The sequence below is a fragment of the Sturnus vulgaris genome, chromosome Z (assembly GCF_052056855.1).
Source record: "Sturnus vulgaris isolate bStuVul1 chromosome Z, bStuVul1.hap1, whole genome shotgun sequence".
NCBI classification, from domain to species: domain Eukaryota; kingdom Metazoa; phylum Chordata; class Aves; order Passeriformes; family Sturnidae; genus Sturnus; species Sturnus vulgaris.
In genome coordinates this window covers 5358229-5499507 of record NC_142283.1, presented here as the reverse complement: position 1 = coordinate 5499507, position 141279 = coordinate 5358229, and the positions used below count along the sequence as shown (strand labels likewise).

Genomic DNA, 141279 nt, shown 5'->3' with positions numbered 1-141279 from the left:
AACAACTACTCTTCTTTTTGAAATAAAAAAGCCGGAGCTCATAGATTTTATCAGGCTGAAGCAGATGACTGGTGCCAGGACTCCACTTGCTGCTTGCCAAACACAGATACTCATTGCTGAATGGGGGACAGTTTTCTGTAGAGATACTGGCACCTGCTCTTCATCTCAGAGTAGCTGGGGCTACCCTATGAAAGAGAAAACAAAGAAAATTAGGGCATGCCAACATTTCTGCAGAGTTTAGAATTTCACGTCCTATGCTAAAAAATAGCCTTGAGGCAGACTCAGAAGGTTACCAAGCCCGGCAGGTCAGGTTTTACTCATGTAAAACAGTAAAAATACACTCAGTGTGAACCTAGAAATTTTTTTCTTTGTGAGCCACTGCCCTACTGGGAGCTTTGCCAACTGAGGCACTTGTAATACAGGCCCATAAAAAACTCCAGACAAGTCTGAAACCACAACTACAAAAAACCTCCACCACATCAGCTCCTAAGGAGAGCAAAACTCATTAATGCCTAAAGCCACTGATGAGAAAAAATATCTTGATTCCCTTCTCCCTCAAATCAACATGGGTGAGGTTTACCAAGCTCATGATACAAATCCAAGATGAAGTGGCACTGAGAATAATAGACACCACTTCCCAACACTGACACACCAATGCTTCTGCTCCAAGCAGTAAATCTTCAACCAGCTGAAATTCTGTACCAAGACACACAACAGCTTGTGCCAGGGATGCATCCCAGGCCTGATGTACCTGACTGGTGTGCTGGTGTGCTCTGAAAAGAAAACTACAGATGTCTTTCAACATTCTGGGAGGTGCCAGAGAAGAAAGAGCCTGGACTAGTGGCTTGTGCCCAGTGGCATTTCCTAGCAAGAGCCCCAGCACAGGCCTCACTCAGCTGCTGCCCTGCAGGGCCAGACTTGCCCTCAGCCTTGCCACGGAGCATCCCTGGCTGTATCCAATGTGAGCCAGGGCCCTGCCGCGCCTGCTCCAAAGGCCACAGCTGCCCCAGAGCCCAAGGGCTGCAGGAGGCCTGACTGCCCTTGCCAACATCACTGCTCTGACAGGAGCTGGCACCAATTCCCAGCCTTTGATACCACACACACACACACACACACACACACACACACACACACACTTCTCTGTCCCCTCCTGCCCTGCAAAGACGAGGGGGGGATGCAACAGCAGTGCTGCAGCTGCCCCTGTGCAACTGCACTGCAGGAAGGGAGGGCCCGTCTGGGCCCAACCCACCTCGGGGTTCATTTCAGCTCTTCCCCTCACCCCGCCCATCTCCTCCTATTTCTTTCTATCTCCCAAGTTCCCATTTACTGTTAAATAACGTCTGTTCTATTGACTCTGGAATATAGGCTTGCTTGCACCTTAATTCATGCACAGACTTTCCTAATAGTCAAATCATTCCACCATTGTTATCCACACAGGACCTAGGAAACACAGCACACACAAAGTTTGGAGGAGTTTCTGCACTCTTGTCAGAAGGAAAGCCAATTCCATTCCATAGGGGTTAGTGGCACCAGGGCTCCAATAACCTGCACACAAAGCCGAGTGCCCCTCATTAACATTGCAAGATTGGCTTGGAAAGAGCTCTGCACTTGTGAATTGCTCTTTGGCTCTTTTCAAAGGCATTTTGGAAGCTCTGCTCACATCAACTCAAATCCATCTTTTCAAAGAAATTTTGAGGAATTATGATAAGAAGAAGAGCTGGCATAAGGAAAAGTCAGCTGAAACAGGAAGGAACACTGAGGATCTTGGGAATCTCTCTCTGCTTTCATTCGGGGGTTGCCACAGGATCCTTTCATGTTCTTGTTGGCTTACATTGCCACTGCATACACACAGCTCAGAATGTTATCAGGTGGAGATTGTCATTTCATAGCTGAAATTGGTCAAGATCGATGCAAAACACTCCCAGTTACATGGGACCGACTTAGCCCATGGAGGTCTTACCCCAGCAGCAAGCTGAGAGAACAAAGCAGAAAATCTAAAAAGACAAATGAGTAAAATTAGCCATGAAACCACTAGGATGTGGCCACAAGGGCTTGCCCTTGCACTACTGAGATTCAGAATTCAAGTGGCTTCTAAAGAAAAATGATCCCATATGAAATGCTCTGAGGAAGACTTTCCCAAGTTACAATCCTTTCCACAGACAATCATGCAATAGGAAATGATAATTTAAGTCTGTGTGTATCATCTTGGGGAAAAGTGCTCCCATCTTTGCACAGTTTTCTGGTGCGAGCATCCCTGATGACTTTAGATGCTCAGGTACATCCTCATCAACCTGGGGACTGTGTTTATGTCAGAAAGCAGAGCAACAAGGCATTAAAACAAAAGTGGAAATGACAATTTCAAGTACTCCCAAGCACACCTGCAGTAATAAAAGGGGATGGGATCAGTGCATTGATATACATTTCCCCAAGGGAAGCCAGCCCCAACAAATGAGAAACTAGATGGGAATATAGACTCAACTGAGAATCTGATGCATGAAAATATGACTTCTTCATGCTGTGTAGAATTAGTTAGAAGAATTTCCATGAAAGGAAAGATAAGTCATGAAGGGGTAACCATGGAAAATCCTCAGTCTCAGCCCACTCCCAACTGCAACACTCTTGCACTCTCTGCCAAGCTGCAGCAGTCACCAGGCCAAGGGCAGGCAGCCCAGCAGAATTCACCCCATGGTCCCCACAGCAGAGTTCCTTGTGCTGCTGCACTGCAGAGCTGTAGGAGCATCCCCTGTGCCAGGCTACAAAGGAGCCAAGTCTCAGGGTTTAAGAGGTGACATTTTCTTCACCTTCACTTGAAGGAGAACAGAAGGGCAGCAACAGCTCAGGTGTTCAATCACAAAACACTCCAGGATGTCTCAGGTATAGGGGCTTAAAAATGTTGGCATGGAGACAATTGAGGAAGTTCTAAAATACTCTCCAAAGAAAAAAGGGACATTCACAGCCCCACTTAAGTCTATCCAAATATTGTCCTCCCTCAGCCATTTTTCTATCCTTCCCCAGAAGAAGGTTATGGCATTGCTGGCCACACCTCTACCCTGTCAGCTGAATATATTAACAACAGGAAACTTAGGAAAAAAACTGGACTGCAACGTCCCCATAGGTCTGTGCAGGAATCAACATCTGTGTCTCTCTAGAAGGTTGTGACAGAGTATTTTTAAGAGAACTACAAAACAAGGTTTCCATATGGATACATTCACCCAAGTTCTCTTTCAAACCCACTGAAGCACCTTGTCTCCAACACTTGTAAATGTGTTTTACAAAACACTTGCCAAGATCTGGATTCTCCTTGGCTCACTGACAAGGTGAAACCAAGGTCTACCAGCAGTCCTGGGAGATGCTGAAGATGATTTCTTGGAGCAGACCCTGTGCATTCCTCTGTAACCCTGTAACCTCTGTAACAAGTGGATTTGGGGATGGGGTTGTCAAAACTTCTACGCCTTTGACAGCATAAGGCAGAGGATTGTTAATTTAAACAAGAAAGTTCGAAAAACACCCCTATACTTATCATGAAGACTTTCAATTTGCCACAATACGTTCTTAAATTGTGTACAACTTCATAGTAGAGGTACTGGGCTTCCACCATCTACAGATCAAGTTTATTTCTATGGACAAACCTAAGGCTTGAAGAAAAGAATTGACCAGAAGAACGCCACTCCAAATGCTATATAAACAACGAGAGATAGAGTTATTAATAGTAAAATATCTTTATTGTTAAAGTTCAAAACTTACTTCTTTCAACTTCTAAAACTCATGAAGGTCTTTGAACTAATCCTATATTTTTAAGAAATAATCATCTCCTCAGTGCTATGTGCAAACATAACCTAACTGTTCAATACTAACTTAAGTAATCCTAAAAGCCTAATCTTCTATTTGAAATAAAAATCCAGAGTTCAGTGATTTATAAGGCTGAAGCAGATGTGCGGTGCCAGGACTCCACTTATTGCTTGTCAAATTCAGATATTCGCCTCTGAATATGTGACAGCTTTTTGTGGAGGTATTGGCACCTGCTCTTCATTTCAGAGTAGCTGGGATTACCCTGTGAGGGACAAAACAAAAGAAAATTCGGGCATGCAAACATTTCTACAGAGTTTAGAATCTGATCTCCTTGGCTTTAAAAAAGCCTTGAGCCAGACTTAGCAGTAATCTTGGCCCTGCAGGTCTGGTGTCACACATACCTGTTGTAATTGCTGATAATCTGCTAGGATTCGATGAAGCAGCATCTTCAAAAAAAAAAAAAAAACTATGAAGAATGCTTCACTATCACTAGAAAATGCAAACCTAGGTAAAATACTAAAAATACCCCTGTTTGACTCTTGAGATTTTCTTCTCTCTGAGCCAATACTCTTCTGGGAGGTTTGCAAAAACAAATCCCCAACTCCCAGCATCACCCAAGATCTGCAATTAAGCCTCTCATAGGGAACAGAAGGAGCACATGCTCTAAGACTCTGCTTGGGACACATCTCACCTTACTCTTTCTTCACAGACAGCTCAAACAAGGGCTTTTGGGCAGGGTCTTGCAAAAATCAGACCCAGCCCAAGCAGTGTCTGAGCATATATGCCAATTCTGCAGTTTCCCTTTGTCTCACTGAGCTCCTCCAGGGAATTCAAAGCACCGCTGGGATGAAGCACAGTTTTCACAGTTTTATCCTTCTTTACCTGATAGGCTTCAGAGCCTGGAATCAGAGACTTCCATTGCTCAAGAAACTGCCTGAAATTCTTGTTGATCTTGTCAATCTGAGAATGTAAATTCCTGTATTCCTCATACTCTGCATTGAAGTCATCCTTGTAGTGCTGGCGTTGCTCCAAGGAGACTATGGCTATGTATTTGCTAATGGAAAGAATTTGATCATTTTTCTATGAATGAACTCTAAGAGAACATTCCGATGTGTTCATGTGCTTTAAGAGAATGTAGTCAGGTTACTCCAGAAGTCTGCCACCTTTCTATGACACTTAATTACTAATACTTTACATTGTAATGCTCTTCATTAGAAAGTGGAGCACGTTTAGAAAATATTGGCACTCATTTCAAATATCAAAGGACTGACAGAGACCACAACCTCAGGAAGAGAAGAAACATTGCTAAATTCTATTCTCCATCTAGATAGGAAAATCTTTAAAATTTACATTTACTTTTGAAAATCCATCTGCAATACATATTTGCCAGGGACTGCATTTATGGAGCTGGTTACACAAAGTTGGACTTTTGAGCTACATTGATGTCTTCCTGTCTAACAGCAATACACAGCTAATGATAATTTTTGATTCTTCTAGTGAGCAGCAGTTACAAAACGAAGCTTTGCACTGAGGCATTTGTAATATAGCAACAAAAAATCTCTATACAAATCTGAAATTACAACTACAATAACCCAAAACACATCAGCTCCTAAGGAGAGCAAAACTCATCAATGCCTAAAGCCACTGATGGGAAAAAAATTTTCTTCATTCCCGTCTCCATCAAATCAACACGAATGAAGTGTATAAAGCTCATGATACAAATCCAAGATGAAGTGTCAATGAGAATAATAGACACCACTTCTCAACACTGACACACCAATGCTTCTGCTCCTCCAGGCCTGAACACTTGGTTCTTTTGAATGACAAAAACTCCCTCCACATGGGAATAAATCCTTCAAAGGATGCTGAGATTAATTGCTGCAAGTAGGAAATCTTCAACCAGCTGAAATTCTGTACCAAGACAGACAACAACTTGTGCCAGGGATGCATCCCAGGCCAGATGTACCTGACTGGAGTGCTGATGTGCTCTGAAAAGAAAACTACAGATGTCTTTCAACATTCTGGGAGGTGCCAGAGAAGAAATAGCCTGGACTAGTGGCTTGTGCCCAGTGGCATTTCCTAGCAAGAGCCCCAGCACAGGCCTCACTCAGCTGCTGCCCTGCAGGGCCAGACTTGCCCTCAGCCTTGCCACGGAGCATCCCTGGCTGTATCCAATGTGAGCCAGGGCCCTGCCGCGCCTGCTCCAAAGGCCACAGCTGCCCCAGAGCCCAAGGGCTGCAGGAAGGCCTGACTGCCCTTGCCAACATCACTGCTCTGACAGGAGCTGGCACCAATTCCCAGCCTTTGATACCACACACACACACACACACACACACACACACACACACACACACACACACACTTCTCTGTCCCCTCCTGCCCTGCAAAGACGAGGGGGGGATGCAACAGCAGTGCTGCAGCTGCCCCTGTGCAACTGCACTGCAGGAAGGGAGGGCCCGTCTGGGCCCAACCCACCTCGGGGCTCAGCTCAGCTCTTATTAGCCTTGAGCTCCTGCAAAACTTCTCAGAGTCATCCTTTCAGAACTGGAAAGAGTTTCTCATGGCACCCCACTGTGAATGGCAAGGCTTAATTGCTATTCTACTCACCTCAAGTAGTCTGCTTGGTTGGTTGTTGCAGAGCATGTGGAGACAGTGGAAGCATCTTTTCTTTCTCCTGCAGAAAAGCAGAGTTTTGACACCTTTCATCAGAAGATCTTTCAAAAGCCGGAAAATACTCACTGGATGGCCTTGAAAATGACCTTCAGAGCTTACTTCTCACAGTAAATTACTTGGAAAAAGGTAAAAAATATTAATAATGGCGTACACACAACATTCTCTACAATAGCCTTTTCTGGGCCTTAGAAAGAAGGCATGGCCACTTTATTCTACAGGTTCTGCACTGCCACATGATAAAGCCCAGTTCAGCTTTTCTTTTTTGAAGGCATGAGGTGGCATCTGCACAGCCGTTCAAGTCTTGCAGCAACAGATGCAGCTTCACAAAACACAACAGCTTGAGACAGACAGAGGGCGAGAGAGAGACACTGACATCGAGATTCTAACAAGAACTAGAGAAAAAAGCTGGACTTCTTCTTATGCCGTGTTTTTATCACCACTTCCTTGCCCATTCCAAAGGCCCAAAGTTTAGATGAAACAAAGTTTGCATGCAAAGTTTCTGCACTCTTATTAGCAGGAAAGTCACATGTATGTTCAATACAACTTGTAAGAAGAGTTTTGCTGCAAACATTTCACTCCCAAAAATGCATTTGCTCTCATGGCTCAGTCCACTCAAAAGCTTCAGCCTAAGCTCCAACTTAAAACACAGTCCAGATTTTTCCTTCACCAGCTGCTCAGAATTCTGTAACTGGCTCCTGAAGAATGATGCTCACATATTTATAGATTCAAGCAGGAATCCTTCCAACGTCATCCCAAGGTTTGCTGGTGCTGTGTGTATGTCCAGAAGAAATGTGGAAAGACCATCTGAAAGCACCTGTCTCTACAAGCACACCCCCACTTGCAGGAGGCATCTGCACACTCTAAACATGCCTCCAGGCTAAACCCAGCTAGTAATTTGCAACTTCAACCTCCAAAAGAGGCAACACACAAAGACAGAAACTGAACTCTGCCCTGCTGGCTATGTCCCTGTGATCAGAAATCTTGGTGCCTTTCTGTTTAGCTTTTCAATGTTGTTTTCAGAGGGAGCTACTTGTAAAGCTTTTGAAGAAAGAAATTCTGCAGCTAAGATGCAGAGGAGCTCATGGCACAGTTCAAACGAGAACTCCAGGAAACCCCAGCCCAGCTTTTGTAGCTTTTGGAGTTTCCAGGAAAAGGCTGAGTTCAATGAACAATGATGAAATTCTTGAGATTTGATCTACATATTTCAGGAAACAAGCCTGAAACGAAGATGTGTTGGGTTTCTATCTTCAACATGCAGATTTGAAAACCTGCTGATGGAAAAAGTGTTGCCTCACTCAACTGTCAGTTTACTGGAAATTAAAGGGAAAGAAAGCATCCATTCTCTTATTCCTTTCTATCTCCCTAGTGCATTTACTATTAATGACGTCCGGACAATTGAAAAGAATCTCATTTGCAGCTTAATTTGGGCAGAAGCTTCTCTTAATAATTAAATCTTTACATCATAGTTTTCCAGAGAGGAGTTAGGAAAACCAGCATATTAATACCTTCATCGAAATCCAAAGGATGTGACTGCTTCAGCCTTCCCAATTCAGTTTTCTTCCCGTTTGAATCGGGGATCTCCTTCTGCACCATGGCAGGCTCTGGGACGGTAGAACTCTGGAACTTTTCTTTCTGGTGCACCTCGGGGGTGCAGGGGGAAATGGAGCTGACCCTTGGAGACATGTTCAAAGTCCAAAGGGATGTGGAAGGGAGCACCCAGGAAGAAGAGAGGCCTCCAGCTGCTGGCTGGACATGGCTGGTGAATTGCTGGTGACCAATTCGCCTCTTCTTGCTCATCACAGGACTGGTAAAGTCAGAAGCCAGAGGCCGTTTCTGCAACAACAACAAAATCATTCATTCATTAATCTATGATCAGGATCAGGATTTGCTCCTATTCTAAAACCCAGCATTTCTAAAGTGACAGTGCTTGAAAACACATCTTTCTCAACTAAAAAGATCATTCAAACAAGGATGTAGTGCAGGTAAATACATGCTTTATCTGATTCCTATTTTCTCATTTTAAGACTTTGTAGCTAAAAGGCTTTGAGAGAAAGACATTTCTTTCAGCAGCTCTATCAAAGGCTTCCCCAAAATGAGGAGGTCCAGTTGTTTTTTTCTAGCTCCCAATTCCTGCTTGTACACACCGGGGAAAGTCTCAGCTCTTGCTGTCACACACCTACATGATTCACTAAAGAGGCACTTGGCTGTTTGAGGATTTTACCCATTAAAGACACAATCAGTGCTTCACTGACACAACCCAGGAGTACAGGGTGTGATGGTTGGTTGTGAATTCACCTCAGGATGAACAAAGACATCAGTCACATGTCAGCAAAGTCTTGTGCTTTTAGGCACAGTTGCCTTCACTCCAGCAGCCACTCCACTCTTCAGACTCAAAAGCTGCTGGCTAAAAAAACCTTAAATTTGTACAAGAGAGTTTCACAAGTGGTGACTTATGAGCCCTTCCTTTTTCCTCGGTGCCCTTCAATCATTGCTCAGCTCCTCCCAAGGACCTTCTCAAAGGTGCTGGCTCACAAGCCACAGCACACAGCCACAAGCTCCCCACGCCCACAGCAAACTTCAGGACTGAGGATGGAGTAGAACAGGACACCCATGCTGTTCCCAGGCAGAGCAAAGCAGGAGACAAATCAAGGCAGAGAAGGGAGTGAGGGAATATCACAATTCTGTAGATCCTGTGCTGGTCCTGCCACATGGACAGTGTGGATCTGGAGTAAACAATGAGAATGAAAGCAGGAGAGAGGGAAAAGAGAGCGAGAGGGCCCCATCTGCCCCACCCTGGTGCAGCCTCTTATGTCCAGGAGTCTTTTGACACAGTTTTGTCATGCATGCAGAGCCAGCCCTTTGAGCCCTTCTGCAGGGAATGAGTTGAGAGTGGGGACTGAGCTCAAGTGTCCAGGCAGAGCAGAAAGTTGGCTCAGGACAGTGCTGCTCCAGCCCTGCAGGAGCCTCTCTTCTGATCACAACCTTCCTGTCAAAGCAGTCACAGTGCCTGAGGCAGAGCCTGCTTTGGCCTGGTCCTACACATTCACATCACAGCTTTTACACCATCAGCAGAGGGCTAAACCTTAATACACAACAGAGAATGTTCAAAATGGCCCAAATACCTGAGCAGGTCTTGCTGGAGCATCTCTCTCAGAAGGCCCTGGAGATGACATTTGGCTGGTGCTGGGGGGATTCTGAGATGGAGCTGATTTTCTGTGAGGATGGTCAAACATTTCAGTTTACAAGACCTAAATATCAACTGTCATAGCTCTTTCCTTGCAGACAATACAGAACTTTAGTGTCAAGTATCAAGGCAACTGCATGAAGCTGAGTTCAGAGAGCTATAGACTGGATATCAGGAAAATGTTTTTGCTCCAGAGGGTGCTGGAGCACAGGTACAGCTCTCCTGGCCAGTGGGCACTGCAGCAGGGCTTCAAGAAGCATTTGGACAATGCCCTTGGGCACAGGGTGTGATTCTTGTGGTGCCCTGTGCAGGGCCAGGAGTTGGACTCCATTACTCAGCATATTCTAACAATCTAGGCTTCATTTCCCAAGGTGTTTTTCCTGAAAAGTCTCTTTTCTTTCCTCTAAAGACTGAACTTACCTAGCAAGTATTAACTTCAAATTCTCCCTATCGATTTCACTGTAGCCAGGCCAATCAGTCTGAAGGGTTGGAAAGAGATGTTCCTTCAGACTGAAGGAATTATCCTTTAGATTCAGGTTGGCTACCTACAGGCAGACATTGAAGAAAATAAACCTTCATTATGGTTGCTGTATGCAAACTACAGAAATCCAGTTGTTGCTAAAGAATTCTTTGTGAGCACCCAACTCAAACTAAACAATGTCCTTTGGTACAGAGATCAATTATTCCTCTATCACATGAGGTATAAGACCTATCAAAGTTTCACCAATTGGAAACAACTGAGTATCTCTATTCATATCTCCCAAGTGTTTGTTTGAAAACAACATTTAGAACTACAATGTGTAAGGAGAGGTGGTCAGAGCCAGCGTCCCTCCCTCTTCATGTGGCAGAGCCAGGGTTCATTCCAGCAAAGTCCTGTCCTGAGAAGGCAGTGCACATGGCTTGCTCTATTCCTTTGACAATAAATGAGGTTTGTATCTTCCTCCAGTGAAATAAAAAATCTACTCAAAAAGCTAAAAGGAGGCAGGAAAACCTCAAAACCAGTAATATTAGAAGTGCTGGTTTACAATTTCATTACCTGACACCTGCTCAGAGTTCCATAGAAGAGCCCACAGGAAAAGTCTCCATCAATTTGACCCTTACAACACATTAAATAACTCATCAACACACCATCACCATCTCTTAAAATTTGGCCTTTTTCTTTCTTTGAAAGCATGGTAAACACTAATGTTTATCTGATGGTCTTTGCTGATGTCTGTCTCCCCCCAGCTTAAAAAAAACATGGTAGAAGTAACAAAGCAACCCAGAATTAGGAATTCATGCCTTAAAAGCAGAACTAAGGTTGTGTTGGAAGGGAAGCAAGTCTGTGAATCCATTTGATAAAAAAATCTGAGCATCCAAAACTGTATCCATTTGAATTATCTTCCCTGGACATTGTTCATAGCTAAAGAGGAAATATTCTGAAGTGATATATTAATGTTTGCATCATTCAGCAACAGCCATGAGAAACAGGGAATATTTAAAAAGGGAAAAATTGCTGGAACAAACGGAACAATCTGACCTGCTGAAGGATCTTTCCAAGGGTACCCTTGTCCTTTTGCCTGACTCCATCTCTCTGCAAGCGGGCAAGTAACTCTGGCTTCTTGTACGGCCTCAGAGCAAGTAAATGAATCACCCTGTCCCTGTAGGGTCGGCCATAAACAGCAGTGCAAGGATTCCCTTCACTGTCTGCAGGCTTCATGGGCGTTCTTTTCTTCTTCCCAGGTTCAGGATGTGAAGAGTTTGGTTGGGCCTTTTTGATGTCTGCTTGTTTTCCCAAAGGAAAGGAAAACAGAAAAAGAAATATCATAGGGGAGGTTGGGAGAAGGCAAGCAAGTTGATTGAAAATGATGATGGAATTCTTGGGGAGAGAGCTGAACTTGCATATGCTTGTGAATCCCTTCCAACGCAGCATATTCTCGGATTCTATGGCAAAGCCCAATCCCCAGCTGGTACTGCATGGAGCATGTTGCAAGGGCACCCTGTACCCTGCCAGCAACCAGACCTGTCTCACCTGGGATTCTCAGTGCCAGCCCAAAGCCAAAATGGTCCCAAGTTCCAGCATTAGTAGTCTCACTATGGCCAGACTTTCATCACAGTTACTTAATGATAAATATTTCCTTAGGATCTATGTAAACTATCACCAAGAATAACACAAATCATCATTCACATGTGAAACAGATAAACCCAATGAGAAATTTGTGAGTTTAGTTTTGTCTCTCCAAAAAGCCTCAATGCTGCTGCCTCAACATGCTCTGCACTAAGCTAAGGCAGAGCAAGAGCTGCACTTTCAGTGGCAGGGATGTCCCTGCAGGCAGGTGACTGCAGCCACAGCCAGGTGAGAGCCCGTTTTTCTCAGGGCAGCTGGCTGTGCCTAGTTCAGCTCACTGCTGCAGGCAGCAGCACTGAGTGCCTGGAAGGGGAATCTCCACCTCATGTGTGCCTGGAGCCAGGCTCCTTGGGGAAACAGTTAATAACAAATGGCATCACCTAAGAACATTGTGCTTTGTGGACAATCATGGAATCCATGGGGAAGATCATTACTTTCCTTTCAGTTTCTTTGAAAAGAGCCCAAACTGTAATTGTGGCAACAGTTACTTATTAATGACGAAGACAAAAAATATACTCAAGCAAAGTTTTCCATATTGACCTTATGAAATTCTGTGTGGGACTTCCTCAAGGTCGTTTTTGGTCACTTTCCAATTAAGTTTAAAGGATAAGCACAGTGCCTAGGTTCTCCAAATCCAGTTGCAAAACCAACACATTAGCTACCAAGGCAGCAAACTTTGGTGCAGTGCGTGCTCCAAGCCAGGACCTCAATGCTCAAACTTCCAACCTGACAAGCAGTATGGGAACAAGGAAGGACAGGCAGGCTTCCTCAGAGGAAAACAGGCCAATGGCTGAATGCTGTGACAAGAGATTGCAAGGCTGACCTGAGGGCAAACCACCTACAGCTGAGATCTCTGAATACAACCCCTGTCCCAAGAACGTGCTGCAAAAATGAATTACCAAGTTGAAAATCTTGCAGACATTGAGCAAAATATGAAAAGCAACCATACCTCCAAGTGGGTTATGCAATTTGGCAACCTGCACACCTCCAGCATGTGACGCCTCACTGGTATTTGGCTAAAAGGAGAAAAGAAATGTTCTGTAAAACCTTCAGCCAACACTCCATTCCTGCTGATTCACCAGGCCCTTAATTTTAAACCAGACCTCAATTTGAAAAGTTTTGCTATCCCATCACTAAAAACAGCTACTCTGACACAATTGTCCCTCTGACAGCAGCCAGATACAAAACTGCCCTGAGACAGTGACCGTCACTTAGCCTCCAATGCAGCCAAGTGTTCAAGGAGCAAGTCATCCTTTCCCAATTGCTGGAATTTATAGGCATGAGCTGCCTTTGAAATCAAGTGCCTGAGTACAATTGAAGTGGCCAGAGCTCAGCTGACAAACCAGGAGAGAGTGGTTCCCAAACGGATCACAAATTCGGGTCAGCATCGAACACTGGGATTTATTTGGTACTAAGGAAGCACATGCTGGAGTGAGCTCCAATAATTTCAACAGCAAATGATGAATTTTGACTTTAACAGGCACCAAAACCCTTTCTCTTTTCCTCATCTCTCCATGCAATTATTTACATAGGTGTGAAATGGAAACAGTTTATCCCAGGTTACTCAGATGTAACAAAATATCCATTGGAGCTCAAAAAATTACTACAATGTCTATCAGCATAAGCATGTTTTTTAACAAAAACAACCTACTGCCATCCAACTGCTTCATTCTGAAGGCAAAATTGTCTGACATTGAAGCTAAAAGCCGTTCATCTGAAATTTGCCTGAACTTTTCTTGAAAGAGGAGACTCACTTGCAAAGATTTGCGAAAGCAGTTTTCCAGAGCTTTTTAGAAATCCCACAATATTTTGCTTGTGAGACTGTTCATCCTTCATCCATGTCACTGTCATTTGTACAAAGTGTTGCCTCAACACAATTCCACTAATATTTCTCTTTCAATCATCAGTCCTGGTAGAGCTTAGGACAGGGACTGTAAATGAAGGGGAACGGGGAATCACCTGAACTTCACATCCTTTTATATCAGCTTAATGAATGTTTTGGCTCTAAGAGCATCCATGCATTTGATAGAAGAATGGGGACAAATCACGGAAGGTGCCAAATCCATCAGCTTGGATTACTTAGGCAGCTTTTCATTGCTTGATTAGCCTACATTTTCTCCTAGTTCATGAATTCAATTAATTTTGTCATTAATTGTTTGATCAATCAAAAGCAGTATATTATTAATCATAAGCAGTTTATTCTTATTAAGCATTGGAATTTTCCACCTTAGAAAGTAGGTAGCTACTTGTCTTTTGGCAATGTTTTGTCAGTCAGATTGCTAGATCACCAAAACTTTTTTTTCTGAACTAACACTGATAACCTTCAATGAACAAAGCCTGGGGGTGTAAAAGGCTGGACACCTGGAATCTAGACTTGGTAGCCCTCCAAGAACATGTTGGAGTAACCAGAAGACTAAGAAGAAACTAATAAACTGTCCATTTCAGCCTCAGAGCTCAAAACAATTTCTCTGGGAAAAAGATAATAAACAGATTGAAAAATGTGGACAAATTAGCATGAGAAGGGAGACATCACTATCCAATACAAGAGAGAATACGAGTGAATTAACGTGGAAAATGATGTCATTTTAAAAACAATGCACAGGAATTTCTATGTTTATTAAAAATGTATCAGTAAGTGGAAAAGCTTTGAAATAGGCATGTATGTGGCTGGAGTTGTCCACTATGCACATGAGCCAAGACTAAAGTAATGCCTTCTCTCAAGACTAAAAATCTACTGTTCCAGGGTTTCATTGAGCCTTACATTTTTGATAACCCTGGTATAAACATGGAAGAATGAGAAATCCATGTATTTTGATCAAGAGCCATTTCCAGAGCATGAATTGACTGAATGTCACAGACTGGGGAACCTCTGCCTTCCCCTGGCAGCTCCTCAGTGTCATCCCTGGGAGTCGCTTCCCCCGGGGCGGCTGCCTCAAAGGGGCCCCTGGAGCACCAGTGGGGCCCCAGCCCTGCCCAACTGGTCCCGCAGGGTCAGCAGCACCTGACACCAACACCATGGCCAAGCCCCCAGCCAGTGCCAACCCACAGAGCCCGACACCCGCCCCTCACCTCTTGGTCCTGGCGCCTCTGGGTCACCCTGACGGGCATCGCAGCGACCTTGGGGGCCCTGCGGGATGCAGTGCGGTTTGGGGCCCTGCGGAACACAGTGCATCGTGCCCAGCCCCGCAGCTCCGCCATCCCGCTCTGCCTCGGGTGTTCCTGCTCCACACAGACACTGATCCTGGAGCAAAATCTGGAAAACGTACACTAGTTCTTAGGAAAATGTCTTCCTTGTGGTTTGGCCTTTCTGGCTTTCAAGGCTCTTTAACAAAAACAGAGATTTTTCCATGAAACAAGCAGTAGCCAACAAGCTCTAAGTGATGGCCAGGCCTTGCAACGGCAGGTTACTTGCTGGCTGAATTGCTTTATTAATGTGTAGGGCTTGGAAGGTTTCAGTGACCTCAGACCTAGGCAAGGTTAGCAAGGCTTGGGAAGATGAAGGCACCTGGGATGATGGACACAAAGAATGCAGAATTGATGGGCACGTGGACATTTGGCAGAACCCTAAAGGCAAGGCACAAACTAATAAAGCCAACGCAGCCGCTGTGCTGAACCAGCTCTGGCTGGGTAAAAAGTCATTCCAGCAGAGGCAGGCCATGGCCACCTACTCAAGTAAGAAGAAGAGAAAGACTAAGAGTCAAGCTAATTAAGATGAAAAGCGAGATCATTACCCAAGAGCAGACAGAATACTAATTAAGAAGAGAATAGGGTAACTGGCAGTCAATGAACACAAATAACTTTGCTGGCTAAAATGTATAAAGACTAAAACGTTCTGGGGCTTGTGGTGCTGGCTTTGTGAATTGACCACTGAGCCTCCCCTTTTCAGCACAGAACTGTAAATATTTACCTCCACTCAGTGCGTGGATCAGCCTCTGGAGCAACGAGTGCAAGATCCAACCGATGTGGAGCAGCACTCGCTAAACGCTCTGACACCTCCGCTCTCTCTGCAGCCACGGAAGGGTCTGACTGCTCCTGCCCTGTGCTGGTGACAATGGCCACGGGTCCTTGGAAACGGGGAGTTCCATGTTCCAGGCTGGGTGGGATGTCACTGAGGAGCTGGACGGGACACACCCAGGGCAGAGGGAATTCCCAATGGGCACATGTGGGAGAGCCCTGCCCTGTCCCACTACTGACTCAGCTCATTTCCAAGTGCAGAAAGGGGCACTCCAGCCACCCCATTGTCTGCAGCTGGGCAAACCAGGGTTAATTAAGTGTTTCTGCACAAAAGTGCTGTACTTGGCTGTCTCTGAGGTGAAGGTGCAGCTTAACACCTCTCACTAGGGCAGCAAGGTGCAGCCCTCCCAGCACTGCTCCGTCCTGCCATGGGCTGCTGAGTCTGTGAGGCTTCCAGCACGTACATGCTCACTCAAACATCATCTCTTTGACAAACGCCACCCGGACCTTTCCTCATGCCAGTCTCCTAAAAGGAAGCAAGCCAGGAGAATGCCCAGGCCCCCATGGGCTCTGCAGGAGGAGCTGACATGGAAGAGCCAGAGCTGACCCTGAACACAATTACAGGCTGATAGTTGTGCTGACTGCAGGTGGCCACTGAAGTTATTGATACATCTGGAAAAATATTTTATAGTCAACTTCTGATGGTTTTACTTCCATTTTCTCCATTCCCAAGAATACTCCTGATTGCAGTCAGCTGACACCAATAATACTCTTCTTCTGTCATTACAGGGAGAGAGAATAAAAACATGTCATTGAAAATATGTTGAATATGTCCATCCAAAGCTCATTTATCCATGTCACAAAATCTTGTCTTTGTCTTCAAGATTATGTCCATATCTACCCATGTCTGGTCTCCTGGCTGCCACGCTCTCAAGGGCAGTGTAGTTTTTTGGAATAGAAAGGAAGGAAACAATTTGTCAAATATTAGAGCCCTGATCTATAAGAGAACTGTGACGTTGTTTGGGAATGACTGGATGGTGTTGATTATGGATCCCCAATTATGGACTATTGGAAAAGCCTTTGAATGAACCATCAAAGGAATCCAAAGAGGCATTACACTGCACTACAGAATGTCCAACAGGCTGTTGGGGGGTGAATTTTTCCCTTTTCTTTCTGTGGAATTTTTCCCACTGTTATGCTAAGTGTTTTGGGCTATACCCAAGCTCAGATAGCTAGTAAGTTTCTCTTGCAGGAGGTGGGGAGAGGGGGAACCTCGGAAAAGGAGAGGTGGGGTAGGGGCCTGCTCTCTGGGGCTCTGGCTCTCTCGCTCGTTTGGCTCGGAGAAGGACGGTTGCTACAAACTCCGCTCTGCCATCCTGACGCCGGCAGCTGCCTCCCTTGGCTGTGGGATCCTGCAACCTCCCTGCTCGGACGCTCTCTCTCTCCTGCATCTCCTGCCTACTTCAGCACATCCTCTTGGAGCATTGGGATCCGTGAGCATCGTCTCCCTTCCGCCCTTCCCATCTGGGACACAGACGCCATTCACCGCAGGGCCCCTCCAGACACGTGGGATCATCGCATCTCCTCCCTGCTCAGTGAGAGCTGGCAGGCAGCGCCAGAACGGAGACTGCACCGCAGAGGAAAGGTGTCCACAACCGAGAGAACTGTTCACTGCGTTTGCTGCTCTGTTGCTGTTGATCTCGCAGTTATTGTTGTTGTGTTTTATTTCCCTTGTTACATATATATATATATATATATATATATATATATATATATATATATCAGTAAAAACTGTTATTCCTTCCTCCATATCTTTGTCTGAGCGAATCGTTAAAAGCCGGTATAATCACGGACAATGACCCTCTAACTAATTAAAGTTACAAAGTGCTATGTTTATCCACCGGCGGGTGGCACAGGAGTCACCTCTGAAAGGTGTGACCGCCCCAAACAAGGTCCTTTGCCATCTGTTTATTCCCCAAGATTTTACATACAACACATATGCATAACCCCAGCACCTCCCATTCCCGTCCAATATTAAAATGAGCCCATTAGTCCTTCACATGTGTGCAGGTCTTCTCTTGAATTGGGTCAGTGGTCTCGAAGGATGAAGTCAGGAGAGTCTTCATCAGGTCTCGGTCACCCTCTGGCACGATCCGAGGCCTCTTGCTTCATGATTAACGGTTTTATTGTTTTATGTTCTTCTCTACGAAAGTTCATAATAGCAGATAATTATACCAATTAGCATAGCCTAAGCATCTAGTAATTATTAACCTACCATTTACCTACCTAACTTACATCTTGGTCGTGGAAACTACTTCTACGCTTAGCAAAAATCTTAACTCTTTAAAACTATGATTCATGAGAGCCTTTTAATTTCAAAATTATAGTCGAGTGAAGAGAGGGGGGTTTATATTCCCCTTTACAAAAAGAAAGAAGCCTCTGTCTCTTTTAGCAAATATCTCTCTTTCAAACCAAGACACAGGCTTTTAAGATTTTAAAAAGACATTGATGACAACTACTGCTCTGGAGTTACCACATTTAACTGAACCCTTTCCACTGTTCATCCATGAGTGCCTTCCCCTTGCACAGTAGTTCCATATTTAGTTCCAAGACTGGGAATGTAGGAAAGAACCCAGTGGAAAAGAGTATCTTTCTCAAAAAGCAACTAAACTATGTACTTGAGGGATGGCCAATTCACCTGAGAGCAGGAGCCAGCATGGTCCTCATTGATAGAATAGGCTTGACAATGAATGGGAAAAAATATGACAGTTTCTGTGCCACACATGGTTATGTCTGGTTTAGAGCAAAATGGAGGTCACTGGTTATCCCTGAGCAGAATCCTAAAGTAAAAGGTAGTACTCCTAGAAGGAAAGATTTGGTGCTAAAGAAAGCTACTGCCTTGAACTCTATGTTCCTCCATCCTTCTACAAGAAATCAGGATCTCCAAGCAAGTATGGGCATCTTTGGGAGTGTCCAGTTCCCTGCTAAAGCAGCAATAATGCACTGCAAAGCTCACCAGAACAAACACCTGGCAACATCACAAACCAAGTAGCAGCCAAAACTGCTAGAGAGGTGGCAGGACAAAGCATCTCGTTGCCAGTTCTTTCCAAAGTTGTGAACCTTTGCAAATCACTAAGAGCACACCATGATGAAAACATTCAATGAGCAAAATCCTTAATGTCTGATTTAGTTGTGAAGGGTGGTGGCTAACAACAAATCATCAAGTTAGAGTGCCTCAAGCAATGATGAGACAAGCTATAGAAGACAAACATGAAGAAACTCATTGGGGTGTTGAGGATTTGGTAGACAATTTGGAAAGGCTGCTACTTAGTGTTAGGCTGACAGGGACAAGCAAAATGGAAAATCTGCTTACAGAGCAATGCAGAGTTTTACAAAAGACTGCCATTCGAGATCACAAACAAAGGAAATAATGCAGGAGATTAATGCCAAGTAGATTTTTCAGAGTTACCTCAACACAAAGTTCATATTAGGTTTCGTAGACCTATTTTCTGTGTGGCCAGAAGCTTTTCCGTTTCATATCAAGAAAGCTAAAGAAGTATCTCAAGTAATAATATAAGAAATAATACTCAGGTTAGGGATCCCGTTTGCAATGTCATCAGATAAAGATATTCACATTTCATAGCTGAAACTGTACAAAATCCATGCAAAACACTCTCAGTTACACGGGACATACTTAGCCCATGGAGTTCTCACCGCAGTGGCAAAGCTGAGACAAATCAGAGACAAAGAAAAAAGAACTGACCCAACTCCCCAGAGAGGAGCCAGCCCCAATGCAAAAGAAATGAGAGGGAAAAATAGAGTCAACTGAGAATTTGAAGCTTAGACTTGTAAAAGCATGAAAATATGACTTCTTCATGCTGTGTAGAATTAGTTAGACGAATTGCCCTGAAAGGAAAGATAAGTCATGAAGGGGTAACCATGAAAAATCCTCAGTCTCAGCCCACTCCCAACAGCAACACTCTTGCACTCTCTGCCAAGCTGCAGCAGTCACCAGGCCAAGGGCAGGCAGCCCAGCAGAATTCACCCCATGGTCCCCACAGCAGAGTTCCTTGTGCTGCTGCACTGCAGAGCTGCAGGAGCATCCCCTGTGCCAGGCCTCAAAGGAGCCAAGTCTCAGGGTTTAAGAGGTGACATTTTCTTCACCTTCACTTGAAGGAGAACAGAAGGGCAGCAACAGCTCAGGTGTTCAATCACAAAACACTCCAGGATGTCTCAGGTATAGGGGCTTAAAAATGTTGGCATGGAGACAATTGAGGAAGTTCTAAAATACTCTCCAAAGAAGAAAGGGGCATTCACAGCCCCACTTAAGTCTATCCAAATATTGTCCTCTCTCAGTAATTTTTCTATCCTTCCCCAGAAGAAGGTTATGGCATTGCTGGCCACACCTCTACCCTGTCAGCTGAATATATTAACAACAGGAAACTTAGGAAAAAAACTGGACTGCAACGTCCCCATAGGTCTGTGCAGAAATCAACATCTGTGTCTCTCTAGAGAGACTGGTTGTGACAGAGTATTTTTGAGAGAACTACAAAACAAGGTTTCCATATGGATACATTCACCCAAGTTCTCTTTCAAACCCACTGAAGCACCTTCTCTCCAACACTTGTAAATGTGTTTTACAAAACACTTGCCAAGATCTGGATATTCCTTGGCTCATTGACAAGGTGAAATCAAGTTCTACAAGCAGTCCTGGGAAGTGCTTCAGCTGACATCTTGGAGCAGCCCACATGCATTCCTCTGTAACCCTCCAAAACAAGGGGATTTGGGGAGGGGGTTGTCCAAATTTCTATACATTCAAACACTAAAAGCAAAGATCTTAAATTAACGAGAGTCTTGCATTGCAATGCAAGATGTAGCCAAAAGTATGTATTTTATATTCATCTGTTAAAACCAGGTGGGGCAGTTGTCACCATCAGGTTGAATGTCACACACACACACTTGAGCAGAATAACAATGGCATCTTCATCCTCCTTATTCTGTGTGTTCTACAGTTCATATTCTCTTAACAAAGCATGATCTTAAGTCATTGACTACATCACAATACCTTATTATATTCATTGCTGCAGAGCAACTAGTGTCAATGTATTTGGCACAAGTTTTGCAAATTTTATAAGGCATGCATAAACATTTACTTATGAACAATTTTTAACTAAAATAAATCCTTCATGTATCTTTTGAAACCAGTTTCCATGCTAAAAGCCTTGTCTTCTTCCTTGCTACAGATATGCTCGGAATTCATCAATTGCTGCTTCTTCTACTAACTCAGTTTGGCTTAAAGGCCAGCTGTCAAGCCTCTGCAGAGATATTTTAATGTGACATAGGGAAAAGGAAAACTACTGCAAAATGCCAATAATTAAATGACCATTGCATCTGAGGCAGGTGTTGATCCATCAGGCTCTTGTCATACTGATGGTTTGTAAAGGATGGCTGTGATTCACCAGCAGAACACCATTTAACCACTTGCCAAAAAAACTCTACAGATCTTGTGCAGACTACAATTCTCTTGTTGATGAGCATCTCTTGAAAGACATCTCAAATTTGTTTTTCACAGGACACAGTAAACCAGCACTCTATTATACTGGGATTTTTACGAGATTGCTCTTGCACAGACCCACATAAACTAAGGTGCTGGTTTGTAATAGTATTTTTTCTTTTATTTTTAAGGTAGGAAATGAAACAGTTATGTAAATAATTCCCTGGTAGGACCTTGGCAGCTTCCTTTAGGCCAGACAAAACGCAATCAGTGGCTGATTTTTAATGTTGACACACTGTCACACCAATGGAAATGTCAGCTGCTCCTCTGTGAGCACCATGTAAGGACGAACAAAGGCCGGGAAGCTCTCTTTCCCTTGGGGCCTGAGCACAGGTCCCAGGCCGGCCGGGCGGGCTCTGCCCCTCTGCGGGCCTGGGTCGGGCCAGGCCGGGCGGGCTCTGCCGCGGGGCCGGGCCCCTTCTCGGGAAGCTCGCCGGGCCCCGTCCCGCCAGAGCCGGCTCCCCCTCCCCTCAGCACGGCCACACCGGGCCCGTGGCTCGGCTGGAATGCTGCTGCTGCTGCTGCTGCTGCTGCTGCTGCTGCTGCTGCTGCTGCTGCTGCTGCTGCTGCTGCTGAGTTTCAGCAGAAGCCGCCGGGCAGGGGCAGGGGCAGCCATCGACCCGCGGATGCTGCCGCAGTGTGCTGGCCTGGCTGCTGAGATCCTCGCCTGCCCCCAGCGCGGCCCACCAAGAATCCTCCATCGTAAACAGCTCCGGCCGGGACTGGCAGGGATCACAGGGCCCTCTGCAGGCCTCGGGAAAAAGATGAACTCTTTCCGTGCACAGATGAGACTTGCAGAGCTTCAATTTTGTCTTGAGTGACAGAAAAGTGGCAGAGTGACGACACACAGAAAAAACATGAGGACACCAAGGTGAGTGAAGTAGAATTTCCAAGGTGGGAGGGATTGAAGAGATGCCTCACTCTTGGACTGAAATTCTCTTGTAAGTAATAGAGAAGATATGATTGATATATCAGACTCTCTTCCCTCTGTGACTCATGGAATGCATTTGTGGAGAATGAAGCATTCTAAGCACAGTCATGAGCAGAAGCACCCGTGCTGAAGTAAGCAGATGTTGAAGTAGCTCTGAACCCATTAGAATTTTGAATAGAGAGAGAAAGGTGATGAAGACCCTTTGCCCCCGGGAAGAAGAAGAAGGCCTCTGTTCCAAGAGATGGAGATGATCGCACAGTTAGATGAAGAGAACATTTACTCAAAGAGTTTCATCCTTAAAAATAGTACCCCATAAGTTTGACATGGCTCATAAATTCAGCCGTGGGGAAGATGTGAAAAGATGGGACTTCACGATTCCAGATTTCCTGAATGGCTGCTATTTGTGGAACTTGAAGCCACAAGAAAACTATTTTCTTGTGGAGAAGTCTCCACAGATCGACAAGAGAGACTCATCTCTCTAAGTGATCTGAAGAAAGACTATTCTAGAGGTGACAAACTGACCAAATTGTTTCTGTACATTGTCAGTGGGAAAGAAAAGAGACTATGGGAGAGGGGAGGAGAAGCGTTCAGAAGGTTTTATTCTGATTCTTCTTATTATTTCCTTTAGTTTCTGTTAATAAAGTTTTTTCTCTATATTCTTTAAGGTCTGAGCCTGCTTTGCCTTCCCTCCTAACCTTATCTCACAGCAGGAAATGAGTAAATAATTCTAGAGGGTGCACTGGTGATTTGGGTAACACGAGACCCGCCACATCAATTGGGACATTGGCCGGGAAATTTCTAATTGGCAAATTAAAACCAGTGCATGAAATTGGAGTTTCTGCCTGGTTCGAACTGAAACTGCCACAATAGTTTAAGCATTTATACAGCACTGCTCACAAGAACAATTCAATTCTGATGACACTGACTCAGATGTACTACAGCCTAAAACATAAAGACAAGATCACTGCAGACAAATTTTACTCAAATGATGAAATTCAAATAAAACAATAAACAAAGCAAGCCCAAATTGGAAAGGGGAATAATTAGAAGCAAGCAATCCATGGAGACCCTTGATGCACCAACTTCATGTCAGCTGGTGACATGGGCTATGTCACCCCCTCTGTTGTGGATAAGCTTTCCCCCGGGTGAAGGACCCCAGAGCAGGGCTGGTCTGCACATCAGAGAATGGGCGGTCACTGAGCCTCTCACCAGAGGCTTCCCAACACACACCCAAAGCTTCTCTCTGCCCACCCGTTGGTGAGAGGCTCTGTGCCAGCCTGGCAGCTGACAGCCTTGTGGCTCTTGTCTCCTCCCCAAAGGTGCTAAGCTTGGCTTTGTGAATGTCCCCAGTTCCTGAGTTTTATCTTTATTGGGGAACAGTTCAGTGCCCCACTCCAAAGGCCTATGCAGGATATGGTGGCATTCTGTGCAGCTGTTGTAATTCAGTTCTAAACGTCCTTCAAGAAAATGCTGAAGTCAAAAATTGTAATATTTCAGTCTCTGACACACGGTGTGAGAGAAAGCCATTTTCCAGATGATTTGAGGTTTGAGAAAATGTATTTATTTACAATCCTACTCTATAATCCTTCCCTACAATCCTATTCCACAATCTTAATCTGCAATTCTACTCTACAATCCTACTCTGCAGTCCTACTCTACAATCTTAAACTCGTTGTGGAGCAGATGGTCCAGATATGATTATGACAGTTGTATCTCCAGGTTCCTCTTCTTGACAATCAGTAACACGATCAGGGGCAGCAGGCAGGAAGTAGGATTGGCTGATGCTACAAATGGATGCTGCCCACCAGAAAATAGAAAAACACAAAAACCAACAAGAAACAATGATGCATGGCTTTTCAAGCTCAGTGCTTCACAAGCTCAATCCAGATTGCTCTAGTTCACAGAAGGATGCAGAAAAAGGACCAATATTCACCTGAACCATCATGTGCAGGACCTTGCCATCACAGACGAACCTGGCCCAGAATCCCACTCATCTCTTTATTCTGGTGTCTTCATCTTGCTGGGGTTTTTGCCCTGCCACGGCTCTGGAAATGGTGCTTTCTGTCCTTGGGGTTTCTTCCTTTCAGGAAACTCCAAAGACTCACATGAGTGCCTCTCTTTGAAAGACAGGCATCACGCTAATTTCCACAGGGAGACACAGCAGTGTCTACCTTTGCATGCCCTGCCCCTCCTGTGCTGGATGGCACCTTCCTTCCTTCCTTGCCAGCAGGGACAGCCGAGTGGCACTGGGTCCTGCAGTTCCCTCTCTGCCACACAAGCTGGCAGTAACCCTGGGGCAGGTCCTGTCTGCTTGACCATGCCAGGCAGCAGATGGGGCTGGGACAAGTCCCTCTCAGCTGTCCCTGTTTGCGTGGCAGAAACCTCTGAGAGTGGGGTGGGAGCACAAACCAGGGCCCCTCAGAGGCTCACAGTGAGCCTGCCACAGCCCCTCCTTCCCACAGCCAAATCTCTGAGTGCTCAGCCAGGACTGGCTTCCTTGGGTTCTTCCATCACCATTTCACACCTCTGGATCCAGCACTGATCTACTTCAATTCTTTTGCCATTAGATAAAACTGACCACACCATCAAATTACAAGACAGGGCAAAAGAAACAGTCAGAGGAGAGAGCACCTCTCTTCTGAGGACAGACTGAGAGACCTGGAGTGATTTAGCTTGGCAAAAAATAGCTCCCAGGGAGACTTTATTGACACTTTCCAAAATTTCAGTGGGGCTTCTGAGGGAGGATGGGACACCTTTTTAATTATGTCCAGTTGAAATAGGATGTGGGCTAACATTTTTAAACAAAAAGAGGATTGAGTCAGAGTAGCTCTAAGAAAGAACTTATTTACTAGGAGCACGGTGCAACAGTGGCACAGGTTGCCCTGAGAGCTGGTAGGTGCCCCTGCCTGGAACCATCCCAGATCAGGTGGGACAGGGCTCTGAGCAACCTGATCTCCTTCAAGATGTCCCTGCTCATTGCAGGCCACTTGGACCAGATGACCTTTGCACCTCCCTACCAGCCCAGCCCAGTCTAGGATTCCTCACCATTTTCATTTGAAAAGCGCAAGATTGGAGGTGAGGAGGAGGGGGCTGATCTGATGCCTTGGCCTCCAGTGGAGGAGGAGCCCATCCCACGGACACTCTTTCACCTGCAGCCCCTTTGCATTTTACCTGCAGGAGCTCCTTGGCAGACCAGCGCCGAGCCTCGTCTGTCTGCAGGCAGCAGCTCAGGAAGTCCCGCAGCAAAGGCGAGAAGAGGTTGGGCTGCCCCAGCTTTGGTCTCCCTCCTGTGGCTGTCGGGAGTTGAGGCTGGAGAAAAAGGAAACACGAGGCTCAGCCTGCTCCTTTCACATCTGTCACTGCTCTCCCAGATGCCATTGTTTAACCTGCACTCTGCACTGGCAGTTTCTGCCCTGGCAGAGAGGCTGAGATGACTTTGCTGTACCAACAAAACACCCAAGCCCCAAAGCAGCCACAGCTTTTCCAACATGCAGGGGATCTCGCCTTGGCAGCTGATCTCATTGACTGACCTAGTTAGTGGGAACTACATCCTCAAAAGCACATTTGGTTCCCTGAGGATTCACATGAGCTTAACAGGCATTTTGGTAGAGGGACTTGACTATATGAACTAACTCTACAATTTCCAAGGGTAATTACAGGAAGGGCATCTCTGCAGTGCTTGTTGTTCCCTCATATGGCACAGCTGCCATAAAACTCATCAAGCTTTTTGTCCTATTCATGGCAAAAAAATGAAAAAAAGCAAGAAGAACTGCTTGAGGATTGCTTTGTTGATTCTTGTTTTTCTCTTTTTCTTTTTTATTTCCCTTTATCTTTTATCTTTTATCTTTTATCTTTTTTCTTTATTTTCTTTTTCCTCTTTCTCTTTCTCTTTCTCTTTCTCTTTCTCTTTCTCTTTCTCTTTCTCTTTCTCTTTCTCTTTCTCTTTCTCTTTCTCTTTTCTCTTTTTCTTTTTTCTTTTACTTTTTTGTTTCCTTTCCCTTTCTTACTTTTTATTCTTTTTTCCTTTTTCATATTTCCTTTTTTCTTATCTTTTCTGCAAAATTGAAACTAAGAAGATTCAACCTCCAATTTGAAGGATATTTATCGCATATGTAATCATTTCACTGAAAAATTCCTTTCCTTTAGAAACACAATTCCAACAGTGTTCAAAAAGCAAATGAGAAATGTCAGGATAGGCTGGAGGTAAAAATGGCACGTTGCTGAACTGATTACCTGCCACTTCACTTCTGAGGCCACCAGAAGTACAGAGATACTGATGAGCTGCAGGGATATTTTTAGAAAGGCACCTTGGTGGAAGTGGTGCCAGCAGATGGCAATGGGATTTTGTCCAGTGGCACACAGAACATGGGACAGGTGAAAAAGACAGTGGGATCAGTGAGTATTTGCACCTTACCCAGACAGGAGTTTGGTAAGGAACTTCTCGTTCCACCATTTCAATTCCCACAATTCCAAGAGACCAAATGTCCACTTTGGGGCCATATGGTTGACCTGTCATGATTTCAGGTGCCATCCACCCAGAAGCGCCGGCCACTGAGTTCTGTCTACTCTGCTCAGGGGTGAGCTGAGCAAAGAGGCCAAAATCAGCTGTGGAGAAAACAACACACCATGAAAGCCAGCTCTCATTAGGAAACCAAGCCAAAGAATTCCCCATTCTCAGTCTAAGAATGAGCTGTTGATGAATCTCCTGGAGAACTGGCCATGCTCAATTTCCTTGGGGCTTTAGCCAAGGTACTAGGGAATTGGCCAATTCCAAGAAAACTCGGAATTTTAAACGCTGCTCAGAACAGTGGCCTTTATTCCCCTGAAGGTTTACATTGTATCTCCCTCCCTCTGGAAGTGACACACACAGACCAATGCCACTCTTGACTGCTTGTGCTTCCCTATCATACCTCTGTGCAGGTTGCAGCTGTGCCTTCAGCTCAAAGCAGGGGCCCCTGCAATCCCACCAGCAGCATTTTTGGGGAGCTGGCAGTCACTCAAAGCAGCCCCACACCCCACATCCCTAGAACACTGCCCCTGACCAAGAATATACTGACCCAGCCTGACAGAGCCATGAGTTCTGAGAAGGATGTTGCAGCTCTTCACATTTTGATGGATCACACAGTTTATGTGAAGAAAATTGAGTCCTTGCAGGCATTTGGAAGGAAAACAGAAACAGGAGGGCAAAAATTACTGATGTGAGTTCACAAGAAAGCAAACAACTCGAAATGGTTCCCTTTCCAGGGGAATGGGGACTAATGTCAGAACACAGTGCCAGTGAGAGGAAGAGCTTGCTGCTCCAACACCAGCAGAGCAGGACCTTTCTAAGGAAAGGCATGTCAGCTTTTGGAAGAGCAACAGCAACTGCTGTTGTAGACTGTGCCCTGCAAACCAGCCAGAATGACTGCTGCTGCAGTGGATGTGCTCTCCATGCAGGGGACAAACGATTTTGCCAAGAAAGAAAAGGTCACTCCCCTTGGTGTGAAGTGGATTACTTTGGGTGGCAAGCTGCATGACAAAGTTTATTGTTGGCCTCAGCACAAATTTGGAAGCATCACATCAGTCACCTTTCAGAAGCAAACAGCATTTTGGGTGCACTACTTTCCTTTTTGAGACCTGTGAGAAATGAGTCTCTCTTTTTTCTTTGTTATTCATTTCAAATCCTGCCACCAGCACCTTTGTTTTTACAGACAAGGAAAGCAGTGCAGACGGGCTCGAGGTAAACATTTAGAGAGGCAGGATGAATAACAACAAATACAAATACGAGAGACATAGAGAGAATACAAGAGCAGGAGAGAAGAGTACAGGAATAGAGGACAGTGATTTCTGGGGCACTGGCACACAGTTCACTTGAGATGCTTTTACTTCCCCATAGCATACCAGCAACACAGAAACAAAGTTTGGCACATGAAATCTCTGCAGTTCTGAGCCCCAGTTTCCCAAACTATCCTGACCAAGCCCTTGGAAGCACAGGTGGGATCCCTGACCTCCCGACTGACAGCTGCCATCTCATCCTCAGACAGGTACATCTTGCTGATGACATCTCTCAGAGTGCCTCCATCCATGTACTCCATCACCAGCCAGAATTGCTTATCCACAAGGTAGCTGAAAGAAGGAAACAAGGCTGTGGATATGAACGTGCATGGCTGTGTTGCTGTTTGGAAAAGACAAGCTTCACTGTTGTTCCCGGGTCTCTTTGTGATGAGGACACAATGAAAGGAATAGACATTCCCTCTAGGCTGTGCAGTGTTTCCAATCTGTGCAGACTCAAGGAGAATGACACATCTGTGAAAAAGAGATGTGTTAGATGGCCAGAAAATGAAAAGGGTAGTTCAGTAACAGATAAAAAACCTGTCACACTGTGTGTTTCCAGAAAAAAAAGCATCTAGTGTCCCTGGCATGCACATCAATGGAAAAGAGTGGACACAATCCAAGAGAAATCCTTGGTAGTTTATCCACATGTAAGAAAACACTTGAAATAAAGGAAGCCCCAAAACAACATGAAGGAGATGAACATACAAGCTATTGATTTAGTAAGATATGGTTGATCCAGGGTTTTGAACAATTTGCAAACTACACGTGCCAGGGAAGACTCATTCAGACAAGATGCACTCTCTTCCCATCCATTGATGATGAGCAGAACAATAATAATGTATTAATAATTTACAGTTTTCTGCCAGTGACCAAACTGGGATTTTATATTGCATGTTTGCAGTATGTAAACAAACAGTCATGGGAGAAAAGCACAACAACTCACCTGTCTAAATAGTTGAGCAGGTTGGGATTCCTATTCTTCTCCATGAGCATGAGTTCATTGATGGTTATTTCTTTACTTGTCAGTCCTTGAAGATTTATTTTCTTTATGGCCATCTAAAATGACATGGAAAATCAGTAACTTCAGAAGCTGGTGGCATAAGACCAGAAACCACATGGAGTGAGTGATTTTGCAATGACACAGCTGAGCTGAGCCAAAATGCCTTGTGATTAGACACTGGAGTAATTAGGAACTGACATTCCAACACCCCATTTCTCTGCTCCCTTGGGGGCCAGTTACAGGACACATGGCAATTGATGTTTTGCCCTGTCCACTTGATAACAAAGATGTCTTTACTGTCACCCACAAAGCTCTGCCCACACTCTCTGCTGCTCTGTCTGGGATTCAGAAGTCATCTGTGCCTTGGTACTCTCTGGATACATCCTGGACTCTAAGCAGGGCTTGGGGCTTTTAGGGACTCCTTGCACATCTCTCTCAATGTGCAGTTCCCAAGTGCAGCACTGCAGGGGGCTAAGGAACTACCAGTAACATTCAGATGTATTCGCTGACAGCCAGAAATGAGAATACAGCTCTGAAGCTGTAGCCCCAAAGAGCAGGGCGAGGCTTAGGTGTTGTTACAAGAAGCAGGAGTGCTGGTGCCTTTGTCTGGGACCCGCCCCCCTCCGCCCCTGGCAGCTGATGGAACGACTCTGACAGGCTGGGTGTTTTGGGTTGTTTTAGTTTGTGTTAAAGAGTACAAACTAAATGAAGTTTTCTTTTTTATTCTAGAAGTGTAAAAATGTTCTAAGCTTTTAAGAATTCTAAAACTACTTGAAAAATCCTAAGCTAGTGGAAAAGGGAAGAAATATTTGGGGAATTGTTTCAGTGAAAATTTTTCCTAAATCTAGCCAACTGAAAAATAAACATAGCAGCTCCTGATCTCAGGAGCAGCTGGCCGCTGCCTGCCCAGCCCTGGCTGTGCCCAGACAAGGAGCTCTGCCAGTGCTGGTGACACCACCCAGACACCAGAGTTGAAGCCCAAAGATTTTTCTGGACTCAGGCTCTGCCTTGGCCAGAGGGCCCCAACTCTTGTCCTGGCTGGAGAGGAAGGACAGTCCCTTTGGGGACAGGGGGTCCTTTTCTGCATCCTGGTGGCAGCATATGCACAGGAATTACCTGGGCATGCATTTGGGGGAGGGAAAACGGACACGTGCATGGAGATGCAAGATGACAGATCCAGTTCGTCCAGACTGAAGTCGTTTGCTGCTCTCGTGAAGCTGCAGGGGCGCTCCTGTGGAGAGAGGAGTGTCTGAGGCCCCAGCTGCTGGTGGTGGACAGGGACCCTCCTGCACAGCTGGGCCCAGAGCTGGCAAGGCTCCCCAGCACGGCTGGAGCTGCTGGCACAACTTGGCCCAGCTGGACAGCTGCCCCTCAAGGCCCCGGCCAGCAGGGGATGGCTCTGGGCAGGGTCCCTGGCCACGAGCAGGCCCCAGAGCTCATCTGCCTTTCAAAGGCAATCTAGACCCTGCTCTTTCTCCTCCCCACCTTGCTTTGCCTCTGCCCACTGCTCCTGGGGCTACTCTTGGGCAGGGTTAATAATCAGGGATTCTTCTGTCAGGAAAGGGACATTCAGAAATTGCCTCCAGCATGCACTATGATCTTCACACTGTGACCAGCCAGGACTTCCAGTCAATCCATCTCTTGATCTAGATGGGATCACAGACCAGAACCCATCAGAACCGTTTTCATGCTGTGCTGCATTCCCCATCTGCTTGAGGCAACTGCATGGAAGTCCTCAGTGTGAGAAGCCACCGCCTCAGTTGTAACCCCAGGTGCCTGCTGTGGCCCAGGAACAGCCGTGGCTGTAAATGTGTCTTTGGCTGCAGCACAGGGCCAGGGCATAGCGAGGCCCTTGTTGTGCCTCCGGCACTGCTCGGCAGCGCCATCAGAGCCCGGGGCCGCGGCTCTTCCCTGCCGGGGCCCTGACCCGGCCCGGCCCGGCCGCGGGACCCGGCCCGACCAGGGCGCGGCAGCTCCAGAGGCCCCGCCCGGCCCCAAGGGATGGGCTCTGCCCGCCCGCTGGGCCCGCAGGCCGGGCCCAAGGCTTTGCAGGAGGCTTCCAGCAAACTTTGCACAACCTCGACCCAGAGTGTCCCTTTGCTGTGCTGAGAAGCCTGAAAAAACACGTCTAGTTTAACCCTGCTGCACACCTCATGAGGGATCCCTGCCCACCTTAGCAGAGAGCCCAAAATATCCTTCTGTGCCCCTCAAAAGAATCCAGCCCCTGGCCACCTCAGGAAGGACTCAGCTTCTGTCCAGGCCTTGATGGCAACCACTAAACTGCCACGTAAATCATGAGGAACTCAATCCCCCTGCCAGCCTTACAGAGGTTTCCAGTCACATGTATGCCATAGAAGGGATCAGAAATTTCCTGAGAATCTCATGAGGAACCCCAGCCACATGCACCACTGACAAAGAACCCAAACCCTGCATGTGTTACTGGAAAATTCCACCCCCCTCCCCGTGAGCCTCATGATGGACCCCATTCATCTGCCAGCCATACAAGGGTCCCCCTTCACCTGTGTGCCATAGAAAAGCCAGGCCTGCCATTAACTCTTGCCAGCAGCATGTTCCCAGACAGAAAACCTTTCCAATGCCCTTCTGGGAATCAGGAACACGTGTTGAGGTGCCAGCTTCATCTGTGGGAGCAATGGGGAGTGTAAGCCCTTTCTGTGCTCTACTGCTGTGCTGGCAGCTCGTGGATATGGCCAGGACGTTCCCTGTTTTCCTCAGAGCTGGGGCCTGGGACACCTCGGCACCCCTTGGCACAGGCTGTGCCACCCAACAAAGCCCAGAAGGACGGGAGGAGAGCCCGGGGGTGGCAGGAAGCTGAGAGAACGCCCTGCTCTCGAACTGAGGGAGTTCTTTTAGAAGCAAAGACAGTGACTTCAAGAGATTCCCACTGTGCTCAAAGTTTGCCTCTGAAGACAAAGAGATGAGCTTGTCAGAAATCCCTGAAAATAGCTGGGAAAAGGTTTTACATTATTTCTTTATGACTAGGTACAAGTCTCCCATGGGAAAAGAGCCTCTGCAGTATGCACTGAATATTGCAGCTTTTCTAAAAGATGTTATTTGAAACCCAGCCAGCCTTTCAGTAGGCATTTGCTGTGAAAATCCTAGCTCATCTGTTGGACCCTGAGTGCTGATTTTTCCCTGGTTGAGGAAATGAGTGACTGAAATTGTAACCAATTACCTGTGTGTGCCTGGGAAACCTCAGCCACCCTATTTAAGGCATGCTCCCAAAGAAGAAAGTGTTTAAGTCTTGTTACAAGAATCAGGAGTGCTGGTGCCTTTGTCTGGGACCTGGCATCCCCCTTCCCCCCAGGCCGCTGATGTAACAACTGTAACAGGCTGGGTGTCTTGGGGTGTCTTCGTTCTTGCTAAAGAGTACCAATTAAATGCAATTCTACTTTTTATTCTAGAAGTCTAAATATATTCTAAGCTTTTCAGAATTCTAAAACGACTTGAAAAATCCTAAACTACTAGGGGGAAAATGGAATAAATATTTGAGGATTACATTCTATGAAAATTTTTCCTAAATCTAGCCAAATGAAAAAAGAAATAAAGTAGCTGCTGATGTCAGAAACCTTGTGCCTGGCTGCTTCCTGCCCAGCCGTGGCTGTGCCCAGACAAGGAGCTCTGCCTTGAAATGGCAATCTCCACCTGCTGATCTTCTGAACTGTGTGTATACAGTGGCAATGTAAGCTAACGAAGACTATAAAGGATCCTGTCGTTTTTAAACTTGCCACAAAACCCCAGATGGAAAGCAGAGAGCGATTCCCAGGATCCTCCATGTTCCTTCCTGTTTCAGCTGATTTTTCATTAATGTCAGCTGTTTTTATTATCATAATTCTTCAAGATTTCTTTGAAAAGATGGCTTTGAGTTGATGTGTGCAGAGCTTCCCAAATGCCTTTGAAAAATAGCCAAAGAACAATTCACAAGTGCAGAGCTCTTTCCACCCTAATCTTGCCATGTTAATGAGGAGCACTCGGCTTTGTGAGCTGGTTATTGGAGCCTCGGTGCCAGTAACCCCTATGGAATGGAATTGGCTTCCCTTCTGACAAGAGTGCAGAAACTCCTCCAAACTTTGGGCCTCTGGATTCAGACTTGATGAGCCCAGTGATGAGCAAGTGTCCTGGGCTGACTTTATGATGCTTGTATCCCCAATTGTTTGTTCTGTTTGCGTTGGATATTGAGTTCTGCAACTCTAAGACTGGTTCCAAGACTGGAGGGGAAGAGAAGAGGTGCAGAGTTTGTTATCAGAGACTGCACTTGCTTCCCCACATTCCTTCATACAGACTGTGCTGTCTGCAGTGGACAGCAGGAGAGAGGCGTCCTTTGCTCTTAGTTAGTTTTTGACTAGCTGAGGGAGAGTAATTCCATGGACTGTGGTTTTTCTTTTCCTTTTTCTTGGAATCTTTTGAACCTGCTCTGGAATGAAAACCCCGAGGAGCAGTGGGAGCTGGCACCTGTGTCACACCAGGCCTGGCCTGGCCCGTGGCATTTCCCAGGGATGGAGGGACTGAGAACAGCCTGAGTGAGCCGAGCTGCAACCCACGGAAGGGACTCTTCTGAATTTGTCATCTCGTCAGAGCAGTGAGAGGTTCTGGTGTTTTGTATTGTTCATTTCTGTGCTGGGGAGTGCTTCGCCTGTTAAATAGAAAGCTTTTTTCCTGCTTCTCTCCAAGGAAATCTTTTCCCAAAGCAGTTGGGGGAGAGGCTGCTGGAGTCTGTTTCCTAGAGGGACCCCATTCAGAGGTTTCCTCCCAAATTTGCCCTCAACGAGGACAGCGAGAGGCAGGGGATTGACCAGCAGCCCTGTCAAGTCCATCCAGCAGCTGCTTTCTTGGACGAGACATTTTGTGTTCGCATTGTAGAAATTCTCAACCAAACTTCTGAGATAAAGAATACCATTGATAGCATGACTGCAGCAATTTATGCAATTCCTAAGGTATTGGATTTTAAAATTGACCAGTTGACCTCAGATGTATTGGTCCAAAGGCAAAGAGAATAAATACTTCCAAACTACTACCAGTCTCTACTGTGTCCTTCAAGAAGTAAATTCTATTTTGTTTAGCTGCATCTCACCATGGACAAAGCTGTGCATGCAAAGTGGCTCTTAATGCTATACGATATTATTAGGCCTGGTGGAAAAGGTAATATTCCTAGAACAGTAGGGCCTCTCCAGAAGGAGACAGATAACCAGGAATAGAGAAAGCATGACTTTCTCTTATCAAATTTTGTGTCAAAACCTTAGTTATGAGGAGCCAAAAAAGGACTGTGTATTAAAGCACATGACTTGCAGTTAGGGACGTGTCTGTTCATCTTTTAGGACTGAATTGTTCCCCAGGAGCCTATAAAAGTGACTATGTAAAGAAAACTTTTCCAAAGATTCCTAAAAAATTCAGGAGTACTCTGCTGCAACATTTCAGGCACTTTAGGGCATTTTCACATGAAGCTTCAAGCATTTCTATGGGCATGCTTGAGACACAGTATTCTTAATATATGCAGCATCTCTGCTGACAAGAAGTCATTATTTCAGGCAGGGGTATAGGAAAGACATCCTCTAAGATGCAGAGGGTTAAATACAAAGAATGACACATTTCAGGCAATTTGAGAATTTTTTCACCTTTTATTAATTTTTCAAATACAGATAATCAAATATTACTGAAAAGCATGCAAGCAAATTAGTAGGGTAGTTCAATTCCCTAAACTAAGGGTGCCTTCAGAAGTGACACACTGACAACACTAAAGGGCCTCTGGAAGAAATGCCAATAAACAAGTCTTATAATGAAAACTGGGACTACCTATTCTCGTATGGAAGAGTGAGTTAAATCTATCTGTTCTACTTTCATATACTATGAACTACATCCTTACAAAACCATTAAAGCCACAGCTCACAGAATAACTACATGTAGTCCCTAACAGGCTAGGTTTCTGTCCTTGAAGTGTAAAAAAGCAATCTCCAACAGCTTCATTATTTATAAGGTTTCCCTAATTCATGCTTCCCAACACTTCACTCTCTTCTGTGAGGATGTGCAGGTGGAGCCAGTTTCTGCCTCACAGACTCAGGCAACAGCACTGTTGTAACTGGAAGGTGAAGGGCAAGGCAGAGATGCGTGTGCACAAGGAATCCATGTGGTGCAGCATCTTCCTTCCACAGGTGCAGGAAAGCAGCTTCAGGATTGCCAGTGACAAATGCAACAACCATGCAGTGTTCACGTGGCTGCCATCAGGTGTGAGCCCCCCCCAGCACAGCTCTGTGCTGGAACTCCTCTCAGTGGCTGGAGAGCAGTATCCAGAGGCGAAACCGCAGCTGACCATAAGCTTGCATGGCCTTTCTGTGGGCGACCGGGTCTCGGGCCAGGTGCTCAAAGAGGTTGAGCGGCTCAATCCTTTGCATTGCCGGTGGCAAACTGATCATTGCAGGAAGCCTCTGGTTGCCCAGCACAAAGTGCTCCAGGCGTTTGGACTGCAGGCAGCGGCGCAGGTATGCCATGATGTCCCAGAGCCGCCGCACAAATTCCCTCCTGCTCCAGCGGGACAGCGGTACGGTGGTCAGCATGTGCATGACCACAGTCTTCCAGGTAGAGCTGGAAAAGCCTGTGCCTCTCAGGATGCAGGTGAAGACCTGCAGGCATTTCAGGTGCAAGTTCTCACATGGCACCTGCCTGGCGATGTGCCGGAAGAATTTCACCTCAGCCACAGCGTAGGTCTCAGGCCACACTGTGCTTGCAGTGAAGTTGGCCTCGGCGGGCTGGCTGCTCACAAAGATGTCAGAGTCTCCTTGGCGCACCCCAAAGAGCATCTCCACCATCAGGCTCTTCTTGCCTCTGCTCAGCTGGAATCGGCAGGACCGGCTGCAGGGCTGAAACACCAAGTGCCATGAGTAGGACTGAGGCACATGCAGCCACGAGGATCTCACCAACTGGTAGAACCAGCGGGAGGTTTTCTCCACGTCCAGGTAGGAGCCGGTGCAGAGCGTCTCCAGGAGGCTGCGCTTCTGCTTCTGCTGCAGCTCCTGCGAGTGGTGCAGGAAGCACAACAGCTTCTCACCCAGCTGCTCCCCCTTGCATGTGCACACCAGCTCCACACGAACACTGAAGGCCCTTGCTGCCACCTGCCCTGCGCTGCTCAGCTCTAGGTGGAAGGCGTGCCCTGGCGGGGGATTCAGTGGCACCAGCACGCGGTACACCCCATCCCACTCCCGGGGACTCCAACCCTCAAAGGCACTGCCCACCCCAATGGCTTCCTCAGGCACCGGGTAGAAAGTATTGCTCACGCTGTCCACAAAGACACGCGTCAAGCTCTCCATCAGCTCAGCTGTCACTGAGCAACCTCTCTCCAGGTCCTCCACAGGCCACTGAATGTGATCTACTAAAAGGATGCCTTCCTTATTCCCAATATCTCGGGTGTCTTCTCTGTCTTCAGTTCTACCAGTGCTGCTTTCCTCCTTGCCACCATCACTGCCTTCTTTTTCACTGGCAGCCACGTTACCTTGCTTGTTTTCTTTTCTCTCTTCATTCTTGTTTCCCTCCACTTTAACACCACCCTGTTCTTCATCTTTCTTTCTATCATTGTCATCCTCTTTTATAACTTCCTTCTTTTCTTCCTCAGTTGCAGCAAAATCACTATGGTCTACTTCTTTCCCAGGATCACTGCTATCTTCCTGCCCAGTGCAATGAGTGTTTCTTTGTTCACTGGCATCACTGCTTTCCTGCACCTTCACATCTATGTATTCTTCCTTTCCATCTACCTTGTCTTCACCTTCATTTACATCATCACTGTTGCCTGCCTTCATATTTGCACCATGGGATTTTTCTTCATTTCCCTTTCCTTCTTCCTTTCCAGCTACCTTGTCTTGCTTATCCTGTACATCCTTGCTTCCTCCTGCATTTGCTTCATCTAGGCCTTCCATGTTTCCAGCAACATTGCCATATTCGTCTTCATTTACATCATCATTGTTGCTCAAATTCATATTTGCACCACAGGATTTTTCTTCATTTCCATCTCCTTCTTCTTCCTTTCCAGCATCCTTGTCTTGCTCCATCTGCACATCCTTGTTTTCTCCTTTGTTTGATTCATGTAAGCCTTCTGTATTTTCAACAACATTGCCAGGTTCATCTTCATTTCCTTCAGCAGTATTGTCTCCTGGCACAATCTCATCATTCCATCCTTCATCTTTCTTTAAGTCACGGCCATTGTCACTCTTACCATCACTGTCTGCCTTCACCTTCACATCATTGTTGCCTTCAATGGCATCATCATCATCTCCTTCATTTGCAGCCACAGGACTTCCTTGTCTGTCATGTCCACTGCTGCTGTTGTCTGCCTCCTCAGTCCCATCAATGGTTTCCCCGCCTTCTTTTGAATCAGCAATGTCTTTTTCCTGTTCTTTTCCTCTCACGTCTGCTAAGGTGTTGCAGGAGCTCTGGTCCTTTCCATTGCTGCTGGCCTCATGACTCCTTCTCCTGCAGCTAAACCACAGGCCCAAGAGGAGCAGGACTCCAGCAAGAGCCCAGAATGGCCACTGCTGCAGAGCACCAAAGAACACGGCTCCCCAGCCCTCATCCTGCTGCTCTGGGGGCCCCTGCTCCAGCTCCTGCAGCAGCCGAGCCATCTCACGGTCCAGCATCTCCTGACGCTCCTGCATTCGCCGGTGCGTGGCTTCATCCAGCCCATCCCCAGCTGGCTGGGGGTGCTGGATCAGGCTTTGCACGAGCACGAAGAGCAGTGACAGTAAAGCCATGGTCTGCAGGAGGACACACAGAGGGGGTCAGAATGGAGACAGGCACTGGGGCAGGAGCCGCAGGGATGTGGCAGCAGAAAGGAGAGGGCCCCGGCAGCTGGCAAGTGGCAAGGCCTGCACCAGTGACCCAGCAAGAACCGTGCCCTGAGCAAGGCCTCCCACCATGGGCTGGGCCCTGGCTGCAGGGGCAGAACACATGGCCCGAGGGCCAGCCCTGCTGCCCCAGCCCTCCTCCAGCCCCGTCTCATCCCTGAGTGTGCACTCACCGCTTGCCCAGGCTCTACTGGGGCAGTGGCACCCGCTGGGGCCTTTTATAGCAGCCCCCATTGTGACACGGCCCCTATACTGTCACAGTCCCTGTGCTGTCACAGCCCCTGTGCTGTCACAGCCCAGCCCTGCCCGCCATCCCAGCCTGGCTCAGGGAACTCATCATGGCCCTGGGCACCCAAAGTCCCAACAGACACCAAGTTCCACTCGGAAACCTGGGAACCCCAGAGCTCCCCTTTACAAAGCAGTACAAGTGCTCTCCCACAGTTGTCTTGTCAAATATCATTTTGGGTGACGTGACCCATGGATGTTCTCAGTATACAGATGTAGGCTTTCATTTAATACTGGAGGGGGACATTGCTTATTATTATTACTTATTACTTTTGGGGCAGGATATCATGTAGGCTAATGTTTCGTTACAGATTTAGTGAGGAATCTTTCTGAAAGAAATCCAGGTTGCTTGGATGATGCACAGGAAGATTTAATACCATCCTTAAAAGGCCATATAAGTTAATTACAAAATTTTGGTGTCTTAAGAACCTCTTAACTCTCAAGCTCTATGGTTCAACACTGTGCAAAATTCTGGTACAGCCAGGATTTTGTTCAGAAAGTAGAATGCCTGTTTTTTTCAAATTTGTGCAATGATGTAGCTCTGTCACTGCCACCATCTTCAAAATTGTCTCCTTTCAACAGAGTTAGCCAATTTCTCTGATAAAAGAACTTCTGTCTCTTTCTGCAATCTCTTTGTGTATTTATCTCCAAAGGACTGTGAATACAGGAGAGATTCTACTCAGCCCTTCTTTGGGGAACTCATCTAGAAATGGAACTGCAGGAATGGAGAGGGAGGAAAGGGAAACAGGATGTGACTCGAGTAGCTGCATAGTGGCCACAGATGTCCAGTGCTAGACAGACAGTGATGTCAGGTGGGTCATGCCCTCCCATTAGTGCACAAAAAGAGGACAATGTTGGCATTTCTGAAACTGCTCTGAATTGGATTTGCTTAACAGATACCATCAGTAAAAGTACTCCTTTCCCGAACTGATGCCACTTACCATGCATCTTCCTCACATTCTTCTAGCTGTTTTTAATCTTGTCCCATCCTTCTTTTTACAGGGGAGCAAAAATTCTTTGCCAAGTATCATTCTTTCAGTTTTGTTTCCTCTTCTCTTCCAAGATTAAATAAAGTGAACATTTAGCTGAATAGTTTTGTATTTTTTGAACCCAATTCTTCTTTTATCCAATTGAGCTCCTTCTGTGACCTTGGAAAAAAAAAAGTGAGCTACAGTTTACACTGTGAAGAGGTTGATATGGGTCAGTTCTCCAAGGTTATTCTTAATTCAACGGCTATGTAAACTGTTGATGTCAGTGACTGGAGGCTCTCTAGGACATTAGATATATGATGATTACATGATAGAAAATGCAACATATTGCATTGCAGAAAATGCAACAGAGTCCAGTTCTATGCTGTCATAGAAGACCACACATGAAGAGTTTAACATACCAACCTAGTGACAGAAAAAATTACAAAAATAAATGCCAGTCCAATTGAATGCTTGAGGCGGTGCTCTCGACTTTCTCTCATGCTCTAGGAAGGGGTGCACGTCCTCCATGTCTCATGTAATCCCCACCAGCCACATGGAAATGTCTCCAATACACCTCAGAGTGTTTCAAGTACCACTGCCCTATAATTCATGATGTGATAAATGTGATTCCTGCTAATTAAATTGTAACTATATTAACAAAATTGTATTTAGAAGACAATTGTTAGAGAGTGAGGGGGGAGATGGGTGAGACAGGGCAAAGGACATCTTCCAGATGTTGGGAGTTGAAGAAGGAGGTTGGAAGAAAGTCAAACAAGAATAGTAGAAGGACGTAGGTCTGACAAGCAGCATCTAGAAATAGAAAGTTTCGACCTTGAAATGGGCCAAAATTGGATAATTCCAAGCATGGGACTCAATTAAAGTCTTGTAATGGAAAACATCTGCTCAGTCACACAGTGCACCTGCGCTACCTGCAGGTCACACCTCGGTCACTGAGGAAGACGATGAGCCTTCATCGGAAATAAGACCCTCAAAAGGATGAGAGACCCCCTAAGCCATTAGTAGAGCATGCGTCGTACAACATAGTGACCTAGATTTTAGGAATAGAAACTAGGAGGAGTTTTCTAGAAACTTCTGTAGCCTACAGTATATAAGTGGGATTGTTAGCCTGGATGCTTTGGTACGTGAGGAATGGGAGCCACTCCCCGTATCCCCGGTCGGAGGGGGCCCCTCCCCGGTCGGTTTTGCTTATGCTTTATACGAACCTCAATTATACTAAATTACTTACTGCCAAATTTTGTATATTTTTAAATATATGCGCTTTGATTGTATTAATCTCCAATACTTTAATTGTCATTTCCAATACTTTGATTGTATTCATTTTGTTACTATTAAAAATTTACTATTAAATTTAAACTTGTTGCTTGATAAATTGGAAAAATAGAACATCATTCATAACACTAAAAACCTTTCAGCTGCAGCAAAATATTACCTCATATCTCACAGAGGGAATTTGGGATGAGTCTGAGGCTTGTGCTTGAGTAGTGAAGTGATTTGGAATGGAGCAGAAGGGTTGCAGAAGGGTTGAATTTGTATTTTCATTATTAATTTCTGAAGGAAGTAAGCAAAGTGGTTTTAGTCTGTAGAAGCATTTCCAAGGTGCCTTGACAAAATGCTCGTGTGCAATTCCCAGAGAAAAAAGGGGTTTTGAAGATGTTTAATGATGAATTCTTTTAACAGACAGTGTTGAGCCCTCTATTCCTTCAGTGCAGTGACTAATGTGTGCAAGTGGCTATCTTAGCCTTGAGAATAAAGAGCGTGGTCCTCCTAAGAAGGTAGCTAGAATGCATTCAAGGGGAAGAAAGTGGCTTGAGGAGACTCTTGGCCATCAGAGGAGAATTTGAGGAATGGGATGTTCCCCAAATGACCACCAGAGACCCTCGAGAAACCCCTACTCTCCTGTCAGTAACTTCTGAGAAGTGATTTAAATATGCCAAGTAATTTGAGGGAATGTTTAGCCTGTGAGTTTCAGCAAAGTGTTACTTAGTTCCATGTTTGCAAACTAGTAGGTGAGATTTCTGAGGGAGCAGGTGTTAGAAAAGTGATCCCCCACGCACCCAGCACTGAAATAAAGTCATGCCTCCTTTCTCACGCTGAGCTGGCACTGGGGATGGGGCCCTGCTGGGTAACCTCCATTGTAGTCACTTCTACTGAAAGGTGAAAATTAAACCTTTCCCAGCCGTTCCCTCTCGTTTCCCTTTTTTAGGGGCCAAAGCTCTGTGCCACAGGTGGCCTGCGTGTGTGCAGAGCAATGCAGTCCCCACAAAGCCCTGGGTTTTCCCCCAAGTCGTCATAACGTGTTCCCAGGTGTGCCCAGCTGTGGCAGGTGAAAGAGCCCGCAGCGCAGTGGGCGCCGTGCCCTGCCCAGCCGGGGCTCTCTGGCACAGAGCAGCAGCAGCGCCAGCACCTTTCAACCCGCTCCCGCCTTGGCTTCACCGGGGAGACACAAGCCTCTGGAAATCAGCACCGCCAGCCACATGCCCAGCTTGGAGCAGCTCCTGCAGGCAGGCAAATCCTGCCTGTTCGACTGCTACCAAATAGGAATAAAGGCAGAGGCAGAGACACAGATAGAGAGAAGCCCTGGGCTTGTCCAAATAGGCGAATGTATGGGGGAATGTGTTAGGAATTATTACAGCTGTTATGCCAATACTGCCTGCTCTCCTGCCCTTTTCTCTCTTCACATTTCCTTTCCTTTTCCCTCTCACGTTTTCACCTGTTCCCACTCACAATTCTCACAGTTTTACGGTCATGTTTCCCTCCCAAATTTTACTTATTTCCTCCACCCTTTTTAGGTCACTCTCCTCACACTTTTTGTCTCACATTTCCACACCATCCCACTCGTTTCCTGTTGTTTTTCTCCCCTCATGTTTCTCACAATTTTTCTCTCACATACCCTGCCCTTTTGTGCCTTCATGTTTCTCTCCTTTTCTCATGTTTCTCAAAATGTTCTCCTCACATTTCTCACTTTCCCCCTCATGTTTCCCACCCTTTTCCTCTCACATTTCTCATACTTTCCCCTTCACATTTATCATGCTTTCCTCTCACGTTCCTGTAGCCATGGAAAGGGGTTTTAACCCTTTAAGTGCGGCGGAAATAAGATGCACAGCTACATGGTCGTCTTTCATGACAGGAAGAAAGAGACAAGTTTATTCAGAAACACACTTGCTTTTATAGCATGACTCGCAATTCCAAGGGTAGAGAGAAGGTGATTGGTTCAGAGAGAAGACACCCCATTCCCAGGGCCTGGTCATGCACAATAACAGGTGTTCTATCTTTGTTATTAATTCCTTTTTATTTTGACCAAATTATCACCCTGGGAGAAATTCTCCCTAGCCTTGAGCTGGACCAGCTTATCGGCTGGGAACAGAGCTGAAAAGCTCCAGCCTGGAATATTTTTCAGGCTGTAATTTTCTTACTTTCTCAATATGTGTCCCACACTGTGGTTAAAAAAGGAAAAAGCAAGCACAACTACTTGGGCACAGCTTTGGTGGGTCATTTTTATCTAATTCTTTTTTTTCTTTTTCCTTTCTTTTTCTATAAAATTGAACCTCAGAGGATTCAACCTCCATTTTGATAGATATTTATCACCTATCTAACCATTTCACGAAAAAATTGCTTTCCTTCAGGAACGGAGCTCCAACAGTGTTCAAAAAGCAAATGAGAAATGTCAGGCATGGCTGGAGGCCAAAATGGCACGTTGCTGAAATGGTTACCTGCCACTTTCCTTCTGAGGCCACCAAAAGTACAGCAGATACTGATGAGCTGCAGGGATATTTTTAGAAAGGCACCTTGGTGGAAGTGGTGCCAGCAGATGGCAATGGGATTTTGTCCAGTGGCTCCCAGGACATGGGACAGGTGGGAAAGACAGTGGGATCAATAAGTATTTGCACCTCACCCAGACAGGAGTTGGGCTCTGGCAAGGAACTTTTTGTTCCACCATTTCAATTCCCACAATTCCAAAAGACCAAATATCCACTTTGGGGCCATATGGTTGACCTGTCATGATTTCAGGTGCCACCCACCCAGAAGCGCTGGCCACTGAGTTCTGTCTACTCTGCTCAGGGGTGAGCTGAGCAAAGAGGCCAAAATCAGCTGTGGAGAAAACAACACACCACGAAAGCCAGCTCTAATTAGGAAACCAAGCTAAAGAATTCCCCACTCTCACTCTAAGAATGAGCTGTTGATGAATCTCCTGGAGAACTGGCCATGCTCAGTTTCCTTAGGGCTTTAGACAAGGAGTAGGGAATTGGCCAATTCCAAGAAAACCCAGGATTTTAAACACTGCTCAGAACAGTGGCTTTTAATCCCCTGAAGGTTTACATTGTATCTCCCTCCCTCTGGAAGGGACACACACAGACCAATGCCACTCTTGACTGCTTGTGCTTCCCTATCATACCTCTGTGCATGTTGCAGCTGTGCCTTCAGCTCAAAGCAGGGGCCCCTGCACTCCCACCAGCAGCATTTTTGGGGAGCTGGCAGTCACTCAAAGCAGCCCCACACCCCACATCCCTAGAACACTGCCCCTGACCAAGAATATACTGACCCAGTTTGACAGAGCCATTGGTTCTGAGAAGGATGTTGCAGCTCTTCACATTTTGATGGATCACACAGTTTATGTGAAGAAAATTGAGTCCTTGCAGGCATTGGGAAGGAAAACAGAAACAGGAGGGCAAAAATTAGTCATGTGAGTTCACAAGAAAGCAAACAACTCGAAATGGTTCCCTTTCCAGGGGAATGGGGAGTAATGGCAGAACACAGTGCCAGTGAGAGGAAGAACTTGCTGCTCCAACACCAGCAGAGCAGGACCTTTCTAAGGAAAGGCATGTCAGCTTTTGGAAGAGCAGCAGCAACTGCTGTTGTAGACTGTGCCCTGCAAACCAGCCAGAATGACTGCTGCTGCAGTGGATGTGCTCTCCATGCAGGGGACAAACGATTTTGACAAAAAAGAAAACGTCCCTCCCCTTGGTGTGAAGTGGATTACTTTGGGTGACAAGCCGCATAACAAAGGCTTACTGTTGGCATCAGCACAGATTTGGAAGCATCACATCAGTCACCTTTCAGAAGCAAACAGCATTTTGGGTGCACTACTATCCTTTTTGAGACCTGTGAGAAATGAGTCTCTCGATTTTCTTTGTTATTCATTTCAAATCCTGCCACCAGCACCTTTGTTTTTACAGACAAGGAATGCAGTGCAGACAGGCTCGAGGTAAATATTTAGAGAGGCAGGGTGGAGAACAGCAAATACAAATACAAGAGACATAGAGAGAATACAACAGCAGGAGATCAGAGTACAGGAATAGAGGACAGTGATTTCTGGGGCACTGGCACACAGTTCACTTGAGATGCTTTTACTTCCCCATAGCATACCAGCAACACAGAAACAAAGTTTGGCACATGAAATCTCTGCAGTTCTGAGCCCCAGTTTCCCAAACAATCCTGACCAAGCCCTTGGAAGCACAGGTGGAATCCCTGACCTCCCGACTGACAGCTGCCATCTCATCTTCAGACAGGTACATCTTGCTGATGACATCTCTCAGAGTGCCTCCATCCATGTACTCCATCACCAGCCAGAATTGCTTATCCACAAGGTAGCTGAAAGAAGGAAACAAGGCTGTGGATATGAACGTGCATGGCTGTGTTGCTGTTTGGAAAAGACAAGCGTCATTGTTGTTCCCGGGTCTCTTTGTGATGAGGACACAATGAAAGGAATAGACATTCCCTCTAGGCTGTGCAGTGTTTCCAATCTGTGCAGACTCAAGGAGAATGACACATCTGTGAAAAAGAGATGTGTTAGATGGCCAGAAAATGAAAAGGGTAGTTCAGTAACAGATAAAAACCCTGTCACACATGGTATTTCTGGAAAAAAAGCACCTAGTGTCCCTGGCATGCACATCAATGGAAAAGAGGGGACACAATCCAAGTGAAATCCTTGGTGCTTTATCCACATGTAAGAAAACACTTGAAATAAAGGAAGCCCCAAAACAACATGAAGGAGGTGAACATACAAGCTATTGATTTACTAAGATATGGTTGATCCAGGGTTTTAAACAATTTGCAAACTACACGTGCCAGGGAAGACTCATGCAGACAAGATGCACTCTCTTCCCATCCATTGATGATGAGCAGAACAATAATAATGTATTAATAATTTACAGTTTTCTGCCAGTGACCAAACTGGGATTTTATATTGCATGTTTGCAGTATGTAAACAAACAGTCATGGGAGAAAAGCACAACAACTCACCTGTCTAAATAGTTGAGCAGGTTGGGATTCCTATTCTTCTCCATGAGCATGAGTTCATTGATGGTTATTTCTTTACTTGTCAGTCCTTGAAGATTTATTTTCTTTATGGCCACCTAAAATGACATGGAAAATCAGTAACTTGAGAAGGTGGTGGCATAAGACCAGAAAGGACATGGAGTGAGTGATTTTGCAATGACACAGCTGAGCTGAGCCAAAATGCCTTGTGATTAGACATTGGAGTAATTAGGAACTGACATTCCAACAGCCCATTTCTCTGCTCCCTTGGGGGCCAGTTACAGGACACATGGCCATTGATGTTTTGCCTTGTCCACTTGATAACAAAGATGTCTTTACTGTCACCCACAAAGCTCTGCCCACACTCTCTGCTGCTCTGTCTGGGATTCAGAAGTCATCTGTGCCTTGGTACTCTCTGGATACATCCTGGGCTCTAAGCAGGGCTTGGGGCTTTTAGGGACTCCTTGCACATCTCTCTCAATGTGCAGTTCCCAAGTGCAGCACTGCAGGTGGCTAAGGAGCTACCAGTAACATTCAGATGTATTCACTGACAGCCAGAAATGAGAATACAGCTCTGAAGCTGTAGCCCCAAAGAACAGGGCGAGGCTTAGGTGTTGTTACAAGAAACAGGAGTGCTGGTGCCTTTGTCTGGGACCCGCCCCCTCCACCCCTGGCAGCTGATGGAACGACTCTGACAGGCTGGGTGTCTTGGGCTGTTTTAGTTTGTGCTAGAGTAAAGAGTACCAACTAAATGAAGTTTTCTTTTTTATTCTAGAAGTGTAAAAATGTTCTAAGCTTTTCAGAATTCAAAAATTACTTGAAAAATCCTAAACTACTAGGGGAAAAGGGAAGAAATATTTGAGGATTTGTTTCGGTGAAAATTTTTCCTAAATCTAGCCAATTGAAAAATAAACATAGCAGCTGCTGATCTCAGGAGCAGCTGGCCGCTGCCTGCCCAGCCCTGGCTGTGCCCAGACAAGGAGCTCTGCCAGTGCTGGTGACACCACCCAGACACCAGAGTTGAAGCCCATAGGTTTTTCTGGACTCAGGCTCTGCCTTGGCCAGAGGGCCCCAACTCTTGTCCTGGCTGGAGAGGAAGGACAGTCCCTTTGGGGACAGGGGGTCCTTTTCTGCATCCTGGTGGCAGCATATGCACAGGAATTACCTGGGCATGCATTTGGGGGAGGGAAAACGGACACGTGCATGGAGATGCAAGATGACAGATCCAGTTCGTCCAGACTGAAGTCGTTTGCTGCTCTCGTGAAGCTGCAGGGGCGCTCCTGTGGAGAGAGGAGTGTCTGAGGCCCCAGCTGCTGGTGGTGGACAGGGACCCTCCTGCACAGCTGGGCCCAGAGCTGGCAAGGCTCCCCAGCACGGCTGGAGCTGCTGGCACACCTTGGCCCAGCTGGACAGCTGCCCCTCAAGGCCCCGGCCAGCAGGGGATGGCTCTGGGCAGGGTCCCTGGCCACGAGCAGGCCCCAGAGCTCATTTGCCTTTCAAAGGCAATCTAGACCCTGCTCTTTCTCCTCCCCACCTTGCTTTGCCTCTGCCCACTGCTCCTGGGGCTACTCTTGGGCAGGGTTAATAATCAGGGATTCTTCTGTCAGGAAAGGGACATTCAGAAATTGCCTCCAGCATGCACTATGATCTTCACACTGCGACCAACCAGGACTTCCAGTCAATTCATCTCTTGATCTAGATGGGATCACAGACCAGAACCCATCAGAACCGTTTTCATGCTGTGCTGCATTCCCCATCTGCTTGAGGCAACTGCAGGGAAGTCCTCAGTGTGAGAAGCCACCGCCTCAGTTGTAACCCCAGGTGCCTGCTGTGGCCCAGGAACAGCCGTGGCTGTAAATGTGTCTTTGGCTGCAGCACAGGGCCAGGGCATAGCGAGGCCCTTGTTGTGCCTCCGGCACTGCTCGGCAGCGCCATCAAAGCCCGGGGCCGCGGCTCTTCCCTGCCGGGGCCCTGACCCGGCCCGGCCCGGCCGCGGGACCCGGCCCGACCAGGGCGCAGCTGCTCCAGAGGCCCCGCCCGGCCCCAAGGGATGGGCTCTGCCCGCCCGCTGGGCCCGCAGGCCGGGCCCAAGGCTTTGCAGGAGGCTTCCAGCAAACTTTGCACAACCTCGACCCAGAGTGTCCTTTTGCTGTGCTGAGAAGCCTGAAAAAACACGTCTAGTTTAACCCTGCTGCACACCTCATGAAGGATCCCTGCCCACCTTAGCAGAGAGCCCAAAATATCCCTGTGTGTCTCACAAAAGAATCCAGCCCCTGGCCACCTCAGGAAGGACTCCACTCCTCTCCAGGCTGTGATAATTGATAAAAGATTAGTGTTAATCACAAAAGCATTGGGGTTTGTATAAACTAGAATACTAAGCTCTGAAGTGAAGCATGGACACTAGATAAAGAAAATTAGATGAGAAAATCATTCTGTTTAAAATCACCTTGTTATGTTAGATTATGTAGTATTATGTTACATTATATTATGTCATATTATGTTCTGTTTTCCAAATAAGTTGTATCGGCTACCAGCTTGCAAAATCAGACTTCCCAAAAGCCCTTCCTGCCTTTGTCTGATCAATACTGCTTATCTCGAGGACCAGACTTCCAGAACTTCTCTGGTGGTTATCTACAAGGACCAGATGGCTATCTGTGACTGATTATCACCCGAAGGCTTTGTGAATTTGTGTAAGGATGTTTATTCAACCACCACTGCTTATGACAACAAAAAACCAAAAATTGTTGATTACAATGAGAAGCCACAGTATAAGAAGGGGCTGCAAACAAGGTTCGGTGGAACGTGAAGTGGGTGGTGACCCCTCACAGACCCAGACATGTTGAGCCCCCTTTCTCCCACCAGGCCATGTCTCCAACACTGGTCTCATTCCTGGGCCTGTTAGCCACTCATGGTGGGCTGAAGGTGAATCTAAATGTTGAGAAGGATGAAGTGCAGAGGATGCAGGAGCACGAGGACTATCTGCATCAGGAGATGACTGAAGGAGATGGAGGGCAGCAGTGGCACCATGGAAGCCCTGCTCTCTTTAGCACTGCAACAGCAGTGGCTGCTTTGTGTCACGGCAAGCTCTAGGGCGATGGTGGAGTGCCACGACCTTCCGGAGAAGTGCCCTTAGAGGATGTTCCAGAGGCACAGGCTCATCCTCCAGTTCGTTCCTGGGCGGGGAGTGATTTCAGCTCTTTTAGTGAATCCCACTTCAGCCGGCATGAGAAGGGAAGAGACAGGAGCTGCGTATGGGGTTCCAAGGCGAAGGGTTTGTTCTTCTTCCTTGAAGGGTCCAGGGACAAACTGGCTCACAGGGTATGAGTGAGCAGGGTAGATATAGGATAGCCAGAGGGCCAGGGTAGAGCAACAGCAAATGGTCTGAGGGTTCAGGGGCGTACAAGGGGGGAAGGGCCAACAGGGAACAGTAAATGAACAATAACAGAAAGGCATGCTGGGAGCAAAGTGACGCTTCACATAATGAAGGAGGGCCTTAAGGGCTTTCCCTGCAGGGGAGAGAGGCGGGCTCTTTTGCCGTGGGGCTCTCTGCCTCCACAGCTTTGGGCCAGTGCAGCAGCCCTGCTTCTAGGTCTGGTTGCTATGGGCTGCTGGCTGGGCAGGAGAAGGACGCGTGGCTCTGCCAGGTGCAGGGAGCAGGAGGGAGCCAAGAGAAGGAAGGCTGTCAGGAGCAAGAAGGTGAGCAGTGAGAAATTTGGCCATGAGAAGGTCCATAGCAAGGAGAAGGGGAAGATCAGGGGAAGCCAAGTGAAGGTTGGCAGCAAGGGGAAGTGTAGCAGCAATGAGAAAACTGGCAGTGAGGAGAAGGTCGGTGAGCTCAAGGAGGAGCTCAAGGATGCGGACAGGGGTGGCAGCACTTTGTCTGTGCCCACGCCATCACCAATGGGCACATCTAGGATAAGGCTGGAGCGGGCTGTCAGCAACCTGATCTAGTTGAGAATGTCCCTGCTCATTGCTCTCACTGGACGACCTTTCAAGGTCACTGCCAAGCCCAACTGCTCTGTGATTCTACAGCAGGGCCTGCTCAGCACAAAGGTGCTGAAGGAGTTGGTGGATGTGCTCCTCAGTGCCTACCGAGTGCTTTCCCATAGGAACTTCATGCCAGAGTTGCACCCAGCCCCTGGGTGCTGCTGTGACACCAGCTCTGAATGCTGCAGCATCCAGGAGAACAGCAGTGCCTACCACCCTCGGGTCATCCTGCGGCCACCCCCTGGCTACTCCTTCCACCTGGACAGCACAGAGCGGCCGCCAGGCAGGCACATCCGTGTGGCACTGGAGTGCCTGTGCTCCAGGGAGCAGCTGCTGGGGCAGACGTGCTTCCTCCACACCTCTGATGGCCAACTGCCCCAGGATCAGAACTGGTACCTGCTGGACACCCTCTGCACAGGCTCCTGCTTGGATCCAAAGGAAGTCACCCAGTGGGTCCAGATGTTGGTGGCATTGGCTTGGCAGCTTCTGCCGCAGTCGCGGCACTTCCAGCTGACAGCGCTGCCCTCCGGCAAGTCCTGCAGCTGAGCGGCACCTCTGGGCTGCACTGCAGCATTGAGCTGGCTTTGGCCGTGCAGCAGGGCAGCTCAGGTGCCTACACGAGCCTTGAGTAGGCAGCAGCCAGCTCTGCCTGCAGCACTGTGTGGGCCAGTGAGCTGCCACCTCTCAGACTCATGGCCATGATTCCACTGCTGCTGAGGTGACAGCGGTGTTAGGAACAGTGATGCTCTCTGCCTCTGTCCACTCAGTCTCAACCCACGCAGATAGCTCTTGAGGTGTGGGAGATGCCAAGAGTGGCCCTCTTCCAGAGTCTCTCAGAGCCCGGAATGAGGGTAAGGCTCAGAGCCTTTCTAGCAGTTGTCAGCGTCCGGGGAAAGGCAAAGAGTCAGAGAAAGTCTTTTCAAGGTTCCTTTCAAGGTTTATTAGAGGAGCGGGTAGGGGGAAAACCGGAGTCGGGAAAGGGATACCAAGAAAGGCAAGGAGAACAGCTGTACATGAACTTAAATAAGAGCCCTCCCCCATGGGAGCGTACAGTACAGAAACCAATTGAGGAAACTTAGGGGAGTGACATAGGGAGGGACTACAATCACAGCAAACCAATGAGGGGGAAGGTAGGAGGGGTTCAATATACAAGGTCCAATCACATAACATATAACTTACAGTTAACTGGCAATGAACTTTCTAGAATAACAGGTGTGGCCAGGGGGGTTGGCAACTTGGAGGGCTGGGTTTGAAGTGAGGGGCAGGGAAGGGTCTGGAAGAAGGAGAGGAACTTAGGGGTGATTGACGGGGTCTTGGTGGGAAGAAGGGCAACCTGGAACAAACCAAACAGGGAGGTACAACAATGGGACAAACCATTTTAGCAAAAGGGGAAACAAGGCCGTAACAAGGAAATACAACAAACCACAACAGAACAGGAGATAAGGAAGCTGAAGTCAAACATTCCTCATAGGACATTTTTTGTGTTCTGTTAGGATTTCTTTGTTACTTTCTTTTGAACTTTGACAAATGTAGCCTGATCATGATAATTTTAAAACCTCCCAGGGCAGAGCTGGGTAGGTTAACATGATTTCAAATGTCTCTTAAGTTTTTGCTCAGAAAAATTAGACATCCACAGGAGATTTTCCTACACAGATTTTTATTGTTTAAAATAAATACAATTCAATTCTATGACTAATAGTCAGTCTACTATCAAGTCACTTGTGATGAGAATAGAGACACAAACATTAGTATCCTATGTCCCAAACTCTTGGAAACTGTAAATACAAGACAATTCGAGGGCTGTAGCGGCGTGCAGTGATGCTGAGTTGCCGCTCCCTTCCTGAAAGCGTCCCCAGCAGAGGTGATCCAGCAGGCAAACCGGCACACAGGGACACAAGCACACACATACAAGCTCGCTACAATGACGAGAAGGCCGACCAAGGAAAGGATATGAGGGTCTTCTGTGTGCAGTTCTGATGGGGTTTATTAGCAGCCACACATGGAAGGGGTCCAGGGACAAAAGACCAGGAGCAAGGAAGGGGTTTAAATATGGGAGAACAGTGGCAGTGCATGGGATAAGAGACCAATGGAAATGGGAAAGTGGTGCATAGGCAGGATAAAGGACTGGAGAAACCAAGAGGGTAACAGGGGCAGAACAATGCAGCAAACTGGGGCCAGTGGGGATCAGGGAAAGGGAGAACCTGTTCATGGAGAGGTCACAGGCTGTATTGATAGAGATGCTGTGCATGTGCTTCAGCACTTCTCCATCATGGAGCGTCTGGTACCGGACACCCCAAAGTGCTCTGTTAGTGGTGCATGGAGCAGCAGTAGGGTGTTAGGGTGTGTCCCTACCAGCACTGAAGGACATCAGCTGATCAGCATGTCTCAAAACACTCACACACTCAATCTGGGGCCTGTGAAGAAAGCAATTGCTCCCTTGCTATTTTAAAAGAATAAGAGGTGATAAAAGCATTTAGATCAAAATACAGATTTGAAACACCTGTTTGATGCAGGAAAAGAAGGCCAGCTTTCTTCTCTTGTTTCATTCTATGTACTAGATATTCATCATATTGGTGTTTGAGGGAAGGTATGAAATAAAATTGCAGCTTTCAGAGAATCAAAATGTCTTAAGACTTTGTGAAACATGTACTCCATAACTCAGAATCTTAGGCTCATTGGTGTGGGTAAATTCCCATATGACAGTCCCAACTGCAGTTTCCAAAGAACAAAGCCAGACTGAGTTGTAAACTCTATGTCATGTTGGCATAATGAATATACTCCCCATGAGAAACTCTTCTCCATGAAAAACTACCCACCCTGTGAAAAAAAAGGAAAAAAAAAAAAGAGAGAAAAAAACCAGTTTTCCTCCAAAGGTCCAGTGATGATGTGGAAAGGTCTGGTTTTTCCTCTGGAATCCAGTGGAAAAACGCTGCCTTGGTGTTCCAGATCTCAGTTTTTATCTAGGTAGGAAAGTTTTGGCTCCTCCCCCTGGCTGGAGCATCTCCCAATGGGATGATGTAAGTTTATCAGTCATGCAGTGTGACTCAATGGCCCATTAACAGGAGATATCTCCTGGAGGAAGGAGATTATCTTAATGTCTGAGAACAGAGGTCTTCTTCTCTGCTGGGGGCAGAGTCTTCATCACGCTATCTGGACAAAATTCTCATGGAGTCACAACTACTTCAACATCTGCTTGCTTCAGCATGGATGCCTTCACTCATGTCTACAATGTGAATACTCTATCTCTCATGCTTTTCAATGCTTTACAGGGATATTACAGTGTATCATAGTCCATCACAATGGCCTACAAAAGAAAATCAGCCCAAGGCTAAGGCATCTCCTCATTCTCCTCCCATCTGGGACTTGACTTCTTCACTGACCTTCATTGGATCTGGAGGAAGCTGCCAGCAGTCCTCACAGAGAACCACTTCTGTAACTGATGGATTTTCTCTTGAAATAAAACCAAGCTGTGTAAATCCACAGCAGCTGCAAAAAAGCTGAAGGGCTGTAAAATCAAAATTCTGTAACATTCTGCATAGTGAATACTCTGTGGAGACAATTCTGGATGAAGATACAAACAACTTATAGAAACCCAGAGAGAGTTAAGTCTTGCTGGGTAGTCATTACTTTGAGGAAAAGAAACTAAACATGTAAATCAGTTCTTCCACAAGCACATTCTCCAAGCTAGTCACGAGCTGCCATTGTCAAGAGTGGGCTGTCTGTGAGATACCCAGAACTCAGAGTACAGCTAGGGCACTCAGCCCCCTTTGGCCGCTCACTGCGTTGGAGAGAAGGGAAAGGATGAGGAGGACACGTTTCTGGATTCCTGAACAGGGTTTATTGGGAGGGAGCAGGGAGGTGACTAAACACAAGGGAAGGGAACCCAAAGGCAAGGAGAATGGGTTTGCAGCAACTTAAATAGGGGCCCTCCCCCAGGGGAGGGCACAATACAGCAGCCAATCCGAATAAACTGTGGGTGTAACTTAGGGTGGGACTAATTCTACATACAACCAAGAGGGGGAAACATAGGCAGGGAGACATATGTAACATCAAATCATATACCAAGAAGGGGGTGACTGATATAGAAAATACTGGAAGGATAGGAGGGGCTAGGAGGGAGTGGCATAGGCCTGGGAGGGGATTAGGGAGAAGGACAGGGAACAGTCTGGAAGGTGGGTTGGGACTAGGGTTGACTGATCAGGGAAAGGCAGGAATTAGGGCAACTGAACTATAACAAGGGGGGAGTACAAACAATGGAACAAACCATCTAACAACAATAAAATAATGCACCACAGCATTCCAGATTGAAATGACAACACTGCATACTCCTTACTGAGGCAGATGATAACACAAGCTGCAAAGTGGTGAAGAATCAGGTTTGGTCAGTCATTTATTGCTGAAAACAGATTGGAAATAAGACTCTGAGCATGACCATTGATAAGATTATAAGTGGGACATGACCTAATTCAACTTCACAAGTAAACATTAACAGAGGATTGATTAAATTGCAACCTATTGAATCATTGTTCTCACTCCATAAAACAACACAATCCAATCTTATGCGCTGAAACTTCCCATCACAGTGACACATATTTACTATCACCAAGGATATGACACTGGAAAAATTTACTGTGAAAAGCACATTTCCCAATGATTTTCAAGCTTAGAGGAAGCTGTCAGTTTGAATCACTGCATCCCTGTAGCTCGGCTAACACAGAACGAGCATTCTCACAAGGCACAGTAACAAAGTTAGTTACAGGGATGGTCTTTGCTGAGTACATGGTCAGCACTCGGTTTTATAATCTCTCTGTTTGCCGTTTTCCTTAAAATTAGTTTTTTTTCCAGCCTGGTGTTTAAATAAGCATGCAGCTAACTCCCCTTCTGAGTTAATATTTTGCTGCTGAGTGGTAGAAGCTGGAAAAGTGATCAGGTTTTGTTCATTTAGCAGAGTATCTCAGTGGACTTGTTTTACAACAGTGTAACTACTTCCTTAAAAACCTCCAGCAGCAGACCCACAGCAAAAAGCCTTCAAAAGCAAAACTGTCCTTCTGTTCTGATAATACGTATTTGCATGTATAAAACATAGTTAGAATTCTTAGCATCAAGTCACATGTGTGCTGACCATTACTCAACTCCAGCATGGTGTAAGAATGCATCAATGTTGAAGCAACTTGGTGGAGACTCAGAATTCCCTATGCAACTAGTCACAGAGTTTTTTTAATTTCAAGCCACACCTAAATTAGCGGAAAAGGGAAAATCTCAACCACTTCCAAAACACTTCCAAAACCTAATGATACTTTTGAAGGACTCTGAAATTAAAGGCTGTAGAATTTTGATATACAGCAAAGAACAGAGGCCACATCACTTTTCTTATGTAGGAGCAAGTCCTTTTTCATGTTGGAGAATACACATGAAGATTTGTGTGAGCATTTTAGAAATTCTCAACCAAACTTCTGAGATAAAGAATAGCATTGATAGCATGACTGAAGCAATTTATGCAGTTCCTAAGGTATTGGAGTTTAAAATTGACCAGTTGACCTCAAATGGATTGGTCCAAAGGCAAAGAGAATAAATACTTCCAAACTACTACCAGTTTCTACTGTGTCTTCAAGAAGTAAATTCTATTTTGTTTAGCTGCATCTCACCATGGACAAAGCTGTGCATGCAAAGTGGCTCTCAATGCTATACAATATTATTAGGCCTGGTGCAAAAGGTAATATTCCTAGAACAGCAGGGCCTCTCCAGAAGGAGACAGATAACCAGGAATAGAGAAAGCATGACTTTCTCTTATCACAATTTTGTGTCAAAACCTTAGTTATGAGGAGCCAAAAAACAACTATGTATTAAAGCACATGACTTGCAGTTAGGGACGTGTCTGTTCATCTTTTAGGACTGAATTGTTCCCCAGGAGCCTATAAAAGTGACTATGTAAAGAAAACTTTTCCAAAGATTCCTAAAAAATTCAGGAGTACATTGCTGCAACATTTCAGGCACTTTAGGGCATTTTCACGTGAAGCTTCAAGCATTTCTATGGGCATGCTTGAGACACAGTATTCTTAATATATGCAACATCTTAGTTTGCAAGATGTCATTATTTCAGGTAGGGGTATAGGAAGGACATCCTCTAAGATGCAGAGGGTTAAATACAAAGAATGACACATTTCAGGCAATTTGAGAAATTTTTCACCTTTTATTAATTTTTCAAATACAGATAATCAAATATTACTGAAAAGTGTGCAAGCAACTACAGTAGGGAAGTTCAATTCCCTAAACTAAAGGTAGATGCAAAATAGTGACACACTGACAACACTAAAAGGCCTCTGGAAGAAATGCTAATAAACAAGTTTTATAATGAAAACTGGGACTACCTATTCTCCTATGGAAGAGTGAGTTAAATCTATCTGTTCTACTTTCATATACTATGAACTACATCCTTACAAAACCATTAAAGCCACAGCTCACAGAATAACTACATGTAGTCCCTAACAGGCTAGGTTTCTGTCCTTGAAGTGTAAAAAAGCAATCTCCAACAGCTTCATTATTTATAAGGTTTCCCTAATTCATCCTTCCCAACACTTCACTCTCTTCTGGGAGGATGTGCAGGTGGAGCCAGTTTCTGCCTCACAGGCTCAGGCAACAGCACTGTTGTAACTGGAAGGTGAAGGGCAAGGAGAGATGCGTGTGCACTGATTGCTGGGCCCTGAGCAAAGCACTCCCACCAAGGGCCCTGTCAATTGGCAGAACAAGGGCCAAAGCCCTACTGGAATCAGCATTTCTTAGACTTGTTGGCGTTTCCTGAGGAATGGTTTGTGCCCCTCATCTTTTTCAACAGCTACAATAGGCTGTGTCTGCAGGAAAGAGGAACCTAAGCAAGTATCTAGAGTTTCCTGAAAAGAACAAAGCTCTTGGACAGCCAGCAGCATTCCCACAAAACTAGCAGAGTGGAAGTCCCAGCAAACTGAAGACACCTTGACGAATGGGTTAGTGGCATTATGGGCCACGTTTGCCTGTGATGGCTATGTTTCTTTTTCCCAATGTGAAAACCAAAGTTGAGATACTATTAGTAAGGAGGCAATATAAAAGTGGATTTTTATTTGAAAGTTTTCATGAGCAGTTACATAAAGATGTCCACTAAAGCCCACTCCCTCCAGGGATGAGTACATATTATAGGTTATAGGAAATTAGCATAATTGATAAAAAGCACCTGTTAGGAGGACAAGTGGTTATGCAATTCCCCCCCAGGTCAAGTTCCTTCTCTGGAGTCCCCCCTTTCAGCACTGGCTTTGTCCAGGAAAAGGTTCCTCAAAGAATTTTCTCAACTTTGGTCCCCAGGAAGAACCAAGATAGCACTGGGACCTTGTACCCCCTGGAGTTTGGAGCTCTGTAATTTTTTGTCTTTCTGCTTAGGGAAATGCCTTGGGAAAGTACTGGGAAAACTAGTCACTAATACAATAGGCCCCAGAGCTACAAATACATGTGTGAAGAATACAGAGGGCATATAAAAGAAAAAAAGGAAAAACCTAAATGGCATCAGCATGGTCCTGGCCATGAACACATAGGTTCAGATGGTCTTCTCAGCCCTATTTCTGCATATTTCAGAGGAATCCTGCTTGAGTCTGTGGGGAGATGGGTTTGGGAAGTAAAAGTGCATTTCTTCTTTTCTCCTTGGAGCAGCTCCTGTTCCTAGCATCAGTTGAGCCTCTGTGTAGCCTGATGCCTCTGATTGTTGCAGCAAAATAATTTATGGCAGACAGAAGATACTGACACTACCAGGACATGGCTTTCTCCAGTGCCAGCTATGAGTGGGAGCCAGAATAAAAACTCTATTAACCACAACCCCATTGGAAGATTCCCTTCCTTTTCACTGTGTGAATAAGCTCTACATTCACTTCCATATTGTCAGTTGTTTGTTAAATATGAGAAGTTCTCTTTCATGATTTTTTTAATGTGGTTTGGAACTGGGTAAGGGTCTCCTTCATTCACAAACTCCAGTCCAAATTGCCTTTGGAATATGGGCCACTAGACAGTTTTTGCCCAGCCATGGTACTTCTAGATAAGATGGCAAGGGCAATGGTATTTGCTGCCAAAACCCAATAAAGTATGGGAAAGCCAAAACATCCTGTGGTGATGAAGGCCTCCAGCTGTTACTAGAAATCAACAGAGTTCCTGCCAAATGATTACTTATTACTAAGTGCAATCTGTTTGCCTGGATGAGAGTCTTGCTCATCTGAAAAAGCAGTGTCTTCGTTTTGATTTGCTAATCTAAATAAACTCATTTTTCTGTTGTGGGATGGAACCACGAGCAAAAGAGCAAGGCAGGCCTAAAACTTAAGAGAGTATAAAAAAGAAATTTATTAACTACACAAACAAAGAGAAGGAAAAAAACCCCCAAATTTAGAATAAGATTTTCTTCAGACTACTGCTTCCTTCCCTTTCCCAACCTTCATAAAAACAGAAAAAACATATAGCAAGTATTTTGGTCAGTCCCTAATTTAGTCTTTTTCAATTCACTTCCAGAGAGAGAAGCCTCTTTTTGATGAAAGCTGTAGGGATTTTTCCACAAGAAGGAAGAAAACAGTCCTCTCGTGGTTTCATTTTCACGATTTGCATCCACCCTGACCTGCAATCGTGACGCTCCTCCCAACTCCACAGCCTTCCCAAAGCTGTAGATGTGGGCCATGTTTATTTCATGGGGTATTACTTTTAAGAATGAAATGTTCCACAGCAAAGATTCTCTTCATTTCTTTTTTTTCTGTTCATGCTTCATCCTCAGAAAACCGAGATCCCCTTCTTTCCTCGAGGGAAAAGATTCTTAACACAGGTACTTTTTGGTCAAATCATCTATCAGATGGAACATCTCCATCCCCCCATGTCTTTTTCCATGGTTTATAGGAATATTCAGTACATCAGTTCATCCCTACAATTTACAAAAAGATTTTCAGCCATTTCATCATCTTCTCATTCTTCTTCCATCTAAAAAACCTTAGCTCTTATGTTACTGACTTCAGAAATCTTCTTATTCCCTTTCATATTCAAAGGAAGGCCAGAGGTTTTGCAAATCTTATCTGAGCAGTAAAGAGTTAAAGTTTAACACAACTCCAAGAGTTGGGCCAGGCCCAGGCCGTGCTGGGTGAGGGTGGCTGAGGTGTCACTCAGCCTTTCTGGGGCTGGGCTGCAGCCCCACCCTGCCCATGGCCACCCGGGCAGGCCCGGCCCGGCCGGCAGCAGCAAGAGTCGCCTCCCCCCCATGCCAGAGCCACAGGCCCGTGGAGGAGGAAGCTGTGAAGGTCTCATCACACAACTTTTTCTCCTCCTGGCCATCGGGTCCCCCTCATTGGCAAACGAGGCCCAAGCGGCCTCCAGAGCCTCCCCCCCGCATGGGGGAGGGGGAAGCTCGGGTTGGTGTCACCTGCTCAGCTACAGGAAAGACAAAGAGACTCAGTTCTGGATTACCTTCCTCAAAATGTGTGTTCACAGAGAGAACTAACTTTCTCTAATTGGCTGTTGCAGGTGTCCCAACCCTCACAGAGGAAATTCCCTTAGGAAGAACCTCTTCCGAGTTTCTTCTTCCTAAGTTAACCTATCACACCAGCTTTAGCCAAGCCTTTGAGACTGTCTCCTACAACATCCCTAAATACAAACTATCAAAATGCCCAGGGAGGAAGACTGAAAAACTGATGGGTGGTTGGGCCCAAAGGATTGTCATCAGGGGCATAAAGTAGAGCTGGAGGCAAGTCCTTAGTGCTCTGACCCCCAGGTGCTGATACTGGGGCAGATAATCTTGAATGTCTTCATTAACAGCCAGGCTGGAGGAGCAGTTTACCTTCAGCAAGTTTGCAGAAAATACATGATCTCTCCATAATTAGGTCACTTACAACCCGGGCTGCAGAATTAGTCACAGTGACTCAAATGGAAGTAGAAAAAGACTGCCCAAAACTCTCAGTTGGAGCACTGCTATTGCTCAAGTGTGCAGCTCACAAAGAAGCCCCTCAGCACTTGCCCAAGTTCCTTAGCTCATCTGCTATTTTAAGTTATTCCAGCAGTTTGCATGGCTGCATCATGAGAAGGTGTGTCATGAAAGCAGTGATGGGGAATGCACCTGGGGCTGGCTGTTCCATGTGCAGCTGCAGTGCCAAAGAATAAAGACTCTTTATTTTCCTTTGCCTGAAGCAAAACCTTCTGGAGATGTGTCAGACCTGGCAGCACATCCTTCCAGCAAGTGGCAAACAATCCCATGTCACTTGGAAGAATGATGAAAATCAGATTATTGGACAGCCACAGGAAAGGTGAGAGTTCAGAAGTCTGTTTGCACTGATGTGTACAACTTTTATGACCCCTGTCAGGAGAATTAATCTCCAAGCACCAGAGATTTATGTCCAGAAAGGAGACAGAGGAGTCCTTTTTACATTATTCGGATAAAGGGAGAGGCCATGGGGCATTCCCCTGGGATCTCTCGAGATTTTGGAAGACACAGCCTCCTTTTATCCTCTTTTTCGACCCGCATTTCCCTCTCTCTTTCCCCATTGGCTGAGGCACTTGACAGGTACAGACTTCCCAGAACACCTGATCCCTGAGATTCCCCTCTAATGTATAACCCTCCCTTTTAATCTCTAATTCTTATAGAATTCATAGTTTTTCCCCATTGCTTCTTTCATCTTTCAACATCCAATTTCATTTCTCAGCAAACCTACAATTTGTTTGCAAAGGCAATTATTTTTTTCCATTCATCAATCAGTGGAATCCATCCCATTGTTTCTTTTATCTCTCAGTGCTAGTCTTATCTACCAGCAGATCCACAGCTTGCTTGTAAAGACAAATCTGACATTCCTCTCAGGACCTAGGAAACACAGCACAATAATACCTTCATCAGCATCCAAAGGACCCTACTGCTTCAGCCTCTGCAGTCCTTTTAATTTCCTCTTGGACTTTTGGGTCCTCTACTGCACCATGGCAAGTGCTGGGATTACAGAACTCCAAAATTTGTCTTTTTGTGGCACCTCACAGGTGCAGGGCGAAATGGAGACAGGGATGGAAGTGGAATGGCATCTGGAAGGCAGAAGCAAGGAAGCAGCTGCTGGATGGACTTGACAGGGCTGCTGGTCAATCCTCTGCTTCTTGCTGTCCTGGTTGAGGGCAAATTTGGGAGGAAACCTCTGAATGGGGTCCCTCTAGGAAACAGACTCCAGCAGCCACTCCCCCAACTGCTTTGGGAAAAGATTTCCTTGGAGAGAAGCAGGAAAAAAGCTTTCTATTTAACAGGCGAAGCACTCCCCAGCACAGAAATGAACAATACAAAACAACAGAACCTCTCACTGCTCTGACGAGATGACAAATTCAGAAGAGTCCCTTCCGTGGGTTGCAGCTCGGCTCACTCAGGCTGTTCTCAGTCCCTCCATCCCTGGGAAATGCCACGGCCCAGGCCAGGCCTGGTGTGACACAGGTGCCAGCTCCCACTGCTCCTCGGGGTTTTCAGTCCAGAGAAGGTTCCAAGAATTCCAAGAAAAAGAGAAAAACATAGTCCATGGAACTACTGTCCCTCAGCTAGTCAAATAAAAGCAAAGGAGAGTTCTCTCCTGCTCTCCACTGCAGACAGCACAGTCTGTATGAAGGAATGTGGGGAAGCAAGTGCAGTCTCTGATAACAAACTCTGCACCTCTTCTCTCTGCCTTTAGTCTTGGAACCAGTCTTAAAGTTGCAGAACTCAACATCCAACCCAAACAGAACAAACAATTGGGGATACAAGCATCATAAAGTCAGCCCAGGACACTTGCTCATCACTGGGCTCATCAAGTCTGAATCCAGAGGCCCAAAGTTTGGAGGAGTTTCTGCACTCTCATTAGAAGGAAAGCCAATTCCATTCCACAGGGGTTACTGGCACCAAGGCTCCAATAACCTGCACACAAAGCCGAGTGCCCCTCATTAACCTGACAAGATTGTGTTGGAAAGAGCTCTGCACTTGTGAATTGCTCTTTGGCTCTTTTCAAAGGCGTTTTGGAAGCTCTGCACACATCAACTCAAAGCCATCTTTTCAAAGAAATCTTGAAGAATTATGATAGGAAGAAGAGCTGGCATAAGGAAAAGTCAGCTGAAACAGGAAGGAACACTGAGGATCTTGGGAATCTCTCTCTGCTTTCATTCTGGGGTTGCCACAGGATCCTTTCATGTTCTTGTTGGCTTACATTGCCACTGCATACACACAGCTCAGAATGTCATCAGGTGGAGATTGTCATTTCATAGCTGAAATTGGACAAGATCGATGCAAAACACTCCCATGGGACTGACTTAGCCCATGGAGGTCTTACCCCAGCAGCAAGCTGAGAGAACAAAGCAGAAAATCTAAAAAGACAAATCAGTAAAATTAGCCATGAAACCACTAGGATGTGGCCACAAGGGCTTGCCCTTGCACTACTGAGGATCAGAATTCAAGTGGCTTCTAAGGAAAAATGATCCCATATAAAACGCACTGAGGAAGATTTTCCCAAGTTACAATCCTTTCTAGAGATAATCATGTGATAGGAAATGATAATTTAAGTCTGTGTGCATCATCTTGGGGAAAAGTGCTCCCATCTTTGCACAGTTTTCTGGTGCGAGCATCCCTGATGGCTTTAGATGCTCAGGTACATCCTCATCAACCTGGGGACTGTGTTTATGTCAGAAAGCAGAGCATCAAGGCACTTCAAGAAAAGTGGAAATGACGATTTCAAGTACTCCCAAGCACACCTGCAGTAATAAAAGGGGATGGGATCAATGCATTGATACAACTTCCCCAAGGGAAGCCAGCCATGTCTCATGAGGAATGAGAGGGGAAAATAGACTCAACTGAGAATTTGAACCTTACACTTCTAAAAACATGAAAATACGACTTCTTTATGCTGTTGTGCTGCTCTGAAAGCAAACTAGTGAGAGACTTCAAGTCAAAAGTACAATTTAATAGGGAAAAAAGGAGAGAAAAAATAAAATACATGCAATAGTACAAAAGAAAACCAGTGATAGAGTCAGAATACAACCTGACACCCTGCTAGTTAGGGTGGTGGAAGCAGTCTAGCTGAAGTGGTCTTGTTGAAGTAGTGATCCTGTAGAAATGTCTGGTAGCTCTTTTGCTCTGGAAACCAGTGAGTAAGGGCTGCTTTGGTGTTCCAAATCTCAGATTTTATCTAGGTAGGAAATGTTTGGCTCCTCCCCCCGGGTGAAGCATCTCCCTATGGGATGATGTAATTTCATCAATCATGCAGTGGGACTCGATGGCTCATTAACAGAGGATATCTGCCTGCAGGGAGGATGAGTCACAGAAAAGATAAAGGACACTGCCCCACCTGATTCTTAACAGATGGCCCATTAGCAGAGGAGATCTCTTACATAGGATATCTCCTGTGTCTCTGGAGGGGATTATCTTCTGTTAATGGACCATCTCTTGAAACCCAGTGGAACAGTGTTCTTTATCTTTTCCACCACTCATCCTTCCTCCAGGGAGGCATCTTCTGTTAATGAGCCATCGTGTCCCACTGCATGACTGATAAAATGACATCATCCCATGGAGAGATGCTTCACCCAGGGGGAGCAGCCAAGCATTTCCTACCTAAATAAAACCTGAGGTTTAAAACATCAGAGCAGCCTTTTTCCACTGGATTCCCAGAGGAAAATCAGACCCTTCTACATCATCACTGCATCTGTGGAGGAGAACTGCACCCTTCTACAGGACCACTGCTTCAACAGCACCACAGCTGTCACTCCAGGAGGATGCAGCCACCTTTTAATGGGACTGCTACCAATACCCTGAATGAGGAGGTGTCAGGTTGTATTCTGACTCTGTCAGAGTTTTGTTTTATTTGTATTATTGTATTTTTATTTGAATTTTCCTAGGAAAGATTGGTATTCCTATTCCCATATCTTTGCCTGAGAACTACTTCATTTCAAAATTACAATAATTTGGATGGAGGGCATTTACATTTTCCATTTCAAGAGAGGCTCCTGCCTTCCTCAGCAGACACCTGTTTCTCAAAGCAAGACAACAAGCAAGTTGGAAAACAAGCCTATTCTTATCATAAAGAATTTCAATTTGCTACAATATTTTCTTAGAATGTGGACAACTTCCTAGTAGAGGTACTGGGCTTCCACCCTCTACTGACTTATAAAATTAATTCAGTGGACAAACCTAAATCTTGAAGAAAAGAATTGACCACAAGAAAGCCACTCCAAATATGTTGAAAGTGACCATAAGAGAGGGAGTTAAGAATAATGCAACTTCTTTATTGTGAAAGTTCACTACTAAATTCTGTTATCTTTAACAAACTAATCCTACATTTTTAACAAGCATTGATCTGCCCAATGCTAACTTGAATGATTTTAAAACAACTAAACAACTAATCTTCTTTTTGAAATAAAAAAGCCAGAGCTCATAGATTTTATCAGGCTGAAGCAGATGACTGGTGCCAGGACTCCACTTGCTGCTTGCCAAACACAGATACTCATTGCTGAATGTGGGACAGTTTTCTGTAGAGATACTGGCACCTGCTCTTCATCTCAGAGTAGCTGGGGCTACCCTATGAAAGAGAAATCAAAGAAAATTAGGGCATGCCAACATTTCTGCAGAGTTTAGAATTTCACGTCCTATGCTAAAAAATAGCCTTGAGGCAGACTCAGAAGGTTACCAAGCCCGGCAGGTCAGGTTTTGCTCATGTAAAACAGTAAAAATACACTCAGTGTGAATCTAGAAATTTTTTTCTTTGTGAGCCACTGCCCTACTGGGAGCTTTGCCAACTGAGGCACTTGTAATAGAGGCCCATAAAAAAGTCCGGACAAGTCTGAAACCACAACTACAAAAAACCTCCACCACATCAGCTCCTAAGGAGAGCAAAACTCATTAATGCCTAAAGCCACTGATGAGAAAAAATATCTTGATTCCCTTCTCCCTCAAATCAACATGGGTGAGGTTTACCAAGCTCATGATACAAATCCAAGATGAAGTGGCACTGAGAATAATAGACACCACTTCCCAACACTGACACACCAATGCTTCTGCTCCAAGCAGTAAATCTTAAACCAGTTGAAATTCTGTACCAAGACAGACAACAACTTGTGCCAGGGATGCATCCCAGGCCAGACGTACCTGACTGGTGTGCTGGTGTGCTCTGAAAAGAAAACTACAGACGTCTTTCAACATTCTGGGAGGTGCCAGAGAAGAAATAGCCTGGACTAGTGGCTTGTGCCCAGTGGCATTTCCTAGCAAGAGCCCCAGCACAGGCCTCACTCAGCTGCTGCCCTGCAGGGCCAGACTTGCCCTCAGCCTTGCCACGGAGCATCCCTGGCTGTATCCAATGTGAGCCAGGGCCCTGCCGCGCCTGCTCCAAAGGCCACAGCTGCCCCAGAGCCCAAGGGCTGCAGGAGGCCTGACTGCCCTTGCCAACATCACTGCTCTGACAGGAGCTGGCACCAATTCCCAGCCTTTGATACCACACACACACACACACACACACACACACACACACACTTCTCTGTCCCCTCCTGCCCTGCAAAGACGAGAGGGGGATGCAACAGCAGTGCTGCAGCTGCCCCTGTGCAACTGCACTGCAGGAAGGGAGGGCCCCTCTGGGCCCAACCCACCTCGGGGTTCATTTCAGCTCTTCCCCTCACCCCACCCATCTCCTCCTATTTCTTTCTATCTCCCCATTTCACATTTACTGTTAAATAACGTCTGTACTATTGACTCTAGAATATGGGCTTGCTTGCACCTTAATTTGGGCAGATGCTTCTCTTAATAATCAAATCTTTACTGCATGGTTATCCAGGGTGAAACTGGGAAAAGCAGCACATTAATACCTTCATTGAATTCCCAGCAACGCTGCTGCTTCAGCCTCCCCAGTTCTATTCACTGCTTGTTGGACCTGGGAGTCTTCTGCACACGAGGGATGGGATTCTAGAACTCTGAAATTTGTCTCCTACTTGAACCTAAAGGGTGCAGGGGGAAATGGAGCAGACACTTGGAGGCAGGGATGAAGTAGAATGGGATGACAAAGCCAGTACAGAAGAGTGGCCACCAGCTGCTGGCTGGATGTCACTGGGCTATTGGTCAATCCTCTGCTTCTTGCTCATCACAGGAGTTTTAAAGGCAGAAGCCCGAGGCCGTTTCTGCAACAATAACAAAAGAATTCATTTATCTATGATCAGGATCAGGTTTTCCTCCCATTCTAAAAGAGCAGCCCTTGTGAACTGGCCATGATTTAAAACACATCTTTCTTGAGTAAAAATAGCACTCCCTTCAGCTCTATCAAAACTTCCCCAAAAAGGGGAGGTCCAGTAAGTTTTGACTAGCTCCCAATTTCTGCTGATACACACGAGGAAAAGACTCAGCTCTTGCTGTCACACATTCACAGGTTTTACTAAAGAGACACCTGGCTGGTTTAGGATTTTAGGTAGTAAAGACAAGATCAGTGCTTCACTATAAAAACCCAGGAGCACAGGGTGTGATGGCTGCTTGTGATTTCTCCTCAGGATGGACAAAGACATCAGTCACATGTCAAGTAGCTCTTGTGCTTTTAGGTACAGATGTCTCCAATCCAACAGCCAGCTCACTCTTTAGACTCAAAAGCTGTTGGCTAACAAGTTCTTACATTTGTACAAGAGAGTTTCACAAGTGGTGACTTATGAGCCCTTCCTTTTTCCTCGGTGCCCTTCAATCATTGCTCAGCTCCTCCCAAGGACCTTCTCAAAGGTGCTGGCTCACAAGCCACAGCACACAGCCACAAGCTCCCCACGCCCACAGCAAACTTCAGGACTGAGGATGGAGCAGAACAGGACAGCCATGCTGTTCCCAGGCAGAGCAAAGCAGGAGACAAATCAAGGCAGAGAAGGGAGTGAGGGAATATCACAATTCTGTAGATCCTGTGCTGGGCCTGCCACATGGACAGTGTGGATCTGGAGTAAACAATGAGAATGAAAGCAGAAGAGAGGGAAAAGAGAGAGAGAGGGCCCCAACTGCCCCACCCTGGTGCAGCCTCTTATGTCCAGGAGTCTTTTGACACAGTTTTGTCATGCATGCAGAGCCAGCCCTTTGAGCCCTTCTGCAGGGAATGAGTTGAGAGTGGGGACTGAGCTCAAGTGTCCAGGCAGAGCAGAAAGTTGGCTCAGGACAGTGCTGCTCCAGCCCTGCAGGAGCCTCTCTTCTGATCACAACCTTCCTGTCAAAGCAGTCACAGTGCCTGAGGCAGAGCCTGCTTTGGCCTGGTCCTGCACATTCACATCACAGCTTTTACACCATCAGCAGAGGGCTAAACCTTAATACACAATAGAGAATGTTCAAAATGCACCAAATACCTGAGCAGGTCTTGCTGGAGCATCTCTCTCAGAAGGCCCTGGAGATGTCATTTGGCTGGTGCTGGGGGGATTCTGAGATGGAGCTGATTTTCTGTGAGAATGGTCAAATATTTAGGTTACAAGGCCTGAAAATGAACTGTCATAGTTCTTTGTTACAGGTAAAACAGACCTTCAGTGTCAGGACTCAAGGAAACTGCATGAAGATGAGTTGAGAAAATTTTAGGCTGGATATCAGGAAAATACTCTTGCCCCAGAGGGGGCTGGAGCACAGGTACAGCTCTCCTGGCCAGTGGTCAATGCAGCAGGGTTTCAAGAAGTGTTTGGACAACACTCTTGGGCACAGGGGGTGATTCCTGTGGTGTCCTGTGCAGGGCCAGGATTTGGACTCTATGACCCTGATGGGTTGCTGCTGACTCAGCACATCCTAACAATCCAGGCTTCATTTCCCTGCGTGCTTTTTTCCTGAAATGGCTCTTTCCTTCTTCTAAAGACTGAACTTACCTGGAAAGTATTAACTTCAAATTCTCCCTTTCGATTCCACTGTAGCCAGGCCAATCAGTCTGAAGGGTTGGAAAGAGATGTTCCTTCAGACTGAAGGAATTATCCTTTGGATTCAGGTTGGCTACCTACAGGCAGACATTGAAGAAAAGAAATGTTTAATATGGTTTCTAGATGAAAACTACAGGAATCCACTTGGTCCTGAACAGCTCTTTGTGAGCACCAGACTGGAACTGAACAATGTCATTTGTAAAAGGGTGAATTATTCCCCTATCACATGAGTTTTAAGCCATATTACATTTCTGTCCAATTGGAAACAACCTAGTAACTCTATTTGTATCTAGCAAGTGTTCCTTTGAAAACCACAATTAGTGCTTCTTATAGGTGAGGAATGCAACAGTTGGGTCTTGCACTTAAGAGATGAATATTACGTGTATATTAAGGAAAGTCTGATTGGTATATAGTTATGTGTTTGGGATTTGTTGTTTAGATGTCCTCTCTTCTCCCCATAGTCCCCTTCCCCCCTGTGGAGTTGCCAAGGGACAGCCTTGGTAGTCGGGACATGTAGAGGGAGGGCCTGTACCTGTGCCCCTTGCATGGGGCATCTGGGAGGAGGGAAGGCTTGTTACTGGCACCAAAACCCACTGGGCTGTCCTTTTTGTTGTTATTTAGTCCTTTTGTTGTGTTTTGTTAAGGTTCTTAACAAACCTTGACAATTTTTAAAAGGGAGAGTCGTTTCTCACAGTGCTATAATGTGTAAGGAGAGGTGGTCAGCCCAGAGTCCCTCTTCATGTGGCAGAGCCAGGGTTCATTCCAGCAAAGACCTACCATGAGAAGGCTGTGCACATGGCTTGCTCTATTCCTTTGAAAAGCAATGAGGTTCATATCTTCCTCCAGACAAATACAATGTCTACTCAGAAAGGTGAAATGGACTAGAAAAACCTCAGGACCATGAATAGCAAAAGTGCTGATTTAGACTTCATCACCTGACACCTGCTCAGAGTTGCATAGAAAAGCCCACAGGAAAAGTCTCCATCAATTTGGACCCTTCAGCACACTGAACAACTCATCAACAAACCACCACCATCTGTATCAGCTTTGACTTTTCTCCTTGAAAACATCATAAACATTGAGAATTTGGACCTGTGCTGATGTCTGTCTCCCCCCAGCTTAAAAAATAATTATGAAAGTAACAAAGATACCCAGAATCAGGAATTCATGTCTTAAAAGCAGAACTAAGGTTGTGTTGGAAGGGAAGCAAGTGTGTTTATACCAGATCTCAGCAAGCTCAGGCTGCCCATTTTAAATTCCTAGAAATTAAACCCCCACTTGCTCTGATTTCCAGAAAAGCCTGAGCAAGGCATTGTAGGACATAGTGCTGCTCACACTGCCCTTTCAGAATGCAAACCAGTAGCTTGAAGCAGTTCACACCTCATACAGGACATTGCCTCCAAGGAAATCTCCTTCAATTTTGCAGTGGAACAGGAGAAAATTCTTTGACCCTTTGCATTCTAAGGAGCTATTCTTTGAAATTTTATAATCCACTTGAAATCTAAATGTATCACCTCAGTTAAGATGGCAGAATATGGCTCATTAAATTGTGAATTTGTGTCCTCTGGGTGAAACACCCTGCCACTGCCCAGGGCAAGCACAATGTCAATGTGGGATCAACTGAAATTGTATCCATGTTGAATCTGACTCCCTTGACTAGGTTGCAAAAGACTTTTTTCCTAGCTAAAGAGGAAATAGTCCTACTTGATCTATTAATGCTTGCATTATTCAACTAAAGGCTATGTGGATGGGGAATATTTAAAAAGGAAGGAAGGAGCTACTGCATCTTTCAATGGGTGTGCATCTTATGAATGGCTGTGAGAAAGAAATACCAGTGGAACAGAACTCCAAGGAGTATTGGAAAAGTCTCTAATTTCAGGTGAGGAAGTAGGAAAATGATGAACTTCCAGCAGAATAGCACGCTGGAAAAATTGCTGGCTCATGCTCCACGATCTCACCTGCTGAAGGATCTTTCCAAGGGAATCCTTGTCCTTTGGCCTGACTCCATCTCTCTGCAGGCGGGCAAGTAACTCTGGCTCCTTGTAATCCCTCAGAGCAAGTAAATGAATCACCCTGTCCCTGTAGGGTCGGCCATAAACAGCAGCACAACCATTCCAGTCAATGTCTGCAAGTCTCACAGACATCATCCTCTTCTTCTCTGGCACAGAACCGGAATTGTTTCCTTGGCCTCCTCTGGCCTCTGCTTTTTCTCCTAAAGTGAGGGAGAAACAGAATAAAATAGTTCATATTAGAGATTTGGGAAGACACAGAAGTTGGTTCAAAAATAGGTACCAAGACTGTTGAAACTCTATTTGTTTGTCATTTACAGATCTGCAAGAATCCAGAGAATAAAGCATTAAAAAGAAACAGTCATTCAAAGCTGCTAAAGGAGTGATACTGGATGGGAAGTTTCTTGTGAGAGATTCTTTATATGCATGGTGCTTTTATAGGATTTCCCCAGTTTATAGGCTCAAATTGAGCTATGTCAAGAATGACATGGACATTGGGATTAAGTGCATCCTCAGCAAGTTTGCCAGCACCAGAGGCCTGGGATGCCATCCAGAGGGACCTGGCCAAGCTTGGGAAGTGGGACCCTGGGAACCTCATCACATTCAACAAGGCCAAGAGCAAAGGTCTGAATCTTTGAGTTCAGGACATCCCCTGGTGCCAAGGCAGGCTGGGGGATGGAAGTGGGGAGAACTTGGAGGTGCTGATGGATGAGAGGCTGCATAGGAGTAAAAAACCCTGGAGGTATCCGGTAAAAAATGAAATGGAAGCATGTCTAAAAGTGGCCCATCAATTTAGTACCTTTTGCTCTTTGATTGTGGGACTCCTGTTCTGCCTGGGTCCTGAGCTCTCTGCTCATCTCTTTGGCTTCGCTCATCGCAAGTTTTTTATCAAAATTAGAAGGATGGGATTTTTTCAGCCTGTCTAATATTGTTTTCTCACCTTTGGCCTTGATAGTCTTCCCCTGCACCCTGGCAGGCACTTGGATTCGTGATGGAGTCTGAATTTGATCTTTTAGATGCATCTCAGGGGAGGAAGTGGAAATGGAGTTGACTCTTGGAGACAGCTTCAAAGTTGGACAGGATGTGGAAGGCAGGAGGAAGGAAAAAGGAGAGTGGCCACCAGCTGCTGGCTGGACATGACTGGGCAGTTGGTCAAAGCCCTGCTTCTTGCTCATCTCAGGACTGATCAAATCAGAAGCCACAGGCCGTTTCTGCAAAGATGATCAGCATTAGTTTTGCTCCTATTCTGAAAAAGCAGCATTTCTCAACTGGCAATGGTTGGAAACACATCTTTCTTACCTAAAACTGCCTGTCAAACAAGGAGGTGCTGCAGACAAATATGTTCCCTATTTCATTCCTACTTTCTCACCTGATTATTCAGCAAGTCCTTCTCCAACCCTGTAGCTAAAAGGCTTTGGGAGAAAGACACGCCCTTCAGCAGCTCTAGCAAAGGCTTGCCCAAGATGGGCAGCTCAGGTTCGTTTTATGCAGCTGCCTGTTTCTGCTTAGACACAGCAGGGAAGCACTCAGCTCTTGCTGTCACACCCCCACTCCATGCACTAGAGCAGCCCCAAGAAGCCGCCGGTGCGGTGCTGATCACAGCGTGTGCAGGGCAGAGATGAGAACAACAGAGAGTAGCCCCAGCCTGGCTGCAGGTGTCATTGCTGCTGTTCTCCAGAGGAAACCTGCATCAGCCTGAGCCTCTTCCCTCCCGAGCACCCACTGCTGCCACCCATGCACATCAGCAGCTCAGAGCAGGAGCGCCAGGCACGGCTCTGTGCCAGCCTGCTGACAGAAATCCTGTGGGCACGGAGGCAGGTGGGAAGAGGTGGCTGGGGCCTGCAGCATTTCCTGCTCTGCCTGGAACAGAGCTAGGGAAAAACAGAGCTCTGTCCTCCCTCCTCCATTTCAAGACGACTTCTTTCAGGTCTAGAAAAGACACCTTTTATACAGTGTCTGCCAAGCGTCTTTCAAGAGGTTTGCCTTGCTCTCTTGTGTTGGTAAGAAATCAGGCCCTCTCTTGATTTTAAGCCTGACGAGTCAGAGGTATTCCCTGATGATTCAGAGTCCCCTCCTCACACATGGGATGCCCTGAATCAAAATGGGGGCCTCAATGCTGCCTAGGGCACAGCAACAAGATTCCTGCAAATAAATCACTACTCTAATTTGTCCCTCTTCTGGACTTCCCTCCGATTTCTAGTCAAACAGTAGCACTGGCACATCTGGGCATGTTTTAGGTACTAGAGCTGCCAGATCATCAAGAATCCTGCACAGACACAGTCAGGCACAAAAAATATGTACACATCTTGTCCTTAGCAGAGCTTCCTAGGCACCATGAGAAACAAGTCATGTGTGCAAGCTTGTTGCAGGCTTTGAAAAGCATACAGTGTATTACAAAAGTCTCTTGAAAAGTATACAGGAATGCCATTAGAAGTACATCCTTCAGGTTTTTAGGATATAAAGACAACACTACTGCTTCATATCACAGCTTTGACACCAAAAGCAAGTAGGGTAAAACTTAACACGTGCTAGAGAATATGGTTTTAAAAATTGACAAAATACCTGAGCAGTTCTCAGTGGAGTATCTCTTTCAGAAGGTGCCAGAGATGATGACTGGCTGGTGCTGGTGGCATTCTGAGATGGAGCTGGTTTTCTGTAAGGAGGGTCCATCATTTCAGGTTGCAAGGCAAAAATATCACCAGTCATAGTTCTTTCCTCACAGGGAAAACAGACTTTCATTTCCCAGAGGGTTTTCTGAAATGCTTGTTGTTCTGACGGAACTTACTGGAAAAGGGTCACCTCCAACATCTGTCTATCACTGTCACTGTAGCCAGGCCAATCTTCCTGAATGTCTTTAAAGAAATGTTCCTTCAGAGTGAAAGAATTCTCACTTGCATCCAGGTCGGCTACCTATGGGCAGACATTTGCAACAGATATGTTCATTACACCTAAATGCAGACTACAGATGCAAAACTGGTACTGCAAAGCTAAAGGAAAGCTAAAGAGAAAATCATGCACCAGTTTGCCAGGACTTCTGTTCAATGTGAAGAACAAAGCAGCTGCCATGTAAGAGGCAACAATATTAAACAAGTGTAGTCCATTTGGGCTGTAGAAATTTGCACGTAGGTAAATCCCAAGCTGCTGCAAGCATGGAGGAAATACATGCTATAAAAACCTCTCCCTGCACTAGGTATCGAGGCTTCTTGGTCTTTATGGCAGCTTTGAGAGTCAAGGTACACTATGGCAGAACTCTCAGTCTTTACCATTTGAAATACATGGAGGAAAATAGGAAAGTTTCCTTTCTCTTTCCTTGTCTTTTGAGTATGACCTGAAGAACACCATCTCCATGGGCAAATCCACATTTTCCCATCCTCAGGAGGACACCTGCTGCCCTCTTGTTTCACCCAGCTACATTGCCATGGCAGAGCACAGCCTGGGCCTCTAATGGGGCATGTTTTCATCATCCCATGAAGCACCACAGGATGTTGGCATTTGTCTCCTCAAACAGAAATGCTTTTCTGTCTCAAGTGCCTGCACAGAGGAAACTACAGCTTCCTATGGAAGAATTGTAGGTGATAATCTAGCTATACTTTAAGAGCTTAAAAGTAACAAAGATACCCAGAATCAGGAATTCACCTCTTAAAAGCAGAAGGAAGGCTGTGCATATAAGATCTCCACAAGTTCACGCTACCAGTTTTTCATAATAGCAAAAAATCAACACCGCCTCCATATGAAGTGAAGAAAAAGGTGAATAAGAGTTTTCAGGATGTAGTACTGTTCACACAGCCCTTTCAGAACACAAACCAGTACCTTGAGGCAGCTCACACTGCAAACAAGAAACGACACCTTCAAAATCTCCTTAAACATTGACAAGAATAAAGGGGGAAAAATGTTTTCACTTTTTACCCTCTAAGGAGCTGAGAGTTGAAATTTTATAAGCATTTTGAAGCATAAATGGGCTACATGCATTGGGATGGGAGACCATGGCTCTCATGAAATTCTGAATGTCTTCAGGGTGAAAAAGCCCTGCCACTGCCCTGGGCAAACACAACAACAAACATGACAAGTTCAAGGAAGGAGTTCTTAAAAGTCATTGTAGGATCAACTGAAACTGTATCCATGGTGAATTTTCCTCCCTGGACTAAGTTCCAAAACACTTTTTCCTAGCTAAAGATGAAATACTACTACTACTACTACTATGTGAATGCTTGCTTAATTCAGCCACAGCCTTTGTGGATGGGGAATAGTTAAGAAGGAAGGAAAGAGCCACTACATCCTTCAGTCAGTGTGAATCGTATGAATGTCTGTGATAAATACCAGTGGAACTCAAAGGAGAACTGGAAAAGTTACTGAATAATAAGAAGTGCCAAGGAAGGTGATGACTCAACCCAAATGGCAGCAAAGAAACCTCGTGCTCAAAGCTGGGCCACCACCTCTATCAGGTAGGACTTGCATGCAACACCCTTCCCTGCAAGGAAATCTCTGCAGATTCTAGCAAAAGCTAAGCACCATTGAGAGGCCACCTACTCAATGCTAATGAAATACTGCCCTATGCAGTTACCAAATTGTCTCCTCAGTTATTTTTCTCAGGACATTTCAAGTACTGCAACAAACTGTTTCACCCAACTGAGAGTTTCACCTCTGAAGTTACTCCATGAAGCACTTAAAGAGTGCAAAGGAAAGAGAGAGGCTGAAATAAGGCATGAGAAGCAACAACATTACAAAGGGTTTATCTTGGCCAGCTATTCTAGCAAAACAACAACAATGCTCCAAAATGTTTGAAGGGGTTTTGTTTTGTCCTCACATGGACTTGCAATTGGGGGGAAAGTGGGTAAAGCTTATGTAAAAATTTAAGCAAGGAACATTTCCTAAGCCTCTCATTAGTTTCTAATTGAAACCCTGAAGTAAGACAGCTAAGAGTTAGCACTGCCAGCAGCAGCTCAATGATCTCACCTCCTGAAGGATCTTCCCAAGGGATTCCTTGTCCTTTTCCACAATTCCCTCTCTCTGCAAGCGAGCAAGGAGCTCTGGCTTCTTGTAGCTCTTCAGAGCCAGTAAATGAATCACCCTGTCTCTGACTGGTCGTTGACAAAGAGCACTGCAACGTCTCGGGAAGAATTTTGCAGGGTTCATGGGCATGGTTCTCTTCCTCTCAGGCACAAGATCTGGAGTGCTCTGTGGGGCTTTCCTGAGCTCTGGTATTTTAACTTCAGGAAAGGTAAAACAGAAAAAGAATTGTCAACGGGTTGAGAGAAGGCAAGGAAGTTGATTCAAAAGCATGGACCAAGACCGTTGAAACTCTATTTGTTAAGCATTTATAGATCAGTAAGAATCCAAACAGGAAAGCATTAGGAAGAAACAGTCATCAAAAAAATTGGGAATGCAGTGATACTGGAGGGGAGGTTTTGGTGAAAAATTCTCTGTATGCACCATGGTTTGATATGATTTCCCCAGTTTGTAAGCTCAAGCACTGAGCTATGTCAAGAATGATATGGACAGTGGGATTAAGTGCACCTTCAGCAAGTTTGCCAGCACCAGAAGCATGAGATGCCATCCAGAGGGACATGGAGAACCTTGGCAAGTGGGGCCCTGGGACCCTCATCAGATTTGACAAAGCCAAATGCAAAGTGCTGCATCTTTGGGGTTGGGACATGCCCTGGGCACCAAGGCAGGCTGGGGGATGAAGGTGGAGAGGACTTGGGGGTTCTGGTGGGTGAGAGGCTGGGCATGAGCTGGCAACGTGTGCTGGCAGCCCAGAAAGGCAACCGTGTCCTGGGCTGCAACAGGAGAAGTGTGGCCAGCAGGTCGAGGGAGGGGATATGACACACCAGGCATTGTTTTGAAACCAGGAACTCGTGCTTGGTAGCTGATGGAGACTTCATGAATATTGGTGAGAAATCTGGGAGCTTTGTCTCTTCCATCACACACACAGAGACTGACCTTTCTTTACACGCTCCTTCAACCTTTCAATGTAGCTCACATTTTTCATGCCTTTCTCCACTTCCTGTTCCATGGACCATGCCTTTCTAATATTGGCCTGCAAACCTAATTGCACAAACATCACACAGTTAAATTCTTTAGATCACTGAAAGCTTGCCAGTTGTTGAGTGCAGGAACAACAAATCTTTTGAGAAGTTAAATCCAATGTCAATGCAGAAACTTCCTACAGCATTCAAGCAAACACCTCCTAAAACCATACCCCTGCATGACTTCCAGGAAATATTACCTGAATCCATAACCAAGCATTAACACAAAAATTAGGAAAGAGTTCTTCACTCAGAGGGTGGTCAGGCATTGGGACAGGCCCCCCACGAGCCTCCTCATGGCACCAAGTCCACAAGAGTTTGGGAAGCATTTGAGCAAAGTCCACAGGAACATGGTGGGATTCTTAGGGACAAAGATGGACTTGCATATCCTTGTGGATGTCTTCCAACTCAGCATACTCCCTGATTCTGTGTCAGAGCCCAATCCCTAACTGGAACTGCATGGAGCATGTTGCAAGGGCAGCCTGTACCCTGACAGCAACCAGACCTGTCTCACCTGGGATTCTCAGTGCCAGCCCAAAGCCAAAATGGTCCCAAGTTCCAGCATTAGTAGTCTCACTATGGCCAGTCTTCCATCACAGTTACTTAATGATAAATATTCCCTTAGGATCTAAGTAAACTACCACCAAGAATAACACAAATCATCATTCACATGTGAAACACATAATCCCCAATGAGAAATTTGTGAGTTTCGTTTTCTCTCTCCAAAAAGCCTCGATGCTGCTGCCTCAACATGCTCTGCACTAAGCTAAGGCAGAGCAAGAGCTGCACTTTCAGGGGCAGGGATGTCCCTGCAGGCAGGTGACTGCAGCCACAGCCAGGTGAGAGCCCGTTTTTCTCAGGGCAGCTGGCTGTGCCTAGTTCAGCTCACTGCTGCAGGCAGCAGCACTGAGTGCCTGTAAGGGGAATCTCCACCTCCTGTGTGCCTGGAGCCAGGCTCCTTGGGGAAACAGTACTCAGAACAAGTTAATAACAAATGGCATCACCTAAGAACATTGTGCTTTGTGGACAATCATGGAATCCATGGGGAAGATCATTACTTTCCTTTCAGTTTCTTTGAAAAGAGCCCAAACTGTAATTGTGGCAATAGTTACTTATGAATGACCATGAAAAAAATTAAATAAAGCAAATTTTCCATATTGACCTTATGAAATTCTGTGTAGGACTTCCTCACAGTCATTATCGGTCACTTTCCAATTAAGTTTAAAGGATAAGCACAGTGCCTAGGTTCTCCAAATCCAGTTGCAAAACCAACACATTAGCTCCCAAGGCAGCAAACTTTGGTGCAGTGGGTGCTCCAAACCAGGACCTCAATGCTCAAAATTCAAACCTGCCAAGCACTACGGGTACAAGGAAGGACAGGCAGGCTTCCTCAGAGGAAAACAGGCCAATGGCTGAGTGCTGTGACAAGAGATTGCAAGGCTGACCTGAGGGCAAACCACCTACAGCTGAGATCTCTGAACACAACCCCTGTCGCAGGAATGTGATGCAAAAATGAATTACCAAGTTGAAAATCTCACAGACATTGAGCAAAATAAGAAAAGCAACCATACCTCCAAGTGGGTTATACAATTTGGCAACCTGCACACCTCCAACGTGTGATGCCTCACTGGTATTTGGCTAAAAGAAAAAAAGAAATGTTCTGTAAAACCTTCAGCCAACCCTCCATTCCTGCTGATTCACCAGGCCCTTAATTTTAAACCAGACCTCAATTTGAAAAGTTTTGCTGTCCCATCACTAAAAACAGCTACTCTGACACAATTCTCCCTCTGACAGCAGCCAGATACAAAACTGCCCTGAGACAGCGACCGTCACTTAGCCTCCAATGCAGCCAAGTGTTCAAGGAGCAAGTCATCCTTTCCCAATTGCTGGAATTTATAGGCACGAGCTGCCTTTGAAATCAAGTGCCTGAGTACAATTGAAGTGGCCAGAGCTCAGCTGACAAACCAGGAGAGAGTGGTTCCCAAACGGATCACAAATTCGGGTCAGCATCGAACACTGGGATTTATTTGGTACTAAGGAAGCACATGCTGGAGTGAGCTCCAATAATTTCAACAGCAAATGATGAATTTTAACAGGCACCAAAACCCTTTCTCTTTTCCTCATCTCTACATGCAATTATTTACATAGGTGTGAAATGGAAACAGTTTATCCCAGGTTACTCAGATATAACAAAATATCCATTGGAGCTCAAAAAATTACTACAATGTCTATCAGCATAATCATGTTTTTTAACAAAAACAACCTACTGCCATCTAACTGCTTCATTCTGAAGGCAAAATTGTCTGACATTGAAGCTAAAAGCCGTTCATCTGAAATTTGCCTGAACTTTTCTTGAAAGAGGAGACTCACTTGCAAAGATTTGCGAAAGCAGTTTTCCACAGCCTTTTAGAATCCCACAATATTTTGCTTGTGAGACTGTTCATCCTTCATCCATGTCACTGTCATTTGTACAAAGTGTTGCCTCAACACAATTCCACTAATATTTCTCTTTCAATCATCAGTCCTGGTAGAGCTTAGGACAGGGACTGTACATGAAGGGGAACAGGGAGTCACCTGAACTTCACATCCTTTTATGTCAGCTTAATGAATGATTTGGCTCTAAAAGCATCCATGCATTTGATAGACGAATGGGGACAAATCACATAAAGAGCCAAACCCATCAGCTTGGATTACTTATGCAGCTTTTCATTCCTTGATTAGCCTACGTTTTCTCCTCATAATGAATTTAATTAACTTTGTCATTCATTATTTAATTAATTGTAAGCAGTATCTTAATCATGAACAGTGTATTCATCTTGAGCATGGTAATTTTCCAGATTAGAAAGTAGGTAGCTAGGTGTCTTTTGACAATGCACTGTCAGAGTTGGATTGTTAGATCACCAAAACTTTTTGCTTTGCTCAACTAATCCTGATAACCTTCAATGAACAAAGCCTGAGGGCGTAAAAGGCTGGACACCTGGAATCTAGATTTCATAGCCCTGCAAGAACATGATGGAGTGACCAGAAGATAAAGAAGTAACTCATAAAGACATTTTGGCTTCAGAACTCAAAACAACTTGTCTGGGGAAAAGATAATAAACAGACTGAAAAATGTAGACAAATTAGCATGAGAAGGGAGACGTCAATATCCAATACAAGATAGAATACTAAATAATTAGAGAAGAGAATGATGTCTTTTAGATCTAAGAGATAGGAATTTCTATGTTTATTAAAAATGTATCAGTAAGGGGAAGAACTTTCAAAGTGGCATGTATGTGGCTGGAGTTCTCAACTATGCACCAGAGCCAGGAACAAAGTAATGCCTATTTCTAACACTAAAAAAATATTACTGTTTGAGGGTTTCATTTATCCTTACAGTTTTGATAATCTTGATATAAACTTGGAACAATGACAAGTCCAGGCATTTTGACCAAGAGCCATTTCCAGAGCATGAATTGACTGAATGTCACAGACTGGGGAACCTCTGCCTTCCCCTGGCAGCTCCTCAGTGTCATCCCTGGGAGTCGCTTCCCCCGGGGCGGCTGCCTCAAAGGGGCCCCTGGAGCACCAGTGGGGCCCCAGCCCTGCCCAACTGGTCCCGCAGGGTCAGCAGCACCTGACACCAACACCATGGCCAAGCCCCCAGCCAGTGTCAACCCACAGAGCCCGACACCCGCCCCTCACCTCTTGGTCCTGGCGCCTCTGGGTCACCCTGACGGGCATCGCAGCGGCCTTGGGGGCCCTGCGGGATGCAGTGCGGTTTGGGGCCCTGCGGAACACAGTGCATCGTGCCCAGCCCCGCAGCTCCGCCATCCCGCTCTGCCTCGGGTGTTCCTGCTCCACACACACACTGATCCTGGAGCAAAACCTGGAAAACGTACAATAGTTGTTAGGAAAATGTCTTCCTTGTGGTTTGGCCTTTCTGGCTTTCAAGGCTCTTTAACAAAAACAGAGATTTTTCCATAAAACAAGCAGTAGCCAACAAGCTCTAAGTGATGGCCAGGCCTTGCAAAGGCGGGTTACTTCTTGGCTGAATTGCTTTATTAATGTGCAGGGCTTGGTAGGTTTCAGTGACCTCAGACCTAGGCAAGGTTAGCAAGGCTTGGGAAGATGAAGGCACCTGGGATGATGGACACAAAGAATGCAGAATTGATGGGCACGTGGACATTTGGCAGAACCCAAAGGCAAGGCACAAACTAATAAAGCCAACGCAGCCGCTGTGCTGAACCAGCTCTGGCTGGGTAAAAAGTCATTCCAGCAGAGGCAGGCCATGGCCACCTACTCATGTAAGAAGAAGAGAAAGACTAAGAGTCAAGCTAATTAATATGAAAAGCGAGATCATTACCCAACAGCAGACAGAATACTAATTATGAAGAGAACAGGGTAACTGGCAGTCAATGAACACAAATAACTTTGCTGGCTAAAATGTATAAAGACTAAAACGTTCTGGGGCTTGTGTTGCTGGCTTTGTGAATTGACCACTGAGCCTCCCCTTTTCAGCACAGAACTGTAAATATTTACCTCCACTCAGTGCGTGGATCAGCCTCTGGAGCAACGAGTGCAAGATCCAACCGATGTGGAGCAGCACTCGCTAAACGCTCTGACACCTCCGCTCTCTCTGCAGCCACGGAAGGGTCTGACTGCTCCTGCCCTGTGCTGGTGACAATGGCCACGGGTCCTTGGAAACAGGGAGTTCCATGTTCCAGGCTGGGTGGGATGTCACTGAGGAGCTGGACGGGACACACCCAGGGCAGAGGGAATTCCCAATGGGCACATGTGGGAGAGCCCTGCCCTGTCCCACTACTGACTCAGCTCATTTCCAAGTGCAGAAAGGGGCACTCCAGACACCCCTGTGTCTGCAGCTGGGCAAACCAGGGTTAATTAAGTGTTTCTGCACAAAATTGCTGTACTTGGCTGTCTCTGAGGTGAAGGTGCAGCTTAACACCTCTCACTAGGGCAGCAAGGTGCAGCCCTCCCAGCACTGCTCCTTCCTGCCATGGGCTGCTGAGTCTGTGAGGCTTCCAGCACGTACATGCTCACTCAAATATCATCTCTTTGACAAAAGCCACCTGGACCTTTCCTCATCCCAGTCTCCTAAAAGGAAGCAAGCCAGCAGAATGCCCAGGCCCCTATGGGCTCTGCAGGAGGAGCTGACATGGAAGAGCCAGAGCTGACCCTGAAAACAATTACAGGCTGATAGTTGTGCTGACTGCAGGTGGCCACTGAAGTTATTGATACATCTGGAAAAATATTTTATAGTCAACTTCTGATGGTTTTACTTCCATTTTCTCCATTCCCAAGAATACTCCTGATTGCAGTCAGCTGACACCAATAATACTCTTCTTCAGTCATTACAGGGAGAGAGAATAAATCATGTCATTTAAAATATGTTGGATATGTCCATCCAAAGCTCATTTATCCATGTCACAAAATCTTGTCTTTATCTTCAAGACTATGTCTATATCTACCCATGTCTGGTCTCCTGGCTGCCACACACTCAAGACAGTGTAGTTTTTTGGAATAGAAAGGAAGGAAACAATTTGTCAAATATTAGAGCCCTGATCTATAAGAGAACTATGACGTTGTTTGGGAATGACTGGATGGTGTTGATTATGGATCCCCAATTATGGACTATTGGAAAAGCCTTTGAATGAACCATCAAAGGAATCCAAAGAGGCATTACACTGCACTACAGAATGTCCAACAGGCTGTTGGAGGGTGAATTTTTCCCTTTTCTTTCTGTGGAATTTTCCCCACTGTTATGCTAAGTATTTTGGGCTATACCCAAGCTCAGATAGCTAGTAAGTTTCTCTTGCAGGAGGTGGGGAGAGGGGGAACCTCGGAAAAGGAGAGGTGGGGTAGGGGCCTGCTCTCTGGGGCTCTGGCTCTCTCGCTCGTTTGGCTCGGAGAAGGACGGTTGCTACAAACTCCGCTCTGCCATCCCAACGCCGGGAGCTGCCTCCCTTGGCTGTGGGATCCTGCAACCTCCCTGCTCGGACGCTCTCTCTCTCCTGCATCTCCTGCCTACTTCAGCACATCCTCTTGGAGCATTGGGATCCGTGAGCATCGTCTCCCTTCCGCCCTTCCCATCTGGGACACAGACGCCATTCACCGCAGGGCCCCTCCAGACACGTGGGATCATCGCATCTCCTCCCTGCTCACCGAGAGCTGGCAGGCAGCGCCAGAACGGAGACTGCACCGAGAGGAAAGGTGTCCACAACCGAGAGAACTGTTCACTGCGTTTGCTGCTCTGTTGCTCTTGATCTCGCAGTTATTGTTGTTGTGTTTTATTTCCCTTGTTACATATATATATATATATGTATATATATATATATATATATATATATATATATATATATCAGTATATATATATATATATATATATATATATATATATATATATATCTATCAGTAAAATCTGTTATTCCTTCCTCCATATCTTCGTCTGAGCGAATCGTTAAAAGCCGGTATAATCACGGACAATGACCCTCTGACTAATTAAAGTTACAAAGTGCTATGTTTATTCATCAGCGGGTGGCACAGGAGTCACCTCCGAAAGGCGTGACCGCCCCAAACAAGGTCCTTTGCCATCTATTTATTCCCCAAGATCTTACATACAACACATATGCATAACCCCAGCACCTCCCATTCCCGTGCAATATTAAAATGAGCCCATTAGTCCTTCACATGTGTGCAGGTCTTCTCTTGAATTGGGTCAGTGTCTCGAAGGATGAAGTCAGGAGAGTCTTCATCAGGTCTCGGTCACCCTCTGGCAGGATCCGAGGCCTCTTGCTTTGTGATTAACGGTTTTATTGTTTTATGTTCTTCTCTACGAAAGTTCATAATAGCAGATAATTATACCAATTAGCATAGCCTAAGCATCTAGTAATTATTAACCTACCATTTACCTACCTAACTTACATCTTGGTCGTGGAAACTACTTCTACGCTTAGCAAAAATCTTAACTCTTTAAAACTATGATTCATGAGAGCCCTTTAATTTCAAAATCATAGTCGAGTGAAGAGAGGGGGGTTTATATTCCCCTTTACAAAAAGAAAGAGGCCTCTGTCTCTTTTAGCAAATATCTCTCTTTCAAACCAAGACACAGGCTTTTAAGATTTTAAAAAGACATTGATGACAACTACTGCTCTGGAGTTACCACATTTAACTGAACCCTTTCCACTGTTCATCCATGAGTGCCTTCCCCTTGCACAGTAGTTCCATATTTAGTTCCAAGACTGGGAATGTAGGAAAGAACACAATGGAAAAGAGTATCTTTCTCAAAAAGCAACTAAACTATGTACTTGAGGGATGGGCAATTCACCTGAGAGCAGGAGCCAGCATGGTCCTCATTGATAGAATAGACTTGACAATGAATGGGAAAAAATATGACAGTTTCTGTGCCACACATGCTTATGTCTGGTTTAGAGCAAAATGGAGGTCACTGGTTATCCCTGAGCAGAATCCTAAAGTAACAGGTGGTACTCCTAGAAGGAAAGATTCGGTGCTAAAGAAAGTGACTGCCTTGAACTCTATGTTCCTCCTTCCTTCTACAAGAAATCAGGATCTCCAAGCAAGTATGGACATCTTTGGGAGTGTCCAGTTCCCTGCTAAAGCAGCAATAATGCACTGCAAAGCTCACCAGAACAGACAAACACCTGGCAACACCACAAACCAAGTAGCAGCCAAAACTGCTAGAGAGGTGGCAGGACAAAGCATCTTGTTGCCAGTTCTTTCCAAAGTTGTGAACCTTTCCAGATCACTAAGAGCACACCATGATGAAAACATTCAATTAGCAAAATCCTTAATGTCTGATTTAGTTGTGAAGGGTGGTGGCTAACAGCAAATCATCAAGTTAGAGTGCCTCAAGCAATGATGAGACAAGCTATAGAAGACAAACATGAAGAAACTCATTGGGGTGTTGAGGATTTGGTAGACAATTTGGAAAGGCTGCTACTTAGTCTTAGGCTGACAGGGACAAGCAAAATGGAAAATCTGCTTACAGAGCAAAGCAGAGTTTTACAAAAGACTGCCATTCAAGATCACAAACAAAGGAAATTATGCAGGAGATTGTCCAAATTTCTACACATTCAAACACTAAAGGCTAAGATCTTAAATTAACAAGAGTCTTGCATTGCAATGCGGGATGTACCCAAAAGTATGTATTTTATATTCATCTGTTAAAACCAGGTGGGGCAGTTGTCACCATCAGGTTGAATGTCACACACACACACTTGAGCAGAATAACAATGGCATCTTCATCCTCTTTATTCTGTGTGTTCTACAGTTCATATACTCTTAACAAAGCATGATCTTAAGTCATTGACTACATCACAATACCTTATTATATTCATTGCTGCAAAGACATTAGTGTCAATGCATTTGGCACAAGTTTTGCAAATTTTATTAGGCATGCATAAACATTTACTTATGCACATTTTCTAACTAAAAAAATCCTTCATGTATCTTTTGAAACCAGTTTCCATGCTAAAAGCCTTGTCTTCTTCCTTGCTACAGACAGGCTCGGAATTCATCAATTGCTGCTTCTTCTACTAACTCAGTTTGGCTTAAAGGCCAGCTGTCAAGCCTCTGCAGAGATATTTTAATGTGACATAGGGAAAACTACTGCAAAATGCCAACAACTCAATGAGCATTGCATCTGAGGCAGGTGTTGATCCATCAGGCTCTTGTCATACTGATGGTTTGTAAAGGATGGCTGTGATTCACCAGCAGAACACCATTTAACCACTTGCCAAAAAACTCTACAGATCTTGTACAGACCACAATTCTCTTGTTGATGAGCATCTCTTGAAAGACATCTCAAATTTGTTTTTCACAGGACACAGTAAACCAGCACTCTATTATACTGGGATTTTTACGAGATTGCTCTTGCACAGACCCACATAAACTAAGGTGCTGGTTTGTATTATTTTTTTTATTTATTTTGTTCTTAAGGTAGGAAATGAAACAGTTATGTAAATAATTCCCTGGTAGGACCTTGGCAGCTTCCTTTAGGCCAGACAAAACGCAATCAGTGGCTGATTTTTAATGTTGACACACTGTCACACCAATGGAAATGTCAGCTGCTCCTCTGTGAGCACCATGTAAGGACGAACAAAGGCCGGGAAGCTCTCTTTCCCTTGGGGCCTGAGCACAGGTCCCAGGCCGGCCGGGCGGGCTCTGCCCCTCTGCGGGCCTGGGTCGGGCCAGGCCGGGCGGGCTCTGCCGCGGGGCCGGGCCCCTTCTCGGGAAGCTCGCCGGGCCCCGTCCCGCCAGAGCCGGCTCCCCCTCCCCTCAGCACGGCCACACCGGGCCCGTGGCTCGGCTGGAATGCTGCTGCTGCTGCTGCTGCTGCTGCTGCTGCTGCTGCTGCTGAGTTTCAGCAGAAGCCGCCGGGCAGGGGCAGGGGCAGCCATCGACCCGCGGATGCTGCCGCAGTGTGCTGGCCTGGCTGCTGAGATCCTCGCCTGCCCCCAGCGCGGCCCACCAAGAATCCTCCATCGTAAACAGCTCCGGCCGGGACTGGCAGGGATCACAGGGCCCTCTGCAGGCCTCGGGAAAAATATGAACTCTTTCAGTGCACAGATGAGACTTGCAGAGCTTCAATTCTCTCTTGAGTGACAGAAAAGTGGCAGAGTGACGACACACAGAAAAAACATAAGGACACTAAGGTGAGTGAAGTAGAAGTTCCAAGGTGGGAGGGATTGAAGAGATGCCTCACTCTTGGACTGAAATTCTCTTGTAAGTAATAGAGAAGATATGATTGATATATCAGACACTTTTTCCTCTGTAACTCATGGAATGCATTTGTGGAGAATGAAGTGTTCTAAGCACAGTCATGAGCAGAAGCACCCGGGCTGAAGTAAGCAGATGTTGAAGTAGCTGTGGTCCCAGGAGAACTTAAAACAGAGAGAAGAGTGTTGAAGACCCTTTGCCCTCAGGGAAGAAGAAGATCTCTCTCCCAAGAGAACATTTACTGAAACAGTTTAATCCTTACAAATAATACCCCCTGAGTCTGACATGGTGTTGGGGGTTGAATTGTTCCCTTCTCTTTCTGTGGAATTTTCTCCCATTGTTATGCTAAGTAATTGTGGCTACACCTTAAAATGACAGATAATGTTCTCTCGTAGGGGGGTGGCTGGAGGGGGAGGGGGGGGAACCGAAAAAGGAAAGGTGGGATGGGGGGTCTGGAGCGGGGCTCTCTCTTCTGTTCTGTTGTCAGTTTTTATAGCTGTTGTTGGTTTTTTTTCTGCCTTGTTGGATATCAGTAAAGAACTGTTACCCTTATCCCCACACCTCCTGCCTGAAGGCTTCTGATTTGGACCTAAAATAATTAACAGGGAGGGGGTTGCATTCCACATCTCAGGAAAGCGGCTCTTGCCTTTCCTTAGCAGATACCTGTCTTTCAAACCAAGACACATGGCCCATAAATTCAGCTGTGGGAAGGCTGTGAAAAGATGGGAGGGACTTCATGATTGCAGATTTCCTGGACGGCTGCTATGTGTGGAAGTTGCATCCACGAGAGAACTGTTGTCTTGTGGAGAAGTGTCCATAGACTGACAAGAGAGACTCATCTCCCGAAGTGACATGAAGAAAGACTATTCTAGAGGTGACAAACTGACCAAATTGTTTCTGTACGTTGTCAGTGGGAAAGAAAAGATATGTTCAAAAGGTTTTATTCTGTTTCTTCTTATTATTACCTTTAGTTTGTGTTAATGAAGTTTTCCTTTCTACCCTTTAAAATTTGAGCTTGCTTAGCCTTCCCTCCTAACCCTATCTCACAGCAGGAAATGAGTAAATAATTCTAGTGGGTGCACTGGTGATTTGGGCAGCACTTGACCCAACACATCAATTGGTGCATTGGCCGGGAAATTTCAAAGTGGCCAACTAAAACCACTACATGAAATTGGTTTTTCTTCCAGATTTGGACTGGAACAAGAGCAACTCAATTCTGATGAGGCTCACTCAGATGTGTTACAGCCTAAAATATAAAGACAAGATCACTGCAGACAAATTTTACTCAAATGATGAAATTCAAATAAAACAATAAACAAAGCAAACCCAAATTGGAAAGAGGAATAATTAGAAGCAAGCAATCCATGGAGATCCTTGATGCACCAACTTCATGTCAGCTGGTGACATGGGCTATGTCACCCCCTCTGTTGTGGATAAGCTTTCCCCTGGGTGAAGGACCCCAGAGCAGGGCTGGTCTGCACATCAGAGAATGGGCGGTCACTGAGCCTCTCACCAGAGGCTTTCCAACACACACCCAAAGCTTCTCTCTGCCCACCCGTTGGTGAGAGGCTCTGTGCCAGCCTGGCAGCTGACAGCCTTGTGGCTCTTGTCTCCTCCCCAACGGTGGTAAGCTTGGCTTTGTGAATGTCCCCAGTTCCTGTGTTTTATCTTATCTTCATCAGGGAACAGTTCAGGGCCCCACTCCAAAGGCCTATTCAGGATATGGTGGTATTCTGTTCAGCTGTTGTATTTCAGTTCTAAACATCCTTCAAGAAAATGCTGAAGTCAAAAATTGTAATATTTCAGTCTCTGACACATGGTTTGAAAGAAATCTTCCAGATGATTTGAGGTTTGAGAAAATGTATTTACTTACAATCCTACTCTATAATCCTCTATAATCCTTGTCTACAATCCTACTCTGCAATCCTAGTCTTCAATCCTACTCTTCAATTCTACTCTTCAATCCTACTCTTCAATCCTACTCTTCAATCCTAGTCTTCAATCCTACTCTGCAATCCTACTCTTCAATTCTACTCTTCAATTCTACTCTTCAATCCCACTCTTCAATCCTACTCTTCAATTCTACTCTTCAATCCTACTCTACAATTTTAAACTGGTGGTGGAGCACATGGTCCAGATGTAATTATGGCAGCTGTTTCTCCATCATCCTCTTCTTCATGGAAACGATCAGTGGCACCAGGCAGGAAGTAGGCTCGACTGATGCTACAAATGGATGCTGCCCACCGGAAAATAAAAACAACAAAATAAAAACATCAGCAACAAAAAACAATGAATCAAGATATCCAAGCTCAGTGCCTCACAGGCTCAATCAGGATTGCTCTGGTTCACAGAAAGATGCAGAAAGAGAACCAACAGGGCCATCTGCACCTCAACCTTCATGTGCAGGACCTTGCCATCACAGGCAAACCTGGCCCAGAATCCCACCCATCTCTTTATTCTGGTGTCTTCATCTTGCTGGGGACTTTGTCCTGCCAGGGCTCTGGAAATGGTGCTTTCTATCCTTGGAGTTTCTTCCTATCAGGAAACTCCAAAGGCTCACATAGGTGCCTCTCTTTGAAAGACAGGCATCACGCTAATTTCCACAGGGGGACACAGCAGTGTCTACCTTTCCATGCCCTGCCCCTCCTGTGCTGGATGGCACCTTCCTTCCTTCCTTGCCAGCAGGGACAGCCGAGTGGCACTGGGTCCTGCAGTTCCCTCTCTGCCACACAAGCTGGCAGTAACCCTGGGGCAGGTCCTGTCTGCTTGACCATGCCAGGCAGCAGATGGGGCTGGGACAAGTCCCTCTCAGCTGTCCCTGTTTGCGTGGCAGAAACCTCTGAGAGTGGGGTGGGGGCACAAACCAGGGCCCCTCAGAGGCTCACAGTGAGCCTGCCACAGCCCCTCCTTCCCACAGCCAAATCTCTGAGTGCTCAGCCAGGACTGGCTTCCTTGGGTTCTTCCATCACCATTTCACACCTCTGGATCCAGAATTGCTCTACTACAATTCTTTTGCCATTAGATAAAACTGTCCACACCACCAAATTACAAAACAGGGCGACAGAAACCGTCAGAGAACAGAGCACCTCTCCTCTGAGGACAAACTGAGAGACCTGGAGTTATTCAGCCTGGGGAAGAATAGGCCCCAGGGAGACTTTATTGACACTTGCCAGAACTTCAGTGGGGGCTTCTGAGGGAGTGTGGGACACCTTTTTTAATATGCCCAGTTACAGTAGGATGTGGGCTAATATTTTTAACCAAAAAGGGGATTGAGTCAGAGTAGGTCTAAGGAAGAACTTGTTTACTGGGAGCATAGTGCAACATGGGCAAAAATTGCCTTGAGAGCTGGTAGTTGCCCATGCCTGGAACCATCCCAGATCAGGTGGGACAGGGCTCTGAGCAACCTGATCTCCTTCAAGATGTCCCTGCTCATTGCAGGCCACTTGGACCAGATGACCTTTGCACCTCCCTGCCAGCCCAGCCCAGTCTAGGATTCCTCACCATTTTCAATTGAAAAGCACAAGATTGGAGGTGAGGAGGAGGGGCCTGATCTGATGCCTTGGCCTCCAGTGGAGGAGGAGCCCATCCCACGGACACTCTGCAGCCCCTTTGCATTTTACCTGCAGGAGCTCCTTGGCAGACCAGCGCCGAGCCTCGTCTGTCTGCAGGCAGCAGCTCAGGAAGTCCCGCAGCAAAGGCGAGAAGAGGTTGGGCTGCCGCAGCTTTGGTCTCCCTCCTGTGGCTATCAGGAGTTGAGGCTGGAGAAAAAGGAAACACGAGGCTCAGCCTGCTCCTTTCACATCTCTCACTGCTCTCCCAGATGCCATTGTTTAACCTGCACTCTGCACTGGCAGTTTCTGCCCTGGCAGAGAGGCTGAGATGACTTTGCTGTACCAACAAATCACCCAAACCCCAAAGCAGCCACAGCTTTTCCAACATGCAGGGGATCTCACCTTGGCAGCTGATCTCATTACTGACCTAGTTAGTGGGAACTACATCATCAAAAGCACATTTGGTTCCCTGAGGATTCACATGAGCTTAACAGGCATTTTGGTAGAGGGACTTGACTATATGAACTAACTCTACAATTTCCAAGGGTAATTACAGGAAGGGCATCTCTGCAGTGCTTGTTGGTCCCTTAAGCAGAGCTGCCATAAAACAAAACTCATCAAGCTTGTTGTCCACTTCTTGGTTAAAAAAAGGAGAAAGCTAGCAGAATTGTTTGTTTTGCTTTGGTGGTTTTTGTTTTTCCTTTTTCCTTTTCCTTTTCCTTTTCCTTTTCCTTTTCCTTTTCCTTTTTCTTTTCCGTTTTCCTTTTCCGTTTTCCTTTTCTCTTTTTCTTTTTCTTTTTCTTTTTCTTTTTCTTTTTCTTTTTCTTTTTCTTTTTCTTTTTCTTTTTCTTTTTTTTTTCCTTTATTCTTTTTCCTCTATTTTTCTATAAAATTTAATCTAGGAAGATTCAACCTCCAATTTAAGGATATTTAAAACATATCTAAACATTTCACTGAAAAATTCACTTCCTTCAGTAACACAGCTCCAACAGTGTTCAAAAAGCAAATGAGAAATGTCAGGCATGGCTGGAGGCCAAAATGGCACGTTGCTGAAATGGTTACCTGCCACTTCCCTTCTGAGGTCACCAAAAGTACAGCAGATACTGATGAGCTGCAGGGATATTTTTAGAAAGGACCTTGGTTGAAGTGATGCCAGCAGATGGCAATGGGATTTTGTCCAGTGGCACACAGAACATGGGACAGGTGAGAAAGACAGTGGGATCAGTAAGTATTTGCACCTCACCCAGACAGGAGTTTGGTTCCAGTGAGGCACTTCTCCTTCCACCATTTCAATGCCCACGATTCCAAGAGACCAAATATCCACTTTGGGGCCATATGGCTGCCCCATCACAACTTCAGGTGCCATCCACCCAGAAGCGCCAGCCACTGAGTTCTGTCTACTCTGCTCAGGGGTGAACTGAGCAAAGAGGCCAAAATCAGCTGTGGAGAAAACAACACACCATGAAAGCCAGCTCTAATTAGGAAACCAAGCCAAAGAATTCCCCACTCTCACTCTAAGAATGAGCTGTTGATGAATCTCCTGGAGAACTGGCCATGCTCAGTTTCCTTAGGGCTTTAGACAAGGTAGTAGGGAATTGGCCAATTCCAAGAAAACCCAGGATTTTAAACGCTGCTCAGAGCAGTGGCCTTTATTCCCCTGAAGGTTTACATTGTATCTCCCTCCCTCTGGAAGGGACACACACAGACCAATGCTACTCTTGACTGCTTGTGCTTCCCTATCATACCTCTGTGCATGTTGTAGCTGTGCCTTCAGCTCAAAGCAGGGGCCCCTGAACTCCCACCAGCAGCATTTTTGGGGAGCTGGCAGTCACTCAAAGCAGCCCCACACCCCACATCCCTAGAACTCTGCCCCTGACCAAGAATATACTGACCCAGCTTAACAGAGCCATCGGTTCTCAGAAGGATGTTGCAGCTCTTCACATTTTGATGGATCACGTCATTTACATGAAGAAAATCCAGTCCTTGCAGGCACTGGGAAGAAAAACAGAAACGGGAGGGCAAACATTAGTGATGTGAGGTCATCATACAAGAAAGGAAACAGCTCTAAATGATTCCCTTTCCAGGGAATGGGGACTAATGGCAGAACACAGTGCCAGTGAGAGGAAGAGCTTGCTGCTCCAACACCAGCAGAGCAGAACCTTTCTAAGGAAAGGCATGTCAGCTTTTGGAAGAGCAACAGCAACTGCTGTTGTAGACTGTGCCCTGCAAACCAGCCAGAATGACTGCTGCTGCAGTGGATGTGCTCAGAATTCAAGAGCATTTTGGGTGCACTACTATCCTCTTCAGCTGAGGACTGTGAGAAATGAGTCTCTCTTTTTTCTTTGCTGTTTGTTTCAAATCCTGCCACCAGCACCTTTGTTTTTACAGATTAGGAATGCAGTGCAGACAGGCTCGAGGTAAACATTTAGAGAGGCAGGGTGGAGAACAGCAAATACAAATACAAGAGACATAGAGAGAATACAAAAGCAGGAGATCAGAGTACAGGAATAGAGGACAGTGATTTCTGGGGCACTGGCACACAGTTGACTTGAGATGCTTTTACTTCCCCATAGCATACCAGCAACACAGAAACAAAGCTTGGCACATGAAATCTCTGCAGTTCTGAGCCCCAGTTTCCCAAACAATCCTGCCCAAGCCCTTGGAAGCACAGGTGGGATCTCTGACCTCCCGACTGACAGCTGCCATCTCATCCTCAGACAGGTACATCTTGCTGATGGCATCTCTCAGAGTGCCTCCATCCATGTACTCCATCACCAGCCAGAATTGCTTATCCACAAGGTAGCTGAAAGAAGGAAACAAGGCTGTGGATATGAACGTGCATGGCTGTGTTGCTGTTTGGAAAAGACAAGCGTCCTTGTTGTTCCCGGGTCTCTTTGTGATGAGGACACAACGAAAGGAATAGACATTCCCTCTAGGCTGTGCAGTGTTTCCAACCTGTGCAGACTCAAGGAGAATGACACATCTGCGATAAATAGATGTGTTAGATGGCCATCAAGCAAAAAATCTGCTTTAGTAACAGATAAAAAACCTGTCACACTGTGTGTTTCTGGAAAAAAAGCACCGTGTCCCTGGCATGCACAGCAATGGAAAAGAGTGGACACAATCCAAGGGAAATCCTTGTTAGTTTACCTGCATGCAAGAAGGTACTTGAAGTAAATCAAGCCCCACAACAACATGAAGGCAGTGAATTTATTGTCTATTGACTTAGTAAGATACAGTTGATCCAGGTTTTGAACAATTTTCACACTACATGTGCCAGGGAAGACTCATTCAGACAAGATGCACTCTCTTCCCATCCATTGAGGATGAGCAGAACAATACTAATTTATTAATAATTAACAGCTCTATTTTCTGCCAGGGACAAATGTGGGTTTTTATCCTGCGTGTTTGCAGTATGTAAACAAACAGTCATGGGACAAAAGCACAACAACTCACCTGTCTAAATAGTTGACCAGGTTGGGATTCCTATTCTTCTTCATGACCATGAGTTCATTGACCTTTATTTCTTTACTTGTCATTCCTTGAAGATTTATTTTCTTTATGGCCACCTAAAATGACATTGAAAATCAGTAACTTCAGAAGCTGGTGGCACAAAACCACAGAGCACACATCGAGTGAGTGATTTTGCAATGACACAGCTGAGCTGATTTAAAGTGCCTTGTGATTAGACATTGGAGTAATTAGGAACTGACATTCCAACAGCCCATTTCTCTGCTCCCTTGGGGGCCAGTTACAGGACACATGGCCATTGATGTTTTGCCTTGTCCATTTGGTAACAAAGATGTCTGACCACACAGTAACAAAGCTCTGCCCACACTCTCTGCTGCTCTGTCTGGGATTCAGAAGTAATCTGTGCCTTGGTACTCTCTGGATACATCCTGGGCTCTAAGCTGGGCTTGAGGTTTTCAGGGACACCTCACACATGTCTCCCTACACGCAGTTCCCAAGTGCAGCACTGCAGGGGGCTAAGGAGCTACCAGGAACATTCAGATGCATTTGCTGGCAGCCAGAAATGAGAATACAGCTCTGAAGCTGTAGCCCCAAAGAGCAGGGAGATGCTCTAAGGCACCACCTTTGTTTTAGCAATTGAGAGCGAGTGAGCGCGTCCTTCTCTGAAAGGAACCACTGCCCTCCTCGCCTTCCTTCTGGCAGCTGAGTAGGACAAAGACTGTCCCAAAGGCAATTTCCAGGCTGGCACCAGTCTGTGCTTCTTGTGCCTTTGCTGCACAGCTCTACCCAAAGCTCCAGCCACAGCTCACACCAGAGGGGAAAGCCCTCAAGAGCTGCAGCAGAGTCTGCAGGGGCTGTTGACATTCACCTCTCTTCCTCTGGTCTTGTCGAATGCCCTGCAAACCTCTCCAAAAGTCCTAGAAACAAAACAAAGCAAAGAAAGGAGAAGCCATTTAGAATTTGGAGTGAAAGCCAAGCAGGCGATCAGTCCTGTCAGTGCCTAAAACCTGCAGGATGTGGGATGGGAATACCAGAAGACAACCGATACGTTTTCCTCTCAGGTGTGGAGGCACTGAGCCAGCTCCTGGAGTGTTGGGATTTACTGCCTCAGCTCAAAAAGAGAGCTTATTATCTCATCTCGAGCTTCAATTTCTAAACTGTGCTGTTCTTATCCTGACCATGGAGTATTTCATTCAGCAAACGCTTGGAAAAAACTGTTCCTGGGAACAGTTATCTCACAGCTTTCATAGGAGGTAGGTTGCTATTTCAGGCAAGCAAGATCCTTCTCCTTTCATTAGTGTGGCTCTAGGATTTGGAGGTATTCAAAAATGCTAAGGAAATTAGCACAGAGCTGTCCCACACTTGAGAGACAAGGAGATCTTCCAGGTCCTGTTCCTTGTTGCTGGCAAGACCTTGCCAGCATGGAGATGTCTTTGGCATTGCCTTCTGACCACGTTCACAAAGTCTGACCAGTAATGAGAGATGGGACAATCTAACCTCAGTGTCTGAATATGTTTGCAGCTTGCTTGACTTCACACTTGATAGACATTCTACCAGCAAATCACCTGGCCCATGTTTATGTAAAAGTAACTGTGGTTGGACTCACCCGCTGCCAATATTTTCCAGTTCAGTGTATTTTGTCACAGGATTTTCCATGGTCACTATTTTCCCTGAGGGAAACAAAATGCAATATACTCACTTGAAAGCAGAGATCCCAACTTCCAGAAGATCAAAAAGGCAGCCCCCTGTGTGGGTCTCTGAACCCTTTGTGCTTGGCTGGGTAACAAAAACAACAACCAGACAGACAGCTCTGCAGCACAGATGGCCAGCACAGAGAGCGATTTTTTCACAGCAGTTCCTATAAGGATTCCTAAATGTCCCTGTGACACCAGGCTCAGGAGGAATATTTGGTACAGCTATGCTGACACATGCACACAACACACTGTCCCTCAAATACACAGGACGTACTCAGTAGCTGCAGGTACTTCTCCTCAGTCTCCTGTTGCTGAGCAGCAGCTGTGTCAGTGCTGGAGATGAACAGTCTGCCCAGGCTCCACTTCTCAGGCTGGGGAACAAAGGCTCCTTTAGACAACGCTGCTGCTGCAGCAGGTTCAGTAACAGAGCCTGTGTAGATCTGAGATGAGAAATGAGTTTATCTCAGAACGGTGGCTGGCAGAGATTACTTCGAGATCCCTTTTCAAATGCAAGCCCTCAGGAAGATGTTTTCAGCCACATGCATGGCTCTTAAAATGGATTATTTGCATGTCCACTTCTCCAACTGGATGGGTCAAAATCAAAGGCTGGTTTTACTCAAGTTCATGGCCAGATTCATGTTCCATTTTCATGTTTTCTGAAGGATAACTGCCACAATGATCATTCCACTTCCTCCCTATGGATTCCTTTCCCCTCTGATGGCTGCAGACACACTTCTTCAAATGTTCTACCTCCTTCCACTGAGATCTCTTTTCCTCCACCATCTTTGGGACGTGCCCAACCTGCAGCATCTCCGGCTGGGACAGCTCCTGTGCCTCACACCGACCACGGGGCTTTTTGTTTCCAGTCCTTTGCTGGAAGTCTTTGCAGGCTGGCAGGTGAGATGTCAACACTTCCACCTCAAGTTAAACAGAACAAAGCAGTCAGAGACTACAGCTTGTCCCTGTCAGCCAAGAGTCATCAACTGTGAGGAAAGGGAGAGAACAGGGCTACAGACAGCTTGTTTCAATCCTCCATCTGGGTCACCATGTCCCACTGTAAAAATACCTCAAGAACAAGGAACACAGTAACCCTACAGCAGGATTGCACCCAAAGGCATCACCCACCCCCTGCTACTCTACAGTGGAAAGGCAAGAAGGGCAGAAACCACCAGTTTGGTGACTGCACTGGTAATTGCTGTTTCACTCACTTGATTTTGTACAGCCTCAAGCATGGGATTATGTTTCTCTCTGATCATTTTTGTTTCTTCCTCCAGCCTCTTCACTCTTGCCTTCATCCTAGCCTCAGTTTCCTGCAGCTCTGTGTGCAGCTCATCCTTGAGGTTCCGTAAAAAGCAAGAGAAATATTTCTTGAATGGAGGGTCTGCCACTCTTGCACTCACCGGGTTTTGTTGATTGTCTCTCTGCTGATGGAGATTCATCTCCTCCTGGATGCTTCTCTTGTCCTCCTTGTTCCTCCTCTTTACTGCCATGGTGGTAATCTGAGCTTCGGGCAGCTCTCCTTGTGGCTCTATCTTGATGTTCTGTACACACAAATGCAGAGCAAATCACAGGGAGCTGCCACCAGGCTCAGCTTTTTCCTCTTTCAGCCTCAAAATCAAATTCATTCCGCCACTTCTTTCTGTTTTCATACCCACCTCTGCTTCCATTGTAACCCTCCCGTCCCTGATCTCTGCAGATTACAAGGCTCTGTGCTTCCAGTGCCTGTGGCACTCCTGGCCTCCTCAGTCCCAAGAGCTCTGTTTTATGTCCTTGTTCCTGCCCTTCACTCTGTCACCTGCTTGAGCCAGACTTACCTGGACATTCTCCTCTAGCTCTTCCACCTGCTGCCTGAGCTGCTCTTCCTGCTCTCGGGCTGGGCACAGCTCTCCCTGAGTCTGCCCTGGCACCTCTGATAAAGCAATCTGCTCATGCTCTTGCTCCAGAAGGGCCTGCACAGAAAGCAAGAGAAGGTGGGTTTCAACTTCCCATACAACATTTGTGGGCCAAGTCTCTGAGACTGATGGGCTCACACGTTCCCAAAGCACTGTGCTGCTGCTCCCCTGGCTCATTCCCTGCCCATGGGGAGGCACAGATTCCAAAGTGACACTGGCAGTACAGTCAGGGTCCATCTGGGACTGAAGCTCCAACAGCCTCTCAGGCAGCTGACAGGGAAGGTGTGGCATTTCTCAAGGCTCTGCTGAGGGCCTCCCTCCACTTCTGCTCTGTCCCCTTTGTCTTTCCATGGTGACTGACACCCAGCCCTGTCCCACAGCTCCATCCTGGCTCTGCAGGTGGCTTCCAGTGTGGGCTCACTCCTTGTGACAGACACTTCTGGAGTTCATGTTCTCTTCAGGCCTGCACCACCATTCCTGCCTTTCTGACATCTACTCTCTTGTTAGAAATCCTGCTCAATCAGGAGAGAAGGATGCATGCACAGATCCTCTGATGGAGGTCAGAGAGCTTCCACAGCCACCTCAGTATATGGAGGAGGATCAAGGTGTTTATTCTTCCTCTCTTGTCAACTGAGAATTCAGACCAGTAGTAAAGGAGACCCTCATAAGGCCCCATCAACAAATGAACTTAGACACCATTAGAGATGCCAGTGAAGAAAATCATGTGTCATGTAATGCATGTATGACAAGAGTTGCCAAACACCCCCAAAACCATGGAATTTTTCTATGTCACTAGGACAGGGAGAATTTAAAGAATAAACTGGGATTGCAGGGCAGAAGAGGCCGGAGAAGGAAAACATCACTGAGGAGAAAAAACCAACCATTTCTGGAGGGGAAACTGCCTGCTCGGGATCAGTTGAAACAACATGTCTCTGCTCTTCTCCCCCTGAAGGGATGCCTGTAGGGGAGATTTGCAACTCCAACTGCCTCTGACCAGAGCCAGGAAGAATCAATTATGGAAATATTACATAGGTAGATTGATAGCTAGACAGATAGATAGATCTCATTTATGTAATTTCTCTTACTATAATTTCTGTTATGACACACATCAACACCAATGCAACCAATGCCCCCATCAGCAGCAATCCTGAACTTGCTCGCCTGTTGCATCAATAAACCAAACTCCTGGGGAATCTGGAGCATGTACGTCATTATGGAATGAGATCAAACCCAAAGAACTGCACTGGGAACTGCACTCTTTCTGCATCTGGGTTAGGGCAAGTTCTTCTCTTTGTCACAACCACACTGATGGTGCCAAAGTGGCTGTAATCAGAAATTAAGCCCAGCCCCTCCCAGCTCATTTGATCTCTGAGAACCAGCCAGAATTCAAGGTTTTGATTTCCTGCTAAATTCCCAAATCTAGTCCTGATTGTATTACTGGACAATTGCTGATCCCCAAGGCTGCCAAAAGATAAGGGTGGTGGTAACATGAAAGTGATGTGCAAGATCAAACTGGCTGGCCTGGCATCAGAAAATCTCCTTGTGCTCCAACGTCCCTGCCCCAAACTACATCGTCTTGTGCAGGAAATCTTGAGCAAAAGCACCTTTGCTTGCTAGAGGAAGAAAATAAACAGGTCTTCACCTTCTAGCAGACCAACAACTCAACAAACCCAATGATCAAATTGTCACCTACTCCAGCGTCTAAAGCATCTGGATGCACTGAGGGGATCCTTGGCACAGAAGCGGCCCTTGTGGGGAGCACTGTCACCTAGGCAGTCATGGAAGTGTGCCTAGAAGGTCCCTCATGAGTCTCCCTTTCCCCAGGCTGTAGCTCCCTCAGCACCTCCTCACTGGCCTTGTGCTCCCACCCCTCCCCAGCTCCCGTGCCCTTCTGCGCACACGCTCCAGCCCCTCAAGCTCTTTCTGCTTCACAGCTGCCCACATGTGGACACAGCACTCCAGCTGCCGCTGCAGCCCTGCCCAGCACAGGCCACAGCTCACTGCCCTGCTCCTGCTGCCCCACGATTGCTGACACAGGCCAGCACGGCCTTGGCCTTCTTGGCCACCTGGGCACACGCTGCCGCATCTTCAGCTGCTCTTGACAGGCACTCGTGCCTCCTTTTCTCCACCTTCCACATTTGACTTCAGATGCAGCATCCGGAATTCCAAGATACCTCTCGTCTTCTTAGCAACACAGGACAGCAGTCCAAGTCTTTCAACTCTTCCCCCTCTGCAGGCACCAATGGCATTTTCATATGCAGTTATCAAGAATAGAATAGACCACACAATAGAAAGCATCAACAGACGCATGTAGCCTCTGGCTTTTGCCCCAGCAATGGGTCCACAACTCTGCAGTTTTTGTCTTTTGCCACACGGGACATGTGCAGGCCCATAAGGATCCATGGACAACACAATCATCTCTTTGCAGCTTCTCTAAAATAAGCCAGCTCACACTGCACTCTGCTACTGACCACTCTGCCTGAAGAGGCAAAAGAGCAACCTGGCAACAAAGGCACCAAATCTCTGACTGCCACCTGCCACTCCACAACGTGTCTCTGAAATACCGCCACATAAGCAGACTCAAGAAGCTCGTGGCGACAAAGCGCCCCAAAGAGCCTGTGAGGTCAGATCAAGCATTTCTGTGCCTCTTGCTCCTCGGCCACCCTGTGGAGTGGCACAGGTCTCTCCAGACCGCCGTGTCCCCTACGTATCCAACGTGGCTGAGCTCAGTGCCTTGGACATGCTCCCTCCTCTGGGGCTGGGGAGCCTTCATGCTTCACGCCGGCCCCTAGCAGAATCCCAGCAAGCTGGGGCCTAAAGACGACACAGCAAAGCCCATTCTCCAGCTCTCACTGCTTTGCAGGGCAATTCCTAACTCCCCACAGGACTGCAGCACTCAGCAACCTGAGCCACCAACAGCAGGTCCTGGCTGGACAGAAACTTGCAGCTCTGTCTTGCACTAAAGACAGCAGCAGCCACAACTGGCACTTACCGGCTCGCAATATTCAGCTTCTGCTGTGACCACACTTGCAGGTTTGTGGCCGTTTTGCTCGTCTTTGGCCTCATCTCCAGGAGCAGAGGGAGCCAGAGGAGACTCGGCTCTTGGCTCAGGGTTCTGTGAAGAGAGAGAGAAGCATGAGGGACAGGCCATTACCTATCATTTATATACTTAATTCTGTGCAGCTCTACAACCTGATCTACAAAGACAAAATCATCAACTGTCATCACAGTGCAATTCTAAGTCTCTCTGACTAAATTCAAATGGGCTGGTTCAACAGAACTGCATATGGCTCTGAATTCAATATTCCACCCTGGTTACTATCAGCAAGCAACAGTCTCTCTGAAAACTGAGCTTTCAGTTCTTTAAAGCTGTGACATGGAAAATTAGGAAATAGCCAGTAATGCCTTTGCTATTGCTGCTTCAGACATGGAAATGGTTTTTTTTACAGCTCACCCAGTTGGCCCTCCACCCTCTACTGCCACAGGCCAAGCTCACTGCTTTCTCCTCGTTTCTTACACAACACCAACATCAAATGTTCCTTTCTCACTCACCTCCCATTGGGCACCTCTGAATACACGTCTCAGGTGACCTGTAGTGAGCAAGGAAAATGAAGCAGATTCCTTGAGACAACTGCCTGGGCTGATCAATCCCACAAAACAAGGCAACCCTAATACAGAGCATTTTCTGTTTCACTACAGGGGACCAGGATACACAGCTCTTGTGCACTGCCAGCAAAAGAACAGGACAATATTCTTGGCTGTGACTGCGCTTTGGCCTGTTTTGCCAGCAAATTCATACAAATTGGATCACTATAATGAAAATAGTTCTTTAACACTCAATGCTCCTTTTCTGCCCGACACATAAGGCAGCCTTTTTTATCTTCTCCTTCAGACAATGGTTTTTTAAATTGGTTCCATGCACTAATTCTCACTAACTTGCTGGAAAGACTTGCCCAGAAAAGCTTCCTCAAGATCCCTCTGAGCTGTGGAAGTTCCAGTGGCAGTGAAACAGCACAGCATCAGCTCCAGGGTTCGGGAGCAGACACTCATTGCTTTGCAGTTTGCACTTCATTGTAAAGGGAATCACTATTTTAACACTCCAGAAAGGGTCAAGTTAGGCAGGCAAATCCTTTCACGACAAAATTTAGAATAAAGAAGCTTTCTCTGAATTCTTGGAAGAGCTGCAGAAATTTTAGAAGGCTTTCTGAGAAGGCCTCCCAGTTTGCATTTTCAAAGTTGTCCCGCTTGATCCAGCAAAGTGAGGAAATGTCAGACTCTGCTGCCACAGACTCTCCCGTGGAGGGAATTCAACCCCTGTAGGTTCCCGTGCAAATGCTGCCCACAGACCCCTGGCTACAGAAACCCTGTTTTTAGCGGAATGTGTTGACAGGAGCTTTCCCAAAGCAGTGGCATCCCAATGCTCTTTCTGTTTCAAAATCAACTCAATTACTAAGAAAGAGCAGGAAGATACACAAAAGCCAGGTTAGGTTACACTCAAGGGAAATCTCTACTTACGTGCCAGGTGTGTCAGGTAATAGCCGGAATAACCAATGCCATAAACAGTGCAAACTGCAGCAGCGAGTTGCTCCATGACTGTAGCACTGCTGTGCAAGTTTGCAGACTGTGCTGCAATGCAAGAAAAAACAAGGCTCCTGTCACTGTGCAGCTGCCCACTGACAGACGCCTCAAGCAGGAGGATGCTCCTGCACTGAGCAAGCCCAAGAGCTGCTCTGACACTGAGGCCTTCCGTGCCCCAAGGCAACCTTCTGATGTCACCACTACAACGTGGCAACCATGCCCTGACATCACAAAGCAAACGTTCTGCATTGGGCTCTGAATTTATGCAAAGCAGCCCAACCTTCCTTACATCAAACATAAAATAGCCGGGGAAGTTCTCTGTCACAAAGTAGCACAAACTCCCCTGGTGGGCCAAACCCTGTTGTTCAAGGGATCCAAGAGTAACTCCAAGAGTGCCCCAAGCACCTACAGCCTGTACCCCAACTCAGCACTCAGATGGGACCAAAGCAAAGGAAACCAGACCAATAAAATTTCCATAAGCATTGGACAGAACTAGGAGAGAAGGCACTGTTGGCATAAGAGCTGAAATAAATCCTAGCAAAGTTCTCCACAGATTTGCACATATATTGGACATGCATTCCAGCTACCTTCTTAACAGCACCACTCTCTTATTCTCAAGGCAAAGACAGCCACTTGCATACAATAATCACTGAAATGGCTAATACAGGATTAAGCACTGAGAACACACTGAGAGAACACAAATTGCCTGCCAAAACCCTCCTGCTCCTTTCCAAATCAGTTGACTATTCAAGCACAACCCTCGGGCACATCCCCATATTCCCTCTCTCCCAGCAGCTCAGAGCTGCATTGCACAGTGCTTGCTGTGCTGCAGAGAGCACAAAGCAGGCTGGCCTGGTGCCCCTGAATATTTCTGCAAAGCACTCTGCATTTCACACCTTTGCTGTGGCTCCGTGCACAAGTCCAGGATTGCAGGCGCTTCCTCGCAGGGCTGTGTGAGGCACTGTCTCCTGCAGCTGTGACCTGACAAGCTGTCCCTGCCTCCCGCTGGCCTCGGTTCCCCTGGCACAAGTGCCGTGCCTGAAGGACGCTGCCCTGTGCTGGAGCCTGCGGAGCAGCCCGGCTCCCTGCCCCTGTGCCCAGAGTGCTGCACACACTGCTGACCTTGCCCAGGAGTTACAGGGCAGCCGGCCCAAGAGGGGCAATGCTCAGCCAGGGCACCAGCCCTGGGCTGCTCTTTGCCTTTCTCTCCTGCTGGCCACACTCCAGGGGGCCAATGCCACCAGTCTGTGCTGTGCCCAGCACGGCTGCGCTTCCCCTGGGGCCCAGCCAGCTGCCAGCTTGGCTCTGAGAGCAGAGGATTCGCCCGGTGCCAGGAGGAGGCACCCAGGGCCGGGCTGCTGCCTCTTGCAGCTCCAAGGGCCTCCTTCCAGCCTGCCTCTGCCCAGGCTCAGGCTGCTCCGGGCTCTGCCAGGGCTCTGCTGGGGCTCCACCCTGGGCAAGGCTGGGCTCACTCTCCCCTCACAGTCACTGACAGCTCTGCACCACATCCTGGAGACCTTTCAGAGCAGCCTCACTGATCTTTCTGCTTTCTCAGTTGAGCCAAACTCTCCTCCAGCCAAAGAGATTGCACTTAGGGATGCAAATCCAAGTGGCAGGAAAGCAAATGCTCTTGAGTCACAGCTGAAGGCTGTCACCGTTGAGATTTAAAAGATACGACACTCCGTAGTTCACACAGCAACAGCCAATATTACCGAGTGCAGTTCCTCTTTAGAAGATGTTAAAAACCCTCCGTGGCTGGTCTCCTAATTGGCTGAATTTGGTTACCACCCAGCTCATTGGCCAGTAGCTCCCTGTGTCCGTGCTTGCCAGGGATTGCTGGCATTGTTTGAATTTAAATGTCCCAGCTTTCAAATGCCTTCCTCCTAGGGATGTTGACCTCTTTTCCCTAATGGCATAGACTGGTGGAATTCTAATGAGGGTATCTATGACTGTGAAGCCTCCAGGCCAGATTTTAGCCATCATAGAAGGTCTGCATCTGCATGGGATGGCTTGGCTGCCCCCTCTTCCTTTGGTTTTGCCTGCAAATGCCATTGCCTTTTCTGCCTCAAATAGAAGCACCGTGGCTGGGCAAAAACAAGCCAGTGGGCCATATTCCAAAGGCAGTGTGATCTGGAGAGGATAAACGAAGAAGAGCCTTCCCTACTCAGAAACCATGCCAAAGAAGCCATAAGTGTGACTTAGCAGCATTAAAAAACAACTGGCAATCCAGAAGGAAATGTTGTCTTTTCTGAAAGACTCAAAAGGAGGGGAATCTTCCAAATGAGTTGCACTTTGAGAAACTTTATTTATTTATTAACCTATTCTGTAATCCGACTCTGTAATCATAATCTACAATTCTACTCAACAGTCCTATTCAATGCTGGTTGCAAGGTATTGTTTCAATGTGATTTTTAAATTCTTGTCTCCTTCTTCTTCTTCCTCTTCATTGAAATGATGAGTGGTGCCAGGCACTGGCTTGGTGACACTGGCTTGGCTGATGTTACAAATGGATGCTGTCCATAGGGAAAAAAAAAACAAAAAACAAACAATGAATCATGACTTTCAAGGCTCAGTGCTTCACAGGCTCAGTCAGGATTGCTCTGGTTCACAGAAAGATGCAGAAAGAGAACCAACAGGGCCATCTGCACCTCAACCTTCATGTGCAGGACCTTGCCATCACAGACAAACCTGGCCCAGAATCCCACCCATCTCTTTATTCTGGTGTCTTCATCTTGCTGGGGACTTTGCCCTGGAAATGGTGCTTTCTATCCTTGGGGTTTCTTCCTATCAGGAAACTCCAAAGGCTCACATGGGTGCCTCTCTTTGAAAGACAGGCATCACGCTAATTTCCACAGGGGGACACAGCAGTGTCTACCTTTCCATGCCCTGCCCCTCCTGTGCTGGATGGCACCTTCCTTCCTTCCTTGCCAGCAGGGACAGCCGAGTGGCACTGGGTCCTGCAGTTCCCTCTCTGCCACACAAGCTGGCAGTAACCCTGGGGCAGGTCCTGTCTGCTTGACCATGCCAGGCAGCAGATGGGGCTGGGACAAGTCCCTCTCAGCTGTCCCTGTTTGTGTGGCAGAAACCTCTAAGAGTGGGGTGGGGGCACAAACCAGGGCCCCTCAGAGGCTCACAGTGAGCCTGCCACAGCCCCTCCTTCCCACAGCCAAATCTCTGAGTGCTCAGCCAGGACTGGCTTCCTTGGGTTCTTCCATCACCATTTCACACCTCTGGATCCAGCATTGCTCTACTACAATTCTTTTGCCATTAGATAAAACTGTCCACACCACCAAATTACAAAACTGGGCGACAGAAACCGTCAGAGAACAGACAGAGCACTTCTCCTCTGAGGACAGACAGGGAGACCTGCAGTTATTTAGCTTGGCGAAAAATAGCTCCCAGGGAGACTTTATTGACACTTGCCAAAACTTCAGTGGGGCTTCTGAGGGAGTGTGGGACACCTTTTTAATTATGTCCAGTTGCAGTAGCAAGTGGGCTAACATTTTTAACCAAAAAGGGGATTGAGTCAGAGTAGATCTAAGGAAGAACTTGTTTACTAGGAGCACGGTGCAACAGTGGCACAAGTTGCCTTGAGAGCTGGTAGTTGCCCATGCCTGGAACCATCCCAGATCAGGTGGGACAGGGCTCTGAGCAACCTGATCTCCTTCAAGGTGTCCCTGCTCATTGCAGGCCACTTGGACCAGATGACCTTCATAGCACCCTGCCAGCCCAGCCCAGTCTAGGATTCCTCACCATTTTCAATTGAAAAGCACAAGATTGGAGGTGAGGAGGAAGAGGGGCCTGATCTGATGCCTTGGCCTCCAGTGGAGGAGGAGCCCATCCCTCAGACACTCTTTCACCTGCAGCCCCTTTGCATTTTACCTGCAGGAGCTCCTTGGCAGACCAGCGCCGAGCCTCGTCTGTCTGCAGGCAGCAGCTCAGGAAGTCCCGCAGCAAAGGCGAGAAGAGGTTGGGCTGCCGCAGCTTTGGTCTCCCTCCTGTGGCTATCAGGAGTTGAGGCTGGAGAAGAAGGAAACACGAGGCTCAGCCTGCTCCTTTCACATCTCTCACTGCTCTCCCAGATGCCATTGTTTAACCTGCACTCTGCACTGGCAGTTTCTGCCCTGGCAGAGAGGCTGAGATGACTTTGCTGTACCAACAAAACACTGAAAGCCCAAAGCAGCCACAGCTTTTCCAACATGCAGGGGATCTCACCTTGGCAGCTGATCTCATTACTGACCTAGTTAGTGGGAACTACATCAGCAAAAGCACATTTGGTTCCCTGAGGGTTCACATGAGCTTAACAGGCATTTTGGTAGAGGGACTTGGCTATATGAACTAACTCTACAATTTCCAAGAATTATTACAGGAAGGGCATCACTGAAGTGCTTGCTGGTCCCTTATGCAAAGCTGCTATAAACCAAAACTCATCAAGCTTTTTGTCCCGTTCTTGAAAAGAATGGTAATTGGAAGAAAAGAAAGGAAATCCACCAGGTATTCCTCAGGTAAGAAAACGAACAGTTGGAATTTCATATTCAACACAGACACATAAAGATGCATGCACCAAGTATTGGGATGAAAATGCCTGTTTGGGCACACAAAGAGGAAACGCCTGCAGCTCTGTTTCTCAGCAGTCTGCAAGTTTCAGCTTCTTTATGTGGCAAAAGGAAACCTTTTCATGGATGTGATGGGTTGACTTGGGAAGCACAAACTCAGAAGTTCTCTCTGAGGGAGCTTCCTCTGTGGGGGTTGGGACCCCTTCAACAGCCCATGGGAGAAAGTTAGTTCACTCCTTGAAAACACATGTCAAAGGAGGTAATCCGGAACTTGTTTTTTTGTCTTTCCTGTAGCTGAGCAGGTGACACCAACCCGAGCTTCCCCCCTGCCCCCCATGCCGGGGGGAGGCTCGGGAGGCCGCTTGGGCCCCGTTTGCAAACGAGGGGAGCCGATGGCCGGGAGGAGGAGAGGCTCCTTGATGAGACCTTCACGGCTTCCTCCTCCACGGGCCCGCGGCTCTGAGGGGGGCCCGGCTCCTGCTGCTGGCTCGGAGCAGTTTCTGAAGGGCCAGGCCTGCCCAGCCCCCGCACGGCCTGGGGGAGGCAGCCGGGCCTGTCTGGGAGCAGGGGTGGCCATGGGCAGGGTGGGGCTGCAGCCCAGCCCCAGAAAGGCTGAGTGACACCTCAGCCACCCTCACCCAGCACGGCCTGGGCCTGGCCCAACTCTTGGAGTTGTGTTAAACTTTAACTCTTTACTACTCAGATAAGATTTGAGAAACCTCCGGCCTTCCTTTGAATATGAAAGAGAATAAGAAGATTTCTGAAGTCAGTGAAGCAAGAGCTAAGGTTTTTTAGATGGAAGAAGAATGAGGAGATGCTGTCAAGATGGCTGAAAATCTTTTTGTAAGATTATAACGATGAACTGATGTACTGAATATCCCTATAAACCATGGAGAAAGACATGGGGGGATGGAGATGTTCCATTTGATAGATGATTTGACCAAAAAGTACCTGTGTTAAGAATCTTTTGCCTCGAGGAAAGAAGGGGATCTCGGTTTTCTGAGGATGAAGCATGAATAGAAAGAAAAGAAATGGAGAGACCCTTTGCTGTGGAACATTTCATTCTTAAAAGTAATACCCCATGAAATAAACATGGCCCACATCTACAGCTTTGGGAAGGCTGTGGAGTTGGGAGGAGCGTCACGATTGCAGGTCAGGGCGGATGCAAATTGTGAAAATGAAACCACGAGAGGACTGTTTTCTTCCTTCTTGTGGAAAAATCCCTACAGCTTCAACAAGAGGAGGCTTCTTTCTCTGGAAGTGAACTGAAAAAGACTAAATTGGGAACTGACCGAAGTAGTTGTTTTATGTTTGTTTTGTTGTTATGAAGGTTGGGAGAGGGAAGGAAGGAGTGGTATGGAAAAAATCTTATTCTGAATTTGGTTTTTTCCCCCCCTTTGTTTGTATAGTTAATAATTTTTTTTATATACTCTTAAGTTTTAGGCCTGCCTTGCTCTTTTGCTTCTGGTTCTGTCTCACAACAGAAAAATGAGTTTATTTAAATTAGTAAATCAAAATGAAGACAGTGTGTTTGGTTGGTTGGTTGGTTGGTTGGTATTTAAGGAAATGATATCAGCCTTTTACTATTTTACGGTAACAGAATTATCTTACGGTCCATCAACATTTAGCTCATATTTATTCACTTAACTGAATCTTCAGGGTTATAGTTATCACTATAGTGGTCACAAATACTGCACTGAGAACTAAATTTGGGTTTTTTCTTCCAGTTTCTGAATACCTGTAGTAATGATAAAAATCCTGTACTAATGATAAAAATGTCCTGCAGGTACCTATATATATATATATATATATATATATATATATATATATATATAAAATATATATATATGTACCTATATTATATATATAATAATAATAGATTTCTTTGCTGTGAGTGTACATAACATTTTGAAGTTATTCACCAGGGACTGTGTCATCAACTGTTTTCCAGTGGGAAAAAATCCTGCTCTCTTCAACAGTAGCTGAGAGATTATATCTCTTAAAATGAACATTGAGACATTCAATTAGAAGGAAGAGAAAAATGACTGTTTTGAGGAAATTATTTATGTAATTGTTTATCTTAGACATCTGAAGCAGAATGTCAGCAGCTAACAGATGCTAATAAAAATGGAAATCATCTGAAATAAGCCAGTCAAGACATAACCAAATAACCAACCAACCAATCAAGCAAGCAAAGAACCCACAAATAGACGAACTGAAGACACTGAGATATCTGAAGCTGTTTTCAGAGCATTGCCAGCTGTTCCTGTCTAGTTGGTGGCCTCTGGTGACCCTTCCAGGTCTGTCTCCACGGCTATGGCTGCTCCTGCTTCTCAGAATTAATTTTGATTTCTTATTTTAGGCAGGGTTTCTGATCTGCTGATCCTCACTCCGTTTGATTTCTGCTTTGTCCTAATCCATCTCTCTCTCATTGAGGGGAGGGACCTTGCACAGGCAGCTGTGTCAAAAGCCTTACAGGATTCCAGGTAAGTCAGCAGGCAGCTTGGACACATCTTCCAGGATAACCATGCGGTGCACAGCACCCACTTTCCCAGAAGCTCTTCCACCATCACGGCTGCAGCAGGATTTCCTGTGTGAGGAAATGCTGCCAAAATGGTCCTGGGGCTCCAGGGTCCCTCAGTGGTGGGCTGTGGGCATCAAGCAAAGACATTAGAAAGGGGAGAAAGCAGAACCTAGGGACTTTTTCAGAGAAAGAGAATTTATTTACTTTTTCTTGGCTAAAGGGTTCCTGGAGTCTCACTCGTGCCACCATCAGGGTGGGCTCTTTCTGGGCTAAAGAGAATCCTGGGATCTGGGGGCTCTCCTCTTTTGGGTGTGCTGGGAATCCCTGAGACAGTGGTCCCTGCCCTGGCCAGGAGCAGAGGGGCTGCAGATGCTGCCCTGGGCAGACGGATCTGCCACTGCTGCCTGCTCTGGCTCCTCTCAGAGTGGGGCTTGTCCCACTCTGCAGGGTCAGGTATGGGCTGGGGACAGCTGTGACTCCCTTGGAGGCCAGCTGTGACATTCCAGCTTCCTGCTCCATGTTGAAGCTTGCAGGGCCAGTGGCAGGAGTCCTCTCCTGGCAGCTAGAGCAGCTGGAGATGCTGGAGCTGGTGCTGGCCACAGGCCCGTTGTCCTCTGCCGTGATGGAAGTGCAGCAGGCTCGGGGCCTACTCGCGCAATGGCGCTGACGGTGCCGTGCACCAGGCTGAGGAGAGGCTGCAGCGCCTCCACCAAGGCCTCTGCATGCGGACCACGGGCACAAAGGCTGTGCAGGATGGAGGCCTCTGCAGCCTCTGCCCTCCACCCATAGATTTCTGCCAGCCTCTGGCACAGCCAGGGCCGCACAGGATCCAGGAGGTGCTGCTGTTGTTGGAACAGTCTTGCCCACACCTCGGGCAGCAGGCCGGCCACAGGCTCTGATCCTGCATCCCCCTGCTCAGCTGGGGACAGTGTTCCCTGTGGAGAAGATGGAGGAGACATGACAGGGCCATGGGGGCTATTTTCTGCAAGGTGGAGGGGAGCTCTCCCTGCCTGGCTGTTGGTCTCTGGTGACTCTGCATGGGGAGCTGATGGGAAATTGTATGTAATCCTGTCCACCCCGCTCAGAAAACCTGACACGCTCTAGTGGATTGCTGCAGAGTGGGCACGAGGGATTTCTCTTTGCCCACTGCTGGATACAGCCCAGGCAGAACTGGTGGTCACACAGCAGAAGCCATGTCATTCTGAGTGTCCTGGCAGATGGGGCAGCTCCACTCTGTCCCCATGGCTTGGCAAGGGTCTTTTTCTCCTATCTCTGGAAGCAAGGCTTCTCTCTCTCTGTTCAAGCCTCTCACCAGATCACAGCTTCTCAGCATCCACACACTCCAGCATGAGAACCTTTTTCTCATGGGCTGCAGGTGAATTCTGCATCCCCTCCCCCACCTAATGAATTACAGAGAAATTGTTTGTTGTATTATATTCCTCACCACGGCTTGCGGGAGAATTTCAGCTCGGACGCTCAGAGCGCCTTCTCTTCCCCGCCCTCTTTTGCACTGACCTTAGTGTCACCATGTTGCTCTTTTCACGTGTTTCCACCTTTTCCTTTTCTCAGGAAAGAATTTCCTTTTTTCAGGAGAGAATTGGTGTTCGTAAGTTCATTTGTTCTCAAGTTCTATCAATTGAAACAGCTTTTAAAGATTTCTGCAGAACTGTAAGGTTGATCTTGTCCAGGCTCCACATCGGGGAATCACTCGTCATGCTTCTGGCTGTTGGTCACATCATCACCACAGGCATGGCACAAGCTTTCACCAGCTTTTTTTTACCCGCTTTTCTAAGTGGCTTAGCAGTGTGCCTATTCTCAGAGCAAGGCAGTGATTGGTGTTACCAGGCAGGGAGAAAGATTTTAACAGCTCCTCACAGAAATATCACTTCCATGGCTAGCTTCTTCCCCCCCTCACCAAAAACTAACCCCTGCAAAACCAACAAAACTGGACACTAGTGCTCCTGGGGCTGGGGAACTTGGAAGCTTGGAGAAAACTTGACAAACTTGTGTGGAGATATTTAAAAATCTAACATGGCTTCATACCTAGACACACAGCTAAGGGCCAGATATTTATCTATTCTTTTTAACTGAGAAAGAAGTCACAGGTGATGAGTCTCTATACCACATTTGTGGGGTCCTGCCTTGGAGCTCCCAATTTTGATGGAAGTTACTTGCCCCCACTGGCTTCCTCCTCCTGCCACCTTCTACATCTTCCCACATTCTTTTGTAACTTTCTCCTTCTCTTTCCTTATGACCATCCCAACCCTATCTCTGTGGCTCACAGATGTGCCCAGAGGAGCTCCAGGGTTGAGGCACAGGCCCCACATGTTTTTTTGAGACAGTGAAGCAGCAGGCTGAGCTGTGTGCAGCAGGTTTGGTACAGGGACAGGCATTCTTGGATTTAGTCAGAAGCATCAGTGGCCACAGGTCTGATTTCCTTTGGTTTAGTCCCATCTCAGTGGTCAGTTGCAGTACAGGCTGTAGGTGCTTGGGGCACTGCAACGTATGAACGATACACAGTCCCCAGACATGGCATATCCAGAAATATTTATTAGAAGAGTATACAGCTTGTGTAATATTTTCACTATCTGGATAGAATAGCGTGAGCCTGGATGGCCAATAACATAAATGTTCAGATGTCTGCTAACCAATAATATACATGATTGATTCCCTATTAGCAACATCAAGTATTTTTCCCTAAGACAAGTGCTTGTATAACAATTTCTGCAAACTACTGTGCTTCTGCTACTTGTTGCATTTTAGAAACTTTGTTACATCCATTATGTCTTCACTGAATAGCTTTCTTTGCACTCTTCTTACAAATTCTCTTTGTTTTCTGTCTCCAAGTTATTCTTGGATCCCTTGAACAACAGGGTTTGGCCCACCAGGCGAGTTTGTGCTACTTTGTGACAGAGGAGAACTTCCCCGGCTAATTTGTGTTTGCTGTAAGGAATGTTGGGCTGCTTTGCATACATTCACAGACTAATGCAGAACGTTTGCTTTGTGATGTCAGGGCATGGTTGCCACGTTGTTGTGGTGACATCAGAAGGTTGCCTTGGGGCACGGAAGGCCTCAGTGTCAGAGCCGCCCTTGGGCGTGCTCAGCGCAGGAGCATCCTCCTGTTCATCTGAGGGCAACTGCGCAATGACAAGAGACTTGTTTTCTCTTGTGTTCCAAACTTGCACAGCAGTGCTACAATGATTGAGGATCTGATCGAGGCAGTCTGCACAGTTTATGGACTTATTTATTCTGGATATTACCTGACTAACCTGGCATGTAAGTAGAGATTTTCCTTGGGTGTAACCTAACCTGGCTTTTGTATGTCTTCCTGCTCTTTCTTAGTGATTTGGTTGATTTTGAAACAGAAAGAGCATTGGGATGCCACTGATTTGGGAAAGCTCCTGCCAACATATTCAGCTAAAAATGGGATGTCTGTAGCCAGGGGTCTGTGGGCAGCATTTCCAAGGGAACCAGCAGGGGTTGCATTCCCTCCATGGAAAAGTCTGTGGCAGCAGAGTCTGACATTTCCTCAGTTTGCTGGGTCAAGCAGGACAACTTTGAAAATGCAAACTGGGAGGCTATCTCAGAAAGCCTTCTAAAAATGTTATTTTTCTCTCTAATTTTCTCAAAGAATCTGCTTCATTTTACTTGCCCACTACAGGTCACCTGACACATGTATTCCGAGGTGCCGATCCTGAGGTGAGTGAGAAAGGAACCTTTGATGTTTCTAGTGTTTAAGAATTGTGAAGGAAGCTGTGAGCTTGGCCTGTGGCATTAGGGTGAGGAGGGCTAGTTGGATAGGCTAAAAAAAAAATCCATTTCCATGTGTGCAGCAGCAATAACAAAGGCATTGCTGGCAATTTCCTAATTTTCCTAATTTTAGCTGAAACCCTGGTTTTGCAGAGAGAACATTGCTTGCTGATAGTAACCAGGGTGAAATATCTAATTCAGAGCAATTTTCAGTGCTGTTGAATCAGTCCATTTTAATTTAGTCAGAGTGACTTAGAATCCCATTGCTATGGTTTATCCTTAGTAGACCTGGTTCTAGAGCTGAACAAAAATAAGATTATAAATGATAGGTAATGGCCTGTCCCTCATGCTTCTCTCTCTCCACAGAGCACAGAACCCACAGCAGACTCCCCTCTGGCTCCTGCTGCTCCTGGAGAAGAGGACAAAGATGAGACCAAGGATGAGGAAAATGATCACAAGCCTCCAACTGTGGTCACAGCAGAAGCTGAATATCCCGAGACAGTAAGTGCCAGTTGTGGCTGCTGCTGTCTTTAGTGCAAGACAGAGCTGCAAGTTTCTGTCCAGCCAGCACTTGCTGTTGGTGGCTGAGGATGCTAAGTGCTGGCGTCCTGCCAGGACCTAGCAATTCCCCTGCCAGGCAGCGAGAGCTGGGAAATGGGCTTTGATCTGTCTTGTTGAGCCACCAAAGAGCTGGTGCCTCTAGGTGAGCATCTGGCTCCTTGCCCCAGTTAAGCTCTGTCTCTTGGCTTCTGCAGTGCTATGGCCAAAGGCACATGTGGTAGTGCTGGAGATCACAAGGTTTTGTTTGTTTGTTTTCCCTTTCTGGAAACCTGTGTTTGGCACCTGTGGAACTGGTCTGCAGTTTTCTTGAGTAATTCTTCGCTTCTACTGAGTCTTTTGGCCCACCTGTCTTTTGGCTTTTGATAAACTGTAAAGAGATGATGGTGTTGTCCACGAAGCTGTGGGGGGCATTCTTGTCCCTTGTGGCAAAAGAAACAAAAGAAACACTTCTGAACCCTTATTCTGAGACAAAAACTAGGAGAGGCAAGATTCTGTTGATATATTTTGTGGTGACGTCTGCAGTTTTGAAAGAGTCGGGTAAAGCTGTAAGTCCTTGACTGCTGTCTTGTCCTGCTGAGAACAAGAAAGAGATCTTGAAATTCCGGATGCTGTATCTTAGGTCAAATGTGCAACTTGGACAAAAGGAGCCAGGGGTGCCTGTCAACAGCAGCTGAAGATGAGGCAGCGTGTGCCCAGGTGGCCAAGAAGGCCACTGGGTACTAAGTGTAGATGTGTGTAGCACCAGAAAGTATAGTAGGAGAGAGATTATAATAGATCTATCTATCTATCTATCTATCTATCTATCTATCTATCTATCTATCTATCTATCTACCTATCTGTCTATCTATCTGAACCTTCCCAGCTGTGCACCTAGACAGTTGGGTGTGCAAAGCTTACCTAAAGGAATTCCTTCAGTGGGAGAGGAGAAGAGACACATTTTGTCCACAAAGTCTTAGTAGGCAGAAATTTCCCTTTCCAGAAATGGTTGGTTTTTTCCCCTCAGAGGCCTTCTCCTCCTCCAGCCTCTCCTGCCCTGAAACCCACTGTTTATCCTGGAAGTTTCTGCCTTTCCTAGAGAGGTGGAATAATCTTATGTTCCAGGTGAATTTAGTGACTTTGGTCATACGTACGTGAGATAATCCTCAGTTGACAAAGTAAGGAGAATAAACACCTTGGTCCTCCTCCATATAATACACTAAGGTGGCTGTGGAGGCTCTCTGACCTCCATCAGAGGATCTGTGCATGCATCCTTCTCTCCTGATTGAGCAGGATTTCTAACAAGAGAGTAGATGTCAGAAAGGCAGGAATGGTGGTGCAGGCCTGAAGAGAACATGAACTCCAGAAGTGTCTGTCACAAGGAGTGAGCCCACACTGGAAACCACCTGCAGAGCCAGGATGGAGCTGTGGGACGGGGCTGGGTGTCAGTCACCATGGAAAGACAAAGGGGACAGAGCAGAAGTGGAGGGAGGCCCTCAGCAGAGCCTTGAGAAATGCCACACCTTCCCTGTCAGCTGCCTGAGAGGCTGTTGGAGCTTCAGTCCCAGATGGACCCTGACTGTACTGCCAGTGTCACTTTGGAATCTGTGCCTCCCCATGGGCAGAGAATGAGCCAGGGGAGCAGCAGCACAGTGCTTTGGGAACGTGTGAGCCCATCAGTCTCAGAGACTTGGTCCACAAATGTTGTATGGGAAGTTGAAACCCATCTCCTCTTGCTTTCTGTGCAGGCCCTTCTGGAGCAAGAGCATGAGCAGATTGCTTTATCAGAGGTGCCAGGGCAGACTCAGGGAGAGCTGTGCCCAGCCCGAGAGCAGGAAGAGCAGCTCAGGCAGCAGGTGGAAGAGCTAGAGGAGAATGTCCAGGTAAGCCTGGCTCAAGCAGGTGACAGAGTGAAGGGCAGGAACAGGGACATAAAACAGAGCTCTTGGGACTGAGGAGGCCAGGAGTGCCACAGGCACTGGAAGCACAGAGCCTTGTAATCTGCAGAGATCAGGGATGGGAGGGTTACAATGGAAGCAGAGGTGGGTATGAAAACAGAAAGAAGTGGCGGAATGAATTTGATTTTGAGGCTGAAAGAGGAAAAAGCTGAGCCTGGTGGCAGCTCCCTGTGATTTGCTCTGCATTTGTGTGTACAGAACATCAAGATAGAGCCACAAGGAGAGCTGCCCAAACCTCAGATTGCCACCATGGCAGTGAAGAGGAGGAACAAGGAAGACATGAGAAGAATACAAGATCACTGGAATCTCCATCGTCAGAGGGGTGATCTACAAAACCAGGTAAGCGTAAGAGTGGGTGTCATTCCACGCAAGAAACTTTCTCTCTCTTGCCGTTTACAGAACTTCAGTGAGAAGCTGCACAGAGAGCTGCAGGAAACTCAGGCTATGCTCAAGGCAAGGGAGAAGAGGCTAGAGGAAGAAATGAAAATCGTCAAAGAGAAAATTAATCTCCTCCTTCAGGAACAAGAGGCTCTAGAAAAGACAGTGAGTGAAAGAGTGATAACCACTGCAGTCACCAAACTGGTGGTTTCTGCCCTTCTTTCTTTTCCTCTACAGAGCAGCAGAGGGTTGGGTGATGCCTCTGAGTGCCATCCTGCTTTGGTCTCTATCACAGCTGCTCTGAAGGACTTCCTGGGCTGCTGAATCTCAGCTGCTGCCCTGGATGTGGCTTACAGCACCTTCCTAAAGGCTTGCATTTGAAATGGGATCTCAGGCTAATTTCTGCCAGCCGCCTTTCTGACATAAACTCGTTTCTTCTCCCAGATCTACACGAGCTCTGACATGGAACCTGCTGCAGCAGCAATGTTGTTTAATGACACTCCCAGTCCCCAGCCTGAGAAGTGGAGCCTTTTCAACTCGTTTAGGTCCAGTGTGGCTGCAGCTGCTCAGAAACAGGAGCTTGAGGAGAAGTACCTGGAGCTACTGAGTAAGTCTGGTGTATTTCTTGTCTGAGGGACAGTGTGTTGTGTGCATGTGTCAGCATAGCTGTACCAAATGTTCCTCCTGAGTTTGGTGTTGGACTCCCCAGAGGAACTGCTGTGCTCTGAGGCAGCAAAAGAGCGTCCTGGGTGTTCCTGCTGCCTCTGAGGGCAGCTCAGACTGGCTTGGGGTTTTTAAAATTTGCTTTTGGAAGTTTTTTGGGTGTGATTTTCTTTTTGTGGGGTTGGTTTTTATTGTCCCCCATCCCAAAGGAGCTCTCCTGCTGCAGGTGTGTTACTGGTGTCATGGACTGTTATAAATACCACTACTACATCTACAGTTTGTTTTTATGAGAATACTACATTTTTGTCCTCCTCAAAGGAGAACTCCTTTGAAAGAACATCAAGTGACAGCACAAATAGAGAGCCAGATGCGTTTTTACTGTGCCCTCAAAGAGAAACAAGATACCTGTATAACGATCTGTATTTAATATCCTAGTTTTATGTTTATAAGGATATGTCCAAGAGAAACAGCTATGTGGTGTGATCAGATAAAACTGCACTGTAGGCATTTCTCAGGAGTGAGCCTCCAGCCCCTCTGCTATATATTCCTCAGATCCATGGCTCTTTTTCATACCTGATTCCCAGTCATTCCCATGTCTGTTCAAATCCTGCCCGTTGGCCCAACTCAGATCAGTCTCTAGTAAAACACATCAAGCCTTTTGTGATTCTGAAGCATAACTCAGTTAATCTGCTTCTCGACCATAACAGCTGCCAGTTCTGTGCTCTCACATAAGACCTGGTAGGGCTGAGAACAGAGCCCAGTTGATTCTGTGTCTACCATCACCTGTTGGGACAAGAAGGGCATTGATCTGCACCTCAGTGTGTCTGATCTCCAAGCCAATCCTGTTGTGTCCTGAATGGGGGCAGCAGATTGTAAGGGGCTCAAGCTGACTGTGGCTTCTTCCCATTGCTTGTCAGTGCTCCTACTTGGGCTTTGCCAGCCTTGTTGTTGTAGCTGCCCTGCCCCTGATGGCTGGTGTGACTGCAGAGGCCGGAGCCTTCCTTAGCTGGGAGAGTCTCGCTGCTACCTGGCTGCTGCAGAGCAGAGCTGCCCCGAGGCAGCAGCCCCTTGTCTGGGCTGGCTTCTGCATGGCAGGGCCTGGACTCACCAGAGGGTCACCATCTCCTCTGGGCAACTGTCGGTGTCACACCGGCGCCTGAGGAGCACTGCTGTCCTTGCCCACTCTGCCGCGCTGGGAAGATGGGGACATGTGCAGTGCTGAGAGGGCGAGCCCAACGGGAGTGACTGATCCACGCTGCCAGGGTGAAGACAAGCAGTGTGGTTCTTCGCATGGGGCACGGGCTAGGGCATCTTTGAGTTTAGCCTGCTCATAAAGGGTGAGGATCCTGATGCTGAAAGCCCCGTTGTGATTACCTATAGCATGAGCTGCTCTGGTTTACAAACAGAAAGGCATTCTTCTGGCAAACTGCTGCAAGGTGCAGAAAATGCCCTTTTCTCCTGTATCTCCCTGTGCATTGCTTCCTAGCAAGAGAGCTCTTCAAAGGACTGTCCAAAATCAGTCTCTGTGCTGGCCATCTGTGCTGCAGAGCTGCCTGTCTTGTTGCTGTTGTTATTGTTGTTGCTGTTGTCATTGTTGTCACCTAGCTGACCACAAAGGGCTCAGAGACCTAGACAGTGGGGTTGCCTTTTGTATTTCCTGGAAACTGGGATCTCTGCTTTCAAGTGAGCATCTTGCATTTTGTTCCTTCAGGGAAAATGGTGAATATGGGAAATCCTGTGATGAAATACACTGAACTGGAAAATATTGGCAGCGGGTGAGTCCAAACACAGTTACTTCTACATGCACGTGGGCCAGGTGATTTGCTGGTAGAATGTGTATCGAGTGTGAAGTCAGGCGAGCTGCAATCATATATTCATTTAGACAGTTGGGTTAAACTGCTCCACTTCTGAGTGCCAGTCAGAATTTTTAAGTGTGGTCAGAAGGTATGGTCAAAGATACTTCAATCTTCATTGTCAGAAAGAGCAACCTACTCCTATCATAGGGGCAACAGTGCCCCTATCATAGCTGTCAAAAAACAGTTCTCAGGAACATTTCTTTCCAAGAGTTTGCTGAAGGAAATACTCCATGGTCAGGATAAGAACTGCACAGTTTAGAAACTGAAACCCCAGATGGAAGAATAATCTCTCTTTTTGAGCTGAGGCAGTAAACAGCAACACTCCAGGAACAGACCCAGGGCTCATGCACTTGAGAGGAAAATGCAAGAGCTGCCTTCTGGCAGAGCCCTCCTACATCCTGCAGGTTTTAGGCACTGACAGCACAGATCTCCTGTCTGGCCTGGCTTTCACTCTAGGCTCTAAATGGCTTCTCTTTCTTTGCTTTGTTTTGTTTCTAGGACTTTTGGAGAGGTTTGTAGAGCATTTGACACTGCCACAGGAGAAGAGGTAAATGTCAACAGCCCCTGCAGACTCTGCTGCAGCTCTTGAGGGCTTTCCTCTCTGGTGTGAGCTGTGGCTGGAGCTTTGGGTAGAGCTGTGCAGCAAAGGCACAAGAAGCACAGACTGGTGCCAGCCTGGAAATTGCCTTTGGGACAGTCTTTGTCCTTCTCAGCTGCCAGAAGGAAGGCGAGGAGGGCAGCGGTTCCTTTCAGAGAAGGACGCGCTCACTCGCTCTCAATTGCTAAAACAAAGGTGGTGCCTTAGAGCATCTCCCTGCTCTTCGGGGCTACAGCTTCAGAGATGTATTCTCATTTCTGGCTGCCAGCAAATGCATCTGAATGTTACTGGTAGTTCCTTAGCCACCTGCAGTGCTGCACTTGGGAACTGCACATAGGGAGAGATCTGCAAGGCGTCCTTAAAAGCCCCAAGCCCTGCTTATAGCCCAAGATGTATCCAGAGAATACCAAGGCACAGATGACTTCTGAATCCCAGACAGAGCAGCAGAGAGTGTGGGCAGAGCTTTGTGGGTGACAGTAAAGACATCTTTGTTATCAAGTGGACAGGGCAAAACATCAATGACCATGTGTCCTGTAACTGGCCCCCAAGGGAGCAGAGAAATGGGCTGCTGGAATGTCAGTTCCTAATTACTCCAATATCTAATCACAAGGCACTTTGGCTCAGCTCAGCTGTGTCATTGCAAAATCACTCACTCCGTGTGCTCTGTGGTTTTGTGCCACCAGCTTCTGAAGTTACTGATTTTCAATGTCATTTTAGGTGGCCATAAAGAAAATAAATCTTCAAGGACTGACAAGCAAGGAAGTAACCATCAATGAACTCATGGTCATGACGAAGAATCGGAATTCCAACCTGGTCAACTATTTAGACAGGTGAGTGGTTATGGTCTTACTCCATGAATGTTCATTTATGTACCACAAACATGAGAGATCAAAAACCCGCATTGGTCCCTGGCAGAAAATAGAGCTGTTAATTATTGCATCATCATTATTTCTCTGCTCATCTCCAGTGGCTGGGAAGAGAGTGCATCTTGTCTGCATGAGTCTTCCCCAGCACAGATAGTTTAAAAATTGTTCAAAACCTGGATCCGCTCCATTGTAGTAAGTCAGTGGCCTGTAAGTTCACCGCCTCCATGGTGTTGGGCTTGATTTTTTTTCAAGTCTCCTACATGCTGATGAATCATCCTAGAGAGGATTTCCCTTGGATTGTGTCCCCTCTTTTCCATTGCTGTGCCTGCCAGGGACACTAGGTGCTTTTTTTCCAGAAATACCATGTGTGACAGGGTTTTTATCTGGGCTGTTACTAAGCTGCACTTTTCACTTGCTGGCCATCTAACACATCTCTTTTTCACAGATGTGTCATTCTCCTCGAGACAGCACAGACTGCAAACACTGCACAGCCTAGAGGGAATGTCTATTCCTTTCACTGTGTCCTCATCACAAAGAGACCCAGGAACAACAGTGAAGCACGTTCATATCCACAGCCTTGTTTCCTTCTTTCAGCTACCTTGTGGATAAGCAATTCTGGCTGGTGATGGAGTACATGGATGGAGGCACTCTGAGAGATGTCATCAGCAAGATGTACCTGTCTGAAGATGAGATGGCAGCTGTCAGTCGGGAGGTCAGGGATCCCACCTGTGCTTCCGAAGGCTTGGGCAGGATTGTTTGGGAAACTGGGGCTCAGAACTGCAGAGATTTCATGTGTCAAGCTTTGTTTCTGTGTTACTAGAATGCTATGTGCAAGCAAGAGCATTTCAAGTGAATTGCGTGGCAGTGTGCCTGCATTCATTGTACTCTGTTCTTCTACTTTGATCTCCTGCTGTTAAATTCTTGCTCTGTCTCTTGTATTTGCATTTGCTGTTCTCCACTTTGCCTCTCTATGTGTTTACCTCGAGCCTGTCTGGACTGCATTCCTTGCCTGTAAAAGCAAAGTTACTGGTGGCAGAATTTGAAAGCAATGGCAAAGAAAAATATTCATTTCTCTCAGACCTCAGCTGAAAAAGATAATAGTTCACCCCAAATGGCATTTGCTTCTGAAAAGTGAGTAATGTGACACCCTCCTGTTTCTGTTTTCTCTCTCAGTGCCTGCAAGGACTGGATTTTCTTCACTCAAATCTCGTGATCCACCGAGATGTGAAGAGCAGCAACATCCTTCTCAGAACCGATGGCTCTGTCAAATTGGGTCAGTACATTCTTGGTCGGGTGCAGAGTTCTGGGGATATGGAGTGTGGAGCTGCTTTTGAGTGACTGCTAGTTCCCCCAGAGTGGTGCTGGTGGGAGTGCAGGGGCCCCTGCTGGAAATGAAGGCACAGTTGCAACGTGCACAGAGGCATCACAAGGAACAAGCTGTCCAGAAAGGCACTGCTTTATGGGTGTGTCCCTTCCAAAGGGATGGAGTTGTAATCTAAAGCTTCAGGGGTATAAAATCCACTGCTTGGGGCAGTGTAAAAAACTTGGGGATTTTTGAAATGGCCAATTCCATATTTCCTTGGCTAAAGCCCTGAGAAAACAGAGCAGGGACAGATTTTAGCAGGGAAGGGAGTCTGCACAGTGCACTCTCAGGCTTACAGTGGAGAGTTCTTTTGCTTGGTTTTCTAATTGCACAGTATTTCTTGTTCTCCCCAGCTGATTTTGGCCTTTCTGCTCAGCTCATCCCTGAGCGGAATCAAAGGTGCTCGGTGACTGGGACTTCTGGGTGGATGGCGCCTGAAGTTGTGACAGGTCAACCATATGGCCCCAAAGTGGATATTTGGTCTTTTGGAATTGTGGGAGTTGAAATGGTGGAACAAAAAGTTCCCGACTGGAACCAAACTCCTGTCTGGGTAAGGTGCAAATACTTACTGATCCCACTGTCTTTCTCCCCTGTCCCATGTTCTGTGTGCCACTGGACAAAATCCCATTGCCATCTGCTGGCACCACTTCCACCAAGGTCACCTTCTAAAAATGTCCCTGCAGCACATCAGCATCTGCTGTAGTTTGGTTCATTGGTTCAGTGGTTGGTAATTGATTCAGTTCAGTTGAGGAACTCAAGCCTTACCACACACAAACACTCCCCAGCTCTTTTCAGGCAACACTCTGCTTTGAGTTTCAAGTCATTCCAGCTCTTTTGTCTGTGCAGATGGACCTAATATCACAAAACATGAGTCTCAGAGCTGGTGTTATCTCTGTAGAAATGAAGGAAAGAAACTCAAATTAAACAAAGTTTCTAAAACAGTGGTTTTTTAGAGATTAAGTGCACACCCTGTGTACTTTCTTGTCATGGGAACGTTGCCTGAAGCCTGGGCATGAGGGAATAAAGGCCATAGAGTCTCTTCTGCTTCTTATGCAGAGTTGCTGAAACCCTTAATGACCATATTTCTTTCATAGCCCAAGCCACGTTCTCCACATCAAGCCAGAGCATGGTGATGGGGAGAGCCTGCCAAACCTCTCATTTGTTTCCTGGCACTTTCTGGGATGGGCATACCATTAATGCATTCACATGAATATCCAAATGAGCAGAGGATTACCAAAGGGATGGCACTTCTGCTGTTTAGAACATGGAAAGCTTTTCTTTTCTGCATATTGGAAGCTGAAATTTTCAGACTGCTGAGAGACAGAGCTGCAGGTGGATCCTATGTGCCCAAAGAGGCATTTTCATCCTAGTACTTTTGTGCATGCATCTTAATGTATCTGTGTTGAATTTGAGATTCCAAGTGTTGGTTCCTTATCTGAGCAATAACTCCCTTTTATATAATACTTGAAAACAGTTAAAGAAAAGTCCCTGTTCCAAATAGCCTGTCAAACTGGTGTGAATCTTCACAGAACTAAACGTGCTTTTGCTGATGTAGTTCCCACTAACAAGGTTAGCCAATGAGATCAGCTGCCAAGGTGAGATCCCCTGCATGTTGGAAAAGCTGTGGCTGCTTCGGGGTTTCAGTGTTTTGTTGGTACAGCAAAGTCATCTCAGCCTCTCTGCCAGGGCAGAAACTGCCAGTGCAGAGTGCAGGTTAAACAATGGCATCTGGGAGAGCAGTGACAGATGTGAAAGGAGCAGGCTGAGCCTCGTGTTTCCTTTTTCTCCAGCCTCAACTCCCGACAGCCACAGGAGGGAGACCAAAGCTGCGGCAGCCCAACCTCTTCTCGCCTTTGCTGCGGGACTTCCTGAGCTGCTGCCTGCAGACAGACGAGGCTCAGCGCTGGTCTGCCAAGGAGCTCCTGCAGGTAAAATGCAAAGGGGCTGCAGGTGAAAGAGTGTCCGTGGGATGGGCTCCTCCTCCACTGGAGGCCAAGGCATCAGATCAGGCCCCACCTCCTCACCTCCAATCTTGTGCTTTTCAAATGAAAATGGTGAGGAATCCTAGACTGGGCTGGGCTGGTAGGGAGGTGCAAAGGTCATCTGGTCCAAGTGAGTGACCTGCAATGAGCAGTGTTGCGTCATGGTCCTTAGAAATACTCAATCCCCTTTTCACTTAAAAATAGTACCCCTACCTTTAAAACACCAAGTTTGGAAAGTCATAGTCCATTGCTCTTTTTCTTTTTCCCTTTTTACAGCATCAATTTGTAACATCGGCCAAGCCTGCATCCAGCCTGGTGCCACTGATCCTGTCACTGAAGAAGTGGAAGGAGGAGGAGAGTGGCAATCCATTCAGGACCATTTTCTCTAATATGAGCCTAGAGTAGGAATGTAGAGTAGGAATATAGAGTAGGATTATAAATAAATAAATTTTCTGAAACCTCAACTCATTTGGAAGATACCCCTTCTTCTGAGCCTGTGAGAAAGTTCAACATTTCTTTCTGAATTATCAGTTGTTTCTTCATGCGGCAAAGTGACATTTCTGGCTTCCTTGGTGTGCTTCAAAAGTGGGGAAGGCTCTTCTTTATTCATCCTCTCCGGACCACAGTGCCTTTGGAATATGGCCTAATGGCCAGGTTTTGCCCAGCCCTGGTGCTTCTTTTTGAGACAGAAAGGGAAATGGAACTTGCAGGCAAAACCAAAGGAGTGGTGCAGCCAAATCAACCTGTGCAGGTGCAGGCCTTCAGTCGTGAGTGGGCAGAGGCAGGCTGGAAGGAGGCCCTTGGAGCTGCAAGAGGCAGCAGCCCGGCCCTGGGTGCCTCCTCCTGGCACCGGGCGAATCCTCTGCTCTCAGAGCCAAGCTGGCAGCTGGCTGGGCCCCAGGGGAAGCGCAGCCGTGCTGGGCACAGCACAGACTGGTGGCATTGGCCCCCTGGAGTGTGGCCAGCAGGAGAGAAAGGCAAAGAGCAGCCCAGGGCTGGTGCCCTGGCTGAGCATTGCCCCTCTTGGGCCGGCTGCCCTGTAACTCCTGGGCAAGGTCAGCAGTGTGTGCAGCACTCTGGGCACAGGGGCAGGGAGCCGGGCTGCTCCGCAGGCTCCAGCACAGGGCAGCGTCCTTCAGGCACGGCACTTGTGCCAGGGGAACCGAGGCCAGCGGGAGGCAGGGACAGCTTGTCAGGTCACAGCTGCAGGAGACAGTGCCTCACACAGCCCTGCGAGGAAGCGCCTGCAATCCTGGACTTGTGCACGGAGCCACAGCAAAGGTGTGAAATGCAGAGTGCTTTGCAGAAATATTCAGGGGCACCAGGCCAGCCTGCTTTGTGCTCTCTGCAGCACAGCAAGCACTGTGCAATGCAGCTCTGAGCTGCTGGGAGAGAGGGAATATGGGGATGTGCCCGAGGGTTGTGCTTGAATAGTCAACTGATTTGGAAAGGAGCAGGAGGGTTTTGGCAGGCAATTTGTGTTCTCTCAGTGTGTTCTCAGTGCTTAATCCTGTATTAGCCATTTCAGTGATTATTGTATGCAAGTGGCTGTCTTTGCCTTGAGAATAAGAGAGTGGTGCTGTTAAGAAGGTAGCTGGAATGCATGTCCAATATATGTGCAAATCTGTGGAGAACTTTGCTAGGATTTATTTCAGCTCTTATGCCAACAGTGCCTTCTCTCCTAGTTCTGTCCAATGCTTATGGAAATTTTATTGGTCTGGTTTCCTTTGCTTTGGTCCCATCTGAGTGCTGAGTTGGGGTACAGGCTGTAGGTGCTTGGGGCACTCTTGGAGTTACTCTTGGATCCCTTGAACAACAGGGTTTGGCCCACCAGGGGAGTTTGTGCTACTTTGTGACAGAGAACTTCCCCGGCTATTTTATGTTTGATGTAAGGAAGGTTGGGCTGCTTTGCATAAATTCAGAGCCCAATGCAGAACGTTTGCTTTGTGATGTCAGGGCATGGTTGCCACGTTGTAGTGGTGACATCAGAAGGTTGCCTTGGGGCACGGAAGGCCTCAGTGTCAGAGCAGCTCTTGGGCTTGCTCAGTGCAGGAGCATCCTCCTGCTTGAGGCGTCTGTCAGTGGGCAGCTGCACAGTGACAGGAGCCTTGTTTTTTCTTGCATTGCAGCACAGTCTGCAAACTTGCACAGCAGTGCTACAGTCATGGAGCAACTCGCTGCTGCAGTTTGCACTGTTTATGGCATTGGTTATTCCGGCTATTACCTGACACACCTGGCACGTAAGTAGAGATTTCCCTTGAGTGTAACCTAACCTGGCTTTTGTGTATCTTCCTGCTCTTTCTTAGTAATTGAGTTGATTTTGAAACAGAAAGAGCATTGGGATGCCACTGCTTTGGGAAAGCTCCTGTCAACACATTCCGCTAAAAACAGGGTTTCTGTAGCCAGGGGTCTGTGGGCAGCATTTGCACGGGAACCTACAGGGGTTGAATTCCCTCCACGGGAGAGTCTGTGGCAGCAGAGTCTGACATTTCCTCACTTTGCTGGATCAAGCGGGACAACTTTGAAAATGCAAACTGGGAGGCCTTCTCAGAAAGCCTTCTAAAATTTCTGCAGCTCTTCCAAGAATTCAGAGAAAGCTTCTTTATTCTAAATTTTGTCGTGAAAGGATTTGCCTGCCTAACTTGACCCTTTCTGGAGTGTTAAAATAGTGATTCCCTTTACAATGAAGTGCAAACTGCAAAGCAATGAGTGTCTGCTCCCGAACCCTGGAGCTGATGCTGTGCTGTTTCACTGCCACTGGAACTTCCACAGCTCAGAGGGATCTTGAGGAAGCTTTTCTGGGCAAGTCTTTCCAGCAAGTTAGTGAGAATTAGTGCATGGAACCAATTTAAAAAACCATTGTCTGAAGGAGAAGATAAAAAAGGCTGCCTTATGTGTCGGGCAGAAAAGGAGCATTGAGTGTTAAAGAACTATTTTCATTATAGTGATCCAATTTGTATGAATTTGCTGGCAAAACAGGCCAAAGCGCAGTCACAGCCAAGAATATTGTCCTGTTCTTTTGCTGGCAGTGCACAAGAGCTGTGTATCCTGGTCCCCTGTAGTGAAACAGAAAATGCTCTGTATTAGGGTTGCCTTGTTTTGTGGGATTGATCAGCCCAGGCAGTTGTCTCAAGGAATCTGCTTCATTTTCCTTGCTCACTACAGGTCACCTGAGACGTGTATTCAGAGGTGCCCAATGGGAGGTGAGTGAGAAAGGAACATTTGATGTTGGTGTTGTGTAAGAAACGAGGAGAAAGCAGTGAGCTTGGCCTGTGGCAGTAGAGGGTGGAGGGCCAACTGGGTGAGCTGTAAAAAAAACCATTTCCATGTCTGAAGCAGCAATAGCAAAGGCATTACTGGCTATTTCCTAATTTTCCATGTCACAGCTTTAAAGAACTGAAAGCTCAGTTTTCAGAGAGACTGTTGCTTGCTGATAGTAACCAGGGTGGAATATTGAATTCAGAGCCATATGCAGTTCTGTTGAACCAGCCCATTTGAATTTAGTCAGAGAGACTTAGAATTGCACTGTGATGACAGTTGATGATTTTGTCTTTGTAGATCAGGTTGTAGAGCTGCACAGAATTAAGTATATAAATGATAGGTAATGGCCTGTCCCTCATGCTTCTCTCTCTCTTCACAGAACCCTGAGCCAAGAGCCGAGTCTCCTCTGGCTCCCTCTGCTCCTGGAGATGAGGCCAAAGACGAGCAAAACGGCCACAAACCTGCAAGTGTGGTCACAGCAGAAGCTGAATATTGCGAGCCGGTAAGTGCCAGTTGTGGCTGCTGCTGTCTTTAGTGCAAGACAGAGCTGCAAGTTTCTGTCCAGCCAGGACCTGCTGTTGGTGGCTCAGGTTGCTGAGTGCTGCAGTCCTGTGGGGAGTTAGGAATTGCCCTGCAAAGCAGTGAGAGCTGGAGAATGGGCTTTGCTGTGTCGTCTTTAGGCCCCAGCTTGCTGGGATTCTGCTAGGGGCCGGCGTGAAGCATGAAGGCTCCCCAGCCCCAGAGGAGGGAGCATGTCCAAGGCACTGAGCTCAGCCACGTTGGATACGTAGGGGACACGGCGGTCTGGAGAGACCTGTGCCACTCCACAGGGTGGCCGAGGAGCAAGAGGCACAGAAATGCTTGATCTGACCTCACAGGCTCTTTGGGGCGCTTTGTCGCCACGAGCTTCTTGAGTCTGCTTATGTGGCGGTATTTCAGAGACACATTGTGGAGTGGCAGGTGGCAGTCAGAGATTTGGTGCCTTTGTTGCCAGGTTGCTCTTTTGCCTCTTCAGGCAGAGTGGTCAGTAGCAGAGTGCAGTGTGAGCTGGCTTATTTTAGAGAAGCTGCAAAGAGATGATTGTGTTGTCCATGGACCCTTATGGGCCTGCACATGTCCCGTGTGGCAAAAGACAAAAACTGCAGAGTTGTGGACCCATTGCTGGGGCAAAAGCCAGAGGCTACATGCGTCTGTTGATGCTTTCTATTGTGTGGTCTATTCTATTCTTGATAACTGCATATGAAAATGCCATTGGTGCCTGCAGAGGGGGAAGAGTTGAAAGACTTGGACTAGTGTCCTGTGTTGCTAAGAAGAGGAGAGGTATCTTGGAATTCCGGATGCTGCATCTGAAATCAAATGTGGAAGGTGGACAAAAGGAGCCACGAGTGCCTGTCAAGAGCAGCTGAAGATGAGGCAGCGTGTGCCCAGGTGGCCAAGAAGGCCAAGGCCGTGCTGGCCTGTGTCAGCAATCGTGGGGCAGCAGGAGCAGGGCAGTGAGCTGTGGCCTGTGCTGGGCAGGGCTGCAGCGGCAGCTGGAGTGCTGTGTCCACATGTGGGCAGCTGTGAAGCAGAAAGAGCTTGAGGGGCTGGAGCGTGTGCGCAGAAGGGCACGGGAGCTGGGGAGGGGTGGGAGCACAAGGCCAGTGAGGAGGTGCTGAGGGAGCTACAGCCTGGGGAAAGGGAGACTCATGAGGGACCTTCTAGGCACACTTCCATGAATGCCTACGTGACAGTGCTCCCCACAAGGGCCGTTTCTGTGCCAAGGATCCCCTCAGTGCGTCCAGATGCTTTAGACGCTGGAGTAGGTGACAATTTGATCATTGGGTTTTTTGAGTTGTTGGTCTGCTAGAAGGTGAAGACCTGTTTATTTTCTTCCTCTAGCAAGCAAAGGTGCTTTTGCTCAAGATTTCCTGCACAAGAAGATGTAGTTTGGGGCAGGGACTTTGGAGCACAAGGAGATTTTCTGATGCCAGGCCAGCCAGTTTGATCTTGCACATCACTTTCATGATACCACCACTCTTATCTTTTGGCAGCCTTGGGGATCAGCAATTGTCCAATAATACAACCAGGACTAGATTGGGGAATTTAGCAGGAAATCAAAACCTTGAATTCTGGTTGCTTCTCAGAGATCAAATGAGCTGGGAGGGGCTGGGCTTAATTTCTGATTACAGCCACTTTGGCACCATCAGTGTGCTTGTGACAAAGAGAAGAACTTGCCCTAACACAGATGCAGAAAGAGTGCAGTTCCCAGTGCAGTTCTTTGGGTTTGATCTCATTCCATAACGACCTACATGCTCCAGATTCCCCAGGAGTTTGGTTTATTGATGCAACAGGCGAGCAAGTTCAGGATTGCTGCTGATGGGGGCATTGGTTGCATTGGTGTTGATGTGTGTCATAACAGAAATTATAGTAAGAGAAATTACATAAATGAGATCTATCTATCTGTCTAGCTATCAATCTACCTATGTAATATTTCCATAATTGATTCTTCCTGGCTCTGGTCAGAGGCAGTTGGAGTTGCAAATCTCCCCTACAGGCATCCCTTCAGGGGGAGAAGAGCAGAGACATGTTAACTGATCCCGAGCAGGCAGAGATGTTTCCCCTCCAGAAATGGTTGGTTTTTTCTCCTCAGTGATGTTATCCTTCTCCAGCCTCTTCTGCCCTGCAATCCCAGTTTATTCTTTAAATTCTCCCTGTCCTAGTGACATAGAAAAATTCCATGGTTTTGGGGGTGTTTGGCAACTCTTGTCATACATGCATTACATGACACATGATTTTCTTCACTGACATCTCTAAGGGTGTCTAAGTTCATTTGTTGATGGGGCCTTATGAGGGTCTCCTTTACTACTGGTCTGAATTCTCAGTTGACAAGAGAGGAAGAATAAACACCTTGATCCTCCTCCATATACTGAGGTGGCTGTGGAAGCTGTCTGACCTCCATCAGAGGATCTGTGCATGCATCCTTATCTCCTGATTGAGCAGGATTTCTAACAAGAGAGTAGATGTCAGAAAGGCAGGAATGGTGGTGCAGGCCTGAAGAGAACATGAACTCCAGAAGTGTCTGTCACAAGGAGTGAGCCCACACTGGAAGCCACCTGCAGAGCCAGGATGGAGCTGTGGGACAGGGCTGGGTGTCAGTCACCATGGAAAGACAAAGGGGACAGAGCAGAAGTGGAGGGAGGCCCTCAGCAGAGCCTTGAGAAATGCCACACCTTCCCTGACAGCTGCCTGAGAGGCTGTTGGAGCTTCAGTCCCAGATGGACCCTGACTGTACTGCCAGTGTCACTTTGGAATCTGTGCCTCCCCATGGGCAGAGAATGAGCCAGGGGAGCAGCAGCACAGTGCTTTGGGAACGTGTGAGCCCATCAGTCTCAGAGACTTGGTCCACAAATGTTGTATGGGAAGTTGAAACCCATCTCCTCTTGCTTTCTGTGCAGGCCCTTCTGGAGCAAGAGCATGAGCAGATTGCTTTATCAGAGGTGCCAGGGCAGACTCAGGGAGAGCTGTGCCCAGCCCGAGAGCAGGAAGAGCAGCTCAGGCAGCAGGTGGAAGAGCTAGAGGAGAATGTCCAGGTAAGCCTGGCTCAAGCAGGTGACAGAGTGAAGGGCAGGAACAGGGACATAAAACAGAGCTCTTGGGACTGAGGAGGCCAGGAGTGCCACAGGCACTGGAAGCACAGAGCCTTGTAATCTGCAGAGATCAGGGATGGGAGGGTTACAATGGAAGCAGAGGTGGGTATGAAAACAGAAAGAAGTGGCGGAATGAATTTGATTTTGAGGCTGAAAGAGGAAAAAGCTGAGCCTGGTGGCAGCTCCCTGTGATTTGCTCTGCATTTGTGTGTACAGAACATCAAGATAGAGCCACAAGGAGAGCTGCCCGAAGCTCAGATTACCACCATGGCAGTAAAGAGGAGGAACAAGGAGGACAAGAGAAGCATCCAGGAGGAGATGAATCTCCATCAGCAGAGAGACAATCAACAAAACCCGGTGAGTGCAAGAGTGGCAGACCCTCCTTTCAAGAAATATTTCTCTTGCTTTTTACGGAACCTCAAGGATCAGCTGCACACAGAACTGCAGGAAACTGAGGCTAGGATGAAGGCAAGAGTGAAGAGGCTGGAGGAAGAAACAAAAATGATCAGAGAGAAACATAATCCCATGCTTGAGGCTGTACAAAATCAAGTGAGTGAAACAGCAATAGCCGGTGCAGTCACCAAACTGGTGGTTTCTGCCCTTCTTGCCTTTCCACTGTAGAGTAGCAGGGGGTGGGGTGATGCCTCTGGGTGCAATCCTGCTGTAGGGTTACTGTGTTCCTTGTTCTTGAGGTATTTTTACAGTGGGACATGGTGACCCAGATGGAGGATTGAAACAAGCTGTCTGTAGCCCTGTTCTCTCCCTTTCCTCACAGTTGATGACTCTTGGCTGACAGGGACAAGCTGTAGTCTCTGACTGCTTTGTTCTGTTTAACTTGAGGTGGAAGTGTTGACATCTCACCTGCCAGCCTGCAAAGACTTCCAGCAAAGGACTGGAAACAAAAAGCCCCGTGGTCGGTGTGAGGCACAGGAGCTGTCCCAGCCGGAGATGCTGCAGGTTGGGCACGTCCCAAAGATGGTGGAGGAAAAGAGATCTCAGTGGAAGGAGGTAGAACATTTGAAGAAGTGTGTCTGCAGCCATCAGAGGGGAAAGGAATCCATAGGGAGGAAGTGGAATGATCATTGTGGCAGTTATCCTTCAGAAAACATGAAAATGGAACATGAATCTGGCCATGAACTTGAGTAAAACCAGCCTTTGGTTTTGACCCATCCAGTTGGAGAAGTGGACATGCAAATAATCCATTTTAAGAGCCATGCATGTGGTTGAAAACATCTTCCTGAGGGCTTGCATTTGAAAAGGGATCTCGAAGTAATCTCTGCCAGCCACCGTTCTGAGATAAACTCATTACTTGTCTCAGATCTACACAGGCTCTGTTACTGAACCTGCTGCAGCAGCAGCGTTGTCTAAAGGAGCCTTTGTTCCCCAGCCTGAGAAGTGGAGCCTGGGCAGACTGTTCATCTCCAGCACTGACACAGCTGCTGCTCAGCGACAGGAGACTGAGGAGAAGTACCTGCAGCTACTGAGTACGTCCTGTGTATTTGAGGGACAGTGTGTTGTGTGCATGTGTCAGCATAGCTGCACCAAATATTCCTCCTGAGCCTGGTGTCACAGGGACATTTAGGAATCCTTATAGGAACTGCTGTGAAAAAATCGCTCTCTGTGCTGGCCATCTGTGCTGCAGAGCTGTCTGTCTGGTTGTTGTTTTTGTTACCCAGCCAAGCACAAAGGGTTCAGAGACCCAGACAGGGGGCTGCCTTTTTGATCTTCTGGAAGTTGGGATCTCTGCTTTCAAGTGAGCATCTTGCATTTTGTTTCCCTCAGGGAAAATAGTGACCATGGAAAATCCTGTGACAAAATACACTGAACTGGAAAATATTGGCAGCGGGTGAGTCCAACCACAGTTACTTTTACATAAACATGGGCCAGGTGATTTGCTGGTAGAATGTCTATCAAGTGTGAAGTCAAGCAAGCTGCAAACATATTCAGACACTGGAGTTAGATTGTCCCATCTCTCATTACTGGTCAGACTTTGTGAACGTGGTCAGAAGGCAATGCCAAAGACATCTCCATGCTGGCAAGGTCTTGCCAGCAACAAGGAGCAGGACCTGGAAGATCTCCTTGTCTCTCAAGTGTGGGACAGCTCTGTGCTAATTTCCTTAGCATTTTTGAATACCTCCAAATCCTAGAGCCACACTAATGAAAGGAGAAGGATCTTGCTTGCCTGAAATAGCAACCTACCTCCTATGAAAGCTGTGAGATAACTGTTCCCAGGAACAGTTCTTTCCAAGAGTTTGCTGAATGAAATACTCCATGGTCAGGATAAGAACAGCACAGTTTAGAAATTGAAACTCGAGATGAGATAATAAGCTCTCTTTTTGAGCTGAGGCAGTAAATCCCAACACTCCAGGAGCTGGCTCAGTGCTTCCACACCTGAGAGGAAAACGTATCAGTTGTCTTCTGGTATTCCCATCCCACATCCTGCAGGTTTTAGGCACTGACAGGACTGATGTCCTCCTTGGCTTTCACTCCAAATTCTAAATGGCTTCTCCTTTCTTTGCTTTGTTTTGTTTCTAGGACTTTTGGAGAGGTTTGCAGGGCATTCGACAAGACCAGAGGAAGAGAGGTGAATGTCAACAGCCCCTGCAGACTCTGCAGCCCTTGAGGGCTTTCCCCTCTGGTGTGAGCTCTGGCTGGAGCTTTGGGTAGAGCTGTGCAGCAAAGGCACAAGAAGCACAGACTGGTGCCAGCCTGGAAATTGCCTTTGGGACAGTCTTTGTCCTTCTCGGCTGCCAGAAGGAAGGCGAGGAGGGCAGCGGTTCCTTTCAGAGAAGGACGCGCTCACTCGCTCTCAATTGCTAAAACAAAGGTGGTGCCTTAGAGCATCTCCCTGCTCTTTGGGGCTACAGCTTCAGAGCTGTATTCTCATTTCTGGCTGCCAGCAAATGCATCTGAATGTTCCTGGTAGCTCCTTAGCCCCCTGCAGTGCTGCACTTGGGAACTGCGTGTAGGGAGACATGTGTGAGGTGTCCCTGAAAACCTCAAGCCCAGCTTAGAGCCCAGGATGTATCCAGAGAGTACCAAGGCACAGATGACTTCTGAATCCCAGACAGAGCAGCAGAGAGTGTGGGCAGAGCTTTGTTACTGTGTGGTCAGACATCTTTGTTACCAAATGGACAAGGCAAAACATCAGTGACCATGTGTCCTGTAACTGGCCCCCAAGGGAGCAGAGAAATGGGCTGTTGGAATGTCAGTTCCTAATTACTCCAATATCTAATCATAAGACATTTTGGCTCAGCTCAGCTGTGTCATTGCAAAATCACTCACTCCATGTGCTATGTATTTTTGTGCCACCAGCTTCTCAAGTTACTGATTTTCAATGTCATTTTAGGTGGCCATAAAGAAAATAAATCTTCAAGGAATGACAAGTAAAGAAATAAAGGTCAATGAACTCATGGTCATGAAGAAGAATAGGAATCCCAACCTGGTCAACTATTTAGACAGGTGAGTTGTTGTGCTTTTGTTCCATGACTGTTTGTTTACATACTGCAAACACGCAGGATAAAAACCCACATTTGTCCCTGGCAGAAAATAGAGCTGTTAATTATTAATAAATTAGTATTGTTCTGCTCATCCTCAATGGATGGGAAGAGAGGGCATCTTGTCTGAATGAGTCTTCCCTGGCACATGTAGTGTGAAAATTGTTCAAAACCTGGATCAACTGTATCTTACTAAGTCAATAGACAATAAATTCACTGCCTTCATGTTGTTGTGGGGCTTGATTTACTTCAAGTACCTTCTTGCATGCAGGTAAACTAACAAGGATTTCACTTGGATTGTGTCCACTCTTTTCCATTGCTGTGCATGCCAGGGACACGGTGCTTTTTTTCCAGAAACACACAGTGTGACAGGGTTTTTATATGTTACTAAAGCAGACTTTTTGCTTGATGGCCATCTAACACATCTATTTATCGCAGATGTGTCATTCTCCTTGAGTCTGCACAGACTGCAAACACTGCACAGCCTAGAGGGAATGTCTATTCCTTTCATTGTGTCCTCATCACAAAGAGACCCGGGAACAACAGTGACGCTTGTCTTTTCCAAACAGCAACACAGCCATGCACGTTCATATCCACAGCCTTGTTTCCTTCTTTCAGCTACCTTGTGGATAAGCAATTCTGGCTGGTGATGGAGTACATGGATGGAGGCACTCTGAGAGATGCCATCAGCAAGATGTACCTGTCTGAGGATGAGATGGCAGCTGTCAGTCGGGAGGTCAGAGATCCCACCTGTGCTTCCAAGGGCTTGGGCAGGATTGTTTGGGAAACTGGGGCTCAGAACTGCAGAGATTTCATGTGCCAAGCTTTGTTTCTGTGTTGCTGGTATGCTATGGGGAAGTAAAAGCATCTCAAGTGAACTGTGTGCCAGTGCCCCAGAACTCACTGTCCTCTATTCCTGTACTCTGATCTCCTGCTGTTGTATTCTCACTCTGTCTCCTATATTTGTATTTGCTGTTCTCCACCCTGCCTCTCTAAATGTTTACCTCGAGCCTGTCTGCACTGCATTCCTAATCTGTAAAAACAAAGGTGCTGGTGGCAGGATTTGAAACAAACAGCAAAGAAAAAAGAGAGACTCATTTCTCACAGTCCTCAGCTGAAGAGGATAGTAGTGCACCCAAAATGCTGTTGACTTCTGAGCACATCCACTGCAGCAGCAGTCATTCTGGCTGGTTTGCAGGGCACAGTCTACAACAGCAGTTGCTGTTGCTCTTCCAAAAGCTGACATGCCTTTCCTTAGAAAGGTCCTGCTCTGCTGGTGTTGGAGCAGCAAGCTCTTCCTCTCACTGGCACTGTGTTCTGCCATTACTCCCCATTCTCCTGGAAAGGGAATCATTTAGAGCTGTTTCCTTTCTTGTATGATGACCTCACATCACTAATGTTTGCCCTCCTATTTCTGTTTTTCTTCCCAGTGCCTGCAAGGACTGGATTTTCTTCATGGAAATGACGTGATCCATCAAAATGTGAAGAGCTGCAACATCCTTCTCAGAACCGATGGCTCTGTTAAGCTGGGTCAGTATATTCTTGGTCAGGGGCAGAGTTCTAGGGATGTGGGATGTGGGGCTGCTTTGAGTAACTGCCAGCTCCCCAAAAATGGTGCTGGTGGGAGTTCAGGGGCCCCTGCTTTGAGCTGAAGGCACAGCTGCAACATGCACAGAGGTATGATAGGGAAGCACAAGCAGTCAAGAGTGGCATTGGTCTGTGTGTGTCCCTTCCAGAGGGAGGGAGATACAATGTAAACCTTCAGGGGAATAAAGTCCACTGCTCTGAGCAGCGTTTAAAATCCTGGGTTTTCTTGGAAGTGGCCAATTCCCTACTACCTTTGCTAAAGCCCCCAGGAAACTGAGCATGGGCAGTTCTCCAGGAGATTCATCAACAGCTCATTCTTAGAGTGAGAGTGGGGGATTCTTTAGCTTGGTTTCCTAATTAGAGCTGGCTTTCATGGTGTGTTGTTTTCTCCACAGCTGATTTTGGCCTCTTTGCTCAGTTCACCCCTGAGCAGAGTAGATGGAGCTCAGTGGCCGGCGCTTCTGGGTGGATGGCACCTGAAATCATGACAGGTCAACCATATGGCCCCAAAGTGGATATTTGGTCTCTTGGAATCGTGGGCATTGAAATGGTGGAAGGAGAAGTTCCTCACTGGAACCAAACTCCTGTCTGGGTGAGGTGCAAATACTTACTGATCCCACTGTCTTTCTCACCTGTCCCATGTTCTGTGTGCCACTGGACAAAATCCCATTGCCATCTGCTGGCACCACTTCAACCAAGGTGCATTTCTAAAAATATCCCTGCAGCTCATCAGTATCTGCTGTACTTTTGGTGGCCTCAGAAGGGAAGTGGCAGGTAACCATTTCAGCAACGTGCCATTTTGGCCTCCAGCCATGCCTGACATTTCTCATTTGCTTTTTGAACACTGTTGGAGCTGTGTTACTGAAGGAAGTGAATTTTTCAGTGAAATGTTTAGATATGTTTTAAATATCCTTAAATTGGAGGTTGAATCTTCCTAGATTAAATTTTATAGAAAAATAGAGGAAAAAGAATAAAGGAAAAAAGAAAAAGAAAAGAAAAAGAAAAAGAAAAAGAAAAAGAAAAAGAAAAAGAAAAAGAAAAAGAAAAAGAAAAAGAAAAAGAAAAAGAAAAAGAAAAAGAGAAAAGGAAAACGGGAAAGGAAAAAGGAAAAAGGAAAAAGGAAAACCACCAAAGCAAAACAGACAATTCTGTTTGCTTTCTCCTTTTTTTAACCAAGTAGTGGACAACAAGCTTGATGAGTTTTGTTTTATGGCAGCTCTGCTTAAGGGACCAACAAGCACTGCAGAGATGCCTTTTATGTAATTACCCTTGGAAATTGTAGAGTTAGTTCATATAGCCAAGTCCCTCTTCCAAAAAGCCTATTCAACTGGTGTGAATCCTCAGGGAAGCCAATGTTCTTTTGATGATGTAGTTCTCACTACCTAGGTCAGTAATGAGATCAGCTGCCAAGGTGAGATCCCCTGCATGCTGGAAAAGCTGTGGCTGCTTTGGGGTTTGGGTGATTTGTTGGTACAGCAAAGTCATCTCAGCCTCTCTGCCAGGGCAGAAACTGCCAGTGCAGAGTGCAGGTTAAACAATGGCATCTGGGAGAGCAGTGACAGATGTGAAAGGAGCAGGCTGAGCCTCGTGTTTCCTTTTTCTCCAGCCTCAACTCCTGATAGCCACAGGAGGGAGACCAAAGCTGCGGCAGCCCAACCTCTTCTCGCCTTTGCTGCGGGACTTCCTGAGCTGCTGCCTGCAGACAGACGAGGCTCGGCGCTGGTCTGCCAAGGAGCTCCTGCAGGTAAAATGCAAAGGGGCTGCAGGTGAAAGAGTGTCCGTGGGATGGGCTCCTCCTCCACTGGAGGCCAAGGCATCAGATCAGCCCCCTCCTCCTCACCTCCAATCTTGTGCTTTTCAAATGAAAATGGTGAGGAATCCTAGACTGGGCTGGGCTGACATAGAGCTGTGAAGGTCATCTGGTCCAAGTGGCCTGCAATGAGCAGGGACATCTTGAAGGAGATCAGGTTGCTCAGAGCCCTGTCCCACCTGATCTGGGAAGGTTCCAGGCATGGGCAACTACCAGCTCTCAAGGCAACTTGTGCCAGTGTTGCACTATGCTGCCAGTAAACAAGTTCTTCCTTAGACCTACTCTGACTCAATCCCCTTTTTGGTTAAAAATATTAGCCCACATCCTACTGTAACTGGGCATATTAAAAAAGGTGTCCCACACTCCCTCAGAAGCCCCCACTGAAGTCTGGGAAAGTGTCAATAAAGTCTCCCTGGGGCCTATTCTTCCCCAGGCTGAATAACTCCAGGTCTCTCAGTTTGTCCTCAGAGGAGAGGTGTTCTGTTCTCTGACGGTTTCCGTCGCCCTGTTTTGTAATTTGGTGGTGTGGACAGTTTTATCTAATGGCAAAAGAATTGTAGTAGAGCAATGCTGGATCCAGAGGTGTGAAATGGTGATGGAAGAACCCAAGGAAGCCAGTCCTGGCTGAGCACTCAGAGATTTGGCTGTGGGAAGGAGGGGCTGTGGCAGGCTCACTGTGAGCCTCTGAGGGGCCCTGGTTTGTGCCCCCACCCCACTCTCAGAGGTTTCTGCCACGCAAACAGGGACAGCTGAGAGGGACTTGTCCCAGCCCCATCTGCTGCCTGGCATGGTCAAGCAGACAGGACCTGCCCCAGGGTTACTGCCAGCTTGTGTGGCAGAGAGGGAACTGCAGGACCCAGTGCCACTCGGCTGTCCCTGCTGGCAAGGAAGGAAGGAAGGTGCCATCCAGCACAGGAGGGGCAGGGCATGGAAAGGTAGACACTGCTGTGTCCCCCTGTGGAAATTAGCGTGATGCCTGTCTTTCAAAGAGAGGCACCTATGTGAGCCTTTGGAGTTTCCTGATAGGAAGAAACTCCAAGGATAGAAAGCACCATTTCCAGAGCCCTGGCAGGACAAAGTCCCCAGCAAGATGAAGACACCAGAATAAAGAGATGGGTGGGATTCTGGGCCAGGTTTGCCTGTGATGGCAAGGTCCTGCACATGAAGGTTGAGGTGCAGATGGCCCTGTTGGTTCTCTTTCTGCATCTTTCTGTGAACCAGAGCAATCCTGATTGAGCCTGTGAGGCACTGAGCTTGGATATCTTGATTCATTGTTTTTTGTTGCTGATGTTTTTATTTTGTTGTTTTTATTTTCCGGTGGGCAGCATCCATTTGTAGCATCAGTCGAGCCTACTTCCTGCCTGGTGCCACTGATCGTTTCCATGAAGAAGAGGATGATGGAGAAACAGCTGCCATAATTACATCTGGACCATGTGCTCCACCACCAGTTTAAAATTGTAGAGTAGGATTGCAGAGTAGGATTGCAGAGTAGGATTGAAGAGTAGGATTGAAGAGTAGGATTGAAGAGTAGGGTTGAAGAGTAGGATTGAAGAGTAGGATTGAAGAGTAGGATTGAAGAGTAGGATTGAAGAGTAGGATTGCAGAGTAGGATTGCAGAGTAGAATTGAAGAGTAGGATTGAAGAGTAGAATTGAAGAGTAGGATTGAAGAGTAGAATTGAAGAGTAGAATTGAAGAGTAGGATTGAAGAGTAGGATTGAAGAGTAGAATTGAAGAGTAGGATTGAAGAGTAGGATTAAAGAGTAGGATTGAAGAGTAGGATTGAAGAGTAGGATTAAAGAGTAGGATTGAGGAGTAGGATTGCAGAGTAGGATTGTAGGCAAGGATTATAGAGGATTATAGAGTAGGATTGTAAATAAATACATTTTCTCAAACCTCAAATCATCTGGAAGATTTCTTTCACACCGTGTGTCAGAGACTGAAATATTACAATTTTTGACTTCAGCGTTTTCTTGAAGGACGTTTAGAACTGAATTACAACAGCTGCACAGAATGCCACCATATCCTGCATAGGCCTTTGGAGTGAGGCACTGAACTGTTTCCCGATGAAGATAAAACTCAGGAACTGGGGACATTCACAAAGCCAAGCTTAGCACCTTTGGGGAGGAGACAAGAGCCACAAGGCTGTCAGCTGCCAGGCTGGCACAGAGCCTCTCACCAACGGGTGGGCAGAGAGAAGCTTTGGGTGTGTGTTGGAAAGCCTCTGGTGAGAGGCTCAGTGACCGCCCATTCTCTGATGTGCAGACCAGCCCTGCTCTGGGGTCCTTCACCCGGGGGAAAGCTTATCCACAACAGAGGGGGTGACATAGCCCATGTCACCAGCTGACATGAAGTTACTGCATCAAGGATCTTCATGGATTGCTTGCTTCTAATTATTCCTCTTTCCAATTTGGGCTTGCTTTGTTTATTGTTTTATTTTGAATTTCATCATTTGAGTAAAATTTGTCTGCAGTGATCTTGTCTTTGTTTTAGGCTGTAGTACATCTGAGTCAGTGTCATCAGAATTGAATTGTTCTTGTGAGCAGTGGTGTAAAAATGCTTAAACTACTGTAGCACTTTCAGTTCGAACCAGGCAGAAACTCCAATTTCATGCACTGGTTTTAATTTGCCAATTAGAAATTTCCCGGCCAATGTGCCAATTGATGTGGTGGGTCTCGTGTTGGCCAAATCACCAGTGCACCCTCTAGAATTATTTACTCATTTCCTGCTGTGAGATAGGGTTAGGAGGGAAGGCAAAGCAGGCTCAGACCTTAAAGAATATAGAGAAAAAACTTTATTAACAGAAACTAAAGGAAATAATAAGAAGAATCAGAATAAAACCTTCTGAACGCTTCTCCTCCCCTCTCCCATAGTCTCTTTTCTTTCCCACTGACAATGTACAGAAACAATTTGGTCAGTTTGTCACCTCTAGAATAGTCTTTCTTCAGATCACTTGGAGAGATGAGTCTCTCTTGTCGATCTGTGGAGACTTCTCCACAAGAAAATAGTTTTCTTGTGGCTTCAACTTCCACAAATAGCAGCCATTCAGGAAATCTGGAATCGTGAAGTCCCATCTTTTCACATCTTCCCCACAGCTGAATTTATGAGCCATGTCAAACTTATGGGGTACTATTTTTAAGGAGGAAACTCTTTGAGTAAATGTTCTCTTCATCTAACTGTGCGATCATCTCCATCTCTTGGAACAGAGGCCTTCTTCTTCTTCCCGGGGGCAAAAGGTCTTCATCACCTTTCTCTCTCTATTCAAAATTCGAATGGGTTCAGAGCTACTTCAACATCTGCTTACTTCAGCACGGGTGCTTCTGCTCATGACTGTGCTTAGAATGCTTCATTCCACCAAAATGCATTCCATGAGTTACAGAGGAAAAAGTGTCTGATATCTCAATCATATCTTCTCTATTACTTACAAGAGAATTTCAGTCCAAGAGTGAGGCATCTCTTCAATCCCTCCCACCTTGGAAATTCTACTTCACTCACCTTGGTGTCCTCATGTTTTTTCTGTGTGTCGTCACTCTGCCACTTTTCTGTCACTCAAGAGAGAATTGAAGCTCTGCAAGTCTCATCTGTGCACGGAAAGAGTTCATATTTTTCCCGAGGCCTGCAGAGGGCCCTGTGATCCCTGCCAGTCCCGGCCGGAGCTGTTTACGATGGAGGATTCTTGGTGGGCCGCGCTGGGGGCAGGCGAGGATCTCAGCAGCCAGGCCAGCACACTGCGGCAGCATCCGCGGGTCGATGGCTGCCCCTGCCCCTGCCCGGCGGCTTCTGCTGAAACTCAGCAGCAGCAGCAGCAGCAGCAGCAGCAGCAGCAGCAGCAGCAGCAGCAGCAGCAGCAGCAGCAGCATTCCAGCCGAGCCACGGGCCCGGTGTGGCCGTGCTGAGGGGAGGGGGAGCCGGCTCTGGCGGGACGGGGCCCGGCGAGCTTCCCGAGAAGGGGCCCGGCCCCGCGGCAGAGCCCGCCCGGCCTGGCCCGACCCAGGCCCGCAGAGGGGCAGAGCCCGCCCGGCCGGCCTGGGACCTGTGCTCAGGCCCCAAGGGAAAGAGAGCTTCCCGGCCTTTGTTCGTCCTTACATGGTGCTCACAGAGGAGCAGCTGACATTTCCATTGGTGTGACAGTGTGTCAACATTAAAAATCAGCCACTGATTGCGTTTTGTCTGGCCTAAAGGAAGCTGCCAAGGTCCTACCACGGAATGATTTACATAACTGTTTCATTTCCTACCTTAAAAATAAAAGAAAAAAAATAATGCAAACCAGCACCATAGTTTATGTGGGTCTGTGCAAGAGCAATCTCGTAAAAATCCCAGTACAGTAGAGTGCTGGTTTACTGTGTCCTGTGAAAAACAAATTTGAGATGTCTTTCAAGAGATGCTCATCAACAAGAGAATTGTGGTCTGTACAAGATCTGTAGAGTTTTTTGGCAAGTGGTTAAATGGTGTTCTGCTGGTGAATCACAGGCATCCTTTAGACACCATCAGTGTGCCATGAGCTTGCTGGATCAACACCTGCCTCAGATGCAATGCTCATTGAGTTGTTGGCATTTTGCAGTAGTTTTCCCTATGTCACATTAAAATATCTCTGCAGAGGCTTGACAGCTGGCCTTTAAGCCAAACTGAGTTAGTAGAAGAAGCAGCAATTGATGAATTCCGAGCCTATCTGTAGCAAGGAAGAAGACAAGGCTTTTAGCATGGAAACTGGTTTCAAAAGATACATGAAGGATTTTTTTTAGTTAAAAAATGTGCATAAGTAAATGTTTATGCATGCCTTATAAAATTTGCAAAACTTGTGCCAAATGCATTGACACTAATGTCTTTGCAGCAATGAATATAATAAGGTATTGTGATGTAGTCAATGACTTAAGATCATGCTTTGTTAAGAGAATATAAACTGTAGAACACATAGAATAAAGAGGATGAAGATGCCATTGTTATTCTGCTCAAGTGTGTGTGTGTGTGTGTGTGTATATGACATCCAACCTGATGGTGACAACTGCCCCAACTAGTTTTAACAGATGAATATAAAATACATACTTTTGGCTACGTCCCGCATTGCAATGCAAGACTCTTGTTAATTTAAGATCTTTGCCTTTAGTGTTTGAATGTGTGGAAATTTGGACAATCTCCTGCATTATTTCCTTTGTTTGTGATCTCTAATGGCAGTCTTTTGTAAAACTCTGCATTGCTCTGTAAGCAGATTTTCCATTTTGCTTGTCCCTGTCAGCCTAACACTAAGTAGCAGCCTTTCCAAATTGTCTACCAAATCCTCAACACCCCAATGAGTTTCTTCACGTTTGTCTTCTATAGCTTGTCTCATTATTGCTTGAGGCACTCTAACTTGATGATTTGCTGTTAGCCACCACCCTTCACAACTAAATCAGACATTAAGGATTTTGCTAATTGAATGTTTTCATCATGGTGTGCTCTTAGTGATTTGGAAAGGTTCACAACTTTGGAAAGAACTGGCAACAAGATGCTTTGTCCTGCCACCTCTCTAGCAGTTTTGGCTGCTACTTGGTTTCTGATGTTGCCAGGTGTTTGTCTGTTCTGGTGAGCTTTGCAGTGCATTATTGCTGCTTTAGCAGGGAACTGGACACTCCCAAAGACGTCCATACTTGCTTGGAGATCCTGATTTCTTGTAGAATGATGGAGGAACATAGAGTTCAAGGCAGTAGCTTTATTTAGCACCGAATCTTTCCTTCTAGGAGTACCACCTGTTACTTTAGGATTCTGCTCAGGGATAACCAGTGACCTCCATTTTGCTCTAAACCAGACATAACCATGTGTGGCACAGAAACTGTCATATTTTTTCCCATTCATTGTCAATTCTATTCTATCAATGAGGACCATGCTGGCTCCTGCTCTCAGGTGAATTGGCCATCCCTCAAGTACATAATTTAGTTGCTTTTTGAGAAAGATACTCTTTTCCACTGGGTTCTTTCCTACATTCCCAGTCTTGGAGCTAAATATGGAGCTACTGTGCAAGGGGAAGGCACTCATGGATGGACAGTGGAAAGGGTTCAGTTAAATGTGGTAACTCCAGAGCAGGGGTCTTTTAAAATGTCTTTTAAAATCTTAAAAGCCTGTGTCTTGGTTTGAAAGAGAGATATTTGCTAAAAGAGACAGAGGCCTCTTTCTTTTTGTAAAGGGGAATATAAACCCCCCTCTCTTCACTCGACTATGATTTTGAAATTAAAGGGCTCTCATGAATCATAGTTTTAAAGAGTTAAGATTTTTGCTAAGCGTAGAAGTAGTTTCCATGACCACGATGTAA

At 46.6% G+C, this 141279-nt stretch overlaps 6 protein-coding genes across 6 annotated transcripts; 2 read left to right on the top strand and 4 right to left on the bottom strand.

The window, feature by feature from the left end:
- Positions 1-23890: 23890 nt before the first annotated feature.
- Positions 23891-29062, bottom strand: LOC148219623 (serine/threonine-protein kinase PAK 3-like). Its single transcript, XM_088156427.1, has 6 exons — positions 28950-29062; positions 28182-28297; positions 27250-27351; positions 26607-26797; positions 25364-25501; positions 23891-23989 (listed from the first exon to the last, which is right to left on the bottom strand). The coding sequence occupies exons 1-6, from the start codon at positions 29060-29062 to the stop codon at positions 23891-23893; spliced, it is 759 nt and encodes a 252-aa protein (XP_088012553.1).
- Positions 29063-35284: 6222 nt separating this feature from the next.
- Positions 35285-37756, bottom strand: LOC148219622 (uncharacterized). The gene has a single exon (XM_088156425.1). The coding sequence runs from the start codon at positions 37754-37756 to the stop codon at positions 35285-35287; it is 2472 nt and encodes an 823-aa protein (XP_088012551.1).
- A 5076-nt stretch (positions 37757-42832) lies between these two features.
- LOC148219621 (serine/threonine-protein kinase PAK 3-like) lies at positions 42833-45416 on the bottom strand. The gene is made up of 4 exons (XM_088156424.1): positions 45367-45416; positions 44600-44715; positions 43667-43768; positions 42833-43215 (listed from the first exon to the last, which is right to left on the bottom strand). Exons 1-4 carry the CDS (start codon positions 45414-45416, stop codon positions 42833-42835), a joined length of 651 nt encoding a protein of 216 aa, XP_088012550.1.
- A 41622-nt stretch (positions 45417-87038) lies between these two features.
- On the bottom strand, positions 87039-109483 carry LOC148219620 (uncharacterized). The gene is made up of 17 exons (XM_088156422.1): positions 109439-109483; positions 107914-108198; positions 107216-107387; positions 100121-100231; positions 98598-98686; positions 95528-95662; positions 94922-95254; positions 94464-94631; positions 93988-94153; positions 93626-93689; positions 92888-92936; positions 92005-92117; positions 91234-91351; positions 90441-90540; positions 89792-89988; positions 88618-88755; positions 87039-87233 (listed from the first exon to the last, which is right to left on the bottom strand). The coding sequence occupies exons 1-17, from the start codon at positions 109481-109483 to the stop codon at positions 87141-87143; spliced, it is 2376 nt and encodes a 791-aa protein (XP_088012548.1). The 3' UTR covers positions 87039-87140.
- LOC148219619 (uncharacterized) lies at positions 106647-116994 on the top strand. Its single transcript, XM_088156421.1, has 8 exons — positions 106647-107225; positions 110925-110962; positions 111380-111514; positions 113299-113433; positions 113707-114051; positions 114331-114493; positions 116261-116324; positions 116904-116994. Exons 5-8 carry the CDS (start codon positions 113758-113760, stop codon positions 116992-116994), a joined length of 612 nt encoding a protein of 203 aa, XP_088012547.1. The 5' UTR covers positions 106647-107225; positions 110925-110962; positions 111380-111514; positions 113299-113433; positions 113707-113757.
- A 6384-nt stretch (positions 116995-123378) lies between these two features.
- On the top strand, positions 123379-136481 carry LOC148219618 (serine/threonine-protein kinase PAK 3-like). The gene is made up of 15 exons (XM_088156417.1): positions 123379-123454; positions 123987-124033; positions 124855-124977; positions 127913-128047; positions 128321-128653; positions 128945-129112; positions 129423-129588; positions 129887-129950; positions 130640-130688; positions 131454-131566; positions 132220-132337; positions 133032-133131; positions 133584-133780; positions 134795-134932; positions 136324-136481. The coding sequence occupies exons 1-15, from the start codon at positions 123379-123381 to the stop codon at positions 136414-136416; spliced, it is 1920 nt and encodes a 639-aa protein (XP_088012543.1). The 3' UTR covers positions 136417-136481.
- The last annotated feature ends 4798 nt before the right edge of the window (positions 136482-141279 follow it).

Bases quoted from the DNA above. Each gene is read 5' to 3' on its own strand.
- LOC148219623 (XM_088156427.1), bottom strand. From the start codon at position 29,062: ATGGCCATAAAGAAAATAAATCTTCAAGGACTGACAAGTAAAGAAATA. The intron at 27,352-28,181 runs AGGTCAGGGATC...GTTTTCCTTCCA, and splicing joins GATGGCAGCTGTCAGTCGGG to AATGCCTGCAAGGACTCAAT. The intron at 26,798-27,249 runs GTCAGTATATTC...TTTTCTCCACAG, and splicing joins TCATGGCTCTGTCAGGCTGG to CTGATTTTGGCCTCTTTGCT.
- LOC148219622 (XM_088156425.1), bottom strand. From the start codon at position 37,756: ATGGCTTTACTGTCACTGCTCTTCGTGCTCGTGCAAAGCCTGATCCAG.
- LOC148219621 (XM_088156424.1), bottom strand. From the start codon at position 45,416: ATGCTCATGGAGAAGAATAGGAATCCCAACCTGCTCAACTATTTAGAC. The intron at 43,769-44,599 runs AGGTCAGGGATT...GTTTTCCTTCCC, and splicing joins GATGGCAGCTGTCAGTCGGG to AATGCCTGCAAGGACTCAAT. The intron at 43,216-43,666 runs GTCAGTATATTC...TTTTCTCCACAG, and splicing joins CAATGGCTCTGTCAAACTGG to CTGATTTTGGCCTCTTTGCT.
- LOC148219620 (XM_088156422.1), bottom strand. From the start codon at position 109,483: ATGTGGGAAGATGTAGAAGGTGGCAGGAGGAGGAAGCCAGTGGGG. The intron at 100,232-107,215 runs GTAAGGCTTTTG...CTTGCATTGCAG, and splicing joins GCTGACTTACCTGGAATCCT to CACAGTCTGCAAACTTGCAC. The intron at 98,687-100,120 runs GTAAGTAGAGAT...CTCCTCTGGCTC, and splicing joins TTACCTGACACACCTGGCAC to CCTCTGCTCCTGGAGATGAG.
- LOC148219619 (XM_088156421.1), top strand. From the start codon at position 113,758: ATGGCAGTGAAGAGGAGGAACAAGGAAGACATGAGAAGAATACAAGAT. The intron at 114,494-116,260 runs GTAAGTCTGGTG...TTGTTCCTTCAG, and splicing joins GAAGTACCTGGAGCTACTGA to GGAAAATGGTGAATATGGGA. The intron at 116,325-116,903 runs GTGAGTCCAAAC...TTTTGTTTCTAG, and splicing joins CTGGAAAATATTGGCAGCGG to GACTTTTGGAGAGGTTTGTA.
- LOC148219618 (XM_088156417.1), top strand. From the start codon at position 123,379: ATGGAGCAACTCGCTGCTGCAGTTTGCACTGTTTATGGCATTGGTTAT. The intron at 124,978-127,912 runs GTAAGTGCCAGT...CTTTCTGTGCAG, and splicing joins AAGCTGAATATTGCGAGCCG to GCCCTTCTGGAGCAAGAGCA. The intron at 130,689-131,453 runs GTGAATGTCAAC...ATGTCATTTTAG, and splicing joins ACAAGACCAGAGGAAGAGAG to GTGGCCATAAAGAAAATAAA.